At 38.7% G+C, this 136,209-nt stretch overlaps 1 protein-coding gene and 2 pseudogenes across 1 annotated transcript; 2 read left to right on the forward strand and 1 right to left on the reverse strand.

The window, feature by feature from the left end:
- Window positions 1–7,975: 7,975 nt before the first annotated feature.
- LOC120248631 lies at window positions 7,976–9,596 on the forward strand (annotated as a pseudogene).
- A 37,278-nt stretch (window positions 9,597–46,874) lies between these two features.
- GIPC2 (GIPC PDZ domain containing family member 2) lies at window positions 46,875–119,857 on the reverse strand. Its single transcript, XM_039257072.1, has 6 exons — window positions 119,572–119,857; window positions 90,436–90,621; window positions 78,203–78,383; window positions 59,679–59,785; window positions 53,681–53,762; window positions 46,875–47,091 (listed from the first exon to the last, which is right to left on the reverse strand). The coding sequence occupies exons 1-6, from the start codon at window positions 119,809–119,811 to the stop codon at window positions 46,946–46,948; spliced, it is 942 nt and encodes a 313-aa protein (XP_039113003.1). The 5' UTR covers window positions 119,812–119,857; the 3' UTR covers window positions 46,875–46,945.
- LOC120248649 lies at window positions 85,164–85,262 on the forward strand (annotated as a pseudogene).
- Window positions 119,858–136,209: the final 16,352 nt, after the last annotated feature.

Below are 136,209 nucleotides of genomic sequence, written 5' to 3' on the forward strand. Positions count from 1 at the left end.
ACAATAAAATATGGTTTTTTATAATGATGAGACTGAGTCATCAAGAAAATATTGAATGTTTATGAAAATAAATTGAAAACCCTTCAGTAAGATTTCCACTGAAAATGATTAAGAGGGATGCCTGAGTGGCTCAGTCAGTTAAGCATCTGACTCTTGGTTTTGGCTTAGGTTATGATCTCACGCTTTGTGGATTTAAGCCTTGTGTCGGGCTCTGTGCTGACAGTGCACAGCATGCTTGGGATTCTCTCTCTCTCTGCCCCTGCCCTACAGGCTCTCTCTCCCTTTCTTAGGATAAACTTAAAAAAGAACAGATTAACAAAAATAGTATAAGCTCTTACAGTGGTAAATGCTATCTAGAAATTTCACTTTTTTGGAAAATTCCATTTCCCAGAAGCCATTGCAAATTATGATGATTTAGGCATCTCCATGAATTAGAGATAACTGTGTATCAGCTCACCCTTGACTTGTTACTGTCTACAGTTTTATTCTATTGAGTGGGAAAATTCTCCCAGCCCTCCATAGCATGAGAATGACTGAGGCACTGGTCCTCAGACAGCAGCTCCAACTTCCTGAGCAGGAAACTGAATAGGGCAGTAGAGAAACAAGATGACAATTACCTCATATGGGCCCACAGGCGAGCTCCTTTCTGACCAGGTGAGGCCCTGCAGAGAGGATGAAGTCAGTAGCCACATCACCAGGGGCCAGACATGCTATGAGATGTGTCTATGTAATGAAGGTGTCCAGCTGGGAAAAGCCTACCCAATTCCAGATTTCCTTTATGTGCCCAAGACCCTGCTCACACCATCAGGGAAACTGCTTGTGAGACAAAATAATAATAATAATAATAATAATAATAATAATAAGGGAAAGCACACACCAGTCACCACAGATATAGTAAACACAGCTGTAATTATAGCCTATACAGAGGCATAAAACAACCTATCTTTATGTAAAGAAGCTTTAGAAAATATAGATGACAGAAAAGAGCTGACTACATACATATATAGTTAGTGTGTTCATATGCAAAGTGCTATATTAGGATCTTCTTTTCATTTATCAATATATATATTAACAGAATCATTTTGAATTGAATCATATCCAACTTTACAGCCATATCATTTTAATCAATCCCATGTTTTTGGATATCCAAATTCTATTTTGTTATTTCTTGAGGGTGTCAGGAAGCCCTGGTTCAGCACCACTTGACCAGTAGAGAGAAGTCAGAAGTCAAATTATGAGCCTTATTTTTGATAAAAGTTGGATGGAGGACATGGATCAGGTGTGCAGCCCAATGTGACTCCTAACACAGTATCTGGAGTTAAATAGTTTCTAGACAGACACAGGTAGAGCTGGAAAACTGCAGGCTTCTCCAAAGTCAGGAGGCCTTCCCCATAAAAGCTGCACTTGGCAGGAAGCCAGTGAGGGCACACACTCTGCAGGTAAAATGATGCAAAGTGCAAGAATGGTGGGAGCAGAGCCCTGACCACAACCAAACAAGCTGGGCCCTTATCCCCTGAGGAGGGGTGTGCAGTGGAAGAGGGGCTGGAAGTATTCCAGAAGTGGCTGTCCATCCACACAGAAACCATGCAAAAGCAGGCTACCCATCCAATGCCATTTCAAAAATAAGGCTGCGATAAATATGTTTAAATTTTTACCTTTCTGCATTTGTCATGTTATTTTTTTAGAACAAATTCCTAGGAGTGGAATTCCTAAGTCAAAGCTAAAAGCATTAAAAAAAAAATTTTTTTTTACTTTCTATAATTTATTTCTTATCATTTAAATCCAAGTTAGCACATGGTGTGACAATGATTTCAGGAGTAGATTCCTTAATGCCCCTTACCCATTTAACCCATTCCCCCCCTCCCACAGCCCCTCCAGCATCCCTCTGTTCTCTATATTTAAGAATCTCTTGGGGCGCCTGGGTGGCTCAGTCGGTTAAGCATCCGACTTTGGCTCAGGTCATGATCTCATGGTTCATGGGTTTGAGCCCCGCATTGGGCTTTGTGGTGACAGCTAGCTCAGAGACTGGATTCTGCTTCAGATTCTGTGTCTCCCTCTCTCTCTGACCCTCCCCTGCTCATGCTGTCTCTCTCTCCCTCCCTTTCTCTCTCTCAATTCTCTCTCTCTCAGAAATAAATAAAACATTAAAAACAAAGAATCTCTTACGTTTTGTCCCCCTCCATTTTTATATTATTTTTGCTTCCTTGCCCTAATGTTCATCTCTTTTGTATCTTAAAATCCTCATGAGTGAAGTCATATGATGTTTGTCTTTCTCTGACCAATTTCACTTACACAATACACTCTAGTTCCATCCACATAGTGGCAGATGGCAAGATTTCATTCTTTTTGATTGCCAAGTAATACTCCATCGTATATATATATACACCACATCTTCTTTATCCATTCATCCATCGATGGACATTTGGGCTCTTTCCATACTTTGGCTATTGTCAATAGCGCTGCTATAAACATTGGGGTGCATGTGTCCTTTTGAAACAACACAGCTGTATCCCTTGGATAAATACTTAGTAGTGTAATTGCTGGGTCATAGGGTAGTTCTATTTTTAATTTTATGAGGAACCTCCATACTGTTTTCCAGGGTGGCTGTACCAGTTTGCATTCCCACCAGCAGTGCAAAAGAGATCCTCTTTCTTCGCATCCTCGCCAACATCTGTTGTTGCCTGAATTGTTAACGTTAGCTATTCTGACAGGTGTGAGGCAGTATCTCATTACAGTTTTTATTTGCATTTCCCTGATGATGAGTGATATTGAGCATTTTTTCATGGGCTGGTCGGCTATCTGGATGTCTTCTTTGTAGAAGTGTCTATTCATGTCTTTTTTCTCATAAAGCTAAAAGCATTTTTAAAGTCTTTCACACATACTATCAAATTGCACAGAAGTCTATAGATTTACACTCCCAACAGCAATGGATGAAAGTGAACACTTCTTCACTCCCCTTGCTGTTATGATAGGTTAAAATGGTATCTCATTATTGTGCTGGTTTGCACTTTGTTACAGGAAGGCTAAAATCTTTCATATATATTATTGGCCATTTTTATTTTTTCTTTCCTGACTCCTTTGATATGCCCTTTGCTCATTTCTTTGGTGAGATTTTCATATTCCCATTCATTTGTTAAGATGCAAAAATATTTAAGCAAGTCACTTTTCTTAATCTTACAATTGTGATGCATCACATAACAGTTAGAATCATAAGCCTAACAAAGCATGATACTGATGTTGAGAGTGATCATTTCCATATGTATTAAAACTTTCCTTTATATCAAAGCAAGAATCTATTTGAAGAAGGGACACGTTTTTGGAAAAGGTCAACATCTATAGCCCACAGATGTGCTTGGATTTAATATCCTCTGATATTTAGGATATGCACTGACATTTTTATTTCAAACTTTAAGAAACTTCATAATTATTGATCCAGAAATCTAAATTTTTTTTTATTTTTTTAAGGAGAAAATAGTTCATGTTTCATTTTAATTCCAAGTACAAGAGGGACAGTTAAATTTGTTTAAACAACTGCTGATATGATCTCAAGGGGGTGAGGGCAAGAAATGACAGTAGACCTGCATTCAAACAGAATAATCACTTTATTACCAGATCTAATGAAATGTCCAGGAGAGACCCAGAGTCTTGACCAGTTAATACTCCTTTGCCCTTCACTTTTTTTAATTAAAAAAAATCTTAACAGATGTACTTTATTTCAAGCATATTCAGTACATGGAAATTTAAAATTTTGAAGAAAAAAATTCAGGATAATTACTTGTTCTCTTTATTAAAAGATTGCCATCAGAAACATCAGGTATAAACTACTGACTGAAGCAAGGTGCACTGTTAAAATGATTGAACTGGTACAGATATTATAGAATAAACAGATAGTTCCCAGTATTTTGATCCATAATCTGCCAAGGATAGCTACTTTATGTTTTTAGATACTACAATTAAGCATTGGCAAACAAAATACTCTTTAAAGAACTTTAAAACTTTTAATGCATTATTCAATATTTTTAAGTTGTTATTTAAATTTGTTAGTTAACATGGAGGGAATATTAATTTCAGGTGTACAATATAGTGATTCAGTACTTCCATACAACATTCAGTGCTCATCACAAGTATACTCCTAATCCCCATCACCTATTTCACCCATCCTCCCACGCCACTTCCCCTCTGGTCACCATCAGTTTGTTCTCTATAGCTGAGTCTGTTTCTTGGTATGCCTCTTCCTTTCTCCCCCTTCGGTCATTTGTTTTGTTTCTTATATTCCACATATGAGTTACTTCATATAGTATTTGCCTTTCTCTGACTTATTTCACTTAGTATAATGCTCTCTAGTTCCATCTATGTTGTTGCAAATGGCAAGACTTCACTTTGATAGCTGGGTAGTATTCTATTGTATAAGTATACCACATCTTCTTTATCTATTCATCAATCAATGGACAGTTGAGCTGTTTCCATAATTTGGCCATTGCAGATAATGCTGCTATAAACATCAGGATGCATGTATTCCTCTGAATTAGTGATTTTGTAGTGAGTAAATACCCAGTAGCGTGATTGTTGGATCATAGGGTAGACCTATTTTTAACTTTTTGAGGAAACATCATATGGGTTTCCACAATGGCTACACCAGTTTGTATTCCCACCAACAGTACAAGAATTCTCCTTTCTCCGCATTCTCACCATCTGTTGTTTCTTGTGTTGTTGATTTTAGCCATTTTGACAGGTGTGAGGTAATACCTCATTGTAGTTTTGATTTATATTTCCCAGATGATCAGTGATGTTGAGCATCTCTGGATATGTCTGTTGGTCATCTAAATGTCTTCTTTGGAAAAGTGTCTATTCATGTCTTCTGCCTATATTTTAATTGGATTATTTGTTTGGGGCTGTTGATTTTTATAAGTTCTTTATATGTTTTGGATACTAACACTTTATCTGATAGGTCATTTGCAAATGTCTTCTCCCATTCCATAGGTTGCTTTTTAGTTTTGTTGATTGTTCCCTTCACTGTGCAAAACCTTTTTATTTTGATGAAGTCCTAATAGTTCATTTTGCTTTTTTTCCCCTTGCCTCAAGAAACACACCTAAAAGGGCTCCTGGGTGGCTCAGATGGTTAAGCATCTGACTTCAGCTCAGATCATGACCTCATGATTTGTGAGTTCATGCTCTCTCTCAAAAATAAACAAACATTTTTTAAAAAAGAGAGGCATATCTAGAAAGAAGTTGCTATGGTTGATGTCAAAGAGGTTACTGTCTGTCTTCTCCTCTAGGATTTGTATGGTTTCAGGTCTCATATTTAGGTCTTTCATCCTCGTTGAATTTATTTTTGTATATGGTATAAGAAAGTGGTCCAGTTTTCCCAATACCATTTGTTGAAGAGACTATCTTTTTCCCCACTAGATATTCTTCTTGCTTTGTCAAAGATTAATTGACCATATAGTTGTGGGCTTCAATAATACCTTTGTAAGAGGTCTTAAATAAAGGATATTGAGCAACTAGTAGTAAACAATACCTCAACAAAAAAATGTGCTTACTCATTCTTTCTGTTAAAAAATATTTCCATTTGCGGGGGCACCGGGGGAGATCAGTTAGTTAACTGATTTCTTCTCAGGTCATGATCTCATGGTCTTGAAATGGAGCCTTATGTCTGGCTCTGAGCTGGGCATGCAGCCTGCTTAAGACTCTCTCTCCCTCTTCTTCTGCCTCTGCCCCACTCACATGTGCACTCTCTCATTCTCTCTCAGAAAAAAATCTCCATTCTTTTTAATTCCATTCCTAACAATAACATACATACTTTGAAATATACCAAATCACTAAATTTCAGAATTCTAAAATTCTTGCTATTATGTATTGTCCCAAAATAGTCCCTTCATCATCTTTATACTTCTCCATGAAGTATAACAATACCTGTTAGAGCCCTCATCATTCACCATTTGTTAATTCAATAAACATTTTGAAAAGCTGCTAACATTCTTACAAACCTAGTGCTACATTAGGAGCTAAGGATACATAGATAAGTAAAACAGTTCTTACCCTCAGGGAAAACATGGTCTAGAGTTTATGGTTTAGCAGAGGAGAGAGTGTATAGTTTATAGTGGGGGAAACAGAAAAGGAGAATCCACTGTGGTATAATCAAGTACTGACACTGAGACAGCCCAAGGGAACAGTCACACTGAAGCTGAGGGAATCAGAGAAGGCTTCTAGGAGGAAGTAAGGAGTCACTGAGTCCTGGACAATGAGCAGGATCTAGCCAGGGGAAGAGAAAAAGGGTGATTCCGGCAGATATAAAGGCACAGAGGCAGGATGGGTCACAACGAGGAGAACCAGTAGTATAGGAGTTCAGTTCAGATGAATCATAGAGTTTGGGGTAGGCACAGTCAATGGTGAGAGAGACCACTACAGAAGAATATTACATCATTACATCTCAATGAAGGCTGACAAAAGTTGATAATGAAAGGACTATTCTTACCCTCCTGCCCCCATTTCACAGTTAAAAAAAATAGAAAAATTTAAATTAAATTTTTAAATTAAGTGACTTGCCTAAGGTCATATATTGTAGAAGTGGTTAAGATAAAATTCAAACTTAGCAATTGATTCCAGAACCTAGGCTCATCTGCTAATCACGAATGGGTTTTATACTATGCTAAGGAGTTTGAATTTTACCTTGAAGGTCATGGAAGGCCAACAATTTTAAGCAGGAGAATGATAGAATCCATTTAGTCTTTTAAAAGGATGACCCAGGGGCGCCTGGGTGGCTTAGTCGGTTAAGCGTCCGACTTTCGCTTAGGTCATGATCTCGCGGTTCGCGGCTTCGAGCCCCGCGTCGGGCTCTGTGCTGACTGCCGGCTCAGAGCCTGGAGCCTGTTTCAGTCTGTGACTCCCTCTCTCTCTGGCCCTCCCCTGCTCACGCTGTCTCTCTCTCTCTCTCCTAGAAATAAATAAAACATTAAAAAAAAAAAAAAAAAGGATGACCCAAACTCCTGAAGGGAGGAAGTGAGGCTAGACCTGAGATGGAACCATATACGAGGCTGCCTGTTGTACCCTACGCAACTAGAGGGAGGACCATTAAAATGGTCTATGAATGGCACCCTTGAAGTTGTGCACTGAACAACTTAGGTGACCACATTTGATGAAACTGCAAGTCAGGAGGCTATTACAGTAATCCAGACATAAGATGTATGGGGTATTGAACTAAAGAAGAGCAATGGCAGAGAAGGGAGTGGTTTATAATGCAGAAATAATGATGTAGAATCAACAGGAGCTAGTGGCTGGTTGGATGAAGATGGTGACACAAAAAGAACAAGGAGAATTTATTTTGTCTAAGTCAGAACTACATTTTTTCATCCTCTTCCCTACTTGGTTCTAGGTTAGAAACTTGTACATTATTTGAAAAGTGAAAGGAAGCAGCCAGCCCTTATGCTCTGAAGGTTATCATGGTTAGAAGTGAGAAGAGAAAGATGCAGAGAAGCAAGCAAGTGCCAGTGTGTCCTTGCTCTTCCCCACTCTGCACCTTCTTCTGCTTCCAGGTCCAGCTGTTCTTCCCATATGCCTGTCCTGATGACCAACAGCAATCCATGACCAGATACCCAACTGCAAACTCACAGAAGCAACCACAAGGATCAGACTGCAGCCTTCCACAGACCTCCACAGGAGTGGAGCTCCCCTTTGTGGACCTTATCAGCAGACTGACCTCAATCTCTGACTTGTCCACTATGCCAGTGCTTCAGGAAGACTGCTTTGTGACCTCCCTTCTTCATCAACTCTCCTTCTTGGATCCTTACTTCTCCAGCTTCCGTTCCTGATTCCAGCAGGCTTTTTTATAGCAACTGAAAAGATTATTCTAAAATGCATATAGAGCTGAAAAGAACATATAACAGTCAAAACAACTTTGGAAAAGAAAAAATTTGAAGGACTTACACCATTTAATGTCAAGACTTATTATAAGTGAATCTACGACAGAACTGTAAAAATGGACAAATTACACAGGGGCAAAACATGTGGTAAACTTGCCTGGGCTAACTTGGAAAACAACATATGTCCACTGACACTGTAACTCTGGGAGAAGTGGTTGACAAGACAGTAACTGTGGGCTTGCTTTTATTTTATATTTCAGGCAAAGTATTTGAAGAAATGAGCTCAAGTGGGGTACCTGAGTGGCTCAGTTGGTTGTATCCAACTCTTGATTTCGGATCAGGTCATGATCTCACAGTTTGTGAGTTCGAGCCCCACATCAGGCTCTGTGCTGGCAGCATGGACCCTGTTTGAGATTCTCTCTCTCCCTCTCGATGCTCCTCCCCGCTCCCTTCAATATAAACAAACTTTAAAAAAAAGAGCTTAGGAAATCATTGGCCAATTTGCAAGCAGAAACTGAGGGTCCAGAAATTGGGAGCCTGACTAGGAAGGCTGTATGAAAGCTTTTGGACTCCAAATTTTAAAACACAATTTTGAACATATATTTGAACACAAAAGCCCATTAAAACCTAGCTTTGTTGCTGCCATTGGGGCTAACAAAGTTAGTTGTGGTTGGGTTTGAGGATGAGGAACCCTGACTATAGAGATAGGATGGTCTCCCATTGTCCCTGACACATTGTCCCTATGAGACTTCTGCTCACTCTTCATCATTAGAGGAAACAATCCTGATGCAAAGGAATGTGGATGAAAGAAAAAGCATTCAAGGACCATACCACCCTCCATGAACTTTGGACATTGCAGCAGCATTAATCTCCTAAAGTGCTCATGCAACAAGATGGACAGGAGAAGGGCCCTGCCTTCACTCTGGAAATGCTCACATCCAGATAAACTCCATGTCTAAAGAATGTGCTGAAAACCCAAGCTTGAGAAATACATGTAATTTCTCTTGGAACTGGGCTTCTAACAACTTTTATGTATGTCTACAAAAGCACTGTAAATTGGGATTTTCTAAGAAAAAGTGTCCAAAGATTCAGTACACTTGGTATTCTTGGCAGAATCTTTTGTTCTCTTTCATTTTTCAGTCACTTTATTACAACTTAATCTTTGTAAATCCTATTTTGGGTTCTCCAAGTGTCTGGAAGTACTTTGGATTACTGGAATTATAGTCTTCATTCTGAAAGTCTTTTTCATTGGCTCAAAATGCCTTATTTTATTGGGCAGTCTCTTTCATGATGCCTTTTAAATCCAAGGATGACTTGTATACAATCTTAGAAGAACTGTGTCAGTACAAATGAATTTTGTTCCCATATCAGTTTGGTTTCATTACCTCATTAGCTACAGGGAGTTTGGTAATATAATTAGATTCTTGGGATATTACTAGATTTATTCTACTTCCTTTTAAAGTTTTGGATTCTTTTTGGAAATCTGAGGATTTTCAGACAGGTTTTGTAAATACTTTTTACATGACCAAGCTATAGAGTAACTTGTTCAGATGATATTTGATCAAGATGTCAAGCAGAATTTCTTGAGATTTTTTTTCCCATCTGTCAACATATATTTTCGCAAGAGTACATTACCTCATGGTTTCACCAAGAGAATGTCCACTGGTCAGAACTGTGATTTCAGACCATGTAACCAAATGGCAAGACAGGGCTACTTCATCACACCTTCAAATATAATTAAGTCCAGGGTGCCTGGATGGGTCAGTCAGTTGAGCATCTGACTTTGGCTCAGGTCATGATCTCACAGTTCATGGGCTCAAGGCCCACATTAGACTCACTGTCAATGCAGATCCCACTTCAGGTCCTCTGCTCCCCCCTCTCAAAAATAAACATTTAAAAAAGAGAAACAAATTAAGTCCTATAAACTATTAAGACCACAACATATTAATTTAATTTGGTTGCACTAACCATTGCTAAAGTCACTGGGATAGATTTCAGTACACATTCTCTCTCAAATAAGCTTCAGAAAAAAGTCTATATCATTTATTCTATCCTAATTACTTGACATATAATTGCAGTATAAAACTATAAATGTATTCAACATTTCTTACTAATGTTGAAAATAGCAACTGGATAACTAAATAGAATTAGTGGCTTCAGAGGAATTCAGGTATTCTTACCAATGTTTCAAAATAAAGAAATATTTTTATAATAAAATATATCTTTATTCAAAATCTCAAAAAATCTTAAAATTTTCATAAAATTTCTATATTTTTTAATTTGAGAGAGATAGTGTGTGAGACAGCAGTGGAGGGGCAGAGAGAGGGAAAGAGAAAGAATCCCAAGCAGGCTCCACACTGCCAGTACAGAGCCCAACATGGGGCTTGAACCCACAAACCATGAGATCATGGGCTGAGCTGAAATCAAGAGTCAGACGCTTAACCAACTGAGCCATCAAATTTAAAGTATTTTTAAATGAAAGTTCTATACATTATATTTTACCTGTAATAAGATTCTCTAAGTGAATGTTAACCTACTGAAAATGATATATTTTAATATTACTCTTTGAAATATGATTAGCAATCAATAATATATATTTAAATTTTTCAGTGTTATTATGAAGATTATATTAATGGTTAACCTTTGCTCAAACCTATTGGCCTCAGGTAGGCACCATTAAATTGAGAAGGAAGACCATGGGGACAAGAAAGCAAAGAAATAAGTAAGACTTGAGAATGACACCTATGCAAACATTGGAAGTATTTACTGGCACGTGGAACTGACTAGATGCTAACAGATCAAAAGCCTTCTAAATTTTTGAGTGAACTGTACTGCCAAATAAACATAATCCCAACCGGAAAAAACCTTAGACTATTTGAGCATTAAAACAATTCCCCAAGACCTCACACTTGCACAAGTAGGAACCAAGCTGTGAAAGTTGTATAGACTTCAAGAATACACTCCAAATATCCTCTTCAGGTGTAGCCATGGAAAACAGGACATGGAAGACCCTCCCAGAGGATGGACCCAGGGCCATGGACAAAGGAGTTCTACCAGGAGAGCAAAGTCATGATCTAATCAAGGAACTTCCCCACTCCCCACCTTATGAAGGCAGGATGCGTTCATAATGCTTGTTCAGGATTTCATATATACTAGCAACTACAAATTGTTGAGTGTCTTCTGCTCTTCTGTTTTCCAAAAGAGAGATTCATTTTTTTTTTTTTTTTTTTTAGTTATCCTGTCCCTGATTTGCCACTCTATATTCAGAGGGAGAAAGGCTGAACAGCCTTTTTATTGACAGATCACCACAAGAGGCCCCATGCAGACACCATGTCCATCATCTGAAGATCTGAACTTTGTGCCACTTCACTGGTTTCATAGGTCTTTGGTGCCTCCTATGAGAAATGGATATGTTCTATAAAAGAAAGGAAGAATGGAATAGATATTTGTGGCCAGAAAGAAAGACTGTGGAGGATATTGGCTAGGAAGTCATTGAAAACCATTTTCCTTTTCTCCTGGGACACTGCTAGACTATTTACCAGCCTCCTTTGTGGTCAGTTCTGAGCAATAAAATGTGAGAAGCAACATCTGTTGCTTCCAGACCTGGCTTGTTTGGCTTCTGACTCATGAACTTCATGTCTTTTTCCTTCCAGCTGGCTAGACTGGAGATGAGAAGGACAACCTTGGGAGTTGTGGTATGAACACGGGGGAGCCACAGGACAGAGGAAACATGAGTCCCTCAAAACATGTGGAGAAAGGCCATCCTCCAGGAGTGACTGTATTCCATTCTTACCTGAGCAAAAAATAAATATAATCATATTAAGCCCCTGAGGTTTGAAAATTTGTCTGTTACCATCACTAACATATATAGAGCAGAGGGAATAGCACAAAGATAGGAGGATTGAAAGAAATGACATAGCCTGGGGCGCCTGGGTGGCTTAGTCGGTTAAGCGTCCGACTTTCGCTTAGGTCATGATCTCGCGGTTCGTGGCTTCGAGCCCCGCGTCGGGCTCTGTGCTGACTGCCAGCTCAGAGCCTGGAGCCTATTTCAGAGTCTGTATCTCCCTCTTTCTCTGACCCTTCCCTGCTCATGCTGTCTCTCTCTCTCCTAGAAATAAATAAAAATATTAAAAAAAAAAAAAAAAAAAAAGAAAGAAAGAAATGACATAGCCTAAGGAGGGTAAGTGGTTCTCTTTGGCCAAAACATAGGCACAAGAAAGAGAAGAGCAATGAACAAGAGGTTCCTTTGGGCATATTACTATGGGGCTTAAATGCCATGCAAAAACTTAGACTTTATTATGTAGAAATGGGACCATCAAAAGTTTATATATATTATGTATCTTCTATTTCAAACTGCTACAGTTAATGGTGCCAGTAATCTACCTTTTCTGAGGCAATTGAGAATCCACATCTTTCACACACTGTTGCCCCCCAAAACTAAGAATATACAATATAACCACAAGCTGACAACAGCTTTTGCAGTCTGTTAAAGCTGTAACTCACATCAAAATGGATCCTGCCAAATTCAGTAAGAAATGCGAGAATCAATAACCTTCAGAGAAAAAAGTCAACTTTCAAAATCTGTTTCTTCATTAAAGTGTGGTGAGTGTGAGTGAGGGAGATGTCTTTTCAGGTAATGATATTCCTGCAACAAAACAAATCTAAACAAAACAAAACTTAAGATGGGCTTAAATCGGGGACGGCTGGGTGGCTCAGTTGGTTAAGTGTCCAACTTCAGCTCAGGTCATCATCTCGCAGATAATGAGTTTGATCCCTGCATTGGGCTCTGTGCTGACAGCTCAGAGCCTGGAGCCTGTTTCAGATTCTGTCTCTCTCTCTCTCTCTGCCCTTCTCCTGCTCTCTCTCTCTCTCTCAAGAATAAAAACATTAAAAATAAATAAAATTTTTTCAAAGATGAGCTTAAATCAATGCCACATTTACTAAGCTCCCTAGGTCTACAACACAAAGAAACAAATTACTTACCAGGGCTTCTAATTACTCAGAGTAATACAATTAGTAGGCACATGAACAGATTAACCAGGATATATTAGTATACATGCTACTATAAAAATAGGACCCAAAAGAACTACAAGGTTTGGGGAAGAATCCGGGGTCACAAAACTTTCTTAGCCTCATACTGCAGCTTCTTCTCGATCAGGTACAACCTACCCTTGAAGGCTGAAATCTCAGTACTTTTCTTCATAGAATCACTTGTTCTCATACCTATCCTACACCTTCCCACCTCCATGCTGCCTTCTACCTCATATTCTCTCCCTGACCCATTGTTGGCCACTATTTAAGGTGCTGCCAAGACTCCATCCATGAAATCTTCTCTGGTTCCAGTGGGGTGTATTCTCCCCTTTCTCAGGGGTCCCATCGGAGCCCTCTATCTCTCAGGAAGTTACCACTCTGATTTGCATCATGAATATTTTCTGACTTGCTGGTCTTGTCTGATCTCCACTCTAAACTATAAGCCCCCTGAGGACCAGGGCTGTTTCTGGTATGGCACGTTGTATGTACATAGTGGATTTTCACTAAGTATTTTCTGAAGGTTGGAATTTTAAACCCAAAACCCACTCCCTGCAGATGCTAACTCAGCACACACCAATAGTCACTGCATTCTTTGGTCCAGAGCTAAATTGCTGGGTGTATGGTGTTTTCCCATGGGAGGGGAACATTCCTGAAAGAGGATTCAGTAATAACAAACCGAGGAAATAAAAATAGTGCTACACCCCTGGTTCTAACTAGTGCCTAGTTGTACTGCAAAAGTTAAGATTGTCCAATGAGTCAAAATTTTTACTTACTGATTAGAGGATATTAAAACATCCAAGTTTTCCTTACTGTAAAACAATCTTTTATAGAAAAATCTCTACTTTTAAAATATTATGTCAGCATTTTCTCTTAAGCAATCCAGAAGGGAGAAAATGATCAGTTGCCTCCCCTTTCTAATATCAATACCATTAGCAAATGGTATTGACATAAGCTGGAAATACTGGCTGTCTAGAATGTTCTCACACCACACTGCTGCTATAAGAGCTGTAAGCTAAAACATGGAGACAAATCAGTAATCAAGACGGAATGGTCAAAGCCAAAAGTAGAAAAAAAATCAATGTCTATAAAATATTGAAGTATACTGAATGTGTTCACTGAGACTTGGAATATAGTAAAGGAAATACATGCTTAAAATTTAAGCGAGGACAAATTTAGGGTAAGTAGAAATATGTACAAGTTTTTTAAGTACGATGAACTTTAGTTTTTTGTTAAGAGCCAAGAGCAGATGAGAATGAAAATATAAATAAATCCATGGATAATATCTCCATAAAATATTGAGAGATATTTTTGTGGCAATGGTCCCCCGTCTGTTGAGTCCTGGGGCCCCTTGACCTCTGTAATTAGTACAAGGAGACCGTAACTACATAAACACCGCAAGCCCTATCTGTGTACTGTATAAACAATATGCCCAACACATATGTACTACCATTTGACACACAGATGTTTTTCCTGCATAACAGGATGTCAGACAGGTTGGGGAAGATGGGCAGACTGATCTAGCAGGAACACACAGCTCTGAGAATAGCTGTCAGAGGAGGGGGAAAACTCTGCTCATCAGAGGGTCACATGATGTTTGGGAAGGATGCTGGCAGAAACACTGGGTCTGAAAGGCGCTGAGTAGAAAACAGAAGGCAGAGCCTGCAAGATGGCACAGGATGTGGAGTAAAGAACCTCTCAGATCTTTAGGACAATTACCACATTCAAAAAATTCTCTGTACGGTTAATTTTTTTGTGGCAAATGGTCAAGGGGCTGAGCTTTTGAATTATCCCTAACAGCAAAAAAATTGAAGTAATGGGACACATAAGAAATTAAAGAGTGGGAAATTTAAGGAAATAGGAGCAGGGGCACCTGGGTGGCTCAGTTGGTTAAGTCTCAAACTCTTGATTTCAGCTCAGGTCATGATCTCACAGTTCATTAGTTTGAGCCTCCACCACCACCAACTCCCCCATACTAAAACCGCTGATAGCATGGACCCTGCTTGGGATTCCCTCTCCCTCTCTCTGCCCCTTCCCTACTCACACACTCACTCTCTCTCTCAAATAAATAAAAAAAGGGCAGCACTATGCCGTTAAAGGTCCTGGAAATGGAGTTCTCGCCTAATTTAATCCAGCATGCGGGGGTCTTAGGCAGTATCAGAGTTTCTTAAATAAAATCACTTAAAAGTGCTCCTGAATCCTCAGAAGCTTTTTGTTATTATGTTTCCTTGGTTGATGGAATCATGCAAAAAAAATTTTTTTTGTACCACAGGAGTCCAGAGCCACTGTCTTCAGAGCACTGGCCTATTCTTATTGAAGCCAAGAGGAATATGAAGTTGTTAGTTTCACCAGAGAGGAAAGGCTGAACTCAGTTCACTGGAGAACTATGAAATGCCAGGCAGGCCACTGTCTTCTCTGAGAGCATCACGGGCCACATTCCAGCCTCATGTATTGCTAAATAAGTAGGTAATGCTAGTCACAGGAAGGCCCTGAATGAGTGTAATGGTTAGAGCTTTCATCAAAACTTCTGTTTCCTTTCCTTGCTCTGTTCCATTTAATCCTCACAACAACCCTATATGGAAGTTAACATTAGCCTATTAAAGATGAAGAAACTGAGGCACAGAAATAACCAAGATCATATAGCTAGTAAATAGCACAGCCAGAGTCCAAAACTTTTTGACTGTGAAGACTGTAAGCATAATAATAAATCAATTAATCAACTACTCATTGGGCATCTACACTGTGCAATGTACTAAAACAAGCATATGATTAGCAAATGTTATGCGTATTACTGTATTAGGGTTCTCAAGAAAAACAGAGCCAGTAAGATATAGGAACTGGAATATAGGAATTGGTTCACATGAGCATGGAGGCTGACAAGTCCAAATCTGCAGTGATCTTGAAACCCAAAAGAGACAACAGTGCAGTTCAAGTTTTAAGAAGATGCAGGTCCAGGAAAGCTGATGATAGAAGTCTGAAGACAGTCTACTGGAGACTTTTTCCTTTTACTCCAGGGAAGTTCAATCTTGTTGTTCTATTTAGACCTTTGACTAACTGGATGATGCCCACCCACATTACAGAAAGAAACCATCTTTACCCCTTAAAATATTAATCTCCTCAAAAAATACCATTCACAGATATACCCAAAATAATGTGTGACCAAATATCAAGGCACCCTGTGGCCTAGTCACATTGACACATAAATTAACTATCACAATCACATTCAAAATGAACTTTCTTTCAACCTTTTCTTATCCTTACAGTACCTTTATAATTTACAAACTTTACTAGTCTGGAATTTAATAGAAGTACTTTTTAGTCTCAAATACTTAAGAAGCCACAATTCCCTTTAGAGCAATTATGGATATAATTTACATTTGTATCTCTTATTGTTAAACTTTAAATTAGATTTTAAATGTAGACTTTCAATTGCTATGTCCTTAGGGAACTCCTAAACTTAGTAAGACATAAATTTGAAATTAATAGTTTCAGAATTAAGCTCCTTTCTGATAAAAAATCTTACTTAAGCAAATTTTATTATTTTTCACATTTACTATAGAGATAAAGATAAGGGGGGAAAATGTCTCAGGGAAATGAGTTCTGAGGAAGCAGAAGGGCAATTTAAGTCAGGAAGTGACAATATTACAAATAGCAGTTAATAAAATGCCTGGCAAAAAAGAACTTCAGAGTTGTGAGAATGAAATCTAGAACCAAGAGAGAGTCTTACCTTGCTGTACAGAGCTAAGGATTAGTGTTAGAGTTGGGGCTAGGTTTCACTGTTAAGGTTCCCTAAGGCAGGAATCACATCTTTATGTCTCCCTCCCTCCTCCACCATGAAGTACAACACAGGCTTTGCATAATAGGTGTTCAATAATTTTTTCAAGCTAAAAAAGAACAGATATTTGGAGAAAAGTAACTTAGCAGAAGGGAATTAAAAAAAAAAAAGGAAGGCATGTGCTGTCCAGGAATGGGATATGGCCTGGTTACAGGCTTATTGGGTTAAAAGGCTAAGATTCCAAGACCTCTTTGGATTATTAAAAGAATAGGATTTACATGAAGATACATTCCAAAGGCCTGATAATACTTAGTTAAGAAATACTTATATTCTTTCCTATGACAATAAAACATATAAAAAATTAGTCACTTAAAAATCCCCACTATATCCCCCACCTTCCTGGTTTTCCCCTCTCCCCTAACAAAGCTAGTAACTTTTCTAGGTTATTTAGAAAAAAAGAATGTTCACTTCCAATTCTCCTTTTCTAATCTTTCTGCCATCTTCAAATATTTGGGCTTTGCATTTCAGCTTAAAAAATCTTTTTTGAAACACACACACTGTGTGTGATTCACAGAAACTGTCAATCTCAGTTCTGATTAGAAATGCAAAGTCAGCTTCACTTTGGGTACAGCATTATGGGAATTCTAATGCAATCAGAGGTCAGGCATTCCTTCAAAGCCACAAGAATTCCTATATATATATATATAGGATATTCCTTCAAAGCCACAAGAATTCCTATATATATATATAGGATATATATATATAGGTATATATGCTATATATATATATATATAGTATATATGCTATATATATATATATAGCAATCCAAAAACCTTTTCATTTTGTATAGTACATTTCCTGGAAAGAACCCCCAAACTTTCATAACCAATATACATGAAGCACCAATTAAAGCTGTTGTCAACAATAAACTATTTAAGAAAATTTTTAAAAAATAAAAATAAAAAACAAAAAACAAAAAAAATAAAGCTGTTGTCAAAGCTTTCAGAGCAAGAACAGAACTTCTGGCCTAAAACGCAGGGTCCAGACCTTTACATCTGAGAAAAGTGCCTTGAGGCCCTTCCAATTCCACTATTCCATCTGAAAGAATAAGCACAGCCAATTGTCTGGACAGAGAGTCCACTCATTAGAAAGGAAATGCAGAAGGAGAAGGTTCATTAGAAAGGAGGTACAGTCAGAGAAGAATGAAAATCATTAACCCCAGGGTTAGAAGTCTCAAAGTAATTTTCTAACCACTCTTACGAATGAAATCATAGAATCTTAGGATTGGTGGAGGAGTTAATATATAATCTAGATTCCAAGAGACTCGAATACAGAGAAACAAACTGAGGACTGATGGATGTGGGGGGGAGGGGGTAGATGGGCATGGAGGAGGGCACTTCTGGGGATGAGCACTGGTTGTTACATGGAAACCAAATTGACAATAAACTATTTGTAAAAAAAAAAATATATATATATATATAAAATCTAGATTCCAGACAAAACACGGCATCAGAAAGATGACTACCCATATTTTGCTAATTCAATTTTTATGCTTAGTGAAATGTATTTGGAAACAAGCAAAAAAAATAAAAACAAAAAATGAAAAACCTGACTTTAGCCTTTGTTCAAGTTACTGGCAATTTTACTTGCAGCTTGAATGACATGCCAAAAAACAATGAAGTATGAAACATTTAGGAAGATAGTTATTTAGAAAATTGATAGATTTACAAAATTTTTTAAACATTTCAATTATTTTTAGACTAATTTTAAACAGAGAAAATATTACAAACCATAAGGAAGAAGGCTGAAAAAGACATGTACGCTACTTCTTTATTAAATGTGAAAAACATGGCTAAGACACGTGTGCCTGCTATTTCTAGTGCCCACAATGGGATCTCTGTCCCAGTGACATAGGTCAGCTGCTTGATCCTTCAAGCTCTGCTGAGGCCAATAGATGCAGGTATTTTATTATGACATTTCCCTATTTCTTTACAATAGCTCTGTTTCAAAAGATGACTTGCTTCTCTCCTGGAGTCTGACTAAGGCTTTGTTTAAATGAGGAGGTCATAGATGCTTAACACTTCTTAAGCTTATTTCCACTAGTCGGTCACTTGTTTCAATTATCTAAGCCTTTTTGTTGAACAATGGACAGAAATGGCCCTGATGAGATCTTCTGGGGAGTAATGTACTGTTTGCCTGGGAGAACTAGTTTTAAAAATTATGTTCTCCTTTAGCTCTGAAAATGTATCACTTATGTCTCTGAAATAAAGCACAGCATGAAAGAAAACAATTATCCATGTAACCTTGACTTCCTGGGAGAGTCCCAAGTTTGATGTATTAAAATATAGTATTAAGTGTCAAATTATAGAAGTTTGGTTGAATAAATTATAATATATCATACAATAGGCAACTATAAGCCATTTAAAAGATGTGTGGAAGAATATGAAATGGAAAATGTAATATGTGTTTCGGTTAGAACAAAATTATAAACATTATCATAGTCCTGATTTTATAGACAGAAAGAGGATTGAAAACTGTACACCAAAATAATAATTATAGTTCTATTGGGGTGATAAAATTACATGTGATTATTACTTTTTCTTTGAACTTTTCCATAATTGTTAACTTTTCTATAGAAAGTATTGTATTAAATAGATTAAAAATTATATAAGGAAACCAGTCACTATTATCCATTCAGCAAAAGTTACCTGAAAAAGTAAAAGCTGCAGTGTTTCCTATGATCTTTATATCTGCATCTTTTCCATGATTTCATTTTTAATTTATGTCCAAGTTAGTTAGCATAGAGTACAATAATGATTTCAGGAGTAGATTCCAGTGATTCATCCCCTCTGTATAACATCCAGTGCTGATTCCAGCAAGTGTCTTTCTGAATGCCCCTTAGCCATTTAGCCCATTCTCCCACCCACAACCCCTCCAGCAACCCTCAGTTTGTTCTCTGTATTTAAGTCTCTCATGTTTTGTCCCCCTCCCTGTTTTTATATTATTTTTGCTCTCCTTCCCTTATGTTCATCTGTTTTGTGTCTTAGATTCCAATGAGTGAAGTCATATGATATTTCTCTTTCTCTAACTTATTTTGCTTAGCATAATACCCTCTGGTTCCATCCACATAGTTGCAAATGGCAAGATTTCATTCTTTTTGATTATCAAGTAATACTCCATTGTATATACATACCACATCTTCTTTGTCCATTCATCCACCGATGGACATTTGGGCTCTTTCCATTCTTTGGCTATTGTCAACAGTGCTGTTATAAACATCAGGATGCCTATGACCCTTCAAAACAGCACACCTATATCCCTTAGATAAATACCTAGTAGTGCAATTACAGGGACATAAGGTAGTTCTATATTTTTAACTTTTGGTGGAACCCCCACACTGTTTTCCAGAGTAGTTGCACCAGTTTTCATTCCCACCAGCAGTGCAAAAGAGATCCTCTTTCTCCACATGCTCGCTAACATCTGTTGCTGCCTGAGTTGTTAATGTCAGCCATTCTAACCAGTATGTGGTGGTATCTCATTGTGGTTTTGATTTGCATTTCCCTGGTGATGAGTGATGTTGACCATTTTTTCATGTGTCTGTTAACCATCTGGATGTCTTCTCTGGAAAAGTGTCTGTCTATTCATGTCTTTTGCCCATTTCTTCACTGGACTGATTTTTGGGTGTTGAGTTTGATAAGTTCTTTACAGATTTTGGATACTAACCCTTTATCTGATATGTCATTTGCAAATATCTTCTCCCATTCCGTCCATTGCCTTTTAGTTTTGCTGATTGTTTTCCTCACTGTGCAGAAGATTTTTATCTTGATGAGGTCCCAATAGTTCATTTTTGCTTTTGTTTCTCTTGCCTCTGGAGATGTGTTGGGTAAGAAGTTGCTGCAGTCGAGGTCAAAGAGATTTTTGCCTGCTTTCTCCTCTAGGATTTTGATGGTTTCCTGCCTTATATTTAGGTCTTTCATCCATTTTGAGTTTATTTTTGTGTATGGTGAAAGAAGGTGGCCCAGGTTCATTCTACATGTTGCTGCCCAGTTTTCCCAGCACCATTTACTGAGGAGACCATCTTTATTCCACTGGACATTCTTTTCTACCTTGTACAAGATTAATTGGCCATATATTTGTGGGTCTATTTCTGGGATCTCTATTCCGTTCCATTGTCCTCCTGAGTGTCTGTTTTTGTGCCAGTACCATTCTATCTTAATGATTACATCTTTGTAATACATCTTGAAGTCCGGGAGTGTGATGATTCCAGCTTTGGTTTTCTTTTTCAGGACTGCTTTCACTATTCAGGGTCTTTTTTGGTTCCATACAAATTTGAGGATTGTTTGTTCTAGTTCTATGAATAAGGCTGGTGTTATTTTGATAGGGATTGTATTGAATCTGTAGATTGCTTTGGGTTGTATTGACATTTTAACAATATTTGCTCTTCCAATCTTTAAGCATGAAATATTTTTCCTTTTATGTGTGTGTGTGTCTTCTTTAATTTCTTTCATATGCTTTCTATAGTTTTCAGTGTATAGATTTTTCACCTCTTCAGTTAGGTTTATTCCTAGCTATTTGACGGTTTTTGCTGCAGTCAAAAATGGGATCAATTGCTTGATTTCTCTTTCTGTTGCTTCATTATTGGTGTATAGAAATGCAACCAATTTCTGTACGTTCATTTTATATCCTGCGACTTTGCTGAATTCATGGATCATTTCTAGCAGGGTTTTTTTTTTTTGGTGGAATCTTTTGGGTTTTCCACATAGAATATCATGTCTTCTGCAAAGAGGGAGTTTTACTTCCTCCTTGCCAATTTGGATTCCTTTTATTCCTTTGTGTTGTCTGATAGCTAAGGCTAGGACTTCCAATACTATGTTGAATAACAGTAGTGAGAGTGGACATCCCTGTCGTGTTCCTGACCTTAGGGGGAAAGCTCTCAATTTTTCCCCATTGAGGATGATATTAGCAGTGGTCTTTCATATATGACTTTTATGATCTTGAAGTATGTTCCTTTCATCCCTACTTTGAGTGTTTTTATCAGGAAAGGATGCTGTATTTTGACAAATGCTTTCTCTGCATCTATTGAGAAGATCATGTGGTTCTTGTCTTTTATTAACGTGATGCAACACATTGATTGTTTTGTGGATATTGAACCAGCCCTGCATCACAGGTATATATCCCACTTGTCATAGTGAATAATTCTTTTAACGTATTGTTGGATTCAGTTGGCTAGTATCTTATTGAGTATTTTTGTATCAATGTTCATTAGGGAAATTGGTCTCCAGTTCTCCTTTTTAGCGTGGTCTTTGTCTGGTTTTGGAATCAAGGTAATGCTGGCTTCACAGAATGAGTTTGGAAGTTTTCCTTCCATTTCTATTTTTGTAAATAGAATTTGGTTCAAAAGAATAGGCGTTAAGTCTTCTTTAAATGTTTGGTAGAATTCCCCTGGAAAGCCATTCAGCCTTGGACTCCTGTTTGTTGGGAGATTTTTGATTACTAATTCGATTTCTTTACTGGTTATGGCTCTGTTCAAATTTTCTATTTCTTCCTGTTTCAATTTTGGTAGTTTATATGTCTATAGGGATTTGTCCATTTCTCCCAGAGTGCCCAATTTTTGGCATATAATTGCTCATAATATTCTCTATTGTTTGCATTTCTGCAGTGTTGATTGTGGTATCTCCTCTTTCATTCTTAATTTTACTTATTTGGGTCCTTTCCTTGTTCTTTTGACCAAACTGACTAGGAGTTTATCAATTTTGTTATTTCTTTCAAAGAACCAGCTCCTGGTTTAATTGACCTGTTCTACTGTTTTGTTTTGTTTTTTATTTCTATAGCATTGATTTCTGCTCCAATCTTTATTATTTCCCTTCTTCTGCTGTTTTGGGTTTTATTTGCTGTTGCGTTTTTTTTTTTCCCCAGCTCTTTAAGGTGTAATGTTAGGTTGTGTATCTGAGACCTTTCTTCCTTCTTTAGGAAGGTCTAGAATACTATATACTTCCCTCTTATGACCACCTTTGTGGCATCTCAGAGGTTTTGGCTGTGGTGTTATCATTTTCATTGGCTTTTATGTACTTTTTAATTTCCTCTTTAACTTCTTGGTTAGCCCATTCATTCTTTAGTAGGATATTTTAGTCTCCAAGTATTTTGTTGTCTTTACAAATTTCTTCTTGCAGTTGATTTGGAGTTTCATAGCGTTGTGGTCTGAAAGTATGCATGGTATGATCTCAATCTTTTTGTACTTGAGGGCTGATTTGTGTCCCAGTATGTGATCTATTCTGGAGAATGTTCCATGTGAACTTGAGGAGAATGTGTATTCTGCTGCTTTAGGGTGAAATGTTTTGAATATATCTGTTAAATCCACCCGGTCCAGTGTGTCACTCAAAGCCATTGTTTCCTTGTCGATTTTCTGCTTAGATGATCTGTCCGTTGCTGTAAATGGGGTGTTGAAGTCCCCTACTATTATGGTATTATCAATGAGTTTCTGTATGCTTGTGATCGATTTATACATTTGGGTGCTTTCAAGTTGAGGGCATAGATATTTAAAATTGTTGGGTCATCTTGGTGGATAGTCCTCTTAATTATGATATAATGCCCTTCATCTCTTATTATAGTCTTTACTTTTAAATTTTTAAAAAATTTTTTTAAAATGTTTTATTTATTTCTAGGAGAGAGAGAGAGAGAGAGAGCGTGAGCAGGGGAGGGTCAGAGAGAGAGGGAGTCACAGACTCTGAAACAGGCTCCAGGCTCTGAGCTGGCAGTCAGCACAGAGCCCCACGCAGGGCTCGAACCCACGAACCGCGAGGTCATGACCTAAGCGAAAGTCGGACGCTTAACCGACTAAGCCACCCAGGTGCCCCTTTACTTTTAAATTTTGATGGTCTGATATAAGTTTGGCTACTCCAGCTTTCTTTTGGTGACCATTAGCATGATAGATGGTTCTCCATCCCTATTTTCAATCTAATGCGTTTTTAGGTCTAAAATGGGTCTCTTGTAAACAGCATATAGATCTTGTTTTCTTACCCATTTTGATACCCTATGTCTTTTGATGGGAGCATTTATTCCATTGATATTTACAGTGAGTATTGAAAGATATGAATTTATTGCCATTGTGGTGCTTGTAGAGTTGGAATTTCTGGTGTGTTCTCTCGTCCTTTTTAGTCTTTGTTGCTTTTGATCTTTTTTGTTTTGTTTCATCATTTCTCCTCTCAGGGAGTCCCCCTTAAAATTTCTTGCAAGGCTGGTTTAGCAGTCACAAATTCCTTTAGTCTTTGTCTGGGAAACTTTTTATCTCTCCTATTTTGAATGACAGCCTTGCTAGATAAACAATTCTTGGCTGCAGATTATTCCGATTCAGCACATTGAATATATCCTGCCACTCCTTTCTGGCCTGCCAGATTTCTGTGGATAGGTCTGCTATGAACTTGATCTGTTTTCCCTTGTGGTTAAGGACTATTTTTCCCTTGCTGCTTTCATGATTCTTTCCTTGTCTGTGTATTTTCTGAATTTGACTACGATATGCCTTGGTGATGGTTGGTTTTTGTTGAATCTAATGGGAGTTCTGTATGCTTCCTGAATTTTGATGTCTGTGTATTTCTCCAGGTTAGGAAAGTTTTCTGCTATGATTTGTTCACATAAACCTTCTATCCCTTTTTTTCCTCTCTCTTCATCTTCTGGGACCCCTATGATTTGGGTGTTATTTCCTTTTAATGAGTCACTGAGTTCTCTAATTCATATATTGTGCTCTTTTGCCTGAGTTTCCCTCTTTTTTTTTTTTTTTACTGCTTCGTTATTCTCCATAAGTTTGTCCTCTATATCACTGATTCAGTGCTCTGCTTCATCCATACTTGCCACTGTGGCATCCATTCAATATTGCATCTCAGCTATAGCATTTTTAATTTTGTCCTGACAAGATTCTATTTTGTTTTCGCAGAAACTGATTCTGTGCTTTTTTTCAACCCCAGGAAGTATTCTTATTATCGTGATTCTAAATTCTGGTTCAGACATCTTGCTTCTATCTGTGTTGATTAAGTCCCTGGCTTAAAGACAGAATTTTTAAAAATTACAAAAAAGTAACACAATTAGTAGAAAAATTCAAGAAAAATCTTTTTTTATAAAAACAGAAGAAAAAAATAAAATTTTCTCTTTCTGTATTCAAGAATAAGGAAGAAAATAATTGAATAGATGGACTGGTGAACAGAATGGAATATGACTGTAATTACATCCAGTTTCCCCTGAAGTCAAACTATAAAGCACTTTATAGTCGATAAAATAGGTGGAGAGACTTGTGGTGTTCCTCTAGAGCACACCTGGCACAGTTGGATGGGGTTTGGTGTAACAGCTCCATTCTCCACTCGATGGCTCTGCTTACCTTACTGAGGCCAATCATTGTGGCGTGTGTATGAGCATGTGCAGGAGAGGTGAAAATGGAGCCATCCAGCTACCCAGTCTCTAGCATCAGGACTCTGCTCTCACCAACCAGCCTTCAAACACCCCTCCTTTGTCTCCAGCCTCCATCCACTCCTTGCTACTATCCTGTCCACAACCAAGTTGTCAGCCTGCCAGGCGGCACCTCCCTCCTGAGTTTTATCTCACATGGAGCTGTTTTTCCAAACCCCTCACTTCTGAGCACCCTGCAAGTTTACCTGCTCAGACCCGCTGGAGGAGGGTCTCGACAAGCAATGCCAGGTGCCAGCCCACCTCTGGGAACACTCACACAACTGCACCACTCAGAGACTGCATCTGGGTGCCAGCCTACCCCAGAAAAAGTTCACACAATCGTGTTGCAGTAGTGTTTCAGGGATTATGGTTAATCACAACACACATCTGGCACCAGGCTTCACCACCTCTTAAAGTTCTTATTTCAACACCAGCAACATGGCTGTTCTCCAGGGTCCGCTGGGACCTTTGACTGTGGAGAGGCCACATAGCCTCTACCAAATGTCCTCTCAGCAGGAGAATCACCTCTCCCTGTGTAGCCTGAGGACCCCTCAGACCTTGCTGTCTGCTCTTGGGGATTCATCCTTCCCACCAGAGCTCTGCCAGGTATCAAACTGCAGAGTTGTAGACTGTGCTCCCCTGTTCATAGAGCCTTAATGGTATCCAAACATTCTCCTTTCTCCCTTTCTAGTTTAGTGTCTTATGGGTGTTTTCACTCTTTCTCTCCAGCTGCGTTGGGGGGAAAGGGTGGAAGGGGTGCTTTTCCTGTACTCTCCCCCATCTCCATCATCTCTCTGCAAGCGAAAACAGATTCCTACCCTTCATGGCTTCTCTCTCCCCCAGTTCACGTCTCCATGTTGCATACCTGCCAAGTTCTGTGGTTCAAGTTATGCCAATTGTTGAATTAATCCTCAGATCAATTTTCTAGATGTGCAAGATGGTTTGATGTTGATCTAGCTGCATTTCAGGGAAAAGAGACACAAAAAACATCCCATGCTGCTCCACTATCTTGGTCCCCTCCCTGTTCTTTGAATTTCTTCTTGCCCCTTCTTTCTAATTAAATTCTGTATTACTTTCTAATTCTATGTAACAATATACCCCAACACTAAGCAGTTTGAATAATGTACACTCATTATCTCACAGTTTCCATCAGTCATGAATCTGGGCACAGCTAATCTAGATCCTGTGCTTCATGGTCTCTCAGTCAAGAAGTTGGCCCAGGATCTACAGTCTCATCTGAAGGTTCAACTGGGGAAGGATCAACTCACCAAACTCATTCAGTGCTTGTGGGCAGCATTCAGTTCATCACAGGATGTTGGACTAAAAATAAAAACCTCAATTTCTTAATGGCTGCTAGCCAGAAATTTCTGTCATTTCCTTGCTACATGTACCTCTTCAACAGAGCAGCTTATTTTATCAAAGTATGCAAGCCAAGAAGACAACAATGAGGATCTGGTAACAAGAAAGAAGTCACAATATTGTAACTGAATTACAGAAGTGACAGACCTTTGCCATAGCTATTGCTTAGAACCAAGTCACACTCAAGGGGAGAAGATTAAACAAAGACACAAATATCAGTAGGAAGAGGGGGGTGAGGGAATCATTGGGAACCATCTTAGAAGTCTGCCTACAACATTCTTCTAATAGGCTTTTTTGTAATTTCTCTAATATACCTTAGAATTAGTTCTTTCCTATATTTTCCTTCACAGTCTATAAATTTATAAAAATAAATATAACAAAAATCAAGTTTTCTGTTTTATACCTTAAGATTCTTAGAGAAAGTAATTTAAAAATCATTTTTCTAATAATGAATTGATAGATCTTTTTTTATATTTGTATGTCTTTAAGGGATTTGTATTCCTTTAATGGGAAAAGAAAAACTCTATCACCATGTTATTTATAACACTGGCAAGTTTAAAACCTCAATTTCCAGTATATATAAGTTATGATATCAGAGGGAATAATACTTAATGATTAAAATTATGTTGTGGAAAAACATTTGTGACATTAGAAACACCTATACTGTTAAATGAAAAAAATCAAAATCTAAAGCAATTTATTGAGCTGGATCACAATTTGTTAAAATATGTAAGTACACAAACAGGAATACTCCTGGAAGTATGTACAATAAAATATTAACAATGTTTATCTTTGGATATTAAAATCTCAAGTGATTTTTCCCCTACACAGTATCTTCAGAATCTGAATATTTTAAATTATTGTATTTATTAACTATTTATTACACATTATTTAAAAATTTTTTCTTTCTTCTCAATAAGGTAAAACCTAAAAATTTCTTACTAGCAATTAATACATGTGACCAAAATTATCCAAAAATTCCTAATAGAATCTTCGAATAGTCCTTATAATACCAGTTTTGAAATTCAAGTAATATAAATACATTTTTAAAGTTGTAAAATATTGAGAAACTTACAATGATCTTACACAGGAAAGAGGATATTATCTGTTAATTCTAAGAACAAAAAGGACAATAAATACTCTAAAATTCTTCCAGGTGAAATCTCTTTGAAGCATTAGGTGAGTGGAATATAAATTAATCAAGCTTTAAAACAAATTTTTGTGTACTATTTGTGTGCCTATTTTGTGCAAGCCTCTATAGCTTAAAATTCAGTTTGTTACTTCAGAAAGAAATCCAAGTTCCATATAGAATTTTCCTATTTGCTATATTAAATCATTTTTAAATGTCTAACAGCATTGTCTAATTTACTGAATTTGTGTTCCTACCTTAAACTTTCGATAGAAGTTATTGGCTTTTAAATTTTCAATAAACAAGACTTCTTCCACTTTTGTCACATTATGGGTAACAGACCAAAAAATTAAAACAGGAAGCCTGTTGGTCACCTAGAGAACACTGTTCAATCCCAAATTCAGTTCCTCCATAGCTTCTACCAGATACGATTCATTTGCTTAAAAAATTCTTTTTAATTTTGGGGCGCCTGGGTGGCTTAGTTGGTTAAGCGTCCGACTTTCACTTGGGTCATGATCTCGCGGTTCGTGGGTTCGAGCCCCGTGTCGGGCTCTGTGCTGACTGCCAGCTCAGAGCCTGGAGCCTGTTTCAGAGTCTGTAAATCCCTCTCTCTCTGACCCTCCCCTGCTCACGCTGTCTCTCTCTCTCTCTCCTAGAAATAAATAAAACATTTAAAAAAATTTTTTTTAATTCTTTTTAATTTTTTAAGGAACTAATTAGAAAATGAAGAAAAAAATTAAAAGAAGACTTCCCTAATGTCTCTAAAGACAGAGTTTGCCAGGTGAAATTGTCTAAACAATCTTTTTTCATAAATATTTTAAGATTTATTATATCCTTCATGATTATATTTTGATATAGTTTTGAATAATGGGTTTTTTTTTTTGTTTTGAGTTGTTTTCTTTGTTTTGAATAATGTTCCTTTTCTGAGTATAGAAATAATGCATAATCATTGTTGAGATTTGGAAAATGGACAAAAGTACAAGAGAGAACAACAAAATCACCCACAATTATACTACCTAGATTTTACCATTGTTAGTATTTATAGTATTACTTTATATATATATATATTTTTACTCCATAGCAAATTTTTCCTAGATATGTCTCCTGAGGCAAGGAAAACAAAAGCAAAAATAAACTATTGGGACTATATCAAAATAAAAACGTCTGCACAGCAAATGAAACAATCAACAAAACTAAAAGGCAGCCTATGAAATAGGAGAAGATATTTGCAAATGATATATCTGAAAAGGGTTGGTATCCAAAATGTATAAAAAACTTCCAAAACTCACACACCAAAATGAATAATCCAATTTAAAAATGGGCAGAAGACATGAATAGACATTTTTCCAAAGCTGACGCCCAGGTGGCCAATACACACGTGAAAAGATACACAACATCACTAATCATCAGGGAAATATAAATCAAAACTACAATGAGATATCACTTCACACCTGTCAGAATGGCTAAAATTAATGACACAAGAAACAACAGGTGCTGGCGAGGATGCAGAAAAAGGAACCCAACTGCACTGTTGTTAGGAATGCATATTGTGCACCACTATGGAAAACAATGTGGAAGTTCTTCAAAAAGTTAAAAATTCAACAGCCCTATGATCCAGCAATTGCACTACTGGGCATTTACCCAAAGAATACAAACTCACTAATTCAAAAGAATACATGGATTCTTGTGTTCATAACAGCATTATTTACAATAGCCAAGATATGGAAGCAACCCAGGTTTCCATCAACTGATGAAAGGATAAAGAAGATGTGGTATATTTATAAAATGGAATACTACTCAGCCATTAAAAAAGAATGAAATCTTGACATTTGCAACAACATGAATGGAGCTAGCGAGCATTATGCTAAGTGAAATAAGTCAGAGAAAGACAAATACTATACAATCTCACTCACGTGTGGAATTTAAGAAACAAAATAAATGAACAAAGGGGGGAAAATAGAGGCAAACCAAGAAATAAACTCTTAACTATAGAGAGCAAATTGATGGTTACCAGAGTGGGGTGAGGGGGATGAGAGGCTGGGTTAAAGAGGTGATGGGGATTAAGGAATGCACTTGTCATGATGAGCACTGGGTGATGTATGAAATTGTTAAATCACTATATTGTATAACTGAAACTAACATACACTGTATTTTAACTAAATAAAATTGAAATAAATACTTAAAAGGGAAAAAAATATTAACAAAATGGATCCTGCTGAAAATAAAGTTACATTTTCTCATGATATTAAGTGCATTTTGAATACACTATTTTAATGATATCCCATCAAGATGATATTTATATCCAAATCTGTTCAAGTATTCAAATCTTATTAAGTTTACCACACTCGTAAAGTAATTGATAGTTTAGCCTGATGTCTCAATGCTCTAAAATAGTTTCTATAAGCTGAGCGCAATAAGTCAGGCAGAGAAGGACAAATATCATATGTTTGCACGTATAGGAGGATTAGGAGGAACTTGATGGAGGAACAAGGGGGAGAAGAAGGGCGGAAATGGTGGGGGAAAGGGAGAGAGGCAAACCATGAGAGACTCTTGAATGCTGACAAAAACTGAGGACGGGTGGATGTGGGGGGGAGGGGGCTTGGGCATGGAGGAGGGCACTTGTGGGGATGAGCACTGGGTGTTATGTGGAAACTAATTTGACAATAAAAAAAAAAGAAAAAAAAGAAATTGAGATTCTGATAATGCAATAACACAGATGAAACTTGAAGACATTATGCTAAATGAAATAATCCAAATGCAAAAAAACAAACATTGTCTGATTCCACTCGTACAAGGTACCTAGAATAGTCAAATTCATAGGAACAGAAAGTGGAACAATGGTTACCAGGGACTGGGTATATAGGAACAGGGGTGTTATTGCTTAAATGGAATGAATTTGGAATGATGAAAAATTCCTGGAGATAGATAATGGTGATAGTTGCACAAATTTATTTAATGTCACTGAATTGCACCCTTAAAAATAACTAAAATTCTAAATGTTGTGCTGTGTATATTTTACCACAATAAAATATATTAATATAGAATGATATAAATTTATAACCTACCTTTATGGAGGTTCCTCAAAAAGTTAAAAATAGAACTACCCTAGGATCCAGCAAATTGTGCTACTAAGTATTTATCCAAAGAATACAAAAATACTAATTCAGGGGTGCATGGCTGACTCAGCTAGTACAGCATGCAACTCTTGACCTCAGGGTTGTGAGTTCAAGCCCCACATTGCAAGTAGAGATTACCTAAAAATAAAATCTTGGGGCACCTGGGTGGCTTAGTTGGTTAAGTGTCCGATTTCAGTTCAGGTCATGATCTCATAGCTCATGAGCTCAAGTCCCATGTTGGGCTCTGTGCTGAGAGCTCAGAGCCTGGAGCTTGCTTTGGATTCTGTGTCTCCTTCTCTCTCCGCCCCTCCACCGTGCTCGCTCTCTGTCTCTCTCTCTCTCTCTCCTTCTAAAATAAACATTAAATTTAAAAAAATAATAAAATAACATCTTAAAAAATACTAATTTGGGGTACCTGTGTGGATCAGTCAGTTAAGCGTCAGGCTCTTGATTTCAGCTCAGGTCATGATCTCATGGTGCTTGGGTTTGAGCCCCCCATTGGGATCTGTGCTGTTAGTGTGAAGCCTGCATAGGATTCTCTCTCTCCTTCTGTCTCTGCCCCTCCCCTGTGTTCTCTCTCTCAAAATAAATAAATTAACAAAATGTTAATTCAAAAGGATACATGCACCCCAATGTTTGTAACAGTATTATCTACAATAACCAAATTATGTAAGTAGCTGAAGTATACAGTGACTGATGAAAGGATAAAGAAGATGTGATACTAACTGTAGTGACTGATGAATGGATAAAGAAGATGTGATACTAACTGTAGAAAGGAATGAAATCTTGCCATTTGCAATGACATGGATGGAGCTAGAGAGATTATGCTAAGTGAAATAAGTCAGGCAGAGGAAGACATATATCACATGATTTCATTCATATGTGGAATTTAAGAAACACAACAAATGAGCAAAGGAAAAAGAGAGAGAGAGAAACAAACCAAGAAATAGATTCTTAATTACCAAGAACAAACCACAAACTCATGGTTACCAGAAGGGAGGTGGGTGGGGATGGGTTAAATAGGTGATGGGGATTAAGGAGGGCACTTGTGATGAGGACCTGGTGTTGTATGAAACCGTTGAATTACCATATTGTACACCCAAAACTAATATAACACTGTATGTTAACTACCTGGAATTGAAATAAAAACTTAAAAAAAATTATAACCTATTCTTTTACTCAATATCATGTACAAATGGAATGTACATTATTCTTAAGCCTGGAAAGTGATGCATTTGATGGACACTTTCTGACTTGGGTTTGAGGAAGTCATAGAACTTGGAGTTACAGACCCACTGACTTCTCCAACCGTTTGTCTCTTACTATGGTTATCCCTGTCTCTTTTTCTGTCTCTGTCTCTCACATTTTGTCTGTTTTTTGCTGCAGGATTTAAGAGTCTCCCTCTCTAAAAGGTCAGGTATTGCTAAACAAACAAACAAACAAACAAAGTGGGGGATGGGAGGACTCATTTAAAATCCTTTTTCTCACAGAATTGTTCTTTCTTGCCTTTGCCTCCTGTGTCCCTAGTCCATCAAGTATTGTGGGACAGAAGTCCATAAGCAATGAAAATGCATTAAGTAAATCTATCTGTTATCTGGTAAAAAAAATAAATAAATAAAATAAAATAGTTTCTATAAAATAGAAATTATCTTTTTCTAAAACAAAAACCTTACCTTTTCTGTCTGTACAGAGTCATTTAGTAGATGAAGGGAAATCCTCCATGGTTATTAAGCAATCAGGTTTTCTACTCACACTGAATCAATTTGAGTAATTTTTTTCAGAAAATTATATATTTTATCTATGGGGGAAATTCCATCTCAAGCAGAGCAGATTATTGCCAAACATTCTAGTTTTCCACATTCTTCAACATTATTGAAATGGGAAGATGGGAAAAGGCAAATCAGGCACTTCTACCTAGCTCCTATCATATTCACAAACCTCTCTACCAGCTTGTGAAAACTCTGGATGTGTACCAATAACAATAATAAACTTATTAAATATTTACTATGTTCCAAATAATATGCTAAGCATTTTAGGTATATTACCTAATTTAATCCTTGCAACAACTTCACAACAAGTAAATATTATTATTCCCCATTTAAGACATGAAGCAACAGAATGCAGAAAAGTAATTTATCTAACCTGTAAGTGGAGCTAGTCTAGCACCCAAGTCTGCATAACTTCCATTTCCTTATGTAATATTTCATTTACAATGTTGTCTCCCATTATGAGCCATTTTTCTCTAATGTTCTTTAATGTATTACTTAATTTGATATGATTACATGCATTAACTATTTCTGTTGCAGATAACAAAATAATCTGAACTGGAAAAGAAGGAAAAAGAAGCTGATGCTATTAGATACAAAACACTTTACCACCATGTTGCAAGAAGGACAGGCTTAGAGAATCCCAAACTTTTCCAAAAACTGAAGATGTTATACATTCTATAACATTTTCTAGCCAAAAAGAAATTCTAAGTGCAGGGCTTGTTTGTAGCATATTAAAAGATATAACTGATACTTTCATCCAGCTTTATGTCTTAGAGCCAAGAGATTTCCAGCAGCATTAATTTCTCAGTGTATGGAGCATTTAAAACAAATTAACTACAATTTTTAAAACAAAAATGAAAATACCTATGATGAAAATGTCTAAACTAGTATAGTGCCTTAACAACCAAACAATCAGGGATGGAATTATACTAATTAAGAGTCAGTGACTAAAATAATTAAAGGAGAATAAGTGTTCACTTAGATCAGTGCTTAGTACAAATAAGGGAAAATCACTACCGTTTAGCATTACTTATAAAATCCAGTTTGGAAAGTAATATGTAATTCACTGAAAAGATGCTTCAGCATAGACAAGAGGGAGACAAAAAAGTCATTTGCTCGTTTAGCTCAATTAACAGTCTATCAATTCCTTAACATGATTTGTATATATCCTTTGCACTGAGATACTCTATAATAATGAAGTAAGCCTAATAAAATTCTTTCAAGCAAACCACCATTTGTGTAGGGACAAAGGATTTTTTTTTAAGGAAAAGAAAGCTATAACATTCACCCAATAGGGAAAGCAAAATGCAAATGAAACAAAAATACAGGGGATGACTGTCCACTGAGTCCAAAACTAATAAGCAGACTGGTATGGGTCATATCACCAAAGAGAAAGGAATGCACCAACAAGGTCCTCATGCCACACAAGTCAATGGATAAACTATAAACCCCACTTTTTTTTAATTTTTAAGAATAAAATCCTCTAATGTAGATTCTTTTGTCTTAAGGCGATGGAATCTGAGTGGTACTGTTTTATCCTATCTCCATTTCATCAACTTTCACATAAACCTCAACAAAAGATTTACTATTTCTTTTTCATTAAACCAGCAATTTTATTTTATTTATTTATTTTAGAGAGTGAGTGCACATGTGTGAGCATGAGTGAGCACGTGAACTGGGTAGGGAGGGAGGGAGGGCAGAGGGAGAAAGAGAAAATCTTAAGCAGACTCCACACTCAGCATAGATCCTCATCCCATGACCCTAGGATGATGACCTGAGCCGAAATCAAGAGTCAGACACTCAACTGATGAGCCACCCAGGTGGCCCACCGTGGATTTTATTTTTAAAAGAATGAATTTTCAAAAATAGTTTACCAATCTATATAAATAGGTTCTGTCTGTCTCCTTACTATATACATCATGCCAAAAAGGGCTGGCTGGTCTTTTACCAATTAGGGAAGCTGGATTACTTAAAAATAAGTCTGACTTACTGGCGAGGATGTGGAAAAACGGGAACCCTCTTGCACCATTGGTGGGAATGTAAACTGGTGCAGCCATTCTGGAAAACAGTGTGGAGGTTCTTCAAAAAAATAAAAATGGAACTATCCTATGACCCAGCAATAGCACTACTAGGAATTTACCCAAGGGATACAAGAGTGCTGATGCATAGAGGCACATGTACCCCAATGTTTATAGCAGCACTTTCAACAATAGCCAAATTATGGAAAGAGCCTAAATGTCCTTCAACTGATGAATGGATAAAGATGTGGTTTATATATACAATGGAATACTACTTGGCAATGAGAAGGAATGAAATCATGCAATTTGCAGCAACGTAGATGGAATTGGAAGGTATTATGCTGAATGAAATCAGTCAGTCAGAGAAAGACAGATACCATACGTTTTCACTCATGTGGACCTTGAGAAACTTAACAGAAAACCATGCGGGAATGGAAGGGGGGTGGGTAGTTACAGAGAGGGAGGAGGCCAAGCATAAGAGATTCTAAAATACAGAGAACAAACTGAGGGTGGATGGGGGTAGAGGAGAGGAGAAAGTGGATGATAGGCATTGAGGAGGCCACCTGTTGGGATGAGCACTGGGTGTTGTGTGGAAGCCAATTTAACAATAAATTATATTTTAAAAATTTAAAGAAATAAGTCTGACTTAAATATAGGCTATTGGTAGTAGCAATTGGTAGTTGGATTGGCTTGCTGAACATCTATTCCAATCTCGCTGCGTTATCCTTCTGATACAAAAGTGGAAAAAACTTTTTTCCCCCCAGAGTCTTTTGCAGCTACAGATTCTGGATATGACTTAAGTTCTGCCACTCACGTGCACTCAAGACTTGAGTTCAGAAGGGCAGCTCTGAAAGAAACAGGGCATGTGGCATCATTTATGTTGGTGCCAGATACAGAAGTGCTATGGCCCCAGAGTTGTTAAAGATTTAACAGAAACATGGGTTGGGGGGAGGGGGCGCCTAGGTGGCTTAGTTGGTTAAGCGTCCGACTTTCGCTTAGGTCATGATCTCGCGGTTCGTGGGTTCGAGCCCCGCGTCGGGCTCTGTGCTGACTGCCAGCTCAGAGCCTGGAGCCTGTTTCAGTCTGTGACTCCCTCTCTCTCTGACCCTCCCCTGCTCATGCTGTCTCTCTCTCTCCTAAAAATAAAATAATAAAATAAAATAAAATAAAATAAAATAAAATAAAATAAAATAAAATAAAATAAAATAAAATAAAATTTGTTTAGCAGAAACACGGGTACCTAGGTGGCTCAGGTTCTCACGGTTCCTGAGTTCAAGCCCCACGTCAGGCTCTGTGCAGATAGCTCAGAGACTGGATTCTGCTTCAGATTCTGTGTTTCCCTCTCTCTGCCCCTCCCCCCACACTCTTGTGTGCACGTGCACTCTTTTTCAAAAATAAGTATTAAAAAGAATGTTTTAAAAAGACTTAGCAGAAACAGCTTCCTGACCATGGCAGCAGCTCCATCAGCAACCCACTTGGGTAGCAAGACTTTGGGAATTCATCCTTGTGTCTACCTCCTCGGCTTAGAGGCTTCTCAGGAGTGCTAACAACTCTGGGGCCTATTTAATAAGCTAGATTACATTACTTTCTGCTTAAAACTGTACAGCAGATTGTGTTCCCTGTAACCAAATCCTGACCAATAGGATGGTTTTACATAAAATTCAGGGGAGGTGCCCAAGATGGCAGAACAGCATGGAAGGTTGTTGTTGGTTTTTGGGTTTGTTTTTTGTTTTTGTTGTGTGGGGCTTTTCGTTTTTTGTTTTTTTTTTTGTGTTTTTTTGGCATCTCTGGTCCTTAAAATGCAGCCTGATTTTATATAAAATTCAACTTACAGAGATCCAGGGACAATGAGAGGTCCTAGGTCATCAATCAGGAGAAGCACACATTCTCTAGGACAATTGAGACTGAAGCCCAAAGTGCAGACTGTTTGTGCCCTTGAAGAAATGAACCAAAATCCTCCAGAACTGCAGATAATGAGGTACACAGACAGACTCCTGCGAGTATCAATCAGAAACATGGTCTTTTAAAGGCTAGTGAAATCCAAGTCCAACATTTGGTTTGGATATTTGGTTCCAACCATGTGGAACATGCGATACTTAATAAAATACACTGTAGACAGAGGAAACAAACAGAAGTGCAAAAATGAGCCACAAATTAGCTATATTAAGAAATCTAACAATAGATTAATGGCTGACATTCACCATCTAACTGTCCATGCTTTTCCTGGAATTACTAAGCTCCAGCGATTATGAAATCTTTACTATCAATGCAACATGAAGAATTTGGACATTTAAAATAAGACCAATGCTTACAACAGGGCTTTTCAGGAAGTTTAATACAGGGAAATTCTCTAGAAGCCACTGATTCCTTCAACTTCACCTTTGCTTTTACATCTCTGCTATTCCCTGACCAGTTATAAAGCCCAGATAAAATATTTTTGATTGAGGGCATTGATTTGTGAATCTGCTGCTTCTTTCATGGGCAACTATACTCCATACAGCAGCAAGAAATCATGCATATAGACTTTGGACCTGAACTGACAAATATGCCTATAAGGAAACACTTCTATACTATATTTATAATATATTATTAAAATCCCAGCCTCTAAAACTTTTGTTTCTAACTAATGTCACTTAACTATAGCTAATGGGTCCTGAATAACATCAGTTGATAATAGATCTGATAATATACAATTAATAATGGGGAAATATCCTAAGTACAAGGTATTGTACTGCAAAAGTATTGGCAAATTACTTAAATGTAAAAAAACATTAGAGAAGAAAAGCTCATTCCTATGACAGTCATTGAAATAGTAATATATGAAATCAATGTCTGGCCAGAATTCTATCTCAATAGTCTTTTCATGATGTGAATAATCACACAATATTAATTACTAAATGCAAAGAAGCTCAACTTGCTTTATTTATTCAGGCAAAGAACAAATTTACAATTAACTATTTGCTTGAACCTTATTGAAAAGTTTTGAAGTCATGAAAAAAGTTTTAAAGTTTTTAACGTACCTATTTAATTTTATGCTTGGTATGAAGCCATCTATAACTTTCACAGAATATTAACCATAATCACCTCCTACAGTATTTAAGTGCTCAGTCATTTCTTTGCTTCTCAGATCTAGAGGAGCCGTGGTTGGTTTTGTAGAATTAGTCATTCACTCTGAACACTCTCCCAGACCAGAAGATGTAATCCCCAAGATTCTGAGAAGAAGCTGTCCAGGTATCAAAGACACTTGAACTTTCAAAAAGCTATCCTTAGTGAAATCACAAATGACCTCAAAAATAAGGCCGGACAAGTTAGAATAGATACAAGAAGAATATAAAACACCTGAGTTGATATGGAAGGTTAGTTACATAAGAGACAGATAGACTTGAGTTAGTCCTGAGGGCAGGCAATGCCACCTACCGGCCAGAGAATATACAATTTTTAAATTGCCTAGTGAATTCCCTTCTGCTGTCAGGTGACAAGGTGGTAGAGAGCTGGGAGGTCTCCTTCTAAGCATTTGATCACCTGGAAGAATCTTTCTGGAAGCTAATTAATTTATCTTAAAATATTAATACCAAGATGATTAACAGCGTTTATCAAAAAAGTAAAAAAGGAGAGTCACAGACACTCCATAGAATTTTAGAATGATCAGTCCTGAAAATGCCACTTATTTCTATTTCAGTCAATATACCTTCTTCAGAATTTCCCTGGACCTCATTTAACTAGGAATTCAATAAACCTATTCCAATTACAAATGAATATTTGACCTCTGTAAAGGCATACAATTGATTTCATTTTTTTAATTAACACAGTTACAGTCTTACTTTGGGTTTAATATTGAGGGAAATATTCCCTATTCATCAACCCAAAATATGTCGAAACTGACCACTCTTATGTATAGAAAAGAACTGAGCAGGGAATATTCTCAGGAAATTTATAATCATCTCTATAAACTCACCTCTTTGGCATACAAATTAGAATTTTGGTCTAGAAATGGGCCTTCTGAGCAACATAACTCCCCAATTAATTTCTCAGACTTCAAGTATCTTAGTCTTAAAAATGGTTAATGGTGATATTCCATGCTTCATGAAACCTCAAATGCTAATGACATTTTCAAACAGTAAATGGTACACAAAGTAGTTGATAATAAGTTGCTTTTAAAAAATTTGTTTCACAATGTTTAATAAAAAACTAAAGAACATAGCAAGCACCTTAGTTTTCTGAAACATGAACAGTAATGACTCCAGAAGCAAAATACCCACAACTCAAATCAAAACCATGAAATCACTTTAACCAGAGTTGAAGGATTTCTAAGGCCAGTCATCATTCTCCAAGAAATGGTCAAGAACTTTTTTTTCTTTAGTTACACCAGTAAAAATTATGCCAGTGACTGCAATGTTTTTTTTTTTAAATCTAGACTTAACTATTACCAGTTATAATTTTTTTTTAATCTAAAGAGTGTACAATTTGTAACCTAAAATCCATCACGTAGCCATTTAAGTCTGCTTCTTGGCTTGTCCTCAGAGTAGCTGTTCCCTATTCAGACTGACGGCAGCAGCCAACTGAGCCTATAACCTTGTTCTCTGGGTTTAATTCCCTCCACAGCTTTCCTCAGTTGAGTGAGTCAGAACATTGTTCTGGTAACATATTAACAGGATCAAGTTGGGAGAGAGGACTTAACACTAGGTTCAAATCCTGTCTTTGCCACTAACCAAACATGTGCCTTAGAGCAAGTTAGTTAATTTCTCTGGATCTATTTCTTTGTCTGTAAGATGAAGATAATCATTACCTTCCTCAGGGGGTTGCTGAGGATTAGGTGAATTGACTTCCAACAATTGAGCGCATAGTGGGTACTCAATAAACATTTGAAGTTCCTCATTAATAATTATTGTTAGTGTTTAATATACACCAGGATCTATGATAAGTAAGAATCACAGGAGATTTTGGTGTTGAAGACCAACACTGGTCTGAAATCTGAAAACTAGATTGATGTCTCCTCCAGGGACTGAAGCCTACAGCTCACTTCCCAGAGGCCATGCTGACTAGTGGGCAAACACTGGGCAGTGAAACCTCCCAGATCAAAGTGCCTCTGGATAGGCTGTTCCATTCTTCACTCCAAACCTCAGTCAAGTAAGAAGTCCAGTAAGCAGGATTGAGAATCTTTTTGGGGGGACTTGAAACCCATACTGGAAAAACCCTAACATGTAGCTTCCTTTGCAACATATTTGAAAAGTAACAAGAAGGAAAAATCAACATCCTCTTCATTTTGAAAGTGAATTGATTCCCACTGTTTTATACTGTTAAGTAAAAAGTGCCATCCACTCAGTTTAATAAATACATTTATTGTTAAAAAAAAAAATGTGTGCACGCGCACACACACACACACACACCAGGCTCCATGCTAAGTGCTGGTAACAGAACAGTGAGAGATAAAAACAATCCCATCCCCAAGAAACTGATATTCAAGTGAGTAAAAGAAAAATGAAATAATTTAAAATAATTTGTTAGGATGGAAACAAACAAGGGCTGAAGTCAAGAACACAGAGAACAAAGGGATGAAGGTCAAAAACATCGTCCCCAAAGAAGTGTCATTTAAACTAATAACTGAAGGATGACTAAGACCTGGTCATGCCAATAGGAAAAACAGTGTTCAAGGCAGAGAAAATAGCACAAGTAAAAAAGCTCTAAGAAAGGAAGAGCTTGGTGAAAACTGAAAAGTGGAAAGAAAGTTCAGTGTAACCAGAGCACAGAGTTAGAGGAAGTGTGGCCATGAGTTTGGCCGGGCTTTGGAGGCCACTGTAAAGAGCTTGAAGGGGAGTGGTGTGATCCCATTAACATGTAGCAAAAAGGATCATTTGTCCCTGTCAAAACTCTTGTGCTGGTTTAGTTCAGCCTCTCAAGTACAAAAGCAAAGGCTTTCCCCACACTCCACTAGGCATACCCAAGGGACTGTCTTTCTCTTCTCAACATGTGTGAGTCACATCATTACCAAAAAAAAAAAAAAAAAAAGGAGCCTAGAGTAGGGCATCTACAGGAATAAGCCAGAGGTTTGGGCTGATGTGACAGCCCTCCTGCTGGACAACAGTAGGCACAACTGCGGACCCCCCCAAAAAAAAATTTTCACACCAAACACTGCCTGAGAAAAACAAATTTGGGATGGAACGTGCTGGTACTATGAAAGCTACAGGGCTCTGTTCAACAACTTGGGCTTCAGCAAGAGTCCTGGGTATTCAACTATCACCCCTCACTGTGGGTGTTACCGCCTCTGCAAGGAGGAGACAGCAGGAATCTTTGGAAGGTTCTTGCCCCAGATGGTCTAACTCTCCATCTAGCCATAACAAGTCTGCAGGAAAACAAGGCACAATCTTCCTGTTTGGACCTTTCGCCTCCCCTTCCCCAACATATTCACACACACACAAAGCCCCCCACCCCCACCCTGCCCTCATAGCCTTTAGGCCTCTGTGTGTCCTTCAGTAGATGCTCAGCCATCCAAAAACCAATGCCCTTTCCCTCAAAGACAAAAACGAGGAAGGCCGGAGTAGAGGACAGAAAAGCAGTGCAGAGCCTGAAGCAGCCCAGACCAAAATGAGGCATGGATGAAACAGGTGCCAGTGAAACTAAAAAGACGTGGACATTTGGGAGACATCTGCAGACATACCATAAAAAGGACTTGCTGCTGAATTAGGTACAGTAGGTGAAGAAAGAAACAGTGAGGTGAATTATGATGCCACTTCCTGTCAGAGAAAACTGAGGAAAATAAGACTTTCAAATAAAATTAGTTTCATCCTGAACATGTTAAAGTTCTGATACACAAGTAGAGAGTTCAAAGAAGCAGCTGAATATCTGAATATAAATCTCAGAAGAGTGATCCACACTGTTAAGATACATATTTGGGAGTTACAACTATAAAGATACTGAAAGCCATGAGAATAAAGGACTCCTCCAAGAAGAGGGTAGAGTAGGGGACAGAACCCAGGTCCCAGGCCTGAAGAACCCCATGAATGGAAGATGGGCAGAGAAGGAGCCAGGAAGGGATGCACAGTGGACAGGAGGGGAGGACATTGCAGGAACATGGCTGCAATGTTCCCATTTTCCATTTCCCACAGCTATCCTATCCCATGGTTCTTCCACCCTTCCTTAACTTTGCAGGATTTTATTTCCTCATTTTTCTCCAATGCCACTGCAGAAGAGAAAGTTTTTTCTTTGCTGTATGAAAAAGAAAGTCTATGGTTTATTTCATTTTAACATTTCTATTTACTTTTCACTGGAAAGCTATAAAAATAATTTTTATAATAACTTATCTGAAGAAGTGGGTAGAAATTTGAACTTAGAGAAGCTAAACTGACTGAGCCATCCAGTGCCCTTAGAGAAACTTGTTCAAGGCTAAATTAACTCACTGGATCTGCATCTTTTTATGTCCAACATGTTTTTGGATGACACATAAGATAATGAAGCATGAATCATATTCACTCTACCCCCTACATGAAGGAAACTCACTAAGAGAAAATTTTACACAAGCATTCAAGTAGCATTTTTAGAAGCCTAGCTTCTCCATTATCAAAACTATAGCATCCACTGAAGTCACTTCAATTGATATCAATCTTACCATGCATGTCACTTCCACTCTAAAAACCATTACCTAAGAGGATCCTCATCTTCAAAACTAGAAGAGGATAAAATACCTAATAAGCTCATGAAGATCAATAGCCAATATTATTTGTATCAAGGGTAAACATCAAATACTGCATGTAAATGAAGGCAAAACTATCACATGGGTTAACCCATAGTGTACCAATTGGGAAGTCTATTTCTCAAAGAACAAATTCTTCTGGTATACCAAGTTCCATTTAGAAAACCACACACTTGGTGAAATTATAAGAAATCTTATTGTCATATATAGCTTCTTCCCATACTATCATATATCCATTTTAGCACTTACCTAATTGTATTTGAGAGGTCTTTTAGATCTCTGCTTACCTTGACAGATGGTAAGTTCTTGGAAGTCATATCTATCATTCCTACCCAATGTTAGTCCATGACCTTCAGAGACTTCAAAATAAAGGTCCATGATTCACTTCCATTGGAATCATCTGGAGGATGGGTAAAATGAAGATTCCTGGACCCCACCCCCAAACATAAGAAACTGGCATATTTTTAAGGATTTCTAACATTTCTGATAGGGCCTTCAAACGGCATCAAGGAGATAATGAATCCAAAAAGCATAACTACCTAAGAGTTATAAGCTGATATTTCTTCTCCTTACATTATTGTTTAGAAACTACTGCCATAAAATTGGTTGAATAAGAAAATGTCACCCTGGGTAAACCTTCATCTAATAAGCAGAAGCAGCTTATGACTATTTTATCTTAGAGTACCCTGGCATTGCATATCTCTTTTTTTTTTTTTTTTTTTTACTGAATCAAAGCACATAATTTTGGGATTTTCATTGAGGAAAAAAATACATTGAGAAAAAATATATAATAAAGATGTATTAAAAACAAAGACCTAAACAATTACATGTGTTATCCACTGAATCATTTAAACAAAAATTCTAACATTTAAACCCCCAAATTTTTATTTTTTCCACAATAAAAACATTCATTTTTTCATGAAAATGTTGTTTTAAGGAGTCATACTTTAAATATAAGAAATATTATAAATTATAGCTTTACAATTTACTTTGATCAAAACATGAACATTTATACATCTATAAGTAGAAATACAGTAAACACATTTTTAAACTATATCAAAATACAAGTTACAATTTCACATATTAATAGATTCCCAAAACTCAATCTCAAAAAAACATTTTAAAGAATATACTATGATTTTTATAAAAGAAAAAAGCTTTCCTTTTTCCAAAAGTGTAGAAAATTTTACCTGTATATAGTCAATACTACTTACTGCATGGCACAAACAGTTCAAAATATAAAATGTATACTTAAAACAATCTACCGGAAAATCTTTTAAAATTTTTTGTTACTGCTTTAAAAAAATATCTATGGCTATACTGAAGTTTTACTGAGGCTTAATTTCAAATTGAAGATGTCATATTCAACTTCCAATCCTCCTCACAGATAATAACCTAGAGCCATTTCTTAGAACTAGTTTTCAGGTAATAGGTAGAGACAGGCTGTGCCATTTGTACACTTCACAGTCTTAGAGACATTTTATAACCATGATATGTGTGAGGACTTGTAATACTCTGACGTCCCTTTCAATCGGTGTCAAGATAATAAATGTGGATTTTACCCAGAGCACTAATTATTGGGGCTCTAAGCTGAACAGCATCTCCAATCTCTTTATTCACTCCTAGCTTGCGTTAAACCCCCACTACCCTGCTAGCCTATTACTTCCACCAGAATAAAAGCAATGCTATTGGTATCCATATATTTTTAGATGTATCAGAGGGTGAGAAGGCCATTACATGATCAAACTTTCATATGGCAGATATATATCTTCTATTTAGAAGAGCCCTTATTTTGAACACTATTTGAAAACTATTGCAGATGAAATTCATTTTGCTACTATGCTAGATAGGCCATGATAACTAAGGATGCCAGGAAGGCTCTCTCTAAACCTGAAGGTCTAGCAAGAACATGGACCTAAAGAAAATGTGCTGTACTTAGAAAATGTCTATTTGTTAAAGTTATAAGAGGAAATATAGCAAATGAATCATTTGGCAAAATTATCTCTATCAAATTATCTGTTCACATTACAATATCGGATATGGCAGCCCCAAACAGAGGTTAACTGATAACTGTTTTTATAACTGAATTCGTAAATAGTTTCACATAATTATATAATTATATTTTTGAAACATCACAGAAACCCAAAATGTACCTATTTGTAATCATCAGAGTTTATACACTTGATCAGGACCTAGCTATGTTCAAGGCTCCATCGAGCCCAATATTCAGTCATCATGTGTATTCTCTGCCACACAGAAAACATATGCTCTTAGTAGCCACTGAAAGATGCTGTTTTGCGTGGAAGGAAATCAAGAATTAAATATCCTCCTCCACTAGGGGAAAACTCCTACAGAACAAAAGAAAATGACAGAAGCTTCTGGAAATGTTCAGTTGGATCAATGAAATAGCATGTTTAGTGAGGGGGGGCGGGCGGGAAGGGGAAGATTGGTCTCACTGTAGCAGCAAGGTAGCCCGAACCGCAGATCATGACATCTAAAAAGAGATCCTGTTCTTTCTGTGCACTGAGAGTTATTGAAAGGCACAAAGTTCACAAACAGATATATTTTCACACAAGGGAACAAAATGACATAAAGAAACTGACCTTGTTATCAGCTTAGCAATAGAGGTGAGAGAAAAGACATTTCAAGGAAAAACTTACTAGTATTAAAGTAACTGTACCCAGCTGAAGCCCTAAATAAAAAGTGTCATTTAACACTAACAGACAAGATATAGCTGGTAACTTACATATCAAAATTCTAGAAAAATCATGGTGAGCACAACTCACTTTGTGAAATGAGATTCCATAAGCCACGAGGAATCAATCTTCCTGCATCCCCCACAAAAGGAGAAACAAACATAAATCATAATAAATGATGACTTATTTCAGGTCTAACATCTAGTGACAATTTTTTTTAACTAAAATGTTTCAATGGGTCTTAACTTTCTCATCTTTAAAAATATCAACTCTTGGGGTGCCTGGCTGGCTCAGTTTTTTAAGCACCCAACTCTTGATTTCAGCCCAGGTTATGATCTCAAAATTTTGAGATGGAGCCCCATGTTGAGATCTGCACTGGGCATGGAGCCTGCTAAAGACTCCCTCTCTCCCTCTGCCCCTCCCCTGTGTGCACACATACACACACACTCTCTAAAGAAAAGAGGAGAGGAGAGGAGAGAAAGAAAAATATCAACTCTTCCATTGTATGTCCTTCAAAGACAAATGGTATTAAGAATTAACAGATATCTGGTAATATTTCAAGAGAAATCCATGAAATAAGAAACAACAAATTACAGTCTGAGCTGGGTCCTATTTTCAAAGATGGGCAAGTACAATAAGACAATCCATATTCTATAAACTACTTTTGTTACACATTAATGAGTAAGGCGGGGTTCTGTACAGGTCTCAGATTAATGAGACAAAGAATATCAGCTTCATAGCATTAAATTTATGTGAAAAAGGAGTGGATGTCAGTACAAGTGGCACCAGAAATCAATAGAGTTATCTTAGCATTAACTCAGCATGAAAAGGGAACTACTTCTGATTTCCTGGAATACAGCCCTCACAGGTTATTATTTCTGATTACCATGGCAGCACACAGTATCTTCCATACAACACTTTAGAAGAATGCTTGGTCACACCATGGTCTGCCTTATTAAATGATCTCCGTTGAAACCATTCATTTCCATTTCTCTTACATCTATCACATGTCAAATAAGAGTGATAAGACAGTCATTTGCCCTCAATTTTCTCAATAATATAAGGTTTTAGAGAAAGTATGTTAGAACTCTAAAATAATAGACTAGTATATTTTCTCAATTCCTCTGGTCATCCTTTATTTCCACCGGGGGAAATCGATTTCTGATACTATCTCCTCTAAAGTTTAGGGGGCTTAAGGCGTTGTTCTTTCACCCCCAAAAAATCTTCTCAAACATTGTTATTTTCTGAGTAAATATCTTTCAAAAGAAAAGTTCTACGAAGACTATAAAAAAACCTTCCCTGGAGTGCTTATAAAAGGTAACATAAACATGGGTATGAGTGGAAAAAGAAACAATGGTTTAAGAACTGCTTTAAAAAAATCAAATATAAGTGGTTTCTACCCTGCCTTTTCCACCTTTCTTCACACAAACACATAGCACAACATATTTCAACAACAGTTTTTTTAAAAGTAGCAATTACAAAGAAACAAAAAATAAAAGTCAATCAATCTTTGTTTTATGAAGAGAGAAAGTAGGCTATAGACATCAAGAGGCTATAGGAATACTCCTCCTCTTACTCAGTGGATTAAAAAAAGAAACAATGCTTCTAGACCAATAGGTGGCAAAATTCATGCTTTACATCCTGAACATATCCTGCTCAGGCTGGTATAACAAAATGAAGATGCTACAAGGCAAATCACACTCTAATCCTAGTTTCACTGCATTAAGACTTTGAAAATGGGCTACAGAGCTATTTCAATCGACAAATTATATGTGGAAAAGAAAACACGGGGTAATGGGGAGCAAAATCATCTCTCTAGAAACACTCCCTTGAAACTTATTTTAAAAAGACTCTTGAATGAATATTAAGATTGATATTTTAGGTAATTTATCTTAAGCAGATCACATATGAAACTGCATTAGAAGATACCCAGAAGCCGAAATTATATTTCAAAGAATGTATTTCGTATATGTAAGACCAAACCAGAGTCTGTAACAGTGTCTAAAAACAGATTTTATGGGGTTTTGAAAAGGAAGAATGGTTCATTTCTCCAGAGATGGATCATCCACATCATAATCATTCTCGTTTCACATCACCGATGGCTCCCCAAACATCAAAGAGAAATTCATCTGGGAACGCAAAGTCTCCAAGAGTTTCGTCAAGTGCCACAGCAAATTCATCTGGATTACCTTTGTCCTTTCCAGCTTCAAACATTGTGGTAGCTATCAAAAACAATTTTTAAAAATTAATGACACATGAGACAGCATCAGAGAATGGAGAAAAATGGCACCAGGAAAATTACTTTCTAAATGTAACAGGCATAGATATATTTCTAGTACAAGTTATAACATTAATATTCTATCATATCAGGGTAGCAAATAGATTTTTAAACAATCTGTCCACTGCACCCAGATTTGCAGCTGCCACCCCTGGCCTCCCCTCTGCCTTGGAGCCCATCAGTCAGGAACCACTGCTAATCCTAGGAGCATGACAAGAGCTCCTGAAAGAAAGCCCTGTGGCTAAGCTACCAGGAAACTCCAAGGACATCATCCCTCCCCCACCTCCCCAGAGCCACTAGCTCTCTCTGCCCCCTTGACCGGTACCCCTCTCCTAACTATAATGGAATCTAGTCCTCCCCGCCCCTCAAAAGGAAAAAGGCAACGGATAACAGTTTGCAATAGGAAAATCAAGCTAAGGAGAAGAGGAAGGTATCTGTCTACTGATGGAATCAAGATAACTTTTCTGAGACCCTTTCTTGTTTAAGATAGAAAGAGGAAGTGGTGCCTTTGTCTTGTTGTTCTAGTCAATTGCCTGGACGCCTCCAGGGGCGTCCCAGGGACCTGCCCAAACTGGCTGAGGGCCCGTGAGGCTCAGGTGTTTTTTTTCCCTCAGCCCCCTATAAATACAATGTGGATGCAGTTTGGGACTTGGGTGAAGAGCTTACGGGGTAAAAAGAAACACCGAAACTCATCTTCTCCTTTCCTCCCAGGTTAAGGTGGAACAAATCAACAGTTGAAGGATTTCTCTAAATGAGCCAAGAGGTCTGGTCTTTCAGCTAAAATCCTCTAGGGCTCTTAAAAGCATTTAGGAGCTGTGTCTTATCTTAAACAGTTATGTACTAACACAGGCTGAAGGGAAGAAGGAGATTTGGTCCCAAAAAGGGCACCACAATCAGACCAGAAATGGGATGTGGCTGGAGTGATTCCATGCAGGAAGGAGGCTTCCACATGGCCAAACAACATGGTGGGAGGTGGAGAGTCCAGGTGTGGAAAGGAGGGCATGGAGGATGGGCAGGAGGGAAGGGAGGGAGAAGACATGCAGCTACAATGATGAGAGATTGGTCACATACTTGGAGAATAACCACTTAAGTATATACATTAAAAATAGTGGGAACCAGGTTTGCCACTGCCAGAAAAAAGTTAAACAGGGAAAGGGAGAAAACTAGAATGAATCCTGTGGAACCAGATCAGTGGAGACATATTTCAAAGAGAGATTTAGACACCCAGATAGCAATAAGCACACAAAGCACCCAGATCTTGGCCCTTAAATATCTTTCTCCACTAAAAAGAATCAGAGTTCGCAGGAGAAATGGCTGATTCCAGGATTGGAGCGAATTAAAATATACCAAGAGTAGCTAATCTTCTGCCAGAAAGTAAGAAACTGTCAAAAACTGATGAGAATATGTGAAAAAGACACAGAAGTCAAAGGGACAGAGCCCTCATTGATCAAACCAGGGACAATTTAAGCAACAAATTAAGTAGTGATGGTAACAGATTATAATCCCCTTGAACAAAACATGAAACTATAAATCCACAATGAAATGACTGATTGATGAATAGATGGGAGGGAGGGAGGTAGGAACATGAGGAATAGGATATTTACACAGTTTCAAAATCTCTCTCCACTAAATACTTATTACAAAGAGAATAACTTTATGGTGGGGACAATTATCAAATACCACCTTAAGTCATCAATATGAGCCATATCAGAAATAGAACAAATCAAATCCTATGCCTCCTGATAAGATGTAATGAAAAAACTACAGCATCACATTTGATATTTCTGCCAGATGTATAACCTGAATGTAATTCGGGGGTGGGGGGGGCGATCAGACAAACCAGAATTGAGGAACGTTCTATAAAATAACTGGTTTGTACCCTCCAAAAGCATCAAGGTCATGAAAATCAAGAGTGGAAAATTGTTCCAAATTGATATAAAAGTAACACATGATTTTTAACATGTCTTTTTATAATGGATGTTAAAGTATTTAGTAAAACATGCGATATGGAGCCTGCTTCTGTGTCTCTGTCTCTCTCTGTCCCCTCCCCAGCTCATGCCTGTGTACTCTCTTTCAAAAATAAATTTAAAAAAATGTTTTTAATTTAATGTGTTGGCAACCCAATAAGGTTTTTATTATACCTTTCATACAAAGATGTAGACATTAAGGCTCAAAATTTAATAATTTGCCCAAGAACTAAAGAGTCAAACTAATGAAGTTAGGACTCATACTCCCTGTGAATTCACTATTTTTGTGCCTCTCAATGGACAGTCAACCAACATTTACCAAATATTTACTCTAGGAGAGGTACTGTAGTAGAAGCTAAGATTAAAAACATAAAGTATCTGCCTTCAAAGAACTCCTCGTCTGGTAGAAGTAACAAAAATACCAATTAGGCAGCTTCACTGGTGTGTTAGAAATACTATATACTATAAACCTTTTTTAAAAAAGAACAGTAATTTGCTATATGAATTTTCAAAGAAATTAAGAATGGAGCATGCACTAAAATATGTATGCAATTTTGTCAATGAATAAAATATAAACATAAATTTTGAACATCCTTACAGGAAAAGTAAACTAGTATAATTTTATCCTTTTGGATTAAAGATTATCTTCAAAAGAAAAGCAAAATGAAACTTTAGCAAAAATGAAGCACTTTTTATAAAGCTACATCACATTAACATGACAACTATTAAAATGCTTTTTGTCTGTAACATATCTGCAATATACTGGAGTAATATTTAAAACCCAAATACAATCTGGGGGGAAAGATTCCACTGAAAAAGTGGAATTGTTATACTACATATAGCAGCTAGGTGCTGCCCTCTAGTGGTCATTTTGAAAATATCTATATCCTTCCCAAAACTGAACTGAACATCATTTATTAACGACAAACTTATTTTGGTGATATAGGTCAATTTACATTTTCCACTAAATTCTTAAATACTGAAACAAAGCTTTTAAACACATTACTGCAGATGAAAAATCTTGGCGTCTAAATCCAAAACTGAATCTCAGCTCAACTTGTTAGCTGACTTTGGGTAAGTTACCAAACTTCTCTAAATCTGTTTTCAAATCCATAAAATGACATATAGCCGGATTAAATAAAGAGTAGTGGTTAGCCATTAAAACTTTAGCTGTATCTCCTTCCACAGAGGGTTTTTAGCATTTATTTTCCTTAAGACTTTTCATAAATAACCCATTTCAAGGAACTCAAGACAGGAGTTAAATATCAAAACACAACCAATGTTGAATATGTATTTTTTAATGAAAATTTATTTCCAAAATTTCATTAGCTTTATCTGAGAAGGATGACTTTCTGTAGTGTTATTTTGAATTCGCTGAATAAAATCATCTTAAGAAAGATGATATTATGTCTACTAAAACACCACTATTGTATATTTTTAAAAGCTAAAAAAGATTTTATGAGAAAAATTAGTTAGAAACTATGATTCAAATTTCCTTTCCACACATTCCTGGATCCCTAAATAAATTAGAAAGCCTAAAGTTCTGACATTGCTAGGGTGATTTCCAAACTCCTAAATAAGTATCATCAGAACCTATTATAGTTATATATATTTCCACAGTTACCTTAAATATTCATGAAGAAGCTTATATGATACAACATTTCATTAAGTTAGATCAATCTCATATAAGGCATTACAGGACTCAAAATCTTCCAGAATCCATTCTCCCCTGAGGATAATATTCCAAGGCAACACATATCTGCATTGGGTCAGTTGAAAAGTCCTAATTCGCAGATTAACTTTACAAGCAAATAAAGCACTGTCTCCTTTGGGGTTACTTCGTAAATTCATTTCAACTATTTTCTATTTTCAAGTGGTAAATACATCCCAATGCTTTTTGAGGACAGTGTTTCGGTTTTAGCCATTATACTGTCCAATGACTTTTTTCACTTTTTAATGTAAATTTATATTAACAACTCCAGAGTAACATGATGTCATTGCAATTTGAGTGAAGACTTAACATTTCTGAATGCTAAGAATATTGAGAATAATAGCAAGCAAACATATTCATTTGGTTGTTGAATCAGTGTCACAATTGTGATTTATATTTCATGCTAATCAGATCTGAATAATGACAGAAATTCCTAATTTAACAATGGTTTACATTCTTCAAATAATTACTTTCCTTAAACTTTACCTCCCTAGATGACTGATCACATTGCTAATCATGTATAATGATAATGACTTTCCATGTCATTGGAGGAATTTGTTACAGATGATTAATTAACTTTACAATGGGATTATGAGTTAATTTACAAGGACTTTGTGAGCAATGTTTAGTGCTCTGAATTTGTAAGAGTGAAAGAAATTGATTCTTAAAGAACTGCTTCTTAATTCATTTATAATTACTCCACTGCCCAATGTTCTTCCATGTATACTTGCATATATATAGATAATACAATGTATATATTTAACTATTCCCAACTTATATTTAAGTAATATAAGGTTTCATCCAAAAAATTTTTTAAAGTTTATTTAAGAGAGAGAGCATGAGTGGGGGAGGGACAAAGAGATGGAGAGAGAATCCCAAAAAGACTCTGGCTGTCAGCGCAGAGCCTGACATAGGGCTCCATTTCATGAACCACGGGATCATAACCTGAACTGAAACCAAGAGTGGGATGCTTAACCAAGTGAGACACCCAGGCACCCTTGGCCTAGTCCCAAAATTAAGTTCTAAAGGGAGTTTTAAATTCTCCCCTTTGAAAAATGTGGTTTTAAATTTGAGTTCATCAAGATCTAGAATTGATATGGTAGTTTCTTAACCTTATAATATTCAGTTATACTGTTTGAAAACTTCTCAGCTTCTCTTCTCAATAGATATACTATTTTTCCAACAATAACAGTACTGCCATTTCTAAATCCCCTTTATCTTCATTTGCATAATTTCCATAGACCTACCTCACTTACACAAATCTCTATGTTTTTCCATATGCAAAAGGCTGAGGAGAAAAATTTTAAGATACTGGCTTTCTATAGGATAATCTCACCTTTAACTTCTTGTCTGTGTGAAGCAAGTATCTATTACATGAAAATTTTATATTATGAATCAAGGAACTAGAAAAAGAGTTTTACTTTTCTTCAGTTACAGGCAGCATCTGTATGCCCAACATAGAAAATTTTAGAAATTCAGGCAGGCAGGAAAAAATAAGAATAGACTCCATAAGAAAAAGGAAGGTGAGTTAAAGTAGAAAAGGAAGCATGAGTTTCAAATACTCTACCTGAGCTAGAGTAAAACACTTTACAGTGTTTGGCAGCAGGTGAACATAACAGTCCAAGTCTTTCGCTTAAAAAATTTTATTAAGTAGCTGATCCAAACACACACACACACACACACACACACACACACACACACACACACACACGGATGCATATAGACACAAGCCACATCACTACAATGCACATTCACTTTTTTGTCACCCAGAATCCATCTGCCCTTCTCAAGGGCACATTTTCCTGGCTTCTACGTGGGAAAGGCCAGGACTTTCACCAACTAAGCCCTAGTATTACAGTGACTCAGCTCCAGAGAGAGAGCATTTGACCCAGATCTAACCATCCTGACCCCCACCCACCCACCCCTGTCGCCTCCAACACCTCAGTCAGCCAATCAGGCCAATCAGAGTCAATCCTCAGCTTTTTGTCTGCATGACTTAGAAAAGGCCCTCCCACTCTTTCCTATCATCCTTGACACTAAAATGTAGAGGATGAGGCCATGGCCATCATTTTGACTCCATGAAGGAGGGTCTGAAGCTGCCAGGGGCACCAGGGGGGCCTAAAATGCAGCCCAAATGAAAAGAAGGGAAATCGCATCCTGATGATAGCGATCATCCTGAGAACTCCAGATCTAGCCATTTTTGAAGCCAGGATCTACCTATAGACTTTTCAGTTATTAGAACCAAAACATGTCTCCTCTTTTATTCCTTAAGTCAGTTGGAATTCAATTGGTTATTATTGTTTTGTTATTTGCAATGGCTAGTCTTACTTGATAAATCAAGACCCTGACATCCTAATGATGACATAAGAAATACACAGAAATTGAACTGCTCAACTGCCCTTATCAGTCATACACCAGGTATGTCCTTTCTCTAGATATTTCTGATTCATTGTTCACAGAGTCTCAGTTATTGTATTAAGTGTGCACAACTTCAGTCTCCTAATACACAACTTAATTGATAAAGATCTATAGCAAATACATTTCATGTGTCCTGTAACAAAATCTTTTCATATATCTATTTTAAATCCGTAAGCAAGGCTATGAAAGAAGGCCGTTTTTACAGTTTATAATTTGTAGATTAAAAAGTGAAGTTTAGAAAAGTTGACTTGAGTCTTAAAACCTTAGTAAATGGTAAAGGCCAGGTCTTTTAATTATTTTTTTATTATATTTTCATTATGTTTTTCTTATCATTCCACAAATAGTTTTTATCACTGAGTACATATGCAACACATAAATATGCACTAAATTCCATCAAATTAAGAACTATAAGACTTTTTAAAATAGTATAATCTTACCTAAATCAATATCTCGAATTCCCATGTACAATTCAAGAAGATCATCAATCTTTCCAATTGCTTTTGATTTGGCTTCAGAAGGCTTTATCAAAGAAAAGAGAAAGAAGATATTATTTTTATATGAAATCTCTTGAATGTTAAGGATAAGGGAAAATCTGATGCGGAGTTCACGGTTATGTACATCAGCTCCTCTGAATGGAAATATATCTCCAATGTGCTCTGTAATGCAATACAAATCAATACAGGAAATACTTATTTTTAGTGTCAGCGTTAAGTGCCGTGGATTCAAAGGAGAAACAGAACAGTCTCCAAGTACCCAACAACCTAGAAAGGGAGACAACTGTGAAAATAAATAACGATGTAATAATAAGGAAAACTTTTAAAGGATATAAGAGGCATCACATACAAGGTAAACTTAAACTCTCTTAGGAGTTTCAGAAGACTTGAAAAAAGGTGACTCAAAAACTGTGTTTTCAGGGGCACCTGGGTGGCTCAACAGTTAAGCGTCTGACTTCGGCTCAGGTCATGATTTCATGGTTCGTGAGTTCAAGCCCCACGTTGGGGTCTGTGCTGACAACTCAGACCCTGGCATCTACTTCTGATTCTCTGTCTCCCACTCTCTCTGCCCCTCCCCTGCTCACAATCTGTCTCTCTCTCAAAAGAAAAAAAAGACTGTTTTCAAAGATAAACTGGTGGAAGACACGCAGGGACGTTACTGCAAATAGAAGTATTGCAATAGAGGCACCTGGCTGGCTCAGTTGGTGGAGCAAGTGACTCTTGATTTCAGGCATATGAGTTCAAGCTCCACATTGTACATAGAGATTACTCAAAAATAAAATCTTAAAAAAACACACACACAAAACTATTGCAATTGGGGCACCTAGATGGCTCTGTTGGTTAAGTGCCAGACTTCAGTTCAAGTCATGATCTCACGGTTGGTGGGTTCGAGCCCTGGGTCAGGCTCTGTATTGACAGCTCAGAGCCTGGAGCCTGCTTCAGACTGTGTGTCTCCCTCTCTCTCTGCCCCTCCCCTGCTCACGCTCTGTGTCGCTCTTTGTCTCTCTCAAAAGTAAACAATTTAAAAAAACACCAAAACCTATTGCAATAGACCTGCAAAAGTCTACGTGAAGTCACAGAGTCTGATAAAAAAAAAAAAAAAAAGAATATACTCAGCCAGGACTCGGTCTTAAGGGGTCCTGTATGCTGTGAAAAGGGCTTTGGTCTTCATCATGTAGATGAAGGGTCTCCAAACCTTTTAATGGCTCACCCCAAGGGTAAAATATTTGTGAACACATACTCTTATTATTTTTTATTTAATTTTACTGTACTGGTGAAATAACGTTCTGGACCCAAGATGGAGCCATGCTGTCCCAAGTGTCATTCTTGTCCTTGTAAATACTCTGCTTGACCAGAAACGCAGTATAATCCAGTCAGCCAACCCCCAAGCATCAAGCCAACCCTGGGACTCCTCACACCAAACAAGATTTACTATGTGGGCCCAGACAATCATATATTTTCTATTTTTCTCTTACTTGTTCTTTCATCTTTATCCTATAAATCTTGTCTTCTACCCGATTTTGCAATTCTCTGAAAGGGGACTGTCCACTTCATGAATAAGTTTTGTTTACTATCCCCTAAATTGTCTTTAGTTCTTAAAAATTTTATTTGTGACAACACTTTGTTTTTATTTTTTTTAAGTAAGTTCTACACCCAACATGGGGCTCGAACTCACAACCCTAAGATCGATAGCTCAAACTCATGGCCATGAGATCAACAGTCGCATGCTCCACTGACTGAGCCAGCCAGGTACTTCTTTAATCATTTTTTAACAGTATATATCTTTCATAAATTAAACACATGTGATACTGTATTATTATATATATTATAAAAATACATATAAATGTTATAAAAGGAGAAGATGATGAAACAATAGTTAATTTTTATATATTAATGGTACCAAAATATTTTTGTTCTTCCTAAAATCCTTATTAAAGGTTTCAGTGAAAAACACAATTGGATACATTTTATTATTCTTTGAAAATCTTGGTTTAATGTTGCAGAGTTTGTTTCTACATTGAGTTTATTTCAATACTTGGTTTAAATGGCTTTATAGCTAAAACAGAAATTACCCAAAGATGTAAAATAATCAACTACTGGTACAAATGCAGAATTCAAGATTAGATTGTAAGAAATTCATAATGTTTTTAATACAGTTATAAATATATGTTGCTTTGTATTCACCAAACTTATTAAAAATATGCATTTTATTACAAATACCATTTTATTTTTATTTCCTTGAGGATATTATTACAACTTTCTCATGTTTTTATTTATATGAACTAAGCCTTAAAAACAATAACAGGTACAATATACCACTCTTGACTTCTTTATGGTATATTTTGGATGTGCTGTGTAAATCAACAGACCATCCAAAGTAACGTCACTGTTCACCTTTGTATCCAGCCAGCCATACTGTTAAGTTTTCATAACAAGTATCAGTACTTCTCATATACAGTTTTCCCATTCTACCCCCTAAATAGCTCTTGATCTCATCACCTCTTACCCACTTACATTCTGATTGTCTGGGTTTAGCCCTCAATTTTTTCATATTTACAGAAGTTTCCTAATTTTTCTCCCTGCCTGCAATCTTCACCCTCTTAAACCACCTTGCTCAACAATTCATCCCTTAGAACCAAGGGATTTTTCTAAAATACAAAACTATATTGCTCTTCTCACAGTTCTTAAATGGCTTCCCCATTTCCAAAGACCTTTCACATCCCGACCCAGGCCTCCTCACCCCCAACCAGGTCGTTCCAGCACCCCACATTCCAATCCCATGGAGGTTTACAACGTCCCCGAGCCCATCAGTTTTTCAGGCCTAGAACACTCTTCTCCCCATCTTTAACCAATTCAACCATTTCTTTAGGATAGAAATTCCTTCCCACCTCTCCCTCTCTCCCCATCCCGGAGAGAAGCTCAGCATCTCTCCTCTGACATTAACCTTATTCCCTGGTTTTTAATAGCTTCTTTCAACCCCTCTCTCTTTAAAGGAAAGACAGGTTTTTATTCATCTTTGTATCACCAGCACCTGGACTGGGCCTGTTTTAAGAAATACATACCGAATAATTTATGAGGTGGAGTATCTTCCATACTTTTCAGAATCTGTGCCAGGTTGTAAGGAGGTGATTTGTTTTTAGATCTAAAAATCCTTTAGATTATAAGTCCTTTGCACCAAATTTAATATTAGCACCAAACTAGCCTTTTCCTTTGAATTGAGCTATTTTCAATTACCCTATTTAAGGAAATAGGCTATGCAAACAGGAATGGAATTTTAACTTTTTTTTAACGTTTATTTATTTTTGAGAGACAGAGAGAGACCGAGTATAAGCAGGGGAGGGACAGAAAGAGGGAGACATAGAATCCTAAGCAGGTTCCAGGCTCTGAGCTGTCAGCACAGAGCCTGATGTAGGGCTCAAACTCATGAACTGTGAGATCATGACCCAAGCCAATGTCAGATGCTTAACAGACTGAGCCACCCAGGTGTCCCTAGGAATGGAGTTTTAGATGTTTATCGTCAAATGAATCTTTCCTACCTCCCCAGACAGATCTTCAGCTGCTCTTTTTCATGCCAGCATCTTATAAATAGCAGGTGCCCAACAAATACTAATTATGTTAACGAATCAAAGATGACCCTGCTCCTGAAGTGACATGGAGTCTTCTGCCTGCCTCTGCCCCCTTTGCAAGTAGTCTTAGGACCTGTCCTTTGCTCCTCAAGCCTGGACTAGAAAACAGTGGGCATTCTTCTGGCTGTCATGCCAGCTCCCTCGGTCTTCCACTCTCTCCCAGATTCATTTCTTCTACTCAGGTTTGTTCATTCATATGATAAACATTTACTGGCCTGCAGCAATGTGTCCAAGAGTATGCTGGATACTGGGAGCACCTGAATGGCTCGGTTGGTTTAGCATCTGACTTAGGCTCAGGCCATGATCTCAAGGTCTAGGAGTCTGAGCCCAGTTCGGGTAAGCTCAAGCCCCAACTTCAGGTGGCGCCCCCCCCCCCGACTTATCTCTCTCTCTCTCTCTCGCCACGCCCCTCTCTGCCTCTGGCTCACTTGCACTCTTCCCCCCGCCCCCAAAAAATGTGCAGGACACTGGAAAGGCAATAAGTCAGAATTACCAGAAGTCACTGCCCTGAGTTTTTCACATACCTCATCAGATCTCATTTGTAAACTGCTTTTGGCTCTCCCCGTCCTCTTCCTGGCCCCTTGCCTCCACATCAATCCTTTCATTCACTATACAAGACTAAGGTACCTGACTGAGAAGCCTCCTCTGGATTCCCCCAAACTGACAACATTGTAGGTTATTCAAACATTCGAAAGCACAACCTTGGCCTCATGATTCCTGGAGTATCTGCTCCTCTGCTCCAACAAACCATCTCTATGATGGATCCTGGACATCGTCACCCAACAAACTCTGGGATCCCACTCTGTGAAAACCTGCTCTTCAAGCACACGGAGAATCCTGGGCCGATATGAACTAGCCAGCTCTGGTGCCTGTGCCCTGCCTGCAGGAGCCCCCTCCCCTCAGACACGCCTGACCTCTGCTTGGCCTACAGGGGGACATCGTCACCACTGTCTTCCCTGGGTGAGCAGACCACCACGTGCCACCCAGAATCCTTATTACCCCTGCCACCCTTAACCCCTGCTGTTCTCTCCTTTCACCCTCCGTCCCTCCACTGTTCTCTCTCCTTTTGGTGTTTTTCACTTAAAAACTGACCAAGCCAATCAGCAAAAGCCTACTCTTCTCAAGTTTAAATAACTGTTGATTAATTCAGCAAAGATTTGAGCTCCTTTGATGTGTCCGGTACTCTTCTAGGTGCTGTGGTTACAACAAGGACACGACATGTGAGCAAAGGAACTAAACAGATAAGAAACAAAGATATGATGTTTCCTATTGTGCTTAGTGCTTTAAAGAAAATTAAGGGCAAGGAAGAGTGGGCAGGGGAGGGGGTATCAGGAATTGCTACTTATGCAAGATACTCAAAGAAGGCCTTTTAGATAAGGTGATATGTGAAGAGAAAACTGAAGAAGTCAAGGGAGTGAGCCATGCCCGTAAGTGGACAGGCAGAGGTAACAACAGTACAGAGACATTGAGGTGGGATGCATCTGGAATATTTGGGGACAGCAAGGAGACCCATGTGGCTGAAGCAGCAAGAGCTAGGGAGTGGTAGGAAATGAGATCAGGGAAGAAATGTAGAACCAGATCATGCTGGTCACTCCAAGGACTTCAGCTTTTATTCTGAGTGCAATGGGAACACACTGGAGAGATTGGAACACAAAAGTACCCACTTGTATTTTTAATTCTGGCTGCTATGCTGAGCACAGAGGGAAAGAGGGCAAGGGTAAACACAGGAAGACTGAGTACAAGCTGACTACGATAGTCAAGACAGGATGTAAGTGCCTTGGGCCAGAGTGAGGAGGCAGAGGTGGTGAGAAGTTGCTGGATTACGGTCTATTGTGGAGGTAGACACACCAGGGTTTGCTGATGTAAGGGACACTGGACATGAAAGATAAAAGTCAAAGATGACTAGGAAATGTTTTATCTGAGGAGACTGGAGTTCACAATTATAATCTTTAATTATTAAAATGGTAAGTATGCCTGCTACTACCAGTGGTTCTTAGACTTTCTCTTGGCTCTCAGAGAACTTTGGTTAAGTGTTTGAGCAAGTCCAGATGTCTACAGACTCTAGCAAATGTTCTCTGCAGAACCTGAAGAGGGCCATAGGTCACAATTTCTTCTCTCGTACTTACTTCCTATGTTTCCTTCTTAAATGCTTTCAGTAATTTTCATATTATTAAAGTAGGCAATGAATTAAAGTCCTTGCTTTAGCATATACAGTATTTTGTTTAACGTTGCTGCTTTACCTTTTTTCCAGCTGTAATAAACATGAATATCCACACATTTCCCAGCAGAATGGAAGTTAAATAAACATAACCTACCATTTCTTCCACAGTGGCAGGACCCTTTGATCTCAGGCGAAGTGTCTCTCTTCCAGTGCTAATTTTTCCTGCTGATGACTTTCCAGCTTTGGACCTTGGCTCTATTTCTATAAACATACAATAGATAGAGAAAAGTGTGTATATTCAGAAAGAATTTCAACATATTTCTATAAAAGTGAATGTATTTTCCATCATAAAACTATATACACAATTAGACACCTGATAGAAGACATGTCTTATTATAGAATTTCCTAAACAAAATAAATTTGCCTGCCATTGTTATTCTTATATTCTATATACAGTACGGCTACAAAAAGAAAAGGGAAGGGGCGCCTGGGTGGCTTAGTCGGTTAAGCGTCCGACTTTCACTTGGGTCATGATCTCGCGGTTTGTGGGTTCGAGCCCCGCGTCGGGCTCTGTGCTGACTGCCAGATCGGAGCCTGGAGCCTGTTTCAGTCTGTGACTTCCTCTCTCTCTGACCCTCCCCTGCTCACGCTGTCTCTCTCTCTCTCTCTCTTAGAAATAAATAAAAACATTAAAAAAAAAAAAAAGGGAAATATTTTAAATATAGTTGGAAATCACTACAAGTTATAAGGAACAAAAAATAAAACAGTTGGCTTTATTATAATAAAGGGGCATAAGTAGCAGAAGAGCTCGGGCAGAAGCTCAGCTGGACTTCATTAAGGTCATGAAGGAAGAGTCATATCTGGATAGAAGAGAGGGGTGAAGGTGCTACTATTGGAGTATCTACCATCTGCTTGATGCTCTATATGCAAAATCTCATTTAATACTCATACCAGCCCATGACGTAAGTTATAGCCCTCACTTTACAGAAAAGGAAATTGGACTCAGTAAGGAACAGAGCTGGGACTCAAATCCAGGTCTTGTGACCCCAAGTCTGTATGCTTCCCTCAATGACACTCCAACACTGAACCTCTTGCAAACACAAGGGATATATTCAGAGGTGTCGACCTGAGAGAAGCAGGATTCTAAAGAGGCTAGGAACAAGTTTCAAGGAAGGAATTCCCCTCAGAAGGTAGGCAAAAGAACAGAGAACAGGGGTGCCTGGGTGGCTTAGTCGGTTAAGCATCCGACTTTCGCTTGGGTCATGATCTCGCGGTTCGTGGGTTCGAGCCCCGCGTCGGGCTCTGTGCTGACTGCCAGCTCAGAGCCTGGAGCCTGTTTCAGTCTGTGACTCCATCTCTCTCTGACCCTCCCCTGCTCACACTGTCTCTCTCTCTCTCCTAGAAATAAATAAAACATTAAAAAAAAAAAAAAGAACAGAGAACAAAAATCCATGGAAAGCCACTGCTGTCCTTATGCTTGTTGGGTTTTGTTTGTTTGCTTTTCCTGTACACCAAGAGTCACCCAATACCAAGTAGTGACATAAATGAGTGAAACGGTAGGGTGGAGACTGAGGATAACTCCAAAGTATGTGCCCTATCTAGGCCAATAACTTATTGCCCTGGGGAAATGTAGGCCCTGAAGAGTTGAATCCACTTGTTTGCAAAGAAACTGGATCCTCAGTTCTCTATGAATCTCCTGATTTTTAAGTTTTGCCAATTAAGTCAAACCTTTAAAAAGAATGTATTAGCAAAAATAAAAGATCTGTGGATCCAGTTCTAGTCACAGGCTACCAAATTATAACTTAGCAAATATCCCCGAGTACCCTTGACTGTGAGGACTCTGTAGCAGCAGTTTGGAACAAAGTACAGAGGTGGGGGCAGGGAGATGCCCTACCACCAACTGGAGATAACTGAGCTCCAATGAGGAGCCACAGGACAGGCTGGTACATGCAAGTAGGTAGTGACAGATGTACAAAGTTCTCAGGATGGACATAAAGTGCCTGCAAATATGCATTCTTACTGACATAGAATCCCATCTTCAGCAAGTACCGTTTTGCTATTGGGAATCTAGTCCAAAGAAATTAAGGATTTTACATATTAATTTTAACCTACAGTTGGGGACAGAATTACCAAAACATAAAACAAGTTTTCCTCTGGGGCACCTGGGTGGCTCAGTGGTTAAGCGTCCGACTTTGGCTCAGGTTATAATCTCACAGTTCATGAGTTTAAACCCTGCGTCGAGCTCTGGAGACTGCTTTGAATTCTGGGTCTCACTCTCTCCAAAATAAACAAACATTTAAAAAAAAAGTGTTCTCCTTGGAGAACTAAATTATCTAAAATTATCACACAATAAAGAGACCAGTTCTAAGCTGATGACACTAATACTAATCATGGTGATCAGACAGATTCTCCAGAAACCAGACCTTTATCAGCAAGTCTACTGCATTTGCCTCGCCAGTCATACTGTGCCCTGAGGGAAGAATGAATCAATGGAAGATGTTCAGCACAGAATTTCCGGAAGCATGCCCAAAGAAAAAGATGAGGTCTGTCATCAGCACTGCCCAGCAATGTACTCCCACCTCAGAGTCACATACAGACCTAAAGCAAAGACAGTCTCAGCTTAATGATATTAACCTTCAAGATAAACAACCTTACACCAACCACACCCTGCGCGTGCACGCACACACACACACACACACACACACACACACACCACTACTGTGATTTCACAAAGCAACCTACTCAGTATAACCTGTCTTCCAATAAAAATTTCCTACAGAGTGGAGAATGAACTGCTCAGCTAACATAGGTGTTTTGGTGTACCACTACGCACACATTTCTAACTATAAAATACTACACTAGCATTCTGACTTAACAAGTCTCTTGGAAGTTTAGTGAGCATGATATAACCCTGGAAAATTGAATGACTCTAATGACAGTGAAAATAAAAGGTTTCTGAGGTTTTCAAAGCTAAGGACCCAGTCTCTAGAATATGGGAGCTTTATCAAGAGACTGTCATCCAGGCTGGAGATGTCAGCCAGCTTCCCTAGGTAAAGTCTCTATCTTACCTTATTCTAACAACACCAATACCTAAAAGGGAAAATGCATGTAGAATGGAAGGGTTTTTTTTTTTTTTTAAGAAGTTTTTTTAAGGTTTATTTTGAAAGAGAGAAAAAGATAGAGAGTGAGCTGGGGGGGCGGGGGGGGGCAGACAGAAAGAATCCCAAGCATGCTCTGTGCTGACAGCACAGAGCCCAACTCGAAGCTTGATCCCACAAACCATGATATCATGACCTGAGATGAAATCAAGAGTCGGGTGATTAACCAACTGAGCCACCCAGTCGCCCCTGGAAGGTTTGTTATTTTTTTAAGGAACTTTTATTTTTTAAAGAAGTTTTAGGTTCACAACAAAACTGAGAAGTCAAATTTCCCATATACCTCCTGCCCCCACATATGTACAGCCTTCTCCTTTATCATCATTCATTACCACAGTGGTAAATTTGTTACAATCAACAGACCTACACGGACACATTATTGCTTGAAGTCTGTGTTTACGTTAGCGTTCACTCTTCATGTTGTACTTTCTATGGATTTGTAAAATTTATTCACCATCACAGTAGCATACAGCATTTTTTAATGTTCATTTATTTTTGGCAGAGAGAGTACAAGCAGGGAAGGGGTAGAAAGAGACAGGAACAGAGGACCCAAAATGGGCTCTGTGCTGACAGTAGCAAGCCTGATGTGGGGCTCGAACTCACAAACTACGAGATCACAACCTAAGCTGAAGTCAGACACTCAGCTGACTGAGCCACCCAGGTGCTCCAGTAGCATACAATCATTGTCCTAAGAATCCTTTGTGCTCTGCCAACTCACCCCAGATATTTTTGAAGTTATTATTTGTCAAGCCATCTTTCTCCATGAGGATAGTTATCTCAAAACCAACCACTAGGTGGCACCAAATATTAAATTTTAAGTTCTGGCTTGGATCAACCTCCAGAAAGACAGCTTTTACAGCAAAGGAAGGAGAAGCCATGTTTCTCTATGATCCTATGATTCAGGGATGTAAATCACCAGTTTAAACATGAAAACAGGCAGGATGATCCAGTTTACCCGCAGGGGGAATAAAAAAACAAGTTCTGTCTGTCTGTGCTGAATGTTTTGAAGACTGTGAATGTTTTTCATCTGGCCTACTTTTGGCTGCTGGCCTAAGCATGTCTAACCAATGAGGCCAAGCCCTAAGTCAGTCACTTCACTTCCCGTGAACAAGTATACACGAGGCCTCTCTTGAGGCTGAGTGAAGAGAGAGACACAGTTGGTGCAGTAGACACTAGTAACCAGCCTGCAGCTAGCTGGATTCACTAGATGCAGGGCTCCTCAAGTGTGAACCTCACTCCCGTGAAGCATACAGACTACCCACCTGCTGCAGATGACTTAGAGCACAGGACACACACAGCTGTGGTTACACAGCTGCTCCCATAGTTGAGGTGGAGGTCACCAAGAAGCAGTAACATTTGTTCCCAAGCCCGTTTTGTGACATTTGTATCTGTTACTCTAATTATGTAATTTAATTTAAAAAGTACATGCACTGCTGAAGTAAGTGTGAACCAAGAAGTTATTATTGCTATGAAAAGTAGGTTAACAGCTTTGGAAAGATTCCATGAGGGTAGATCAAAGAAAAAATTAGGTATGAGCAAGACAACACTAGGAGATTAGGAAAAATATCTTTCAACGTTCAGCATTTCACAGATCTAGTTTTTAAAAATGAAACAGAACCCATAGATATGCATTAAGATTGTAATTATAGAAGACTCCACACAACTCCGATTTTTGTCCTCTACTCAAAGGAATTTTTACATCAAAAAAATAGTAAAAGAATGTATAGGTTTTAAAATAAAATATTTATACACACTAGTATCATTCTTTATGATACCCCATTTTAATGGGCATTTTCAATAAACAGCTCACCCTCCAGTCTCTGCTGTACCATGAAGTGGAGGAAGGGGGAAGCAGAGAAGACAAAGATGTCTGTCTCTACTCCCACCCTGACCTCTTGAAAAATCAGAGGCTGACAGAAACTAACACCCTGTTTTCAGGAGCAGCACATACAACATGGCTTTGATTCCCACCTGACAGAGTGTCAGAATGGGCACTCTCCTCACTTCTGCAGAACAAGTCCTGGTCTGGCCCCACAAAGGCCCTACTTGGCCTACAATACGGACCATCACTTTCATAAGGAGGGCCGGTGCCAGCATGTCAACAGGAGCTACATCTAACACTTATTCAGTGAACAAGACAGAGTTCAGAATCAGAAAACCTGAGTTCAAACCCCAGCTCTTCTGTTCACAGACTGTGTGAACTTGAGGTATAAGTCCTCATCCATAAAAGACCACCACCTAAATATGGTGTTGTTTTAAGTACACAGCTAATATATAATATTTGGTCAGCCCAGTGGCCTGGCTTGTATCATAGAAGGTTTCTGCTGGTACATTTCAACCTGGGGAGAAGAAATCTCTTTCCAGAACTCCTTCCCGGTCAGAAACACTTGCATTGGTTTTCTGACACTGTTCAGAGAATTGTTACTTCAGATACAGGTCTCTTTTTTATTCTACTTAATCTTTTCCATAAAACTATGATTTTCCCCCTTCAATTTACAGGAGCATGGAAATAACACATGACCTTCCCATTGTTCTACTCAGATTCTCCAAAGTGGCTGAATTCAAACCCAGTCCCTCATAGAGGCACTCAGAAGTGGAGTCCCTCCAGTATCCATTCCATCGGTTACCTTCTCAGTACCCAGTGATCATTTGAGGGGCACTGTGGTTCAGGGGAAGCTGACTGCTCTCAGATTCAGGGATGGGCCAATCTATCAGATTCCCTTCATCACAAGTGACTATTTCAGAGATGGTCATGTGACTAAAGTCAGTTAAGGCAGAACAAATCTAAAGACTTTTGCTAGAAATTCTGAGACAAGGACACTCTCCTTTTCTGTTCTGCATGAATAAGGAAGCACAGAGTCCCAATGGTTGCTGACCTTCATCTTGGGACAGAATGTGGAACGAACTTTAACACAATATAGGAATAATGAAGCTGATGCCTCGGGCAGCAGAGAAGAAAGAGCAAGAAACTGGGTCCTGATCACATTGTACAGCCCCTACACAGAGCTTTGCTAATGCCAGCGCCACTCATGGACAGTTGATTTATAAGATGCCCTTTTCTGCACGAGCCAGTCTGGTAAGGTTTTCCACTGTTTCCAACTGAGAGACATTTCACAATGCAGACTTTTGTCTAAGCAGTGAAGTAATTTCTAAAAAGGCCTTCCAATGCTCATACCCAAACGGACCTGTCTATAAACAGCTCAAGTGCTCCCTAGCCTACTCCCACCCCTAACGCTCACATGCATGCAGACATACTTCTCAGAACAGCTGACATAAAATCTAGCTCGTGTCCCAAAATATAAAAGTTTAACTGTACATTCCCTTTTCCCACTGCCCTTCCTCTCACCAACATTTCTCAGACTCCTTTAGAACAGCCATGAGTTTTTGTTTTGTGTTTTAAATTCAGCTGGTAGGGTGCTGGGGCACATAAAAATAAAAGACAAGTTCGGGCACCTGGATGGCTCAGTTGGGAGCATCAACTCTTGATTTCAGCTCAGTTCATGATCCCAGGGTCATGGGATCAAGCCCTACATCAGGCTCTGCACAGAGCATGGAGCCTCCTTGGGATTCTCACTCTCACCCTCTGCGCCTCTTCCCCAGCTTGTGCTCACTCTCTAATAAACAAAAAGTTTAAAAACTACAAGTGGATGCCACATGCACAAGGCATCATTGTCTGTTGGATCAAAATAGCTGCCAACACCTGAACATTACACATACACACACACACACACGCACACACACACACACACACACACACACGCTCTTAACTGTTCCTTTGATGAGACTGTACAGTGCATGATAAGTGTGGAAAATGGAGTAATTGTAACCCAAATCTTATTCTTTAGTTAAGATGTCATTTGAGGGCACCTGGATGGTTCTGTCGTTAAGCACCTGACTTTGGCTCAGGTCATGATCTCATAATTTGCGAGTTTGAGACCTGCTCAAGCCCCAGGTGAGCCCTGCTTTTCTCTCTCTCTTTCTCTCTCTCTCTCTCTCTCTCTGCCTCTCACTCACTTGTACCCTCTTTCTCTCAAAATAAAAAGACGTCATTTGAGAAAAACTCAGCCCTATTTTTAGAACTCCTTGAAATTATAGGCAAAAGTTACTATACTCCTTGGTGAAGAAGGTTTGTAGCTTTTATACAGAGGGGACTGTGTTACAAAAAAGATTACAAACCTCTGGATTCCAATAGGAGGGGAAAATTTAAGTCCTGGCTAAAATATTTTTACCCTTTTAAACTTATTCCATAGCACGATTTTATCAGAGAATTAAAAAAATCAAGAGGTATTCTTCACTTTTATTATTTTTTTATTATTGCTTTACTATATATTTTTCTACTAACCTTTAAAAAGGTATGAAAAGTAGTTATAAAAACAATCTTAACAATGTAAAGAATTGATACAATAGAATATTCTACATTTCTAACACAGAACCATTGAGTTTCTCTAATTCCTAGCCTAGAAATGCTAGCTTCTTTTTCCAAATAATTGTTTTCTGGTTATAAAAGTTAGTATATTCATTTTATATTAAAAATGCAAAAAAACACAAGACGCCTGAAGAAGTCACTCAAACTCACTACCTAAAACATTGTAAAGCTTAAATATACATATGCTGTAAGTCATTTTTCTTAGTTTTTACAGGGTCTTAGTTTTTTACAGGGTCCCCTGGGTGGCTCAGTCAGCTGAGCATCCAACTCTTGATTTCAGCTCAAGTCATGATCTCACACAGAGCCCATAGCAGACTGTGCTGACTGCATGGAGCCTGCTTGGAATTCTCTCTCTCCCTCTCTCTCTCTGCCTCTCCCTAGCTCACTCTCTTCCTCTCAAAATAAATAAACATTTAAAAAAAGAAGATAGTTTTGCAGAAGTGGGATATTACCACACATTGTTTTGTAGTCTGCCTTTTCACTCAATAGATCATTAATCATTTTCCATACACAAAAGAAATAATCTCCTTAACTTTTTCTGAAAACATACTCTTACCACAATTTTGGGCACAATGTGTTAGATCCATTTTCTTATAATTATATGACAACTCCCATTGTAAAAATACTCTGGCAGAATATGTATTATTGGTATAATTGTTGTTTTTCTAATAAGTTCCATTTTTTATTAAAAATTTTTAAGTTTATTTATTCTGAGACAGAGTGAGAGAGAGAGCAGGGAAGAAGCAGCGATACAGGGAGAGAATCCCAAGCTGACAGCACAGAGCACGATGCAGGGCTCAAACTCACGAACCGAGAGATCCTGACCTAAGCCAAAACCAAGAGTCAGATGCTTAACCGACTGAGCCATCCAGGCACCACTCTAATAAGTTACATTATATTCATACTGTTCAGCCATATTAAAGCAGCCACTTACATTCTAGCATTTTTACCCCTTTCCTCCTACAGTGCTATGACTAAGCTTAAGAACAGTTGAAAACTATTATCTGCCTCCTATTCATGGTTATTAATTCCAAGTGCTCCTGAAACATCATAATTTCACGTTTCTCAATTTAAAATGTCAGCATTTAATAAATTTTCTTTTAAGGAGAGTTTACAACTATGATAGGAAAAGAGGGTGTTTTTAGCTTGGGTCTTTATCCAACTGAGTCTTGACACTGAAAACTCATTTATCAGTTACATTCAGTATTCAACACATATGCCACACCCCACAAAAGAGACTTTGGCTCTTCATTTATCTTCTCCCATAGTATCTTTGTGGCAAATGCCAAACCAACATCTAGATAAATAAAAGGGCAGAACAAATTCTGTGACATAAAAAGATGATTAAGTGGCATATTCTACCCCCTAAATTTATCATGGTGAAGACCTTAGACCTTTGCCAAGGAAAAAAAACAACAAACATAAAAGAGAGTGCTACTGTCAGAAAAAATGCAAAATTTCTGAAACCGAACATCTCTCCCTAACTTCCCCCCAAATGATTTCTGCATCCAAAGTGCCTCATTTCCAATCATCACTCTTATTACACAGGCTCTGAGGCTAGACATCTTGGGAGTGACATTTGCTTCTATGGAACTTTCTTTTCTCTTCCCTCGTCTCCCTTAACTAAGCAGCATCAATCCACCTCCTAACTGCCATGTCTGCCTTGGCAATATTCCTCAGGCTTTTTTTTCTCCTTCAAATTCCTACTGGCACCCCTAATCCCAACCCTATTTAATCCTGGACTGCTGCCGCAGCCCCCTCCAGCTTCTCCTCTATGAAAAACAGCCACATTGTTCTTCCAGGCTTAATTTCCCAAAATCTATTTCATGTCATTCTTTAGTTCTAATACCTAAATGACTCCCTTTTCCCCCCCAAAACAAGCTCAGATTCCCCACCTAGTTTTTGGAGCTCTTCTTATAATGGCCCAGAACTGCTTCTGCAGCCTGATTTGCTGCAGTTCCTACAAGCCCAGGCTCTTCAGTGTTGAGAACCGTGAACACAAACCCTACAGTCTGAAACTCTATGCCCAAGTCAGTTTGTCCACTTGCAGCCCAAGTCCAGGACATAGGACACAGGACATCCTTCATCTCAAGGCTGCAAGGCCACAGTTTTGTTTTTGGGTTTTTTTTTTTTTCTTGAGAGAGCAAGCACGCAAATGGGGAAAGGACAGAGAGGGGAACAGAGGAATTGAAGCAGGCTCTCTGCTAACAGTACCAAGCCCAATGCAGGGCTTGAATTCACCAACCACAAGATCATGATCCGAGCCAAATTCGGATGCTCAACCAAGCCCCCACAAGGCCACAGTCCTTAAGTCTCTAATATTCTATGCAACTCTATCAGGCATCCTGTCACCTCTTATGGGGAGTTACATGAGAATAGGACACAAGTCCCTGATACTGGTGGAACCTACCCAAAACCATGGTTTTCTCTTTGGGGAAGTTCCTTTCCAATCTTACCATTTCTCCCAGCCCCCATCACTCTCTAAGCTTTAAAACCCTTCCCAGTCAGGGACAAGTCAGCTCTCAGCCGAACTGCACTTTAAATTTGTGTTCTAGCACATACTCTGGCTTGTGTTTTCTTCTAGAGGGGCAGTAACATCCAGTGTTAAGAATATAACCCTCAGGAGCAAACAGGAATGAAGTACTGTACTTGCACTTCCTGTCCACCACTGGGTAACTTTAGCAAGGTATTTAACTGCCCAAAGTCTCAGTTTACTTATCTGAAAAATCCTTTCAGGAATGGCATGAGGATTAAATCAGGCCATAATAGTAGTCCTATTAGTAGTGACTTACATTTATGCAGCACTATGTGCCAAGCACTGTTCTAAGTACTTTACATATATTAACTCATTTAATCCTCAAAACACTTTATCGAGAAGTAAACAGGAACGTAGGGAGTACATGGTCCAAAATCACATAGATAACAAGCAGCATAGGTAGGAATTAAACCCAATCACTTTGTCTCAGTCTATTGATCTTTAATGCTTCTTATAAGCCTTCAATAAATGGTAACTTACTGTTAATAGAATTACTTGATTCTTAATGTATCTGCCTCCTTCTATAAATTGGACAGCAAACATATGGACTTACCCACAACAGTTGTTAGAAAGCTGGCTCTGGGGTGCCTGGGTGGCTTAGTCGGTTAAGCGTCCGACTTTGGCTTAGGTCATGATCTTGCAGTTCGTGGGTTCGAGCCCCACGTCGGGCTCTGTGCTGACTGCCAGCTCAGAGCCTGGAGCCTGTTTCAGTCTGTGACTCCCTCTCTCTCTGACCCTCCCCTGCTCACGCTGTCTCTCTCTCTCTCTCTAGAAACAAAACAAAACAAAACAAAACAAACATTTAAAAGAAAGCTGGCTCTGAAGGCTCACTACATGGGTTAGAAAGGCTGCCTCCATCACTCATTAGGCTAAAACCTTGGAAAACTGCTTAATCTTTTAGCATGGTTGAAAGGATTAAGTAATTTCCTACATAGAAAGTACTTAGAAAAGTGAATGGCAGGGGCTCCTGGGTGGCTGAGTTGGTTAAGCACCAACTTCAGCTCAGGTCATGATCTCACAGTTAGTTCAGGAGTTCAAGCCCTGCATCATCGGAGCCTGCTTCCGATTCTGTGTCTCCCTCTCTCTCTGCCCCTCCCCCACTCATGCTCTGTCTCAAAAATAAATAAAACATTAAAAAAGTTAAAAAAAAAAAAAAGAAAGAAAGAAAAGTGAATGGCAGGCAGCCACTAGATATGATACCATCATTGGTCTTTCCAAGACCTGGAAATCTGCCAGAGAATTGGAATATCTGACCAACAAATAACCAGCTAATCACCAACTTGCCTGCATTACTTTTCAAGTTTCATGTGTGTTTGTCTTATTGCTAAAATTACTCCTTACAGAGAGGTTCCACCTTCATAATAATAGTAAGAAAACTTCTATTGAATACTTATTAGATGTCAGGGATTGTTCTGTTCTTTTTTCATGTGTTTAACCATTTAATCCTCAGAGTGGCCTGATATGATAAACACTATTATCATTTTCACTTTTTGTATGATGAAACCAAGTCACAAAGTTTAATCCATCCAATGCCACATGATCCCACAGGCCAAATGTGACAGCCTATATACGTAACGATTTGTACTTTTTCTTTAGCGACTTTTACCATATTCCCCAGTACGTTTTGTAGATTCAGTATACATGAAAAGGCACCAAAAGCATTTGTTGTTGGAGACATTTTTTACTAGAAATAGCATGAAAAAATAGACATTTCAAACACTTAAATACTTTCTATATAAAAAGTCATCTAAAACTCAAAAGCCAAAGTTTCTGTCTTAATATCAAATAGACTTAGTCTTTGAAAATGAGTACATCAATGAAGCTGAATCACAATGATGAGGTCCGAGTTTTCCAGCTGTGAATGACTCAAAGGACTCAGACGTACTTCACATACTGAACATCCTATTCTGATAGACACATAGCACAGAAATGAAGCCTCTAAAAGAAGACATAGCCCAGAGATCTGTTACAAAATCTAACCCCAAAGCAAATGATTTAGGAGGTAAACTTTTTCCTTTTAACTCCTTTTCTGATTTTGAAAACAATTTACAGAAACACTTCAGGCCTTCTTCCACAAACATCTTTCCATAAAGGGCAACAATTACAAATTAAAGACCTTCTCTGGGATAAATAAGAGACTCACTCATCCAAGTAAAACAACCAAAGTTTCAGAGATTTAACAGTTATTTCTTCTGCAGTTAAAAAGGCCGCACAGGAAACAAACCAGTTGAACTAGTCTGGTCTTAGAGCCAGCTAAAAGTAAGAGTGGGTTTTCATAGCCTTGGGAAAGTCTAGGTTTACAAGGGCAAACCCTCCAGGGTTGAGATCATTGTGGAGACATGTTCCTTTTCATTGGCAAAAAGGGAAAGGAAGTGAGCCATGCCCTAAAAAAAATATCACTAGCGACATTCCACCCGATACTTGATAAGGACTGGGAAGGCTGCCATCAACTCATGGCTAGAAGGAGAAAAATTTGGATCAGAAAGCAGCTGACCAGGAGAAACCATGTTAGGTATGGGAAAGATTTTGTAAATTACAAATTTTTAACAAGGGAATCATTTAAATCAGTGGCTTCCTTTTTTTTATTTTTTGATATGATCCAGAGGGAGAAATACACGTATCATAACACATCTATATAAATAACACAAATATACAAAAATGATGTAACTGACATGTACAGCGTAACCTACCCTTACAAAGCATAAAGCACTATGAAGTTTCCAATTCTATTCTACTTTGTGTGTGTTTTTTTATGATTACCGTTGAGAGAGAGACACACAGAGACTGAAAATGAGAGGGGGAGGGGCAAAAGGAAGAGGACAGAGGATCCTAAGTGGGCTCTACCCTAACAGCAGAGATCCCCATGCTGGACTCAAACTCACAAACCATGAGATCATGACCTGAGCCAAAGTCAGGCGCTTAACTGACTGAGCCATCGACTTTGTGTTTTAAACATGTTGGTAGAGATCCACTGGATGAAGAACAGTGATTTAAACTCTGATCAACACAGGAGAATTTGAGGGTCTTAAAACAGCCTTTATTTCTCCTTCAGAGTACCCACTGCCAACTCAGGAAAAGCTGCAGTGGAGCATCTGCTCTTGGGACAAGTACTGGGCTTGGAGTGCTTGGGAAAAGGCCATCCTAAAGCTGTCTCCTCCAGGTCTGGCCATTCTTCACTGTGCTGGCTCCTCTTCTCTCTACTCCAGAAAGGCTGAGCTTCCCCCGTAGCTCTAGGTTTGGTCTTTTTCTCTTACTATTCTGAGTGATGGGATTTCCACAACTTGAAATTACTCCTAAATCCCATTCCCTAGGCTCCAGTTCTCAACACCCGTCTACCTTTTACACACTTTCAAGTAAATTCTCCCACAGGTTTCAAATTCCCCTTGCCCAAAATTATACTGTACGTACAGTGTCTCTTCCCTATCTTCTCACTCAAATCTGCTTCTCTTCCAGTTTTTCTCATCTTAAAGAGTGACACTACATTCAATCCCTCACCCAAGTCACAAATCTTTGGGTCATCATTTGCAGTATCTTTTACCTCTCCAATGAGTTGCCAATTCTACCTTCTTAATATTCACTGGTACACAGGTAAGTGTTTAACCATCAGCTATCCAGGCTAAAAAAAAAAAAAAAAAAAAAAGTCTTGACTTGCAGCACTTGTCTGTGTCTGTGATGTAAATGAGGTCACTAAACATGGAGTTTGAAAGAGATGTGCACAAATAACTCAAGCACACCACTGTCTATTCCTCAGAACTGTTTCTCATCTCCATACCTACTGTCACTACCTTAATTCAGGATTTCACCTTCTCTCTCTGCAACTTACATAATAGAATCTTCATGGCTTTCGTCGACCACTATCTCATGAACTACCTTCCCTCATTTGACACAGTCCCCAAACTGTCTAAAAGCCAAGTCTCATCATGTCACTCCCTTGCTTAAGCCCCTTCATTGCCCACTCTTTATCTTCATATACAAGGGTCTTATTTGGTCTCTACTGACCCTTGAGCTTCATTCTCTTGCCACACAACCACCTATACTCTCTACAGCAACCATACTGACATACATGGTATTCCCAAACACAGGATACTGCTCCATACCTCTACACCCCTGCTTATTGTATTCTTAAGCCCTGGGACCGCCTTCCCTAATTTGTTCACTGAGTACACTTCTTTTAAGATTCAGCTCAAATCCTTTCTCTAGGAAGCTTTCCCTGAACTCTTAGATAGACTTGATTTCTCCCACTTTTATGCCTCCAGTACATGTTAGCACCTCTAACACTCTATATTGGATTTCTTTCTTTTCATAGCCATCTCTTCCCACTAGATCTGAGTTTCTTTTTTTTTTTTTTTTTTTATTTATTTCTAGGAGAGAGAGAGAGACAGACAGCGTGAGCAGGGGAGGGTCAGAGAGAGAGGGAGTCACAGAATCTGAAGCAGGCTCCAGGCTCCGAGCTGGCAGTCAGCACAGAGCCCGACACGGGGCCCGAACCCACAAACCGCGAGATCATGACCTAAGCGAAAGTCGGACGCTTAACCGACTAAGCCACCCAGGCGCCCCTACTAGATCTGAGTTTCTTGAAGGCAAGAATTAGATCTTATTCACTAACAGACCAAGCAGGCAATACAGTGGACTCTCAAGAAACTATTATCCCGGCAATTAATTTTCTAAGACCAGCATGTACTAACTGCTCAAATATCTATTGAATGAAAACATCAGGATGTTCTTGCCATCTACTCAAGGCCAAAAGACAGCTAAGATACCCCACCAATACCTTCTAGATTATTAGGAAGCCCATACTGCCATAATCAAAGAATTTGCACCATGATTTATTTATGCCTATTGGCTTCTATGTTAGTTTCCTAGGGCAGCCACAAAAGACCACCTATCTTAAACATAAGAAATAATTTTCTCAGTTTTGGAGAAGTCTGAGATCAAGCCAACACCAAGGTTGTTTTCTTCTAAGACCACTCTCGTAGAGATCTTCATGGTCACATGGCATTCTCTCACTATGGGTATGTGTGTCCAAATTTCCTCTTCTTATACCAGTCATATTGGATCAGAGCCCACTCTAATGATCTCATTAACTTAATTACCTTCTTAAAGACCTTTTCTTCAAATACAGTCACATTCTGAAGCAGTGGAGATTAGGATTTCAACACATGAATTTTAGGGCACACAATTCAGAGAATAACAGCCTCCTGCTAGACTGTGAGCTCCTCAAAAGGCATAGAACTAGAGTCTTCTTAGTATCCTCTGTGCCTAAGGGATTATCCAGAACATGACAGATTCTTATGGGTGACCATAAATGAAAGACCTTCTCAGAAGTACAGTCCAAATCTAGACTGTTTTCCTTTCCAAATCTGGTGACCAGCACTAAGAAGAATGTCGCTTTTATTCTTTCCCTAAAAGAAAGGGTGATAAAGGGTGCCTGGCTGGCTCAGTTGGTAAAGCATGAGACTCCTGATCTCAGGATTGTAAGGTTGACTGAGCCTCATGTTGGGTGTAGAGATTACTTAAAATCTTTAAAAAAAAAAAAAAATCAAAGTCAAGAGAAAACCAACATATTGCACTAAACAAGGTAATAGCTTGGGAGAAATGGTAAAATGAACATCTGCTACTTTTTCCTACCCAAAAGGAAATTTCTCCTTCACTGTCCTGCATGATTTTGCTGGGCCTATTGATCATGCAGACTGCCTTCCCCACTATCAAGATGGAACATTACCCAATCAGTTCCCCTCCCTCTCTGAGGAATCTGAATCCTGAGTGGAGAAACATGAAGATAGGAAATACCTGGAGGGACTTAATGAAGCCAGGGCCATGAAAGGTGCCTGGTTCAAATATCTCTGAAATGGCCTTAGCTCCTGACCTTCCCAAGGCTTGACTGACACAGTCTGTTTCTGAGACCTACCTGATAGTCTTCTAAAAAAATAAATAAAAAGACTTTTTGATAACTAGAAAAGTGTTTATTCTGTAGCTCTCAAAGAATCTTGGCACATATAATGGCCCCCAGAAGTGGGATGTGGTGGACCTAACCTATGAAAATGGGAGTAAGGATTCCCCTATCTATGGCTGAAAGTTGTGTTCATCATCTTTATTACACCATTGCAAGGCAGCCAAATACACTCCTCCACAGTCCACATGCCTCCCCAGGCTAAATCTTTAGTGAACTTGGTAGGGAAACGTCAAAATACTAGAGTGTATGGTCTATTTTGACAGCTTTCAGCAAAATCCTAGGAATGACTTCACTTCAGCCTAGATGGCCTATCTGATCAGAGATGAGAACATTCTGCCTCACCTACATTGGCCTTTTCTCCTGTAGGAATCCAAGACAATAGAGTCAGATAATCATGAAGGACAATGAATTTGAACCAATCCATCAACGACAATGCTAGAAGACATAGGAAAGAAGGAAACAGCAAAAAATAAGATTAGAACCAAGAGAACTGGGGGAAACTAGATCCCCCAAGTACTTCTTGATGTATACTCCCTTCTGGGAAAAGCACCAAGCACTGGGATAAACTCAAAAGAATGAGAAACAAACTAGTACTGCCTTTAACCCAGAGGCAAAAAGCAGCAAAATTAAACGCTGAAGGATAGAGCAGCAAGGCCTGTTTCTGAGAGAGAAATCCCCAGGCTATTGCCCAAAGTCAAGTATCAACCCAGAGGAGATAATGCATATAGACCAGCAGATTGAGTTTGGACTTAAATAACAGTAACTTTGGAAAATAAAAACCTATCATTGCTCCAAACTCAATTTCTACATATCCTAACCCATAGCACCAGCAGAACTTGGGATACTGAAATAATATACCCCATTAGGAAAATCTTACCCAGTGTCTTCTCATATATGTACATGGAATTCATAGGAGCAATAGCGACAGGTTCAACAGTAGCCAGGCATATAAGGCAGTGCAGAAGTTTAACCATCTATATATGTGTCTCCAGTAATGAAGGGGAAAAAATCTAATCATGGAGCAGTAATAGCTAAATACAATGACCTCTGTAACATCCAAGACTAATACCAACCAAGCATCCAAGTTAAGGTATATCAGCAACCTTCTACAAAGTAACAGGGACCACAAGTTTTTGATGCAGACAATAGGTAAAAATAGAAAAAGATTAATTCTGAAAAATAGATTATGTGCTAGAGATAAGTGTAAAAAAATTATATCCCTTAAGTTGTACTAAGTGAAGGACTGATTTACAAAGAGTCTAAATCAAATATCCCAAACAGCTTACATCCCATCAGTTTATAGGTTATGATACTTGGGGAGTTGCTTAGCAAACAAAGTCACTTCAAAAGGAGCTGCTGGATAGAAACCGGAGTTTGCCCACATTCCTCTGTGACAAGGGTGCTCAGAAACTGGGTTGCACACCCTGCAGAATCACAGTATTGATAGTGTAGTCTCCTAGAATGGTCCTTCTAGGAGCAGCACTGGAATAAGAGATTCTTTCCCCCACCCCCAGTGCTGGTTTTTTTTTTTTTTTAGTTTTTTATTCTAATCCCAGTATAGTTAACATACAGTGTTATATTAGTTTCAGGTGTACAATATAGTGATTCAACAATTCTATACATTGCTCAGTGCAAGGCATCCTTTTCTTACATCTTCTGTTTAATTCCCTCTCCCACAAGTAATATAATCTACACTGTATTTCCATTAAATGGCACAGAATTGCTTGGAAGCAAAGAAGAATTTCCATTTCCATATGGCTAGTATCTGTCGCTTACTTGCTTAAGGGAGGGGAAATGTAATTCCCCAGACCCACTGCATTCTCCCATCATTGTTATTTACTGCCCTGAGAAAATATCCATTAGGGTCAAACTATAAGGAATATTTATGTTCTGTGAGCAAAGAAAAATCAGAAGCTGGGTGGGGTCATGGATGAGTAAGGGCAGCCTAGAATGATTCCACTGAAGACATTTCGACACTGATGAACACCAGGCCGTCATTTGGCTTATTAAAATAGTGCTGGGTAGTCAGAGAGAAGCTGGCACATTTTCCTGTAGATGAGATGGCCCTGGGGGTTTGAACAGTTGGAACACAGCTGCCATGGCTAAAACCAAGCAAGTACAGATGTCACACCAAAGTGGAAGTAATTTCATACCATCCCATGTTGCCAAATTCAAAATGCTAATGGAGAAAAAATATTGAAGGAAGTCTTTAAAATAGACTAGATAACTATTTTAAATGCCAATTCTGTATCTAAAGTTTTTGCTGTTCAAGTCCACAAACAACAATTATGTTAGAGAGCTCAATCAAAAATTTTACTGCTCAGCAAGATGAATGTATTACAATGTGCTGTTCTTGGAGTTTGGAACAGCCACAAAGTCACTAGACATTAGACTTTGTAACTCCAAAGGTCTTTCAGAAAATGTCCTTTTAAGCAATTTTTTCCTCCTTGAATAGCTGTTTCCCTTGTAAGTAGTGCTCTCTTCTCTATATCCGTAATGGATATACTAAATCACATGGCACCAAATCTCAGTACTCATTACCCTTAGAAAGACAAGTCAGGGAAAGGAACACTTCACACACATATATATACACACACACCCAACTTACCAAATGCCTTCTTAGGTTCTATTAACTTCAAGGTAAAAGGTTCATCTTTTTTTAATTCCTTTAACTTTTTAGCAACATCATAGTGACGCCACCCAATGACGTCTTCCCCATTTATGGATTCAATATGATCCCCCACACAGACTGTTTTAACGGAGTCAATGAGGCTACCATCTTTAATTCTCTGAAAGAAAGAAAATTAAGGACGACACTTAATACAAAATGGAACTGTATAACATTCCTTTTAATGCCCCCAAGACATTATATATATATATATATAGACACATTAACAATGCAGCTTAATGTTCAGTTAAAGATTAAAAAAAAAAAAAAAAACAGGCAACAAAGCACAACCATCATAACTCATTCAGAATTCTGCTCCATAGTCATCACACCTCTTCGAAGAAGCTTCTCATATCCCCTGGGCTACTCCCCCTAAGAATGGTTAAGGGGTCACTCTCCTGCTTCTATAGTAGGTGTTGCTATATATGCTGAGCTCTAAACTAAGCACTTTACATTTGCCATCTCATTTAATTTCAACAACCTTTATGAGAGAGTCTCATACCATAGATCAAAAAATTGAAGCTTGGGAAGATCAAGTAATTTGCCAGTTCAACATACTATAGTGCAATTGTTGATTTACCTCTCAGTCTCCATTACTGAACTCTAATATCCTTGGAGACAGAGATGGTGTTATTCACCATTATATGCCCCATGTCTAACACAATACTACATGGGAAAGTCCCTCCAGAAATGATTGTTGATTCATTTCAACATGAAGCTCATTACATGAGAATAGAGCTTAAGCTTTTTCTACTGGCTACATATTTTAAACCTTAGTAACAAATGTAATGATTCAAGAATCGGTACAATCTTAACTAAGCACATCGGTAATAAGACAGAGGAGGGATTACCATTTGGGGAGCCAGAATGATTTTATACTACCACTTTTCATTTATATATTTTACATGAGGAGACTGTAGGACCTATAGGAAAACTTCAAATTGGCCTTTCTTAACTGTATCTTACTTCTATACAATAAATCTATAGTGCAGAGTCTCAAAATGAGACCTCAAACTCCCTAAGACAGCTCAAAGGTTTTCTAAAAGGATTTCAGGAATAAGAGCCCCACAAAACTCTGCACAGGTAACAGCCCTGCAAAGTTCAAGTATTTCCATAGTAGTAAGAAACTGGGCAAAATGAAGCCCATGGTCTGCCCAAGGAGTCACAAATATCTCATGCGGGTGGAACACTGGGGTGGCTCAGTTGGTTGAGCATCTAACTTCAGCTCAGGTCATGATTTCACAGTTCATGAGTTCAAGCCCCACATTCGGCTTGCTGCTCTCAGCACAGAGCCCGTTTCAGGTCCTCCGTCCCATTCTCTCTACCCCTGCCCCACTTGCACTCTTTCTCTATCAAAATTAAATAAACACTTAAAAATGTAAAAAACTAAATCCTTCATGGGGGTGGGGAGTGATAGGATAGAAATATTAGGGGCTGCTATTATGTGCAGTAAAAGCATATGCATTCATTACTCTTCCCAGGTAGAGGAATAACATCTTCTGAATTAGCAGTATGATCACTGTATCTAAGAGTCAGGAGAAAAACTGATCTCATGTATCCCAGCCATCTCCAGAATTATCATTAGAAAAAAGAAAATTGTAAAAGGCTAACCTGGGAGGGCTGGGCATTTTTAAGTTTCATTACTATATACCAAAACTCAAAATAGGTTTCTTTTTCACCCCCAAACTTTAAGAACATTGCTATATTCATTATAATAGTAACTATTAATATGCTTTATGCAAATGAAATAATACCAATTCAGAGCTGATTAATCATTACTAATAGTCAATTATTAAAGAAAAGAGAAATTTATAATCTGACTGACACTGTTTTATTAGAGGTCCATATTAGCATTACAAGTTAACAGAATTAAGAGTAACCACAGCACACCACTCAATACAAGCAGAGTTTCCAAGGGGTCACAGAAAAACAAACAACATTTTTTTTTAAAGCTAGAGTTTAAAGACATAAAGAAAAAGTTATTAAATATCCTGTTATCTATCCATTCTTGACATTAGAGAGTGTGAAAATCTATATATAACTTTTATTTCCTTTATTTGATTCTAATTTATCTCTTAATACCTTCTGAACCTATTTTTTTCCTTTGATCAACACCACACAAATTTCAGTGTCCTACCACATATTTTTAAGATTTGCAACAATTAAAAATAAGCATTACAAAATTAATTAAATGAAAAACTTAACAGACATGTATAAATCTTACCAGCAAACTAAAGGTAAGAAGAACAAAAATCTTGACTGTCTTGGGCCCGTGAGTAGTCACAGAAGTCACTAGAACAGTGTCCAGACAGAAGGGGGAAAGGCAGTTACCAGAAGTCAGAGAAAGTAGCAAGCTGAGAATCCAGGTGAGCAAGAAAAAAGTCAAAGCATAGGTAATAATCAGGAGCAGCAGATAAGGATCTGAGATGAAGAGACAGAAAAATCAATGTAAGTAACTTGAACACCATTAGGAGAATCAGATACAGAAGCAAAGTGGAAGACGTGGATTACAGATGTTGTGGGCTAAAGAATGAGGTAGCAAGTGAGACAAGTTTCTGGAATATATGTTGTAAGAATATTATAACATGATAGAGATTAATAATCTTGCTAAAAATGCTACTTGAACACAAAAGATGGAAAAAAGGTATTAATTCTATGCTTATATTTACTGAGTCACTTAATATCCTTCTCTGTAACACTTAAAACTTTGTCTCATCTAAAAAGAATAGAAGACAATTTTTTAAAAGATGGGATTTACAACATTATTCAACTCAGAGGATCCTAACCACTTAGGAGAATTATTAGAGTATCCTCCATTATTTCACTGCATATACTTACAGAACTCTGCTCATCACAGATACCAGAACTCTATCTAGGGTGGAATCCCTCCCTCCTCAAAGCCTTAGGTATCAGATTCAAGGTTGTTTGAACTGCATGCCCTGCTGCCATATGGTCAGTGACTCTGAGATCTGTGCTGCTAATCCTCCCAACACCGTCCTCAAGCCATTCTCGTAATAAGGTAACATTCATAGGAATTATAGTTATTTCATTTGGTCCTCACAACAAGTCTCATTCCATTAAAAAATAAGGAAATCAAGATACAATCATTACATGGCTTGATCAAAAGAACACAATGGACAGAACTAAGATTTGAACAGAGGTTGTACCCACAGACTGCATGACTCTAAATTATGACAAAGCCTGAAATATTTAGCATCTGTCCCTTTGTATAAGTATTTGACAACCAGTCCTAAACTATTCTAGGAATTTCTGGTTTTAAGTACACTCTGAATTTTCTGATAAGGTTACTTATATGCTCTGGTTCTGGGAAATCGACTCTTGGATACTAAAATCACAAATGTTTAAGTCTGTTGTCTTTTTTTTAACGTGTTATTTACTTCCGAGAGAGAGAGAGAGAGAGAGAGAGAGAGAGCGCGCGCGAGAGCGAGTGAGCGCACATGAGTAAGGGAGGGTCAGAGAGAGAGGGAGAAACAGAATCTGAAGGAGGCTCCAAGCTGTGAGCTAGCTGTCAGCATAGAGCCCGATCGATGCAGGGCTCAAACCCACGAAACAAACCATGAGATCATGACCTGAGCCGAAGTCAGATGCTTAATCGACTGAGCCACCTAGATCCCCCTGTCTGTTGTCTTTTAACCCGAAAAGTTTTATCTGCGAAAACCATGCCATACTTCAAATTTTTTAAAAACAATGACATGTTTTTAGATTCCACATAGATCCTACAGTAAAGGTCTCTGACATTTCCCTTTGCATAATGCTCTTGAGGTCCATCTATATTACCAAAAATGGCAAGATTTAATTCTTTTATACAGCTAATATTAATGCTCCATTGTGTGTATATACACATACATCTTTATCCATTCATCAACTGATGGACACTTAGGCTGCTTCTGTATCTTGACTATTGTAAATAATGCTTCAATGAATATCATACACAAATGCATGGTGTATTTATCTTTCCAAATTAGTGCTTTCATTTTCTTCAGATTAATACCCAGAAGTGGAATTGCTGAATTGTATGTTCGTTCTATTTTTAATTTTTTGAGAAAACTCCATATTGATCCCCATAGTGGCTGCACATTACATTCCTATCAACAGTGTACAAGGGTTCCCTAATTTTCCCAATCTCATCAACATTTGTTATTTCTAGTCTTTTTGGTAATAGCCATTCTAACAGGTAGGGGTGGTATCTCATTGTGGTTTTAATTTGCATTTCCCTGATGATTAATAATATAGAGCATCTTTTCATGGGGGCACCTGGGTGGCTCAATCAGTTAAGCATCCAACTCTTGGTTTCAGTTCAGGTCATGAACTTGCAGTTCGTGGGTTCAGCCACCCTGCCAGGCTACATGCTGGCAGTATAGAGTATGCTTGGGATTCTCTCTCCCCTACCGGTCTGTTGCTCCCCTGCTCCTGCATGTGATCTCCCAAAATAAACTTTAAAACACACACGCATACATCTTTTCATCTACTTGGTAGCCATCTGTAGGTGTTCTTTGGGAAAATGCCCATTTTTTAATTAGATTTTTTTGTTTGATATAGTCCAACTTGTTTACTTTTGCTTTTGTTCTCAGGTTCAAAAATGATCACTAAAAGCCTATGTCAAAGAGCTTCCTGTCTGCATTTTTTTCTAGGAGTTTTGTGGCTTCACGTTTTAATCCAAGTCTTTAATCATTCTGGACTAATTTGTGTATGATGAGAGATAATGATCCAATTTCATTCTTTCGTAGGTGGCTATCCAATTTTCCCAGCATCATTTACTGAAGAGTATCCCTTCTCCATTGTAGATTCTTGGCTCCTTTATTATAAATTGACTATATATGCAGAACTTTATTTCTGGGCTCTATATTCTGCTCCATTGATCAATGTTTGTTTCTATGCCAATACCACATTTTTTTAATTACCAGAGCTTTGCAATATATAGTTTGAAATTAGGGAATGTGAAGTCTCCAGATTTGTTCTTACTCAAACTTGCGTCAGCTATTCTGGGTCTTCTATGGTTCATGTAAATTTTAGAACTGTTTATTGTATTTCTGTGAAAAGTGCCATTGGAATTTTGATAGGGATCACACGTACTCTGTAATATTGCTTTGGTTAGTTTTTAACAATATTAATTCTTCCAATCCACGAACATGAAATAGCTTTCCAGTTGTTTGTGTCTTTCTTACATCTTGTAGTTTTCAATTATTGGTCTTAACCCTTGGTTAAGTTTATTCATAGGTATTTTATTCTTTGTGATACAATAGTAGATGGGATGGTTTTAATTTTTCTGATCAACATATAGAAAATGCAAGACTTTTGTGTATTAATTTTGTATCCTGCAACTTTACTGTAGTAGTTCTAACAGTTTCCTGGATAAAGTCTTTAAGGTTTTATATCATCTTCAAGCAGTGACCATTTTACTTTTTCCTCTCTGATTTGGAGGCCTTTTATTTCTTTTGCTGGCCTAACTGCTCTGGCTAGAATTTCCAATACTGTTGTTGAATAGAAGTGACAAGAGTGAGCATGCTTGCCTTGTTCCTGATCTTAAAGGAAAAACTTTCAGCTTTTTACCACTAAGTATGAAGTTAGCTGTGAGCTTGTCCTACGGGGCCTTTATGATGGTGAGGTATGTTCCCTCTGTACCCGCTTCGTTGAGAGTTTTTACCAAAAATGGATGCTGAATTCTTTCAAATGTTTTTTCTGCAACTATGGAGATAAAAATTTTTATATCCTTCATTTTGTTAATGTGGTATATCACACTGATTTGTGGGTGTGGAGTCATCCCTGAAGTAAATCCCACTTGGTCATGATGTATTGTTGAATTTGACTTGCTAATGTTGAGGAGTTTTGCATTTATGTTATTAGGAATACTGGCCTTTCTTTTTCTTGGAGCATTCTTGTCTGGTTTTTGTATCCGGATAATGCTGGCTTCATAAAATGAGTTTGGATGAGTTCACTCTAATTTTTGGAAGAGTTTGAAAAGGACTGGGATTAATTCTTCTCTTTGAAGGTTTGGTAGAATCCACCAGGGAAGCCATCTGGTCCTGGGTTTTTGTTGTTGGGAAGTTTCTGATGACTAGCAAAGAGACTGAATCCATCTGTTCAGATTTTTTATTTCATCATCAGTCTTGATAGGCTGTAGGTTTCTAGGAATTTACTCATTTCTTAAAGGGTGTAAATCTGTTAGATGTAATTGTTCATAGTAGTCTCTCACTATCCTCTGCCTTTCTATGGCATCCAGTGTAACATCTCTCTCATTTCTGATTTTATTTGAGTCCTTTTTAGTGAGTCTAGCTAAAGGTCTGCCAATTATTTTTCAAAGAACCAGCTCTTAGTTTCATTGATTTATGGTCTTTTTAGTCTCTATTTCACTTATTTCTGCTCTAATCTTTGTTATTTCCTTCTATCTACTAATTTGGGGTTTCATTCATTCTTTTTCTAGTTCCTTGAAGTGTAAAAGTTAAGTTGAGAATGGTTTCTTGATGCAGGCACTTACCTCTGAACTTCCCTCTTATTCCTCATAAATGTAGAACTACATAGTACTAATACACTTCTCTGTTCATCTATTACATAATGATTTGTTATTGCTATTAAGTTATGAGTACGATCAGATTTTATATATCATTACTTTATACTCACACAATCCTATGAAGTAGATGCTAGTATTCCCTTTTGAGAGAAGAATCAGAGAAGCTTAGACTTGCCAAAGATTATTTGTCCAAGTAAATAAATGGTTGGACTAAGACTAAAAGCATGCATGCGTATTTCTAAAGCCCATGCTCCTCTACATCACTGCTTCCCCTGACCAAGAAATCCTCCCTCCTTATCCTTGTCTGAATCTATACAACACTGTCCTACTCTAACCTACTTGGACTTCTAGCCACTACTGAAAGGATATCAAGTACACACGTTAGCATATATACTATAATTGGAACCATATAGAAAAGATTAACACAGTCCCTGCACAAGAATGACCTACAAACTCTTGGAATGTTTTTTTCCCCTGCTTATCTTGGCAAAAACAAACACTAAAAGGGTGAGCCAGAAATTAATGAAAATGACTACTTATAAGGAGTGGGAGAAAGGAGTAATGGCATAGAGGGCTAGAGGAAAGTGACAGACCTCTGAACGTCTTTTAATATAGTTTTGACTTCTGAATCGTGTATTTTATTTATTCAGAAAAAATTAGAACATGATGGGGAGAAAACTCTATTCAAAGAGAAGTGGATACAATAGTATTTCAAATGAATAACAATCACCTATTGAGGAAATGGGTAGGAAAGACCCCATTCCAAGTAACCTGAATACAATGTTTGTGTATGTAGGTGTGTGTACAAGCATACTAATCTTGAATTCTTAATAGGTTTTTAATAATATGGATATAGCAATCCTGAAACTTTTGCATATATTATAGGACTAAGCAAATAAGTATTTTAATTATTTTAAAAAGTATTTTAATAGGGGGCACCTCGGCAGCTCAGTCAGTTGAACATTCAACTCCTGGCTTCAGCTCAGATCATGATCTCCTGGTTTGTGGGTTTGCACCCCACATTAGGCTCTACACTGATAGTGCAGAACCTGCTTGAGATTCTCTCTCTCCCTCTCTCTCTCTGCCACTTCCTCAGTCATGCTCTCAAAATAAATTTTTAAAAAAGCATTTTTATGGGGAAGCCAAAGAAGAACCCTGTGGGGCAGAATTAAAATTGGAGGCATAATTTTGAGTCCACTACTTCTAAAACATAGGTTTTCTAACTCCATCACTGAAGAGACCTAGAAACAATGGCACTCCAATAACAATGAAAGAGTACAACTAGCATCCAGATCTTGATTTTGAAATATCTATCCTCACTAAAAACAAAAGCAGAGCCCCATGAAGAAATGGTTGATTCCAGGTCTGGGAAAAAATAAAAGATGAACCTAGAATATCTTGCTGTGCCAGAAAAGAAGAACTGCTTAATAAATGATCAGAGACATGTCAAAGGATACAGAAGCCAGCTGAAAGATTCCTGCAGACCAAATCTCAGAAAATCTGAGCATATGCAACAGTTATGGACTATAACCCATTATTAAGTGAGTAATCATGTATCCATGCTGATAAACAAAGCTGTGCCATTTATTTTTACAACAGAATATTTTAAATATATAGGAAATGATGGAGGTTTTAAAAACTTGCCATTTTGAGACCATTATAGTAAAAATCAACTCAGAGAAAATTAATCAACAGATAGTAAATCTGTGAGGTGCAAGTAGAAAAATGATATTTTAAAAATCTCAAAGTTTCTCCCACAAATATTAATTACAAAGGAAAATATAACATTGCAATGAAGACTGGCAGACACTGCACCTTGATAAGTGACAAATGTCATAAGCTAACAAAATGCACCTTCCTATGTGGTACACTAGAGGGACACATCATTGATCTAATTTTTCTACCAAAAATACATAATCCATTTTTCACACAGAGAAACATCAAAGAAGCCTGAATTGAGGGACATTCTATGAAGAGCTGAGGAATTATTCTAAAGACAACTGAAAGGACAGGACAACTAAATAAAATTCAGGACTCTGGATTATACCTATAAAGGAAAAGAAAAATGCTACAGAGGATATTAGGCAACTGATAGAAATGCAATATGAACATTAGTTTAAAATTATTTTATCAATATTAGATTTTCCAAATTTCACAATTGTACTGTAGTTGTACAGAGAAAAACCCAGTGCTTAGTAAATACATTCTGAAATTCTAAGGGCTAAATGGGTATATATTAATCCACTTTTTCAAATGGTTCTGAAAAATTATATCTTTGTATATCTGTATACATGTACACATACACGTGTGTATTAGACCATAACAGCAAATGTGACAAATGATAAAAATTAGAGATGGGTAAAGGGTATTATGGAAGTCTTCTGTATTATTACAACCTTTCAGTAAATTTAAAATTACCCTCACTCCAGTTTTTAAAAAGTTGTATTAATCGTATTCATTTCTCTTTTAAGTTGAATTATATATCAGCAGTTTGGCATATGCTCCATTTTCCTTTGCCATCATGTTCTGCCTTCACAGAACTAGTGACTAGTACTGAGGCAGGCACATGTTCAAGGAGACATTAAAAAAAGAAAAAAGAACACAAACTATGAACATCAGAAGTTAAGATATAAAAACTCCATGTATGTTTGTGCAAAACTTCTAAGCCCTTCCTGCTGACATTAGAAAGAATTGCTGCATGTGCCTCATGTCCTGAGCTTCCCCCAGATAATCCCACATGACTTTCCCAACTCACGATTTTCCATTTGATCACCCACTCAACCTTCAGCACAGTCATATCTTTTGCAGAGCTAAAAATAGCCATTCTATCAAGTGGGAAGTTAAATAAAGTACTATTTACAGTTAAGAAGACTGCTTCCCTAAGACTTGTTTTAAATGACAATGTACCAGCAAAGAAAAGATCTGGACAAAATATAAACCCAAAACATGCTCTGTTGCATGAGGTTTGTAGCTAATTCTTAGTAAAGTGGATAGGAATGCCAGCTCTGGAGTCAGATCTCTTAAATTCAAATCCTGAATTTTTCTGCCACATAACTTTAAAGCAAGCTACTGAACCTCCCTTTTCCTGTTTCTACATCTGTAAATTAGAGGTTGATAATAGTACCTACCCACAGGTGAATCTCTCAGACATCATGTTCAACAAAAGAATCAAGAAATAACAGAGTACATAATATAGGAGTCTACTTACAGAAGGTTCAAGAACAAGGAAAACTATGGTGATAGAGGTCAGAATATTGGCTACCTTTGTGAGGGAAGCATACTGTCTGGGAAGTGGTACAAAGGAGACTTCTGTGTGGTAGAAATGAAGTTTCCCTTGATCTGGGTGGTGTTACACAGCTATAAGTACATTAAGCTGAACATTAAAAATTTGTTATAACTTGCGTGCCTGGCTGGCTTAGCCAGTTAGGTGTCTGACTTTTGATTTCGGCTTGGGTCATGATCTCATGGTTTGTGAATTCAAGCCCCACAATAGGTTCCCTGCTGACCTGCACAGTCAGCCTGCTTTGGATGTTCTCTCTCTCTCTGCCCCTCCGCTGCTCATGTGGGTGTGCACTTTCTCTCTCTCAAAATAAATTTTAAAAAAATTTGTTATACCTCGGGGCGCCTGGGTGGCTCAGGTGGTTAAGTGTCTGACTCTGGCTCAGGTCGTGATCTCGAGGTTTGTGAGTTCGAGCCCCACATCAGGCTCAGCACTGATGGCTGAGAGCCTAGAGCCTGCTTTGGATTCTGTCTCCCTCTCTGTCTGCCCCTACCCCGTTCACACTGTCTCTATCTCTCAAATATAAGTAAATATTTAAAAAAAAAAAAAAAAATTTGTTATACCTCAACAAGAAAAAAACACAGTGCCAATGGAATGGTTGAGGCTTAAATGAGAAAATGTATGTCGAGTGCCTAGTACATAAACATTCAGTTGAAGTCAGTTGTTATATAACTGCTTAATAGAACTGTTTAAGAGGTAAGTCTTCTTTTCCCCCACATCTCAGTTCTTAGTTTTTCATACTATTTCAAGCTTCTTTCTCTTGCCTTTACAGCTCTATATTGCTCTATCTGTATTTGTTTTAAAAATTATAAGTTTTTTAATGTTTATTTACTTTTGAGAGAGAGAAAGACAGAATGTGAACAGGGGAGGGGCAGACAGAAAGGGAGACATAGAACCCGAAGCAGGCTCCAGGCTCCAAGCTGTCAGCACAGAGCCCGATGCAGGGATTGAACTCACAAACCACAAGATTATGACCTGAGTGGAAGTTGGTTGCTTAACCGACTGAGCCACCCAGGTGCCCCTTTTTTAACATTTATTCATTTTTGAGAGACAGAGTGTAAGTGGGGGAGGGGCAGAGGGAGAGGAAGACACAGAATCTGAAGCAGGCTCCAGGCTCTGAGCTGTCAGCACAGAGCCCAATGCGGGGCTCGAACCAATGAGCCAGGAGATCATGACCTGAGCCGAAGTTGGTTGCTTAACCGACTGAGCCACCCAGGCACCCCAATTTGTATTTAAATAAAGGAATTCTGAGTTTAAAAAAATGCTTCAAACTTTTCTAAAGTTTATTTTGAGAGAGAGAGAGTGAGTGAGTGAGCATGGGCACAAGTGGGGGAGGAAGAGGGAGAGAGAGAGAAAGAGAGAGAATCCCAAGGAGGATCCACAATGTCAGTGCACAGCCCAACATGGGGCATGAACTCACAAACCAGGAGATCATGACCTGAGCCAAAGTCAAGAGGTGGACACTTAACTGACTGAGCTACCCTGGTGCCCCTTAAGAATATTTAAGATGTAAGAGGTTGTCAAAAATATGTTAGAGCACCTGGCTAGCTCAGTCAACAGAGCATGCAAATCAGTCTCTGGGTGGGGATTTCAAGCCCCACACTGGGCATATACATTACTTTAAAAATTATATATATACATATATATACACACATATACATACATACATACATATATACACATATAGATACCTGGGTAGCACACTAGGTTGCACATCCAACACTTGCTGTAGTTCAGACCTCTGGTCTTGAGTTCAAGCCCTGCGATGGGCTCCAAGGTGGGCATGGAGCCTACTTAAAAAAAAAAGGGGGGGGGGTCCTTGGGTGGCTCAGTCAGTTAAGTGTCTGACTCTTGATTTCAGCTCAAGTCATGCTCTCATGGTTTGTGAAATCAAACCCCACGTCAGGCTCTGCACTGGCAGCATGGAGCCTGCTTGGGATTCTCCCTCTGTCCTACCCCTACTTACACAGGCTCTCTCAAAATACATATAAAATAAAATCTTTTAAATTTATTTATATTTAATATATATATTTGGAGAGAACCCTAAAAAAGTGGATATCAATGTGAAAGTCATCAGATATTAATTAGCTACAGACCTACAAGAAGTCCTACAGATGATGAGTGGGCACCAGGGCCTAGCTTTCCTTTTCAAGAAGTTCTAAATTCTAGAGGAAGTTTAAAATGAAGGGAATAAATTCAAGTAAAGGGTAAACAAAAAATGAAGTCCTGAAAACATTTTCAAAATGAAACCTTACCAATTCATCCCTGTTGAGCCATATCTCACTGTTAAGATCATTTCTTTGACCTGGCAGATTTTCTTAAATATTATCCTCAATTAGGTCGTAGTTATTTTTTAAGACTTACCTTTATAAAAGCATAGCCAGAACCATTATCTGTAATGGTGAGACCAAGTGAATCCTCAGATTTATGTACACTCACTTCTTTTTGGATACCTTTCACGTGGGCAAATATGAAATCTTCAAGGCCTATTTGTGATCCTAAGAGTCTTTCCATATCAACTTTAGGTGTGTTTAAAGTACAAAATAAGATCTGTAAGAGAAAGAAATAGGTCAGTTCAGTTTCCTTCAGGAAAACATTCTGGTTATTAAGGTATTTGAGTGAAATAGTCAATGTATGATAGAAGAAGTTATATCATTAACATTGGGTAATATACATCGAGTATTTCCTATAGGCAAGGCTCTATATTAAATAATTTACAGTCATGATCTCATTAGATCCTCACAATGATTTTGTTAATACATTATCACCTCCAAATTACAGATTGAGGAATCTGAGGTTTAGTAAAAGAAAATTAATTGGTCTGAGGTCACAAAGCCAGTATTTGTCAAGAGCAAGATTCTGAGTTTAGATCTCACCAACTTTGAAGTGATTTAAATACCTACATTACCTGCCATTTACAATGCTAAAATCAAAAGTTGTGTTCCCAATGGCAAGGCCATGACATGCATGCCACAATGAAAATTATAGGTAAGTCTATTTATCTTGCATTATAATGCTTAAAAACTAATGAATGCCTAAAAAAATTAATGAATGAGGAATAAAATAGAGGGATCTAAAACATACCTTTCAGACTCACTAAACCAATCCCTTAATTTTCTTGAGTATGTATGTACAACAGAAAAACATTTCAATATAGCAATTTTATTCCAAAATGGCTAAGTCCCCACTTTCAACCCTGTCCCTGGATCCCTAGGTTTCACACCATTCCTGATTCCTATTGGAACGTAAGCCTTCTCACATCCATAAGCCTCATGAAGTTCAGGAATGGTGTAACTACTACTTATTACATGGCTCTTTAAGCCATATCAGAATGTGTCTGAACTGGAAGCACTCTCTGTTCTACAACTAAAAGGTCCAGCATGGTCAGCAAAAGTCTGACCACATCTCAGAAGTGTATGAAAGGAGCTACTGAGGAGGACAAGAGGCAACTGGGTATAAAAGAATAAAGGCTTACAAAGAAACAGCTGCTGTCCCACCCTTTCCCCTTTTCATCTGTGGGGAGCTGTGCTAACTGGTGGACCTTAGATTTAACCCTTTGTGTTCCCGGGCTGGACAAAATATATTTAGCTTAATAATTATTAAGTTTCTGTGAAATATTCTAGTGTAAGAATTCTATTATTCACAGGGAAAAGGAAGTCCTTTAAGAAAGGTTATTCTACCTGTGAAATCAATGGTATAATTAGTCCACTGGCAAATGGTAGAGGGACAAGGTAACATGCATGGCAAACAGTTTTTCTGATTTCCTTTCTCAAAATGATGGAAAGTAGAGAAAGTTTTGTTATATATGGTTTTCAACAGTGAATCTGCTAATGGTGTTTATAATGGATCCCAACACCATTAATATAAAAGCAACTTACCAGTCAGAAAATAAAACATTAAAACAGAATGATGATGTAACAGGGCAGAAGAAAAGCCCCAAAAAGGAAATCCCACACAAAGTGAACTTATTAAGCTGCTTCCTTTCTTTCCATTTTTCACATTTCACTGCAAAGCAAATATTAGATTTCCTGTAGGTATGACTGTTTCCTTGTGCTTCCTCCCCTACAGAACAATGTTGCATACCAGGCAGAAAAAAAGCTTCCAGGCAAGGCATCCTTTTCTTTTTCCTAGAAGGAGTGGAGCCAGCTACATCCTTCACAGAACTGAGCTCCACAAGAAGTTGTGTTGCAACAAAAAACCATAAAATACCTCGGAAGAAACCTAACCAAGGATACAAAAGATCTGTATGATAAAAACTATAGAAAACTTATGAAGGAAATTGAAGAAGACACAAAGAAATGGAAAAACATTCCATGCTCATGGATAGGAAGAATAAATACAGTTAAGATGTCATTACTACCCAAAGCACTCTACACATTCAATGCAATTCCAATCAAAATTGCACCAGCATACTTCTCAAAACTAGAACAAACTATCCAAAAATTTGTATGGAACCACAAAAGACCCCGAATAGCCAAAGTAATACTGAAAAATAAAACCAAAACGGGAGGTATCACCATCCCAGACTTTAGCCTCTACTACAAAGCTGTCATCATCAAGACAGTATGGTATTGGCACAAAAACAGACACATAGACCAATGGAACAGAAGAGAGATCTCAGAAGTGGACCCAAAAGTATACAGCCAACGAATCTTTGACAAAGCAGGAAAGAGTATCCAATGGAAAAAAGACAGCCTTTTTAACAGATGGTGTTGAATTGAACAGCAACATGCAGAAGAATGAAACTAGATCATTTTCTCACACCATGCACAAAAATAAACTCAAAATGGATAAAGGACCTGAACGTGAGACAGGAAACCATCAAGACCCAAGAGGAGAAAGCAGGAAACAACCTCCTTGACCTCCACCGCAGCAACTTCTTACTTGACACATCCCCAAAAGCAAGGGAATCAAGAGCAAAAATAAACTATTGGGACCTCATCAAGATTAAAAGCTTCTGCACAGCCAAGGAAACAACCCAGAAAACTAACAGGCAACCAACGGAATGGGAAAAGATAGTTGCAAATGACATATCAGATAAAGGGTTAATATCCGGAATCTATAAGGAACTCACCAAACTTCACGCCCGAAAAACAAACAACCCAGTGAAGAAATGGGCAGAAGATATGAACAGACACTTCTCCAAAGAGGACATCCAGATGGCCAACACACACATGAAACGATCCTCAGCATCCCTCCTCATCAGGGAAATACAAATCAAAACCACACTGAGATACCACCTCACGCCAGTCAGAGTGGCTAAAATGAGCCAATCAGAGAACTCTAGATGCTGGCGAGGATGTGGAGAAACGGGCACCCTCCTACACTGTTGGTGGGAATGTAAACTGGTACAGCCCCTCTGGAAAACAGTGTGGAGGTTCCTCAGGAAACTAACAATAGAACTCCCCTATGACCCAGCAATAGCACTGCTAGGAATTTACCCAAGGGATACAGAAATGCTGAGGCATAGGAGCACATGTACCCTGATGTTCATAGCAGCACTCTCCACAATAGCTAAAACATGGAAAGAGCCTAAGTGTCCATCAACAGATGAATGGATCAAGAAGATGTGGTTTATCTATACCATGGAATACTACATGGCAATGAGAAACAATGAAATCTGGCCATGTGTAGCAACACGGATGGACCTTGAGGGTGTTATGCTGAGCGAAATAAGTCAGGCAGAGAAGGACAAATATCATATGTTTGCATGTATAGGAGGATTAGGAGTAACTTGACAGAGGACCAAGGGGGAGAAGAAAGGGGGAAATGGTGGGGGAAAGGGAGAGAGGCAAACCATGAGAGACTCTTGAATGCTGACAAAAACTGAGGACTGATGGATGTGGGGGGGAGGAGGGATGGGCATGGAGGAGGGCACTTGTGGGGATGAGCACTGAGTGTTATGTGGAAACTAATTTGACAATAAACTATTTGTAAAAAATAAATAAATAAATAAATAAATAAATAGATAGATAGATAGATAGACAGATATTAAGGCGTGAGATGGGTCATCAGACCTGTGGGGGGGGGGGCGGGGGCGGAGTTGTGTTGCAAACCTGCATGAATGTAATGGTCACAGAGGCATACAGTGAAAGCCTTCTGCCACAGCAAGTAACTGAAGCTCCCTGACTTCAGGTCAGTTCTCCACGGGAGAATAAAAACCTAACAGTCATATGATATCCATGCACAACTCTCAGCAAGTAGATCTAGAAGTTCAGGATAAAGGGCTAGAAAGTCAAACACATCCTCACGGAAAAAATAAGTGATATGCCACTTTCTAAATGCTGCAAAGTTCTTATTATTCATCCACCCATCAATTATCTATTAAACATCTGCTTTTTTGCTAGGTTCTGTGCTACACACTGAGTGGACAGTCCCTATACAACAAGTCCCTATATTTAAACCAAAAGGAACCTCAAATACCGATCTTGAGCTTTCCTATTTTCATTTGTTTTATTTCCTTCATTCTAAAATCTGAAATGCCTACCCTTGGAGAAGGGAGAGCGTCTGGATCCAGTCTTCCCTAAAGTCAGTAGCAGACACTGAAGTCACCCACTCTTTTCCCCTCCTAACATAAAGCTCAGATATCAAGTATCTATACCTCTTATGTGCTTGGGAGGAAAATGGCTCACATCCCTATTCTAGACATAAGATTTAAACTAGTATAAGTGGTAATTTAGGGGTAGGCATGTGGCCCAATCCTCGCCAACAAGACATGGTAGGAAGATGTCCAAGAATTTTCAGGAAAATTTTTTTTACTTTTAAGAAACATACAGTAAGAGACAATCCTTTCCTTCTCTAGATGCTGCCTTATCTGTAGATGACCTGGGAACTTCCACCACCATCTTACTACTGAGAAAGAAATCAGTGCCAAGAAAGGCAAAGCAAAGAGATGGAGTAAACCTAGATCCCCGACATTGGGGAGTTCCTCTGTTCATAAACTCCAGAGCTCACTCTACCCTTTTTATGTAATTACTTTAGCCAATTTTAGCAAGCAGTTTCATACTGCTTGCAGTTGAAAACAATTTATCTGATACACAGTCCTATCCCAAAGTATTTAGTTACACAAACCAACAATTTCACCAACCCATTTTAGATTGTTGCTTTCAACTAAAAAAGATTCTAAATATAAAAATATAAAATATAGGGGCACCTGGGTGGCTCAGTCGGTTGGGCATCTGACTTCGGCTCAGGTCATGATCTCACAGTTCGTGAGTTCAAGCCACGCCTCAGTCTCTGTGCTGACAGCCAGCTCAGAGCCTGGAGCCTGTTTCAGATTCTGTGTCTCCCTCTCTCTCTGACCGTCCCCTGCTCATGCTGTCTCTCGCTCTCATGCTCTCTCAGAAATAAACATTAAATTTTTTTTTAATACAAAATATAGTAATTATAATTCTTCAGTTTAAAAGTTCTTTCTAGTGGTGCCTGGGTGGCTCAGATGAGTGTCCAATTCTTTGTTAAGATAATGACCTGAGCCAGTTAGTTGGTAGGATTGAGGCCTGTGTTGGTCTGTGTGCTGACAGTGCAAAGCCTGCTTGGAATTCTCTCCCCCTTCTCTCCGCCCCTTCCCACTTGGAACTCTCTCTCCCTCTCTTTATGCCCCCTCCCTGCTTGTGCTCATGCTCTCTTATTCTCTCAATACATAAGCAAACATTTAAAAAGAAAAAATTTCAGGCACAGAAAAAGTGGCTCTCCCTTACTTCCAATATCAGCAAAATAAATCTACAAGAGGAGCTAGATCATCCTTAAAATGGTTGTTAGAACACAAAAACAAAACAGATTAAGAGGTAAAAGACTTGTGGTGCCTGACACGCAACTCTTAATCTCTGTGTCCCGAGTTCAAGCCTCATGCTGGTTGTAGGGATTTTTCTTAAAAATAAAATTATGGGGTTCCTGGGTGGCTCAGTCAGTTGAGCATCCAACTTCAGCTCAGGTCATGATCCCACTGTTTGTGGGTTCCAGCCCCGCATCAGGGTCTTTTGATAGCTCAGAGCCTGGAGCCTCCTTACAAATCTGTGTCTCCTTCTCTCTGCCCAACCCCCCTGCTCACACTGTCCCTTAAAAATAAACATTAAAACTTTTAAATAAGCTTTTTTTTAAAAAAAAAAAAAAAAAAAGGTAGGAGACTTAAATCTAGTCCCAATTCTGTACTCTCAGTGAGCTCAGTCAAATCATTTGACCTCCCTGGTCCTTGTGTATATCATGGCATTAGTAAAGTTGGTCTATTCATACACTTGTTACAAAAACCTCTGTGAGACAGTACATATATAAAGTACTTCTTAAACTAAAAAGCTCTTTATAGAGGTTATTATTCCTGGAATATAAGTGTTTCTTGAACAGTAATGTTTACACCTATGCTTGAAAGTTGTTTAAGTTGCAGGAGTTTTCCTGAAGAGATCAGATTTTGTTCCTTTTTAATGTCATCAACAGATGGATTCCTTTTCTCCCATAAATTACATTATCTTTCAACTTTGTTGTTAAAGAATAACTCATGGAAGGGTACCTGGGTGGCTCAGTCAGTTAAGCATCTGACCTTGGCCCAGGTCATGATCTCAACCTTGTGGTTCAGGAGTTCAAGCCCCACACTGGGCTCTGTACTTATAGCTCAGAGCCTGGAGCCTACTTCGGATTCTGTGTCTCCCTCTCTCTCTGCCCCTCTGCCCACTCGTGCCATCTTTCTCAAAAATAAACAAAAATTTAAATAAAAGAGGGGCACCGGGGTAGCTTAGTTGGTTAAGCGTCCAACTTCAGCTCAGGTCATGACCTCACAGTTAGTTCATGGATTTGAGTCCACATTGAGCTCTATGATGACAGCTTGGAGCCTGAAGCTTGGTTCAGGTTCTGTTTCTCCCTCTCTACCCCTCCCTTGCTATGCTCTCTCTCTCAAAAATAAACATTTAAAAAATAATAACTCATGGACAATATTCTTACCATGCACTGTAATTAAATTGCTATCTTCCAGTTATCATATGGTTATGATTATTCACCCTTAAAACTCAACATAGCCAAGATAAGTCTGAATGAGTATAAAGTCGCTAATATAGATTAATATTGCCTTTTCTCTCCATTAGATACTTTATAATGTCCCTTGTGAATAAGGTTAATAAACAATTTGTCATTGATGTTTCAAAAGATATTCTGGCCCACAAACAGTTTACAAATCTCTCCAAAAACACCTCAAGTGCATTTTTTTTTTAATCCAGGAAGTCCATTTCCAACTTTCTTTTGTTTAAGGCTTTCCTTAAACAGGAACTCAGTTAGTCAAAGATTCCACATGTTCCAAAAATCTCTGGAAGAAATTACAGGCTGTGTAGCTGACATTCGATTATTTGTTAATGTGATTTTAAATACAGGCAACTGGAATCATTACCTCTTGAGGTTTTCTAAAGTAGCAGTATTAATATTTTAATAAAACTACTTTCCTACATCTTCATCTACCAAGAATCTAACTTTCTATAGGTTTTCTAGAAATATCCATGTTATTACAGAAAATAAAAAGGACATGATGACAAATCTAGTAAGTAAACCACATTTTAAAAGATTTCCTTAGGGGCGCCTGGGTGGCTTAGTCGGTTAAGCATCCGAATTTCGCTTGGGTCATGATCTCGCGGTTTGTGGGTTCGGGCCCCGCGTCAGGCTCTGTGCTGACTGCCAGCTCAGAGCCTGGAGCCTGTTTCAGTCTGTGACTCCCTCTCTCTCTGACCCTCCCCTGCTCACGCTGTCTCTCTCTCCTAGAAATAAATAAAACATTAAAAAATAAATAAATGAAAAATAAAAGATTTCCTTAAATAATCTCTACACTGAAAATGGAGCTTGAACTCCTAACTCAGCGATCAAGATTTGCATGCTCTACCAACTGGGCTAAGCCAGGCACCCCAACTAAACCATACTTTCATCAGTAATTCATACTTTATCTTTACACATACGAACACTGCTTGGATTGTTTCCTTTGTTGATGACTATGTTTTTTTTATCTGGGCTATCCACATTATCTAAGCCTCAAACACTTTTTCCTCAATAAAAGATGGTTTTTACTCTATCTGATTAACCGCCCTTAAAAAAAGCAGGAATTAGGGCCACCTGGGTGGCTTAGTAAGGTTAGGTGTCTGACTTCGGCTCAGGTCATGATCTCGAGGCCCTCCCCCCGTTGGGCTCTGTGCTGACAGCTCAGAGCCTAGAGCCTGCTTCAGATTGTCTCTCTCTCTCTCTCTCTCTTCCTCCCCTGCTCACACTCTGTCTCTCAAAAATAAACATTTTAAGAAATGTTTTTAAGTAGCAGGAATTATAAACAACCTGAGGGGTTCCTTAGCGGCTTACTCAGTTAGGTATCCAACTCTTGGTTTCATTTCAGGCCATGATCTCACAGTTTGTGGGATCGAGCCCTGCATCAGGCTCGGTGCTGACAGTGCAGAGCCTGTTTGGGATTTTCTCTCCCTCTCTCTTTGCCTGCCCCCCGATTGCACGTGCTCTCTCACTCTCAAAAATAAACATTAAAAGAATATATATATAGGGGTGTCTGGGTGTCTCAGTCAGTTAAGCATCTGATTCTTGGTTTTGGCTCAGGTCATGGATACTATGGTTCAGGAGATCAAGACCCACTTCAGGCTCCAACAGTGCAGAGCCTGCCTGGGATTCTCTCTCCCCCTCCCCCACTCACACACACACTTTCTAAATACATACATATATACAATGTGAAACCAAGAACAAAATAATTACGGGGGGGGGCAGATTACCCACTTACTTTGAGTGCTTGAATAGAAGGGAGTAGCTTTAGCCAAGCCAGTGACAATATTCTTTTTCAAAAGTCTTCCACAAAGCTCTCAGGGTCAGTTCCCCCAAAATAGGTCATGTGATAAATGTGTCAGATAACTTCTAAAACTCAAATAATTCTTCAATTACAGTCATCAATATTAGCTGTACACAGTTTGAATACTGGCTCCCACTTCCAGTCAAGTAGGGGCACAGTGAAGGAAGGGAGGAGATAGGTCTCGAAGAATGGAAAAATAAAATCAAAGTAAAGGTCCAAGAAACATTATGTCTACCAGGTACTTTCACATATTACCTCCTTTAATCCCTACAGCAATTCTAAGTGAGAGATACTACCTTCTCCCTCTTTTAACAAACTAAAAGATAAAGGCTAGAAATGGCACTACTTGCAATAATATGAATACACCTAAGGACATTATACTCTACTAAGAAATCTGATGGAGAAAGAAATACTGTACGATATCACTTATAGGTGAAATCTAAAAACAAACAAACAAACAAAAAACACCTAGGATACAGAACAGACTGGTGCTTCCCAGAAGCAGGGGAGCATGGTGGACAAAATAGGTGAATGTGGTCAAAAGGTGCAAACTTCTAGTTATAAACAAGTCCTAGGAATGTGATATACACCTGTAGTTTATTGTAGATTTGAAAGTTGCTAAGAAAGATCTTAAAAGTCCTCATCATAAGAAATTATAACTATTTGTGTTGATGGATGTTGACGGTGATCGTGATGGTCATTTTGTTATATATACAAATACTGAAATCTATAATACTGAATACTGAATCTAAATACTGAAATTTATAATTTACATGTAATATTTCAGGTATGTATCTTCAAAACATAAAGAAAAGGCTCAGAGTGATAAAACGGGTTATTTAGGGTCACATCAGTAGTATTTAGTGTACATGAGATTCCAACCCTGGATGTCCAACCCCAAGTTCTTTTCCCTGCAATGTTACCTCTCTTGACATCTAATACCCGCACAGAGAGACACCTAAGTTACTGATTACTTCCTAAGGCATTAGCTCAACTAATCCCTGTGAGTCAGGTCCTGAGGGCAGTCAAAACTAGGCCCTGGACAAGGAGAAAACCAGTTCAGACTCATTAGGTGATGTATCGAAGGTCACATAGCTAATGAATGACAATCAAAATGGGAATTCAAACCTCTAGGCTTTTTCTGACCCATGGTACTATAGTTGTGCTGTAACCAAACTCACCTTTGAATTTTTTTTTTTTAATGTTCATTTCTTTTGAGAGAGAGAAAGAGAACATGCGCACGTGCGAACAGGGGAGAGGGGCAGAGGGGAAAGAGAGAATCCCAAGCAGGCTCCACACTCAGCACAGAGCCGGACATGGCGCACAATCCCATGACATCACAAGATCATGACCTGAGCCAATATCAAAAGTCAGACATTCAACTGACTGAGACACCCAGGTGCCCCTCAGCTTTGAATTTAAAATACAGGAAAAAACGGGGTGCCTGGGTGGCTTAGTCGGTTAAGCGTCCGACTTTTGCTTAGGTCATGATCTCGAGGTTCGTGGGTTCGGGCCCGCGTTGGGCTCTGTGCTGACTGCCAGCTCAGAGCCTGGAGCCTGTTTCGGAGTCTGTGACTCCCTCTCTCTCTGACCCTCCCCTGCTCATGCTGTCTCACTCTCTCTCTCCGAGAAATAAATAAAACATTTAAAAAAAAAATACAGGAAAAAACTATACATTTTTTGCTCTGTATAGAGCCAAATACTGTTTTTCTAATAAACCACTCCTTCCTAAAAGGAGTTAGAAATCTGCAAAAAGGAGCTATTTGTAATTGATTTTACAAATCAAACATTATATGATTAGTAAATATCAAAATATTAACACATTGCTTGATTTACTATAATTTGTTTAAAGTTTATTTATTTTGAAAGAGAGAGGGGAAGGGGAGGGAGGGCGGGAGGCCAAGGAGGGGTAGAGAGAGAATCCCAAGCAGGCTCCACCACAGAGCCAAATGCAGGGCTCAAAACTACCTCCCATGAGATCATGACCTGAGACAAAATCAAGAGTCAAACGCTTAACTGACTGAGCCATCTAGGTGCCCTGAATTTACTGTAATTTTAAAATCATTTCTTCTAGTTAAGTAATTTTAAAACTAGTTTAACTAGTTGCATTTCTTTCTTTGTATTATACACAGTCATTTAAAATCTCAAGCCTCTTATTTTCCCAGTATAATATATGTACTAAATTTCTAAGATGTGTTTCTAAAATATACATAGTGCCTCTGCTTTCACCTTGTCAATGACCACAGTCATCCAGAAACAAGTTTCACAGTTTGCAAAGGATAAAATTGGCAACAAGACAGATATTTAGAAACCTGATACTGTATGCTCTATTTAGACCTTCATGAGGATATTGTACAAAGGCCTGCCTCGAACTGTGTAGAACTTTCTATAAATGATTCACTTCTAAATTAGCTGCCCTGGGTCAGCAGTGGCAAGTCTTAAATAAAAGGTGAATCATCCTTTGTACTCTCCCTTCTTCAGTACAACCACTTTTTTAGTGAGCAAAATAACAGGACAAAAATAATTTTATCCAAAGAAAAGCAGATTTATAGTTGTTAATCAGCCAAATGACTACCCACAGTGACCAAAAGAACATTTTCTTCTGCTAATGAAAGCTAACCAAAGCAACTATGTATCTAAGAAAGAAACTGTATCCATAACCAACTATGTATCCAAAGCAATTCTTGAAAGATAAGGTTAAAAGAATAGGGATAGGTTTTAGTCTGGCCTTTGTGGACATTACAGAAACACTAAACCAAGTAAGATAAATCAGACGTGTACGGCTATATATATATCATCCTCTTCCAAAATATTCTTCCAGTCAAAATTCTATCCAAATCTAATAATGCCGCAAGGTTATGTGCCAAATTTAAAGACATCATAAATCACTGCTTTCCCCTGGTCAGGTGCAGTCTCAAATTTTCCAGCTTTCTAAACCTACTTATCTTCTTAAAAGACTCCTCATATTTGACACTTGAAATGGAAAAGAACATAAAAGGCAAAGACACTATAACAAGGAGATATTTTGAATCTGAGATCAGTGTAGTAGGGTAGTTTGTGAAGTATTCGAAATTATAATAAAAAGATTTATGATTGAACATCCCAGTTTACAAAATAATTTATCCAAATTTGTAAAAATGTGACCATTATATCCCCCAAAAGGTCCCTAATCAAAATTTTAAAGTATGTTTGCCAGAATGCACTGTGTTCATATTAGCCCATATAACAGACTTACAACCCTTCCGATGAAGCATCTACAAGCATGTAGTATTTAAAAACCACCCAAACGGTGGACACCTGAAAATACATTAGGGAAAGGTACAAGCCAACAGGTTGAGAGGTGACAGAGGAAAATGTACTACAGTGATCGCTAGACGGAAGGATTGGTGGAAGACAACCAACTGACCTTAGATACTTAAATTGCTCATTGGCAAGTTTGAAAAGCATGGGGGGGAGGGGGAGGGTGGGGAGAGCAGAGAGACACCTATTGGTAGAGTTAGTGTGACACAAGCCCTGAATCTGGAGTGTGTGTGAAGATTTTTCTAGACTCAAGTTGCTCAATTCTGAACCATCTCCCACTCCAGGGATAGAGAACCCCAAGAAGAGAGACTGGATGAGGTAGAAAGGAGCTGCCAAGAAGAGAATTATGTCACACACTCGGACACACTTAGGCACAGCGATGGATGGAAGACTCTCCCCTTTGCTCTGAGTTGTTTATTACTAGCTCCTACTCCCAGCTCTAAGCAGCTTCTTCCCACCCTCTGCTTGCCAACATTACTGACATTCCGGACTATAAAATTCCTGGGACGGGAGCAGGCAGAACAGTTAAAGAGGGGAGAAGAACTCAGTAATGTCAGGAGGCTTCCTGAAGAAGTTGGCAGGCTACCAGGGTTCCATCTTCAACTCCCAGAAATCTGTCACCAAGCAGGAGCCAGGACGAGGAGTACCAGTGTCTCCTGGCTGCAGGCTTGGTGCTGACACTGCGCCCTCATTATCTGCTTCTATTTTTATAACCATGCTATCCTCTTCCCACCTCCTTCCCTAATGCCCAATTTCACAAACTTCCTTAATGCCCAGGAAACTGGCTTATATGTTGTTGGTGTTTCATTTGAAAATGTATGACACTTTCTCATATTTTTCTTTCTCCTTTTCTAGTAGGCAATTTGGTTAGAACTAGGTGGATTCCAGGTCCCAGTTTACCCCTCTAGTTCCAGAGTCTTTTTTTTTTTTTTTTTTTTTTTAAAGATAGAGAACACACACAAGAGGGGCAGAGGGACAATCTTAATCTTCGCGCTGAATGTGGAGTCTGACATGGGGCTCAATCTTACAACAAAAGATCATGACCTGAGCTGAAATCAAGAGTCTGATGCAGAGTGCCTGGGTGGCTCAGTTGAGCATCCAACTTTGGCTTAAGTCATGATCTCATTGTTTGTGGGTTTGAGCTCTACATCAGGATCTGTGCTGACCACTCAAAGCCTGGAGTCTGCTTTGGATTCTGTCTCCCCCTCTCTGCCCCTCCCCTGCATTTGCTCTCACTCTCAAAAATAAACTTTAAAAAATGTTTTAAAAGACAGATGCTTTTTGGGATGAGCACTGGGTGTTGTATGTAAATGATGAATCTAGGGAATCTACCCCTGAAACCAAGAGCACAATGTATACACTGTATGTTAGCTAACTTGACAATAAATTTTAAAAAGTCAGACGCTTAACCAATAAGATCCTAGGAGACTTAATAAGACTTAATGTGCACCTACCCTATTCCTTAAATATATTTTTTGAAGTGTGTATAGGTAGATAATATTGTTTAAATTTTTATTTCAGGATAGTCAACGTGCTATTACTTTGGTCCTGATAAGGCTAGGAACCACTCATGCGAAAGAAAAGGCCTGGACTTTGGGCCGGGATAAACTTACAGTCAGTGACGTCCCTTTAGACTGAATGACTTGAATAATTTACTTTCACTCTGAGCTCTAGTTGCCTCATCTACAGACAGTAGTCCTTTCTGGGGCTTTGGGCAGAAACCTGCCATTTCAGATAGGACAGCATAGGTTAAGTGGTAAGGGTAGGTATTCAACAGTTCCCTTCTTGGTTGAGCATCCAGCTCTTGGTTTTACCTCAGGTTATGATCTCACAGATCAGGGAGTTCAAGCCTCGTGTCTGGCTCTGCACTGTCAGTGAATTTTTCCTTTCTCCCTCTATCCACTCTTCCCCCCTCCCTCAAAATAAATAAACTATAAGAATTCCCTTCTTCTTAGTTCTCAAGATAGGTTTCCCTTTCCCCACTCACCTTTACATAAAGGCAAGAAAATTAAGATAGGAAAGAGAAAGTATAAAGAATACAGAAGAAGGGAGTAACAGGGATCATGACCATCAGCTAATATCTAATCACACCCAGAACACACTCCTAGTATCAAATGTGAAAAGCTTCAAGAGGTGAAATTAAGAGGGGCGCCTGGGTGGCTTCGTCGGTTAAGCATCCGACTTTCGCTTAGGTCATGATCTCGCGGTTCGTGGGTTCGAGCCCTGCATCGGGCTCTGTGCTGACTGCCAGCTTAGAGCCTGGAGCCTGTTTCAGAGTCTAGCCCTGTAACATGAAGGACATAATGTTAATGCCAAGCACAGAAACCACTATTATATTAATGCACTATGTAGATATGTGAGTGGTTTCAAGAACGAATATAGAATTATCATTTCCTCAAACTTGTCACTGTTATATCCTTTCAAGGCCATGTAAAGTTTACACTGCAATTTAAGAACCTGTGACTTTTACAGATGGAGATGACCTACAGGATCATCCTGGATTTTAGCCATTAAAAAAAAAAAAAAAAAAAAAGTTGAGGGATGCTTGGCTGGTTCAGTCAGTAGAACATGCAACTCAATCTCAGGGGTCAGGAGTTCAAGCCCCATGTTGGGGGTAGAGTTGACTTAATAAAATAATAGTAAAAAAAAAAAGTTAAAACTATTCCTCTACACATGCTTTGATTATCTCCATGAAGATTTTTTTTTTAAAGAATAGAAAATAGACTTTCTGAATGCTTGAGTTTTTGAGCTTCTTAACCAGTACTTACAGACAGTCATACGTTTTGTTTTTTGTTTTTTGTTTTATTTTTGAGAGAGAGATAGAGACAGCATGAGCAGGGGAGAATCAGAGAGAGAGGGAGGCACAGACTCTGAAACAGGCTCCAGGCGCTGAGCTAGCTGTCAGCACAGAGCCCGATGTGGGGCTCGAACCCACAAACTGCGAGACCATGACCTGAGCCAAAGTTGGACGCTCAACCGAATGAGCCACAAAGGCACCCCTGTTTTTTTTTTGTTTTCTTTTTAAAGTAGGTTCCACACCCAGCATAGAGTCCAAGAAGGGGCTTCCAGACTTGAGAGGAGATCAAGTCAGTTGCTTAACCAACTGAGCCACCCAGGCGCCCTGATGGTCATAGATTTCTAAAAATAAATAATCTATCACTGACAAGGTCAAAGGTCTTCTTGCTTTTCACTTATCTATAGCAGCCACAAGACCTCCATGCTGTTAGTCACGCCTAAGTTTCAACTTCCTAGTCTGCATTTTAAGTATCAAAACCTCCGAATACTCAGCACACCCATAACACCAGGGCTGGGGTTTCTAAGATGAGTAAGGAAAGCCAAATTTTAGATCCCAATCCAGAGAAGCAAGGACAGTCATCCACCCTCAGTTGGCCAACCTCTGTTGTCTATTTCAGCAAGTATGTAGCCCAAAGGTATTTGTTAGTTACTTCTATCTTTAGTTTTAAAAAACATCTTTTGTCACCTCAGGTGATGAAGATGGAGATTTCTTTTTTTTTTTTTTAATTTTTTTTTTTAACGTTTTATTTATTTCTAGGAGAGAGACAGCATGAGTAGGGGAGGGTCAGAGAGAGAGGGAGTCACAGACTGTGAAACAGGCTCCAGGCTCTGAGCTGGCAGTCAGCACAGAGCCTGACGCGGGGCTCGAACCCACGAACCGTGAGATCATGACCTAAGCGAAAGTCGGACACTTAACCAACTAAGCCACCCACGCGCCCCTAAAGATGGAGATTTCTAAGGAGGTACAGGGAAGCAAAGAAAGCAGAGGAAACCTTTTCAGAAGGCAGAGACTTCTTAGAAGTTATTTTAAATGGGCCCATTATCATTAAAGACACAGTATCAGCTCTCCCAGCATGAAGGACACTCTGGCAGCCCTCTGGGACACTGCGAAAACCCCAGTGACTGCCATTCACAGGCCTGAATCTCCTTAGGTATACACCCTTGCCTCTGTTACTACCAGCTGTACAGAACAGATATAGAGTATGTTTAAAAGAAAAGTGAAAGGAGGAGAGGTTTATAGTCACAGAAAAGCACATATTTTCATACATACTTATAAATTCAGAGATTATTTTTCTGGAAGGATGGTCAAGAAAGTGGCCACAACAGATGCTTCTGGGGAAGAGGACTACGGAACCATGGTTCTGGGTGACCTTCTTCTAGTTTTTGTGCGTATATTATTTTTCAATAAATTAAAACCTGATTTCATATAACATCATTTACTCTGTAGCTCCACTATGGACTTCTGCTTCATAGACAATAATTTCTGCTAGTAGATTCAGTAGATGAATGAAACAAAATTAAGAGAAACCACTTTCCTTAACATATGGATACTCTTAACTGAGAGCCGACAGGTGGATGGGAAGAGGACTACCTGAGAGGTAGGATGGAACTATTAATACTAAGAGGAGGTCACAGAACTAGACACACTGGATTAGGAATAGATTGCACAGGTTAATTATAACTATCCTGCTTATATCCAGTTTTGAGGCAACAACAAAAGAACTTGTGTGGTATCGCCATTCCCAATTTCCAAGCAATATACTTGAGGTCAGAAAAGCAGAAAAATATACCCTAACTTAACAAAACTTTAATCCAAGTTTTTATTACTGTATCTTACTGAAACATACATGGAATTCTGTTTTCCAAAACAGAGTTCAAAACACTTCATTTTTAATTCATCTGATTGACAGGGAGCACTATTAGCATTTCTGTCTTATACTCCCTGTCCAGAACTTTTTAATAAGAAGGAAATGATCTCTAAATTATCATTTTTATAAAAGAGCTACAAGTAAATCCAAAGAATTGTGAAAAATTTTTATGTTTAATATTTTTAATGTCTATTTTTGAGAGAGAGAGAGCGATAGCAGGGGAGGGGCAGAGAGAGAGGAGACACAGAATTGGAAGCAGACTCCAGGCTCTGAGCTGTCAGCACAGAGCCCAACGTGGGACTGAAACCCACTAACTGTGAGATCATGACCTGAGCCAAAGTCAGAGGCTTAACTGACTGAGCCACCCAGGCACCCCCTCAATGATCATTTAAATATACTAGGGTCTCTATAATTCATCCATCCACTTGCAAAGCAGAGAGAACTTTTGCTGTCTGTTTAGCATTTTAGAAATGTAAAAAAAAAAAAAAAAAAGTGCCTCTGGCTTGAGGTCTTATTTTGTTTCATTACTACAACTTTCCCTTGTAGCTATAGTTTTATATTTGTGGAATCAAAATTACATGCTAGGTATATACGCTGAGCAGTAAACGTACACGTGACTTAATACTTCAGGGCTCTGCCATAACTTTCCCAACCAGATTCCAATTCACCTTTCTTTGATCTCTGCCTGCCATATCCCCATCAGCCTATCTCTTTTACTGGCAACATTCTTCATTTTCCACCTTGTATTATCAGCATATGATACTTATCTTCATTTGCCTTGTTAAAACCTCACCTATACATTGTAAGCTCCATGAGATAGGCACTTAATAACCTCTATGTATTTTAATACCTTGTACATAGAGATGACATTCATTTTTAATTGTGTCCACAAACTCTGGAGAAACATTCAGGTTGAAAAATACTTTGGATCTCCTTATTTAACCCAGTGGTTCCCAAACACCCATCTATCAATAATAGATGCCAGGTCAGGGATATAAAGGAAACTTAAAATTCACAATATTCAGGCCCTAGCCCAAATCTACAGGTGTGGGGCCCAGAAACCCTGGTTCTTTTAAAGGTCTCCAGGTGATTCTGAGATGCAACTGGGTTTGGGAATCACTGGTCTCATCTACCCAGCCCATATTACATATGAAGAAACTGAAGCCCAAGGAGATGGAAGAGCCTGCCCAAAGTTGAATAGCAAAGTAAATAGAAGAGCAAAAACATCAGCAGAGGCCAATAATGAAATGGAAACTATGTGGCAGAGTTTTTCAGAATGAAATAAAAGATAAGCATTAACTAGATCATCATCGTAGACAATCTTTTTATCACTGAATACAGCAACTTCTAAATAGCTTTTTTAAAATATGTAAGTTTTTTTTTTTAAAGTATGTTTGCTTTATTTTGTTTTTAAGTATGTAACTTGGAATATTGGTCTAAGGAGTACTAGGCAGGGGAAAAAAAGGAAAGTTCCACAGTCAAATAAACATAGGGAATGAGACATACCAAGCTGTTTAAATGCTTAGTAGACTTCTTAGAGCCTTTAATATGTAGTTATGAGTCTATAAAATACATTTCCCCAAAGTTATTTGATAACTGAAGACCTTTTCTATAATATTTCAAGAGAATGATATTCCTTATACACATTTTAGGAATATTGTAGCTTAACCAGAAACTAGTTAAGTTTCTAGCCTTTGAATTGAACTCAAGGAAGGGGATAAATATTTCTCACCTTTATGTTCCCAACATCAACTACAATACTGGACTCATAGCGCTCACATGGACTCCTTTGGCAAAAATTGGTTAAGAGTAATCAGGCACAAGTTTATTTGGTAGGTAAACAAGTTAAAAAGTTGGATTACAATAAAGTCCCACTCAACTCCAGAATTATAAGACATTTGCTAAGTACCTGGCATTGATCTATAGGTTTACATAAGTTACTTCATTTACACTTAACAGTCTCTTATGGTGGCTCCTGTCAACACCATTTTACAGATGAGGAACTGAAACCAAGCAGCCAGTAACCTGCCCAAAGTCTCAAAGATAAGTGGCGCTCCCAAACACTGAGCTGTATGGTCATTCAATGCTTCTAGACAGTGGGGAGTTTAAGGATAGGCACAGAGGAGTTAGGCATAACTGCACTGAGAGTTGTCCAGAAAAAGGTATATACATGCTTATGTTTTCTTCTTGCCTAGCAGAGCTTTTAGGTCCCTTTTTCTTAAAATGCAAGAAATATGGATGTAAAAAAGAACTCTACAAGAGCTCAGAACAGACCAACAAATGCCCAGTGTAGTCAGTCTGGCTGGTGCTGGTCACGGACTCAAGAAGTATCCATCTCAGGGGTGCCTGGGTGGCTCAGTCGGTTAAATGACCAACTTGTGGTTTCAGCTTGGGTCATGATCTCACTGTTTAGGAATTCAAGCCCCATGTTGGGCTCTGCAGCTGGCAGCATGGAGCCTGCTTGGGATTCTCTCCCCACCTCACGTCCCCCACCATCCCACTCACACAGTCTCTCAAAATGAAGAAGAAGAAGAAGAAAAAGAAAGAAGAAAGAAGAAAGAAGAAAGAAGAAGAAGAAGAGCCGTCTCCTAGGCAGGGGGACTAGAACACGAGCTCCAGAAGGCAGGGACTGTGGTTCTGCTTTCGCTCACCGATGCATCTGAAGATTTAGAGCAGTGACCGGCACAAAGTCAATAATCAAAAAGCCTTCTAACAAAAACTGACCAGGCCTCATATGTGTATCTTCTATTTAAAACTATAACTACTCTCTTGCTATAAATTCGTAATACTTACAAATACTTACAAAACAAAAATAGGTTTTTATAGGATACACACTTCTTTTTAAAGGGCAACCACCATTTCCCAAATACTTGGTTCTCTATACATACAACAGGAAGAAAGATCTCCCCAGTGATATCTCTTGAAAAATTAAAATTCTGCTAGCATTCCAATGTAGGAAGGAGTCCATGTGACTCTGCCAAGTATATAAATATCCCTTTATTTGGGATAAAGGTCCCCCAAATAGTTCTAGCCATGTATTCAAAAGGTTGTAGGAAGACACCATTGTTTCACTGTACAGACAACAGAAACAATACAGAAGGGGCTTTTCAAAATGAGCTGGATTCTAGTCCAGGAGAAATACTGAAACCATCCTAAAAGGTAAAAATTTGCCCAATTTCCCCATTACTTCAACCAGTAAAACTTTTAACTATACTTTTGATTTTGATATGGTCTCATGTGAAGGAAGGGGAGGTCAGATCTCATCTGCTTAAGCCTTAAAACACATCAATTTACAAGAAATACAATGATAAGAAGAACTACAGGATGCAACCAGCAAGATACATACTAAAAAACTATACAGGATAAATTATCTAGCTTCTTCAACAAATACACTGGAAGAGGGGAGAAAATGGAAGGAACCCATACATTAAAAGAAATTCAAAAGACATTTAAAAACTGCCAAAATCAGATTATGGTATTTAGGAAAGCAATTTAGGTGATTAAAAAAAAAAAAAAACTTAAAAAAAAAAGGGATTAATTACTATAAAAGTCAGGATAGTGGATGCTCATGGTAGACTGATGGGAGGGGGATATATGGAAGGTTCTGGATCGGCTGACAAAGACTATCTTCTGAAAGGAGTGTGGTAATAACAAGGATGTTCAACTTAACCATTAAGTTGTAGGTTTGTTTTATGTGCTTTTATCTATTTGTCCTATATTTAAAAACATTTTTTAAGGTTTATTTTTTGAGAGAGAGTGCGCAGACATGCACACACACTCCCATGTGCACAAGTAGGGGAGGAGCTGAAAGAGAGGGAGACACAGAATTTGAAGTAGGCTCCAGGCTCTGAGCTGTCAGCACAGACCCCAACACAGGGCTGGAATTCATGAACCGTGAGATCATAACTGACTGGCTGAAGTCAGTCTCAACCAACTGAGCCATACAGGCGTCTCTATATTTAAATTTTTTGGGGGGATTAAAAAATATTGGCAAGTGTTGATTACTGTTGAAGCTAAACACCTGGGGGGTATTACACTATTTTCTTTCACATGTATTTAAATTTTCCATAATAAGTTAAAAATGAAAAAGAAATTACTGCATACTGCTAGTCCCTCCCTGGAGCAGCTCTCAATCTTATAGCAAAGACAGGCAGTAAATCAACACTTATCATTCAGTTTGTAAGAGTTATGGAAGCTAAGAAGCAAAGAACCTTGTGGTGGGGATGGGGGAGGGAGCTCCGGGTATGCACTCCTAAGTAAAAGTGCTTTAATTAAATAAGGAAGCTTTTAGACTGAGGTGGTTCTAATACCTCAGCAGCCCATGTAACCAAACCAAGATCTAAGCCTGTAAATCCTCAAGAATACAAAACCTGCAGACAGCCAATCACAAGCCATCAACTAGGCTTTCCTAAATAATGCAAACAAAAATTTTCTTTGCTTCGCTTCCATATCTCCTCTATAAAAACCTTGCCCCTAGCTCCTGTCTCTGGAACACTCCCAGTCACTTCTGATTTGGCACTGCTCAATTCCAGTCGATTTTGCTCAAGTTAACTCTTAAGATTTTTAATATGCTTCAAATCACCTATTAACAGAGTTAACAGAGAAAGACAAGGGGAAAGATTCCCAGGTAGAAGGAAGAACAATGCATAAAAGTCATAGAGAACTGGAACTATTTTCACATTTTGGACAGGCCAGGGAAGATATCTACCATTCCCTCAATTAAAGAAGTCTTCAAAATACCTATCACACCCACAATCCTCTCCAATGGGACTCCTTAACCCCTGCTCACCTGCCTTTGTACACATGCCTTACAGGCTGCACCAGAGATGAGCCGCTGATCCACACGCTCATGCGTCCTGTCCCATCTGTTCTGTACCCAGACTTGCCAACACAGAGACTCACTCTCAGGAAAGCTGATTTTGAGACAGAATGGGGCACAGAAGGTAGACAGGAAACAAAACAAGACACAGAGATGAGGCAATAGGAACCGTAAAGGCACAAAAATCAAAAGGCTAATAGGCATTAATCAGTCAAGAAGTGGGGCGGTGGGGGGGGGGGGGGGGGGGGGAGAGACGGACAGAGACACCGACCGACACAGAGAGACAGAGAGAGACCAATTGAAATGGGAAGGTAAAGGACAGACTTGTTCTTGGTTCTCCCAAGTCTAAAGCTACTGCTTTCACCTGGACAGTATGAAGGATTCTAAAATTGTCCATGGAACCTGAATGCCCAGCTACAGAGGCTATCCTGAGCTTCTTTACCTCCCTGTACATCCTCATATAAACAAGTTCATACAAATAAATTGCCTAAGGTAATCTGAGTGTCTCCATCTCCTGCAATCTGCATCCAAGAGTCTTTCATGTCCACTCAGAATGGCTGGAGTGGTGGGAAGGAGTGAGGGAAGGCAAAAGAACCAGCCATTAGCCTCTGAAGTAGCAGAGGCTAGGAGTGTGATGGCCTCTGCCCAGGGGTTCAGATGTTAGGGTTATTCACATGCCAACTTCAGAGGATTTCCAGCACAAAAATCAACAGTTTTATTTATTTCTTATCCTCTTGGTAGTAATTTCTTATAAGGTTGCTGGTTAGATTCTCCCACTTCTCAAAGTAAGTCCTTTTTTTGTTTTGCTGGAGTTTTTCATAAAAAAATAAAGCTGATGCTCATGAGGGACAGTAAGCACATATGATGCTTGTAACTTATTTATAACTTATCAGGTGGTACTATGCAATTCCACAAAATACCATCATATTCAACTTACAAAACAAATATTTATAAGGAAAACCTAGCAAATGAATGGTGAATTGGGTTTCTCCTTTATAAAACACAAGTCAGAGACCATTCCTCTGCTGAAAAACATTTGAGGGTTTTTTTCCCTCTGTTTACAGAACAAAATCCATACAGCTTCAAGGACGTATGTAGTCTCATGATCTACATCTTCAGCTCTTACTGTATCTACCTTTTACTTTTACTTATCATACTTTCATGGAGCAGCTAAACTAGCTACTCTAGGGACAAGATTAAAAAAAAATAGGAAAAGTCCCTCCGCCCACCTCCCCTCAGCTGCTGCCCTGGAAAAGAGGAATAACTAAATTGAATTCAGTGTGACATGGAGATGTTAAAAATCATGCAATAATGGGTATTATACCTAAACTGACAGATTCACAAGGAAGGCTTCTTGGAGGAGGTCACAGTTGAGACTGGAGAGGTGAATGGGAGCTACCAGAAATGGTAACACAAGAAAGCATAGAGAAATGAACAGTGAAGTATTCTGGAATACAGAGGGGATGGTCAGGAGAAGAGACTAAAGCAGTAAGCACAGAACAGGACTGAAGCAGGAGGCGGGAGAAGACACTGTTTAGCTGGTGTGGGTTATTTTTTAAGTGCTATCATCTGAATATTTGTGTTCCCCTCCAAAATTCAAATGGTGACTCCCCAAAAAGGGCATTAGTAGTAGGGCCTTTGGAGTTACTTAAGCCTTGAGGGTAGACCTTATGACTAGAATTAGTGCCTTATCAGAAGTTCCAGAGAGATTACCAGCCCCTCCCACCATGGGAGGACACAGCAAGAAGGTGCCATCAATGAACTAAAAAAGGGACCCTCACCAGAAGGTGGTCATGGGTCAGACTTTAGAACTGTAAGCGATTTTACATTGTTTATAAGCTCCCCAGTGATACGGTTATAGCAGCTAGAGAGGAATAGGGCAGGAAATAACTGGGAGCCCTGAAGGTTTCTAATAGGTATGATCAGACCATCAAAATATTAAAATAGAAGATGGGCAGGATCAGGGAAATCATTTTCAGGGTGCCTCTTTAGCCTCAGCATTTTAATAATCTAGCAACAACAGCTGTCAATGCCCTCCAACCAAGGGCCACCAGGACTTTTCACCTCTAGCCAATTGTTCTTTGCATCAAGGGAGACAGCATGCCTTGGGGAACCATGGAGGGGTCTGAATAAGAGGAAGCTAGAAAGGATTTGAACTCTGTTAAGGGATTTGGGAGCAGCTCCAAAGAAAGAGGAGTTTGCTCTGGATAGGGTACCATCGGGAAGTGGGGCAATTCTAGGACTATTTTAGTAAACCTATCAGTAAGGTAGGAGAAGTTATCAAAGCTAAAGCTAGGATTACTAAAGGAGCAGCAGTCATTTACATCAGTCGCCTGGTCTAGCGGGCAGGGGGACACCTGGTCATTTTTGTGGTTTGGAAAATGCTCATGTTTTGGTTTCTGTTCAGGTATGACAGTAGTCTTCTTATGATTACAGAGCAGTATTTTAAGTGGCTTTAAGTAACCTCCACACGCAACATAGGGCTCGAATTTACAACCCCAAGATCAAGAGTCACATGTTCTACCGACTAAGCCAGCCAGGTGCCCCCAGAGTGGCCTCATATTTTACTTGACCCATCAGTCACAGAATGGTCTTACCCAGTTTGTGAAGTCATTTATGCCTGACAGGAGAACACCAAGGCCTACCTGTGAGGGTCAGGCCAGCTCCCAGACAGCAGGGGCTGCTTTTCTCACTCTTATACTCCTCTTTAGTTCTGTTAGACTTGCTTCATAGTCCTCAATGGTAAAATTCACACTGAATTCCTAATTCCTTCATTATGTGTTTCTTGTAGTTCCTGGAAGGGACTATATGCAGTGAACCTCATTTTGCTTTAGTCTTCCTGGATTTCCCATTTGTGAAAAAGACATGGTTCCACTTGCTAGTTATCTGCATTGCTGGGAAATGATAAAGTCTGCAGTGCAGTTCATGTTCCCCAGATGTGCCACATTAATAGAGAATACTGACTTTCACAAGAGTTCAGTGCTGATGCCAGCAAGTTGAAAAAAGGAAGCAATTTGTGGGAAGCTTCACAAGGCAGCTTCACTAACTCAGCTAGGAAGCAATTCTGCTTGTAAACAAAGTTTCCAACTTCATAATTTCTGGAATTTTTAGAGATGCAGGAATTAGATAAAAATAAATCTTAGCTTCTCAGTTTCCATACTTCACCCTCTTATTCCCCTCCACCTTCAAGATATGAGGGACGCTCCTCACTCCTATCTCCATCAAAAGCTAGTCTTTCTTGGGGCGCCTCAGTGACTCAGTAGGTTAAGTGTCGGACTTCAGCTCAGGTCACGATCTCATGGTTTGAGCCCCGCATCGGGCCCCACACTGAGAGTTCAGAGCCTGGATCCTGCTTCAGATTCTGTGTCTCCCTCTCTCTCTGCCCTTCCTCCACTTGTATTCTCTCACTCAAAACATAAACATAAAAAAAAAGAAAAGAAAACTAATCTTTCTCCACAGTGCAGTAAGAAAAAATTAACATCTACAGAAGATCTCAGTATTATAACTGGTACTAAAATTTCATACTAAAGCTACAGGATTTTAAGAACTGAGGATTTATTATTCAATGAGTATTTGAGCTCTAATAATGTTTTAGGTAGAGTTACAGGCCCTTTGGGGCTATATCAGTTAATACACAAAATCCTTGCCTTTGTGGAGCTTATATTCTACTACATAGGAAAAGAAAAAGACAAGTTCAATATACATAGGATGTTAGTATGGGGGGAAATTAAGTGAGGAAAGGAATAGGGATGCTGTCATTTTAAATGGGATGATCAGTACCAGGCTCACTGAGGTGACATTTGAGCAGATTTAAAGAAGGAACGACATTGTGCAGAAAGAGGTTCTGGTAAGGACAACAGCCCTGAGGCTCCCGAGTTCAAGGAGCAGCCAGGGAGCCAGACTGGCTGCTGCAGAAGGAACAAAGATATTAAAGAGGTAACAGGGCCTGTAGCCCATAAGGTTTTGGTTTTTGCTTTAAGTGAGACGGGTAGCTATCAAAGTTTTGATCAGATAGAAGTAATACAGAATGTGCCTCACTGGAGACAACAGCTTTTGAGTTTTGCTACAAAAGAGAAACGGAGTAACAGAGGAGAAGCGGCAGGTGAAAACCTAAGGTTTGCTTTGTTGAGAGAAATAACATAATTATATGTTGCATATAAAAACCTTGAAATTAAAATCACAATTCTTGAAATTAAAATCTGATCTTTCCAAGAAAACCGCTTTACTGGATTGCTTTACATACTGAGAGAGGTTAGATTTGCTTGACCCATTCATTCAATGATTTAGTATTATATATATGAAGAAATATAATCAAATCAAAGGGAATTATTTCAGAAATCTGTAAGGAAACTAAGGTTTCAGATTCTGGAAATGTAAGGCATCTAAGTACAAAATTGATTTCTCTACACGCTTGTTCAAATTATGTTTTTCTACAATATTTCCACATAATAGAAAATTAAGGAAACAGGTCATGGAACAAAGTACTGCTCAACAATCACAGTAGTCAAATATTCAAAATGCCCCTTCAACAAATTTTAGGACTGAAGCTCAGGAGTTTAATGATCAGCTCCTTTATAGAATCTGAATATTTTAAAAGATGGTATTAAACTTTTTGTAAAAGTGTCCCTGCATTTACAGAAGTGAACTGCTCTTTTAGGCAAGATTTACTTTTCTTTTTTTATTGAATTGCTCATTTAGTTGTTTAGGAAAAAAATATCAGCTGAAAGGGATTTCTGCATAATTGGCCATCTGTTTCAAGGTAATGATCACAGACTGCACCCTGCAAGTGATTCATAGCTTAGATTCATAGTTTCCTTAGCTTCCTCCTTCAGAGACCTTGAAATAGGTGAAATCCAAATTAGTTTCACTGAAGCATGTTTTTTTTGAGGCAATATTTTTGTGGGGGAGTCTGAGGCTTTAAATGACAAGACCCTTCAGTTTAAAAATAAGTTCTTCTGGGTTTGCATTTGGAATTTGAATGCAGTTACCAGAGCTCATAGCTGCCATGTAATGGACTTGGAACCAGGAAACCTGCATTCAAATCCTGGCTCTGCCCAATACCAGCACAGTGACTCTGGGCAAGCTACTTAACCTCTCAAAGCCTCACCTAGCTTAACTATAAAATGAAAAGAACCCTTACCCCAGTGCTATGGTGATCACGGAATGACCATACTGCAGACTTGCATGCCTAGCACAGCCATGAGCACATTATGAACTCCTAGTAAATATGCCACACCTGAAATCAGGTCAGGCCAAGTCCTTCCTTTCCCCCCTCCTTAAAGAAGGTTCAATTTTTTATACAGTGCTATTTATAACCTTATAGCCACCTCTCTAGGGAAAGGCAGGCCTTCATAGTTAACAGTCTATTGAACCTATTAAAGGGAGGAAATTTTTTCTTTTGTTCCCCCTGACAGCTCAAAAGTTTATAATATGATTCCCCCTTGCTGGGGCGGGGTTGGGGGGTGGGGAATGTGGTGGGAAATAGGAGCTCACCAGAATGTGTTTTAATACATTACTTTGTTTCAAAATTAACTGCGGAGATAATTTAGGATATACTATACCATGAGGACCAGTATTTTATCCCGGATATACTTAACTATTCTTAATCCAAATGGAAAACTCACATTAATGTTGGTTATATACATAAGTAAACTAATATATTTAGAACTAGAAAAATATATCAACTTTGATATAGCAGGTTTATTATCTCGTAATTTTATCTAATTCAGTGCACTGGAAACTGAAAACACTGAAAATGACTGCCAAGCTGTCAGATACCCTGGAAACGTGGGAAGCAACACAACAAGAGAGGTTCATGGAGTTTGGAGTTAGGAGACACACACACATGCATGTGGGTGTAAACCCAGGTCCACTATTTATTCTAATTTTGACAAGTTTGTGAACCTAAAACCCTGTTTCTTCTCTGAGGCAGCAATGATAGATTTTTCAAGAATTAAGTGGAATAAATAAAGTCATGCATCTTGAGCTCTGAATATTGATAAGGAAGGCTATTAATGCAAAGCAACTAAATCTGGAGTCCCTGGATACAGGAGAAACATTTAAAGTTGTCAGTTAAGTATGCGAACAAACTTGCTTAGCTTAGAAACCAGAAGATCCAAGTTTAAATAACATCCCAGATTTTTTCTTGTTATGTGACCTTGCCAAAATCTGATCACTTTGTACTTCAGCTCCTCACCTGTTAGGTATTAGTAATATTAGTCACAATTTGTTAAACATGGACCATGTACCATGTACCAGGTCCATCCTGATAGGTTTATATAGGAACTCCATTTTTTTTAATGTAATTTATTCTTGAGAGACAGAACGTAGGCACGAGCGGAGAGAGGCAAGGAGAGAGGGAGTCAAGAGACCGAGAATCCCAAACAGGCCCTATGCTGCCAGCACAAAGCCCAACTCGGAACTCGATCTCATGACCCCAGGAACATTACCTGAGCCCAAATCAAGAGTGCAACACTTAACCAATTGAGCCACCCAGGTGTCCCCGAATTCCAGTCTTTACAACTCAAGGTAGATGCGATCTGATTTTTGTTTAAGATTTTAAAGTAATCTCCACACCCAATGTGGGGCTTTAACTCAGAACCCAGAGATCAAGAGTCACCTGCTCAACCAATCCAGCCAGCCAGACATTCCTGTTCTCATCTGTTTTATAGATGGCTGATACTTGTTCAAGGCCACATAGCCAGTAAGTAGTAGAACCTGGACTCACATCCAGGCTTATTGGTCTCCAAATCCTGTCCTTCCCTATCCAACGAAATACCTGCCACCTGCCTTTCTTAAAGGGCATGTTCCTGTCAAAGTGCTCTTTGAATTGAAATGTCCTTAACTGTTCTAAGTCAATATTAATAATTCACAAAATGAGTTTGTGATTTGCCCTCAGGGCCTGGGAAATCTGAAAGAAAAAAGGTTATACTTGAAGCGCTCTTTTCATCTCCCCTTGGAAGTTTGCCGTGACCTCAATTTTACTTGAGCAGACATGATAAACATTAAACAACAGAAATCCAAAGGCAGCTCTCTGCCCTCCCTGGAGTCCAGGGCAACATCTCGTGCTTTTCCTCGAAATGTGGACAAAATATTTTCTTGCGCTGACTTACATTTGCAGTTTGCGGGAGGAAAACATAAAGTCGTCCCATAACCAGCCACAGAAACTAGGGTTTTCTGAATCACACTCACAGCGATCTCCAGTTACAGGCACGCAGGCAGTCATTCTAATGAAAGCAAATTGCAGCCCCTTTGCAAAACTAAGGTGTAAAGTGGAGAGCTGACTTTCCCTCTGAAAGTTTTATTAAGTAGCTCCACGCAGTTAGCTATAATTCTCTCCACTCATCCACTCTTGGTATAACAAACATCTTGGGAACTCCACCAAAGGAATTCTGGTGTTTGGTGCTGACATCTGCGGGGCTAAGGAGACCTCGGTTTGCTATCACCTGGAGAGCACTTTTCTCTCCCCTCCGTAATCTGGGAGGTCCTCAGCGTGACCGTCGCCCCGCTGCAGAGGAAGGAGAGTAAAGTCCAGATGCAGTGCAGGGTGTCGGCCTGCCCGGCCGGAACTCCACTCTGGGGAGGCGCTCACGCCCCGAACGGCTAACTCCCGCACGAGGACAGCATAGCCATTTGCACGAGGAAGAAAAGTCGCCCCCGGGAGCGACTGGGGGCTGGAGCCTGGGGAACGCGACTTTCTTGGGTCTGGATTCACCGTCCCCCTCCCGCGAGGCACTTTCAGCTCCCCCAGGGCGCTGCAGGCGCCCTCCACGCCGCACCTTCCATTACGCCAGCCTCAACGCCTCAGCGCCCCGCCGGCCACGGCGGATTGAAGCCGGCGCCGCACGTGGGAGAGGCGGGGGGCGCGCGGGAGCGCGCGCGCGCCAGGCTGCGCCCGAGCACCTGGCCCTTACCTCCGACGCCGAGATCTCGAACACCTCCGCAATCTTGGCGTAGAGCTCCTGGATGCTGGAGAAATCCTCCACTCGGCCCGTGGCGCTGCCGTGCGCCAGCTGCGTGTGGAAAACCAGCTTGCGTGTGGGAACCGGGGGGTCCGGGAGGCTGCTGCCGCTCGCGCCCGCCTGCTCGACCTTCACCAGCTGCGCGGCCTCCTTGGACTTCTTTTTCATCTTTCTCCGCAGCCCCAGGGGCATCTTGCCGGGCCGCGGGCGGGGGACCACTTGCGCTGCCGACCGCCGCCTCCCCAGCTGGATGTCGCGGACTTTGCGCTCAGGCCCCGGGGCTCCGCGCAGGTAACAGCCGCCGCTGGGCCAATGGCAGAGGTGCTTCCGCCTGGCCGCGCCGGGTCAGTGGCCCTTTCCTTCCTCCCGAGGAGAGGCACCTGGGCCGCAGGGGCCACCTGCCCTTCCCTCTGGAAAGAGGACACGTTGGGCCCATTCCTGACTCGTATGTACTGGCTTCTCTCCCCGCCTTTTAAAAAATGCCTCGATTTCCGTAAAAGCCTTGGGATGCTGAAGCTACAGAACACGTCTTAGAATACAAACACGCTGGCCTTTCTCGTGCTTCTCACGAATTCGAGGTAGGACCTCACACAGGATTGGCCCATTGCGGATAGGGATTTAGGTAGAAGTCATTCTTCATCGGCTTTCTCTGAGCCTCTCGCCCTGCAGGGCAGAGTTGGAACGGAAAGTTTTGAGATTGGTACCGCATTAAATTCATAGTCCTACGCCCCCAGCCGGGCCTCAGCGCCTCTCTGTAACCCTTTTCACCCCCACCCCCGGCAGTTTTCTCTCCCAAAAGTTCAGCGCTCTTCCTCAAGTCATGTGCTCCACCCCCGCTTCTTGGTCTGTGCTGAGGACCCTGTCTCTTAATTCTACCGAGAAAACTGAAGCCATTCTGGGCAATGTGTGAGCCACCTCAACTCCCCACCCCTCTGTGTAACTTCACGCATCTCCCCGTCTCCACACTCCAAAGAAATCTCTATTTGACCCTCGCACTTCTCTCTTCTAACATCTCTTTTTTTGTTTCAATTCTAGTATCATTAAGGTAGAGTGTTGTTAGTTTCAGGTGTACAATATAGTGACTGAAGGATTCTCAAGATCTCTGTTTTTAAGCTACCTGTTGTCACTTGTCTTTCTCCTCTCCGTCTGGTGCCGCTCACTGTTGGTCAGAAACCCAAATCTTTTACACTGTTTTCAAGTCTCACCTTTGCAGTTGCCTCAAGCTACATCTTCACAACAAAGTAAAAACAATCATGAGTTCTAGGCTGCTCTTCCTCACTTCCTGAACCCTTTGCTCTTACACTGGCTGTTATCAGACCTTGGCCCCACACTCCACTGAAATTGCTTGTACTATGATCAGCACTTCTTAATCATCAGATATGATTAACTCTTTTCAGTCTTTATCTTACTTGACCTTTTAGAGCATCTGACTGCATTGACCATTCCAGTCTTAAAACATGCTTCTGGGGGCGCCTGGGTGGCTCAGTCGGTTAAGCGTCCAACTTCAGCTCAGGTCATGATCTCCCAGCTTGTGGGTTCGAGCCCCACGTTGGGCTCTGTGCTGACAGCCAGCTCAGAGCCTGGAGCCTGTTTCAGACTCTGTGTCTCCTTCTGTCTCTGACCCTCCCCTGCTCATGCTGTCTCTCTCTCTCTCTCTCAGAAATAAATAAAACAGAAAAAAAAAAAAACATGCTTCAGTTTTAACTTTCCTCTCTCCCTTTTTCTAACTCCGACTTTCCAGGAACTGTTTTCTCAAAGGCTATTATTTTTCCTTAGCCATCTTCTCTTACTCTGCATGCTCTCCTTAATGACCACATCTATTCCCTTGGTTTCAGCAGATGTTGTTGACCTCCAAATTTATATCTGCAGTTCAATCTACCACCAAGGGAGGGGACTGCAAAAAAATTCAAAGTGAGATTGCATGAACTAATCCTTTTCACTCAAAGCCTCTTTTTTTTTTTTTAAATTCTTGAATTCAGAAAATAGGGTAATGTACTTAGTAACCCAAACCAGACATCTTTGAGTCGTCATATCAAACTTTTTCTCCTTCTCCCCACCCCACATCAATTCAGTGCTGAAAATCCATGTTTCCCAAATTAAGGTTAGCAGAGCAGATATCCTAGGAGAGGGAGGGGATCTCCTCTATAGGATAATTTTAACATTTTTATTTTCATGTTTCTATGACTTAAAATTAGTATAAACATATTCCAGTTGATAGAGACTTTAAAAATTAATGTAAACATATTCTGGTCATACTCTCTGAAAATGGGATACTGCCCCAGGATCCCAGGGTTTGAATTTGCCTTTTTGTTTATGATGGCTATTGCACCAAATAGTATTATTTTGTATGGTACTGAGAAAAGAGTAGAGAAAACCTAATATGTAAGTGATTAATTCCTATCAAGTGAAAGCCAAATAGCTTCACAAGATATAATACGAATAAAAAGCTCACTAAAGTTTGATTAAAGTAGGAAGAGACAAAAGGGAACCCTCTTACACTGTTGGTGGGAATGCAAACTGGTGCAACCACTCTGGAAAACAGTATGGAGTTTTCTCAAAAAGTTAAAAAAGAACTACCCTATGACACAGAAATTGTATTACTAAGTATTTTCCCAAAAATACTGATTGGAGGGGACAGTGCTTGTAGCAGCATTATCAACAATAACCAAATTATGGAAAGAGCCCATAAGTCCATCAACTGATGAAAGGACAAAGAAGGTGTATGTGTGTGTGTGCGTGCGTGTATAAATATATAAATACACACAATGGAATGTTACTCAGCTGTCAAAAAAGAATGAAATCTTGCCATTTGCAATGATGTGGATGGAGCTAGAGTGTATTATGCTAAGTGAAGTAAGTCAACCAGAAAAAATCAAATACCATATGATTTCACTCATATGTGAAATTTAAGAAACAAAATAAATGAACATAGGGGAAGGGGGGGGAAGGAAGCAAACCATAAGAAACTCTTAACTATAGAGAACAAACTGAGGGTTTCTGTAGGAGAGACGGGGGAAGGATGCGCTAAATAGGTGATGAGTATTAAGGAGGGCACTTGTGATGAAATCAAGAAACTCTACTCCTAAAACCAATATTATACTGTGTGTTAACTGGAACTTAAATAAAAATTTGAAAAAAAAAATGACAGAATCTGATACTTATGAATGTTTTAAACTTAATCATTTTAAAATTATACTTATCCTATAATTTTTAAGACTTCAAACATAATTCACCTACTTTTAATTAATGAGAACACAAATATATTCATAAATTATATTGCTGATTTTTAATTTAAAAAGATAATAAAAGCAGAATGAGAACTGAGTCTTCCTAAGGTATATGGCAGGTACATTCCCAATATCTAAGCAGTGTGAAGGAATACAAGAGTTTCCAAGAGATGTGGAAATAAGAAAAACTTCAGAGAATAAGCTATGTCAAATAAAATACCAAGCAGAGCAAAAGTATTGACACAGGATGGGAAGGGTGAATTCTACAGCCTTTTCAATTCCCTTTAATTTTCCAATCCTATCCTTCTTTGCCTAGAAACTGAAAGTTTTCCTTGTGTATGTTAAGTTCACCTTCCTGTACAATCTCACTTAGGGAAGCAGCTGTTTCAGCCATAGTCACAGAAGGAAACAGATGGTACACTCACATTAAGAATATTTGGTGATAGTTTAACAAAGGGGCTGGGCAGGTGGTGGTCAAGATAAACTCCTCACACAGAGTATTGTATGTACCCCAGGGCCATTTCTATACCAAAGACTTAAGTGGTGAGGAATTAAAAAGTTCTGTAGGCAAAAACACCTTAAGAAGACCTGTTGACATTTGTTTGAAGGAAGCCTCTAGCCAGAGGCAATCTAGAAGAAAAGCAGCTAGGGAAATAGATAGCCTGACCCAATATTCCTAGACCAGAGCAACAGGAGCCCCTGCTCCAGCCTCCCTTCAGCTGCACAAAACCATACAAGATATGGAGAACACAGTCAAGAGTCAGTGGCCACCAAGAACTCATGCTGTCCCTTCTAGACCATGCTTTTAATACCTAGGATCTCAGATTCCCCTCCCAAAGTGGCCCCAAGTCTCCTTTCAGAAACTTGTGTAGGCTTTCCTAGGTTCCAGGCAGCCGGCACAGTCAGAGTGCACAACCTATGCCTGGGGTAGTCAAGGAGAAGCTCTTTGACAAGAAAAGTTGGGGTGTGGTAGTGGTGGGTGTGGTAGAATACAAAGCTGGATAAAAATATAATATATAATGGGGTAGGCTTCAGGCAGAGACCTGTTTTCTCCCCATGTCCCTACTTTCTAGTGTAGAACTCTGATGTGAGGAACTCTCAATTTGAACTTCACCTTTCAGATCATCATGAAAACATATTACTTAAAATAGGAGGATAGAACAGATATTATTTGACAATCTGTTTTTAAAGCAATTAGTTTTAGTTAGTTTTCAATGGTTAAAATAAGGTATCTGGGCCCCTGGGTGACTCAGTTGGTTAATTGTCAGACTCTTGATTTCAGCTCAGGTCATGATCTCAGGGTCCTGAGTTAAAGCCACTTAAAGGGTGGGAGAGGGAAGGAAGATATGGTATCTGAGCCTCCATTTGTACTCACCCCAGGTCTCACAAATGTGCCTGCCCTGACCTCATTCTCCTTCCTCCCTCAGATCAACGGTGAACTAAACCAGATGCCAGAGGGAAAAAAGTCTCTTGATATGGCCTAGGCTACCGATGCCACCAGGTAAAACTGAAAAAGATTAAGGTTGATCTAGAGAGGCTGGTACACCAGCCCACCTAATCCCTATTTTTCCTGAATTCCTAAAATACAATCTATTGTACTATAAGAAGTGTTTTACAAGAGAGTTTTGTATTTGCATGTATGCTGACTTTTTTCACATATAGTAAATTGTCTACCTAACCACACAGTTCCTTACTGGTAGAATCCATGTTCCATATTCCTCTTTAGTATTCTCTCCAGATTCTCACATAGTATAATGTGTATAATAGATACCAGTAAATATGATTGATAAAATAAATTGACCTTTCTTAATACCTAAAATAAATGAATTAACTTCAATTAATCAAAAGTATAAAGTCTGCACTTTACATCTAGGGCTTACAGTTCAACCCAGGTTATTGATCTATAGTATTTTCACTCAGTAGCACTTAGTGTTTATAATGGCTTTAAAGTGTCAACTATAAAATCAAATATGAATGAGTCATAAAAAATTATAAGATTAAATTAATATAACCTTGTATGTCTGCCAAAAGCAATAATATCAACTTGTTTATAAGAAAACATGTAGTCATCAAATGAATCATAAGATAAATTTACTAATTTGTTTTTCCCAGAATATATATACCCTAATTGCAACATGTAAGATCAGGCATTTTGAAGAAATAACTCCCCCGCCATTCTAATTATGTATGTATCCAGTAAGCAAATACTTGAGAGAAAATAAACACAGGATTTCTTAAGCCATATGCAGTTTTCCCTGAAACTAAAGATAGCATGTTTTATAGTTGCATGGCAACAATGAACAACTGAAGGTGACAAGTGGGCAAAGGAATGACTCTCATTTAGCTGAAATTCAAGTAAATTTTGTTAGGAATAATTGAAAATAGACAACTAGAAAGTGGGAAGAGGAAAAAGAGGTTAAATGATATAGGGGGAAGAATAAAGTTTGTAATAAAAAAAAGTGTTCATTGAGCACCTACTATGTGTCCAGCTTAATGCTCAGGGTGGGGAGGGGCAGAGATCCCAAGCAGGCTCCAGTTTCCTTCAGCCTGGAGCCTGCCTCAGGGTTTGAAACCACAAACTGTGAGATCATGACCTGAGGCAAAATCAAGAGTCAGATGCACAACTGACTGAGCCACTCAGATACCCAGGTCATATATTTTTCTAGTGATCATTTGTTAGCTGTTTCTCGTACATTTGGAACTCACAAACTGGCTAAGTAAGTTAAAATGAATTAAAACCTTAGATAAACACCATATTCTGAGACCCACAGGATAAGGCTCAGAGGTTCAGAGATAATATGTATTTCTCTCAGAGTCATAGCAAAACAGCAAGAAGGAGAGCATTGCTCTAAGGAATTTATGAAAGATTAATGCTTCAGGGATTCAGAGGAGGGAGTTAATACCCTTAAAGGAGCTTTAAGGATATTGGTGGGACTGGGGTACCTGGATGGCTCAGTCAGTTAAGCGCCTGACTTTGACTCAGGTCAGAGACCAAGTTCAAGCCTGCATTGGGCTCTCTGCTGTCAACACAGAGCCTGCTTCAGATCCTCTGTCTCCCTTTCTCTCTGTCCCCTCCCCCATTCCATCTCTCTCTCTCCTCTCCCCCCACCTCTCTCTCTCTCAAAAATAAATAAACATTAAAAAAAATAGTTTGAAGGGGGCCCCTGGGTGGGTCAGTCGGTTAAGCATCCAACATCGGCTTAGGTCATCATCTTGCAGTTTGTGGGCATTGGGCTGTATTGGGCTCTGTGCTGACAGCTCAGAACCTGGAGCCTGCTTCTAGTTCTGTGTGTGTGTCTCTCTCCTTGCCCTTCCCCTGTTTGTGCTCCCTCTCTTTCTCTAAAAAAATAAAAAAATAAAAAATAAATAAATAAAAATAAAATAATTTTTAATAAAAAAATAGTTTGAAGGATGTCAGTGGGACTAACCACAGTGGGTATTTAGCACTTAGTGTGCATATGAATTTTGATCAAAGGAGAAAGTTATCTAAACCACATATGCCCAGGCCGCAGGTCCCATCCCAAGATGTTCTGATCCTTATGGGATGGGCTTCAGCAACGCATGCTTTCTCACATCCACCCCCAGGTAATTCTGATATTGGGCATCTGCAGAGCATACTATAAGAGTCGATGACAGTAGACATTCACCTTGGAGGAGGTGGGCGGTAAAAAGGAGGGTAGAGAAAGATAAGGCCATTCTAGGTGGATACTCAACTACAAATTCTTTCAGTAGGGTTGTGTTTCCTATACATTACCAAAAAGTTCTTTGAATGGAGGTCTTTATTAAATTTTACTATTTTTCAGGAAGATTTCCTTACACAAGTAAAATGATGAACAGGTATGTTTGTGCACTCAGTAGCTCAATATTTTACATACATTGTCTCATCCAGGGATACTTGGAAGAAGCCCTCTGGTATGGGGTCCAAACTACTCTGCATCACCAAGGTTATGGTAAATAAAACAGTAAAAAAGCAAGAACAGCTGTGATCGGTAAGCTAATTTAACCTAAGTTCTATAATAACATACATATGTTAGAGCTGCATGGCCCTTAGAAAGCAGCCACATTGCAAAATCATATATTTTACTCATTTAAGACCTGAAAATAGTAGTAGTACTTAGCTGACATAAGCCTTTGATGACCTGGGCATCAAAGTTGGGCAAGTACTTTCCTTTATACAGAACCATACATAGGAGATAGAGTAAAACAAATATTTTCACTAAAAGCAATAACCTAAACAATCTTTTGAAAATAATTATTACAGTGGTTTTAAGGTCAAGAAATAGGTAAAGACAAAAAGATATTTCTCTAAGAGAAAAATAGCTGACATAAGAGTAGAAATTCTAAAATAATTATGTTACATACTAAAATATGAGCTCTACTATCCATTTTCTGGTGGAAAATGTGAAAGATTGTCTGCACCTGAGAGTTATTAGCTGGTGATGAGATAATTGTCTTTAACTGGACCATTTTAAATTTATACATGGTAGTGATAGTTTCTCAAAAATGACCAAGCATTTTTCATTTTGTTCTTTGATTTTATTGGAAAAATTATACCAGTAAATATTAACCAAATATTTTGCTACATTTATTCATTAAAATTAGAGCACTGAATTTACCCTGAAAACTTCTTTAAATTAAGAATTTGATCTATAAACTAATCATTATAACCTCAGTAATTTAAGATAACAGGATTCAGGGTTTGCTCTGATTTTAGTAGATAAGAGGCTGAAGTTTATATTGCCGAGCAAAATGCAGGGAAAGTTGATTGGCATGGCATAGATATAGCCTGAAAATCCAAATGGAATTTTTAAGTGGGCATCCTGCTTTTTCCACTTTCCTTTCAAAAGTCAAGTAAACAAATAAAAATAGTAAGTTTATTTGTTTTTAAAAAGGGCAAAAGAGCCAGAAGAGAATGTTCTGCAGAGATGGTATAATTTCCCATACTTTCTACAACTGTTACAAATCAGGGAAGCTGTTCAGAATACCCATCAAGTGCAAGAGTTTTGGTTAAGAGAACTGATTCAAGTTCTTACACTATAATATAGTAGTAGTTGGCAGTGATTTGGGGCAAATCTTTTCATCTCTCTTGGCTAATTTTTCATACTTAAAGGTATTTACTTCTTATGGTCAGTATGAGGGTTATATGAAATAATGTTTGTAGATGAGATGCCATAGTACCTAGCACATAATAAATAATTAAGAAATATTACTGCACAATAGATATTCGCCATAAATGAATGATATACTGTAAGATCCTATAGTATTTTCTGAATCCAATGTGTGTTCTGTGTTTGATAACAGTTTTTATACGTCATATTTCATTGTACTCAGATTTTGAAAATAGGCTATCTAAACATGGTATATTTTTAATTATTTGAAATAATCAGGACATTTTGTTCCGAACATTTTGGATTAAGAAAAGTAGCTTTAAATTGTGAATATAAGTTGTAAGAGAAATATTAAAAACATTTGCAATTCTATCATTTTAAAGTATCATAGGAAATGCCACAGTTGATCACATTTTTATCTGCTCACTAAATCAAATCCTGAGCTACATTTACTTAGCAAATGAGTATTTCAGGTTATAACTATTTCAAAAAGTAATCATTCTATCTTTGTGATAATTATATTCAATATTTAATTCAAAACAGTCTACTTCTTCCAAGTTGCTTCTAGGATGAGTAAACCTAATTTATTCTGTTTAAAAACATTTTGCATTGGGCGACCTGGATAGCTCAGTTGGTTAAGCATCCAACTCTTAATGTCCGCTCAGGTCATGATCTCACAGTTCATGGGTTTGAGACCGTAGTAAGGCTGCACAGTGCTGACAGTGCAGAGCCTGCTTGGGATTCTCTCTCTCTGTCTCTCACCCTCCCTCTTCCCCCTCTCTCTCTTTTTCTCTCAAATAAACCTTAAAAAACCAAACATTTTCCATCATCTGTCTTCTTGGATATCTTTCTTAAATAAAACATTAATGAATACATTTTACAAAATGTCTACTATTTAAATTATTCAGCATAAATTCAATCCAACGTTTTTTGAGATATTATTTTGTATAAGTCCTGGCCTAAAGGCTGGGGAAGAAAAATCAATTTTCAAGAAGACCCACTCTATGGAGATTAACATAGCTGTTCATTAAACAAAGGAGAGTATAATAAGCTCTACCAGGAAAGAAGCAGAATGAGGAAAAGATTGTTTCTCCAGAGAGATCTCCAGAGAAATCAGGAATGTCTCACATCTGAGGTAGACCTTGATTTTGATAGAAGATGAGATTAGAGTAATATAAGAGAACATACAAGGGGAAAAGCTGGGGGGCTTTCTTCCTGCAGAGGCCAAACATAAGTAGATATGAATGGCTTATCTTACAAACATCCCTAGGGTTAGTTTCAACATATAAAATTGAGAAAGCAGGGTGATACCAGATTATAAATGGTTTTGAAAACAAGAAAGTTTGAATTTTATTTTGTGAGCAACTGATTAGAACTAATAATGTGGTTAATGGAGAATACCAGACCAGCAGTGAGGAAACTTAGTCTAAGCTCCACTATTAATTAGCTTGTGGACATGTCATTTAACAACTCTGGACACCAGTTTCCTCACTTGGTTTTAAAACAAAACAAAACTGAGATTTGGGCAGAATCACCTAAGATTCCTTTAAGTATAAAATAATATAATTCTTTAAAAAGTAATATAATTATATGATTCAATATAAAACTATGGGACTGCTTTAACTGTTTATAAGTTTGTCATTTAAAAGTTCAAAATGGATTATACCTACTTAAGTAGAAAATTTTAAATTTTGCCATACTTGTGGTTGTTAAAATAAAAGATGATTCAGTTTTGCTGATATCTGCTTCAAGTTTTAACAGACATTTACTTTCTGGGAATTAAATATATTCCCCCAAAGAAAGTTTTCCACATCTTCTGCCATTACAGCACTTTCTTCCCTGCCAGGAAGGATCTCAAATGCTTTGAAAAACTCCAGAGTGCCATAAAAATTCAAAGCAAAATGTTTAGGCACAGTATCTGGCATTTAAAAAGTGCTAAACATTTTTTTAAAATTATTTTCTCCTTCCTTCCCATTTCTTTGCTAACTTTAACTCAAGCCCTCATAATCTCTTAACACAATCATTTTGATTGTCTTCCAACTAGTCTTATTTTTCTTGTGCTATATCTTCCCTATCTGCCATACCTCTACCTGTAGATGATCTTAGTAAACTTAAATCTGATTGTGTTACTTCTGTATTTAAAACTGCTTATTTGTTGGGGCACCTGGGTGGCTCAATTGGTTACTCATCCAACTCTTGATTTTGGCTCAGGTCATGATTTCACATTTGGGAGATTGAGCCCCATGCAATGGGTGTGGAGCCTGCTTAAGATTCTCTCTCTCTTCCTCCGTCCCTCCCATGTGCTCCCTCTCTCCCAAAAGGCAAACAAACAACAAAAGCCCTACTTGTTTTCTGTTGCTAATAACAGTAGTTCTCAAACCAAGACTATCAGCATCACCCAGGAACCTTTTATAAATGTAGATTCTCAGGTCCCATCCCCAAACCACCATCCATGTTTTAACAGCCTCTGCAGGTGACTCCAATGCACCCTAAATCTGGGAACTACTGTCTTATAGGATAAAATACAACTACCTTAGGATAGCATACATCTTGTGCCAGTTCCCCACCTATTCCCCTACCTTTCCCAAATCAAAACCTATACTTTAGCCCTGTTAGAGCACTGACAGCTTCCTAAATACTGCTGCCCTTTGCTCATGGTACTCCTAGAATGCACTTTCTCAGCATGGCAGGCTGATAGCTCCCTGCTCAGTTTTCAAAATTCAGCTCAAGGGTATGTGGACTATTGTAGCATATCTGGATAAAAGGAGCTTCTGATAAATCCCAATAGGAAAATAATAGTGCAAAGTCCTAAGATTCTGGATTAAAGGCATGCTCTCTGCTGCCAACCATTTTTCCTTTGAAAAGCAGCTCCGGACCTACTGACAGATGCTGGTAGAGATTCATTACCTGATTGTGGGACACCAAGTAATTATACAACCTGAGCCACTCCTCATGCATTGAATGTTACTTGGTCAACCAAGTCATAAAGTTGAAACATGTACTCCATTATTAATGGAATGAATAGAATAATGCATTAAATATAAATGACATGGCAAAACTGGGGCCAAGTTAAAACTAGTTATAAAGGATGAAACACACAGGTCTGGATCTGCATAGTATGCTGGCACAGCCAGAAATGGAAAGCTACTACATTATAACCCACTGAGGGTAGTAGCCCTAAAAGACATGGTGAAGGGAAATCTCCCCAGTGTAAAGAACTTTGGACAGTTTTCTTGATTGTCCACTTTGAATAGAAAGAAAAATGGTATCTATTTACTTTGGCCACATTCCCCTAGTTACTCTAGCTGATAATAAAAACTGACAAAGGGCCTACAACCAGGGCCCTAGTTTAATCAGTGAGTTTAAGGATGTGGGAGGAGCCTAAAGGCACAGAACCCCAGGCACTGCCAAAACACTACTGATATTCTTGTTTGCTGCTCACCATTAGGCAGCTCCTTTGTCAAAATTTTACCTTTAAATCCTTAGTAAGAAGCACATTAGGAGAAGTAATTCAGCAACCCAAGGGCTTCGAAGGAAAAGAGAAAGAACAATGAATATCTAGGGACTACCAGTCAGTCTACCCATGTTTTCATCAAAACCTTTTGACACCAAGGCTTTGCACTGCCTTGGCAACACTCTGCAATTATCAGTATCTGCAACCTGGGCCGTTGGCTCCAATTTTGGGTGTAAAACTGCAAGTAATGTCTACTACAAGGTAGTGCTGGAGAAAGGCAAGAGCAGACTTACTTAGCAAGCTTTCCTTCAACGAATCCTCTCCCTGTTGCCCTACTAGCCTGCCATCTATTAACCTTGACAAATGAGTTCAGTACAGCCTAAATTTCGATAAGGTTCTTACTTTTTCTAAATGGCTATATAGTTTTCTCTAGGGTTGATTATCAGAGAGTTCTTGCTGCTTTCCTGTCCTGGCCAGGAAGTAGAAACCCTCAAATTCTCATTAATTTAATGCTTAGCATATAGTTTGCTCTTATATGTTTAAAATTGAATGAATAAATCCTGACACTAAGACCTGAAACTAGGATTCTGAGTCCACTTTCAAATGAAAAGATGTTGTGACTAATAATAAGCTAAAATTTACTATTGAGCCAGATGCTATTATAGGTTATTCTATTTACTTATTTGTTTGTTTGTTTGTTTTACTGGGGAGGGGAGGGGCAGAGGGAAAGAGAGAGAGAATCTTAAATAGGCTCCATGCTCAGCATGGAGCCAGACTCAGGGCTCAATCCCACTACCCCAGGGATGACCTCAGCTGAAATCAAGAGTTGGATGCTCAACCAACTGAGCCACCCAGGCACTCCAGGTTATTTAACAAAGTAATACAAGTAATAAATGAAACAATTATGATTTTCTTTTGTGCTCTGAGTGGGAAATAAGAAAAAGAAGCATTCTTCTTTACAATAACAACATATAATTTAAGTGTTCACTATGTCTAATAGTTAATTATGTGTAGCTTGACTGGGCTAAGGGATGCCTACATAGCTAGTAATACATTTTTTCTGGGTGTGTCTGTGAAGGAGTTTCTGGAAGAGATTAGCATTTGATTCAGTCAGCTAAATAAAGAGATCTGCCCTCACCAGTGTGGATGGGTATCATCCACAACAGGGCTACAGTGGAAAAGACAAAGGAAGGGCAAATTGCTCCCTCTCTTCTTGAGCTGACATGTCCATCTTTTCCTGCCCTGGGACATCAGAACTCCTGGTTCTAGAGCCTTCACACTCTAGGACTTATACCAGCAGCCTTCAGGTTCTCAGGCCTTTAGACTTGGAATGAATTATATCACTGGTTTCCCTGGTTCTTCAGCTTAATCTATCTATCTATCTATCTATCTATCTAATTAATTGGTTCTGTTTCTCTGGAGAACTCTGGCTAACACACAGTAATGATTTACCTAACAGGGCTAATATCTTCCAAGGACACTAAGTTAACTAATACTCTTGATCTTTTTTTCCTGGAGAAAAGATTTTAGTTTTTCTGAAAAATAATTTTATGAGTTTGGAAATTAGATATGTACACTAGACCACTTAATATAAATTGATTTTCCAAAAATTTCTAATATTTTGAAATAATAGTCATTAAACAATTTCTTGACTGCTGCTTATGTATATATATATATATATATATACATATATATATGGTCCATTTATTTGTATCCCAGAAGCACACCCTGAACTGAAATAGCAGTTATAAAGTAGACACTTACCCAAAAGTCTATGAACTCCAACAGCCTGCCTTTGGTAAATACTATGCACAGTCTCCTTAAACATCAAGACTGCATTTAATGCTTGCAAAAAAAAAAAAAAAAAAGCATTAAATACAATAATTTGGGAAACATTTCCCTAAATTATTTTTGTGGTCACTGATGATGACTATAAAATTAAGAAATAATGTGAAAATAAGGATGCCTAGGTGAGTTAGCCGGTTATTCATCCAACTCTTGATTTCTGCTCAGATCATAATTTCATGGTTCAGGAGTTCGAGCTCCCTGAGTTGGGCTCTGCACTCACAGTTTGGAGAGTGCTTGGGATCTTTCCTCAATCTTTCTGGGCCCCCTCCCCACAACACATGCACTTTCTCTCACTAAGTAAACTTTAAAAAATTAAAAAAGAAAAGGAATGTGAAAACAGAATTCAATCAGATTCTTCTGGGGTGCCTGGGTGGCTCAGTCAGTTAAGCGTCAGACTTTGGCTCAGGTCATGATCTCATGGTTCATGGGTTCGAGCCCCGCATCCGGCTCTGTGCTGACAGCTAGCTTAGAGCCTGGAGCCTGCTTTGGATTCTGTATCTCCCTCTCTCTCTGACCTTCCCCTGCTCTCGCTGCCTCTGTCTCTCTCTCAGAAACAAATAAAACATTTTTTAAAAAAAATCAGATTCTTCTAATGGTATTTTATTTTTTCATATATAGTCTTGAGAGAAATGGCAAACAGAATGGAAGGGGTTTTTTTTCTTTCATAGTTTATTGTCAAGTTGGTTTCCATATAACACCCAGTGCTACTCCCAACAAGTGCCCTCCTCCATGCCCATCACCCCACTTCCCCTCTCCCTGACCTCCATCAGCCCTCAGTTTGTTCTCAGTATTCAAAGAGTCTCTCATGGTTTGCCTCCCTCCCTCTCCCCAACTATTTTTTCCCCTTCTCCTCCCCCATGGTCCTCTGTTAAGTTTCTCCTGATCCACTTATAAGTGAAAATATATGGTACCTGTCTTTCTCTGCCTGACTTATTTTGCTCAGCATAACACCCTCGAGTTCTATCCATGTCGCTACAAATGGCCAGATTTCATTCTTTTTCATTGCCATGTAGTATTCCATTGTATAGATATACCACAACTTCTTGATCCAGAATGGAAGTTTTTAAAAGCCAATTTTAGGGGTGCCTGGGTGGCTCAGTTGGTTAAGCATCCGACTTTGGCTCAGGTCATGATCTCATGGTTCATGGGTTCGAGCCCCATGTCAGACTCTGTGCTGACAGCTAGCTCAGAGCCTGCAGCCTGCTCCAGATTCTATATCTCCTTCTCTCTCTGGCCCTCCCCTGCTCACGCTGCCTCTCTCTCTCTCGGAAATAAATAAAACATTTTAAAAAATTTTGTTTTAAATAAAAGCCAATTTTAAATTTACTTTTAAAGTTTCAAGCAAATTAAAAAAATTTTTAAAGTGTGCTTCATTTAAGTTATCTTCCCTTCAGTCAGAGTTAAGCAACACATTAGAATGAAGCTCACTCAAATCTGTTCTGAACTAATATTCCAAATAAACTAAATGAGAAGTTTAAGACAAGTCTCTTTCTTACTAAAATACTCATCTCTATGTAATATTTTCATAAAGTCTTTGATATATAAATTTATTTTTAAAAATGTTACCAACTAATAATATCACTAAAATAATGTGTAAGCACTTGTTGGGATGAGCACTGAGTGTTGTATGTAAGCCAATTTGACGATAAATTATGTTAAAAATAAAAATAAAATATATCACACAAAAAATAACAATGTATAAGCACAATTTGAAGGAAATCTGAATGTCATAGCTGATACCAGCTTTTAATATGGTAAATTTAATACAAATTTACAGATTTATATATATTTATATATTTTATATATATATGTAAAATTATATTAAGTTCTGTGGAATGATCTCCATCAATAAATTAATTGAAGGGGCACCTGGGTGGTTCAGTTGTCTCTCTCTGTTTCAAAAATAAATAGAAACTATAAAAAATTTTTTAAAAATAAATTAATTAGTTGAAATAGTTTTGTTGTTTTTTTTAGAATTTGTCTCATGACCAAGAAACAATATTTACTATTGTTTCAACAATCAAATAATGATTGTTATTTATTATTGTTAATGACTTTCCAGTCAGTAGTTTAAAAGTGAATTTGATCAAAATAGGGGTGCCTGGCTGGCTCAGTTGGTAGAACATGCAACTCTTGACCTCAGGGTCATGAGTTTGGGCCCAACATTGGGTGGGGAGCCTACTTATAAAAATAACAAACGGGAATTTAATAAAAATAAAATAAAAGTGAATTTATTATTTTTTTAAATGTTTTTATTTATTTTTGAGAGAGAGCGAGTGGGAGGGAGTAGAGACAGAGAGGGAGACACAGAATCTGAAGCAGGCTCCAGGCTCTGAGCTGTCAGCACCGAGCCCGAGCGCAACGGGGCTCAAACTCAAAAGCCGTGAGGTTATGACCTGAGCTGAAGTCAGACGCTCAACCAAGTCACCCAGGTGCCCCAAAATAAAAGTGAAGTTAAACAAATTGACAATTGAGTTTAAATTTTTGCAGTCACTATGTTTATATCATTACCTGAATACCTAGAAGTGTTTTTCACACTGTAGAGCTATTTCACAAATGTAAATCGTGAAATAAATCTAGTGGGACACAATCAGAAAAAAATTAATGGACTAGGGTAAAATAGAAAATATCTGAGTCATTCCATCTAGGAAAGAAAGGTGATGTTTTATGAAGCTTGGTATATGTAAATGAAATTATTTTCATAGGTCAAAACTCAGCTAATTTCATATTTCTATTTTTATAGATCAAAAAAGTTATATATAACTTCATATGGCTCAAACTAATATACACAAATATTCCTATACAAATGTAAGCAGCATATTCTTTTTTTTTTTTTTTTACAAATAGTTTATTGTCAAATTAGTTTCCACATAACACCCAGTGCTCATCCCCACAAGTGTCCTCCTCCATGCCCATCCCTCCTCCCCCCCACATCCATCAGTCCTCAGTTTTT

This window comes from Hyaena hyaena, unplaced genomic scaffold (genome assembly GCF_003009895.1).
Source record: "Hyaena hyaena isolate Hyena2069 unplaced genomic scaffold, ASM300989v1 scaffold_601, whole genome shotgun sequence".
Classification (NCBI taxonomy): domain Eukaryota; kingdom Metazoa; phylum Chordata; class Mammalia; order Carnivora; family Hyaenidae; genus Hyaena; species Hyaena hyaena.

Excerpts from the sequence above, each read along its gene's own strand:
- GIPC2 (XM_039257072.1), bottom strand. The coding sequence starts at position 119,811 with ATGCCCCTGGGGCTGCGGAGAAAGATGAAAAAGAAGTCCAAGGAGGCC. Across the intron at positions 59,786-78,202 it reads AGAACCTAAGAAGGCATTTG|AAATAGAGCCAAGGTCCAAA; the intron begins GTAAGTTGGGTG and ends GTATGTTTATAG. Across the intron at positions 53,763-59,678 it reads CTGCCACTGTGGAAGAAATG|CCTTCTGAAGCCAAATCAAA; the intron begins GTAGGTTATGTT and ends TCTTTGATAAAG.